The sequence below is a fragment of the Ovis aries genome, chromosome 1 (assembly GCF_016772045.2).
Source record: "Ovis aries strain OAR_USU_Benz2616 breed Rambouillet chromosome 1, ARS-UI_Ramb_v3.0, whole genome shotgun sequence".
NCBI lineage: Eukaryota > Metazoa > Chordata > Mammalia > Artiodactyla > Bovidae > Ovis > Ovis aries.
This window is the reverse complement of record NC_056054.1, coordinates 272,033,435-272,177,613: the sequence shown is the minus strand read 5'-3', so window position 1 is coordinate 272,177,613 and position 144,179 is coordinate 272,033,435. Positions and strand designations below refer to the sequence as shown.

Genomic DNA, 144,179 nt, shown 5'->3' with positions numbered 1-144,179 from the left:
TCAGCAGTCTGACGTTTATCAAAATCAGGTGCTTCACATAAATGTATAAAAAAGTCTTAGGGATATTCATCATCTTCTGGCCATGAGTGAGACCTGCTGACATTTTCAATCCTTTCTTTACTTTAAAACTTATTTCTTCAAGGGTGTTTTTCTTTAACCAGGCACCCCCTCAAATAAGTTACATTCCTATAGGGTGAGGGTGTAGTGAGTTACAACCAAGAAAATTTATTTAACCCAAGGTTAACATGATTAATCTTCAAGGTTAATACTTATTTCTTCCTATATGCTTAAAGGTTAATACTTATTTCTTCCTATATGCTAGTTATATTCATTATAAGGGTAGGGACATGGAGTTGTAAGGCATCAGCCTAACAAGTGAAAATCCTTTCATCAATGCTCCCCTTAAGATCTGTTTAGTCTTAAGATATGATAAAGTTACATTTTTACATAGCAAGGACGCAGTGATTTATAACAAGTACAGTGGTCTGTACTTCTCTTTATACAAAAGAGAAAATCCATTAACTCAAAAGTCTAGTGTCGCTAACATCAAAACTACCATATTTTCCTTTTCTATAGTCCAAATGTATTGATTAATATATTCCCAAGTGCCTAAGGATATGGAGGCTGGCGGCAATCATTGACTCAACAAGAAGAAAAGTCCTATGCTAATTAAGACTCTCAAATACTCAAAACTCTGTGCTATTTATGGTTAAGGTAGTAAACAATCATGCAGGAGTATGGATAATCCTGTCACACAAGCTAGTCTGTCAGCAGAGAGGTTTGACCTGAGACATCCTTGTCCCACCCAGAGCAGAATTAGCAGCAATTTGTACAACAAATGAAAGAACCCTTCACCAATATAATCCTAACCAACACACTATACTAATAATTTCTAACTCCCCAAAATAATTTGCCTTTGAGTAAGTCTAAAACATCTCATGCCTCTCAGGTTGGGAGGCTATAAACAATCACATGTGGCCAGGCAGACCTATACAGGTGGGCTAGATAACCTTCAGAGAATCCGTAAACTAGAAACACTCTTGTCCGCCCAAGAATTTTTACCTTGGAGCTGCGTTTACTCTACTCTGAGAAAGCGGTTATGGGAGAGTCCCCGTAAAGTCAGTGTAGGTGAGAGCATAAAACAGACTCTGGTTTTGGGGTTAGATGCTCCGGAACAGGGGTTTCCTGAGGCTTGGTCACGCCTTTGCATGTACGCAGCCTCGTTCCTCATGACCTTTGCCATGGCGCGGAGTTCCTCATGCTGGCCCCGGCAATAAATACCCAAGAAAAACCTAAAGAGGGCTCAAAATCCAAGGCAAGACTCCCTCTCCAGACAGTCATATCCTCTATGGGGTGAGGATAATGACTAGAGGTCTGGGCTCGACACCCCTCCCGAGTCCTGGGTAACTATAAATGTGGAAATTGGATTTGGCTTCATGGTGGATCGGGGGCTCAATACTCAGTCTTAAACCAAGAGATGGACCCATGTCTAAGAAAAGTAGCTGGGTGCAGGAGCAACAGGGACTAGCGATATGGATGGACTACAAAGCGGCATGTGAACTTGAGGCCCATGGTGACCCATTCTTTTCTGGTGATACCTGAGTGTCAGCGCCTTGCTGGGAGATTTACTGTCTAAAGTAAATGCCCAAATTCATTTCGACCACGGGCAAGTGTCAGTTTAGATGGAACGGGCATCCTCTTCAGGTCTTGTCTCTGGCATTAAAGGATGAATACAGACTGTACTTAGAGGCCCAGCGACAATAAGTCCTGAAGTACAGCCATGAGTTCAGAATGCCCTCAGGCCTGGGCTGAAACAGCAGGAATGGGACTGGCCAAACAGAGGCCCCTATTATTGTGGAACAAAGCCAGTGCCCACCGGTGAGTGCAGCAGTATCCCATGAGTCAAGAGGCTTGGCAAGGAATTACTCCTCATTACAACACCTCATAGATGCTGGGGTCTTGAGAAAGTGCCGGTCCCCATGGAACACTCCCTGCTTTCCGTAAAGAAGCCTGGGAACTGATTTTGACCGGTTCAGACCTGCGAGAAGTCAACAAGCGGGTGAGTGATATTCATCCTCGGTTCCTAACCCTTATACATTGCTAAGCAGCTTGCCACCAAGCTACGTTTGGTATACTGTTTTAGATTTAAAGATGCCTTTTTCAGTCTGCCTCTTGCCCTTGCAAGCCAAAAGAGATCTTTGCCTTGAATGGCAGGAAGATGGTGGTCAGACTCCTGTGCAGCTAGCGTGGACTCGCTTACCACAGGGTTTAAAAACTCACCACGTTGTTTAATGAGGCCTTGGATGAAGACCTCCGTGAGTATCGTTAGACACCCCTACCCTTGTTTTATGCAATATGTTGATGGCCTTATGCTGGCAGCGACTATGGAAAAAGAGTGCCAGAGGCAGCAGGTGCCCTCCAAATTGGGGACTTTAGGTTGCAGGGCCAGTGCCAAAAAGGCCCAGATTGCCAAGCAAAGGTTACATACCTCGGTTATAAGATAAAACAGGGCCAGAGGTGGCTAACACAGGCTATGAAGAAACCATCCTCCAGATCCTGACCCAGCCAACCTAGACAAGTGAGAGAATTTCTGGGAACTGTAGGATATTGCGATTATGGATCTCGGGGTTTGCAGAAAGGCCAGGCCCCTGTATGAAGGGACCAAAGAAAGCAAAGACTGAAATGGACTGAGTCAATGAAACTGGCCTTTCAGGAGCTCAGGCGTGCCTCGCTGGAAGCTCCTGCCCTTGCCCTTCCTGACCCATCTAAGCCTTTCCAATTATTTATAGATGAAAGGTGAGGATAGGAAAGGGGTACTAACACAGAAGTGGGGACCTTGGAAGCATCCCATAGCTTACCTTTCCAAGAGGTGGACCCAGTGGCAGCCGGATGGCCACCTTGCCTCTGAATCATCGAGGCCACCACGCTCCTAGTCCATGATGCTGATAAACTGACTTATGGACAGAGACTCTTGTCTACACTCCTCATGCTATAGAGGGAGTTCTGAAACAACCCCCGGTAAATGGATTTCCAATGCCCTTGACCAGCTACCAAGCCCTGCTACTTGACACCTCATGGATTCATTTTCAAATGCCCTGCACTCTAAACCCGGCTACTCTTTTGCCCCAATCCGGAGAGGATAGCCCCCTCCACGACTGAATGAGATACTGGCCAGGTAACGGCAATACGGAAGGACTTAACATATACTCCACTGGATAACAGTGAGCTAATATGATTTACAGAGGAAGCAGTTATGTAAAGAGGACAGAGACGGGTGGGGGCCGCAGTGGTAGATGATTCTGGACAGACGATATGGGCGGAGACTCTTTCCCCAGACACCTCAGCACAAGAGCAGAGTTAATTGCCTGATTCAAGCATTAGAGAAGCTGGAAAAGAATAACTATTTTTACTGACCGCTTTATGCTTTTGGCACGATACACATCCAGGGCCCGATATATGAGCGGGGGTTTTTGACAGCTGAAGAAAGAGATTAAAAACTTGCCAGAAATCCGTCGACTTCTGGAGGCTGTGCAGTTGCCTCGGGCTGTGTCAATAGTACATGTACCTGGACATCAGAAGGACAGCCCCATGGCACGAAATCGTGCCACAGATCTGGCGGCTCGACTGCGGCTGATGAAGATTTTATCGCTCCGGTGTTGGCGATCGGACTTCCACCCCAGGTATGGGAACTTTGCCCCCAACCCCTGAGTATTCATCCACAGACCTTGCCTGGATCCAGGAACGTCCCAACCTCAACAAGGAGAGGATGGATGGTACAGAGACTCCGATGGTTACTTGATACTCCTGCTCAGTTGGGACAGCAACTGTGTGAGCATCTACATTCGTCTACTCATCTGGGAGAAAAAGACTCTGATGCTTTTTCAAACTGTGCGCCTGCAATTTCCCCGGCACCAGACAACTGTGAAGAACATAGTACATGCTTGTAAGGCATGTCAACAGATGAGGCCAGGAAAGAGGCAACACACAGGACTGAGGTATCGGGAGAAGGGCCAGGGCAGCACTGGGAAATAGATTTCACCGAGGTAAGGCCAGGCAAGTATGGTTACAGTGCTTGTTAGTGTGGTAGATACCTTCTCAGGGTGGTAGAAGCTTTTCCTACTAAGGGAGAAACCCAGGTTTGGCCTGCCAGTGACTGTTAGCTCTGATAATGAACCTGCTTTTGTGAGCCAAATAGTTCAAAACTTGCCCTAGCTCTGGGGACCAAATGAAATTACATTGTGAATACAGCCCACAGAGCTCAGGGCAGAGTTGAAAAGTGAATCGACCCTAAAGGAAATTTTAACTAAATTGCTATAGAGACTGGCAGGGACTGGGTGACTCTCCCCCTTCACCCTCTTTCGCGCGTAATACTCCTTATCAGCTTAATCTGACCCCATTTGAAATTCTGTATGGGCGACCTCCCCTGTATGTCCAATATTTGAAGGAAAAACTTCCACCTCCTACTTTGGGACAATTCCAGGAGGCTTTTGATGGCTTTGGGCAAGTGCATTCTCGCATCTGGAAACTGCTCGGGAAATACATGAGGGTCAAAACAGGGGACTATCCCCTCACATACATCGGCCCGGAGATTGGGTGTGGGTCAAGGCACCACACCAGGCACTAGAACCTAAATGGAAGGGTCCTTATGTTGTTCTTCTTACCACCCCAACTGCCCTAAGTGTCGGTATCAGGCCTTGGGTGCATTGCAACCACAATATGCCCAGCTACTTCAGCAGAGTAGGAAGACGCTAAAAAAGAATGGGGCGTCTCTGCACCCGTCCAACCCCTGAGGCTGAGGCTCGGCATCGTCGACAGGACCACAACTCGTCTGGACCATCTTATGGATGACCATGTTACTCTGTTCCAAGCTGCCAGCGTGAACCGCACCAACCCGTCAAAATCACCTGGAAACTGCAAAATGGACTAACACATGAGATGCTTAACTCCACCACCACATACATCCACCAAATACTGGTGGCCAGACTTATACTTTGACCTTAAGCCGGGGTAAATGTACCTTGGAAGAGGGCTACCTCTCGAATCATGCATTCTGGGCATGTCCAGGTGTGCCCAGGCACAACTGGAACATCTGTGGGGATACAGGACTCTTATTGTAAATCTTGGGACTGCGTAACTTCTAATGATGGGTCGGAGACTCCAGGGTATAGACGGTGGGATGTAGGAAATCGGGACTTGCTTAACTTCTCATTTGTAGGACCCGTACCTCCGTACTCCGATTGGGAAAAGGATCATAACTTTGCCCGATTGGGAAAAGGATCATAACAGCCCAGGTAAAAATAAGGTTTAACGTTGACAAAGCAAAAAAGAGAAGGCCTGGGTCAACAGGATATCATGGGGACTTCAGACCAGAAATGACCTGACTACTTATAATGGGATCATTGTTGTGAGTCAAGTTTTAGAGCAGTACAAATGCATAGTATTGGACCAAACCCGTTGAACAGGTCCATGCAACTCTCTACCCGACAACCTCCCTACCTACATCCCAGAGACCAGCAAAAGACCCAGAGGCGGGCCCCCTTGCTAAACTTGTACAAACAGATCCACTATGGAAATTAGTAAGGCAGCTTATGCTACCTTGAATCAAACCCATCCTGAGGCAACTAAATCCTGTTGGTTATGTTGCAACTTAATTCCCCCTTGTTGCGAGGCAGTAGGCCTCAACGCCTCTTACAACCTGACCAACGGCACGATCCTCCCAATGTCGATGGGAGAATGAAAATGAGCCTTACAAAGAGAGGTATGGGGAAAGGGTTATGTATGGGCAAGATGTTATCAGAGAGGTCTCCACTGTGTGCGCATGTCGTTGAGCCTACAGACTTGCCCATAGCCAGGTGGCTAATACCACGGATGGGAGGATGGTGGGTCTGTTCACACGGGCTGACTCCATGCTTACACAGCTCAATCTTTGACCCTAAAAAGAATTCTGTGTTATGGTGGCTGTGATACAAGATACTGTATCGACCAGAAGAAGCTGTATATGATTATTGGGCCCACAAATTGACTCTTAATCAACAAGAAAGAGCTTATAAAGTTAAGAGAACCCATTACTGCCATAACCATAGCAACTAAGTTCGGTCTAGGAATAGCTGGGGCCGGAACTGGAATAGCAGCTCTGTCCATGCAAAGTCAAAGTTTAACTCTTTAAGAGCAGCCATAGATGAAGACATTACCCGTATAGAACAATCTATTAGTCATTTAGAATCATCTTTAACTTCACTATCTGAAGTGGTCCTGCAAAAGAGAGAGGTTTAGATCTGCTTTTTCTGCAACAAGGAGGACTTTGTGCAGCCCTAGGAAGAGTGCTGTTTTATGCTGAGCACACCGGAATAGTCAGGAATCTATGGCCAAAGTGAGAGAAGGATTAGCTCAGCGTAAAGAGGCGTGAGGCTCAACAAGGGTGGTTTGAGTCTTGGTTTCAACAGTCCCCTTGGTTGACCACCTAATCTCCACATTGCTGGGACCCCTATTAGTACTTCTATTAATGCTTACCTTTGGCCCATGCATTATCAATAGACTTGTAGCCTTTGTAAAGGAATGCATAAACACAGTACAGCTGTTCGTGCTTCGGCAACAATATCAGACTGTGTCTCAGGAACCAGAGGAAGATTCCTCTGTATGATCTAAGAACAGGGGGGAATGTCAGGCATGCCGGACGGCTCAGTGAGGTGCATAGCACCAGGGACCTGAGTCATGTTTCCTGTTAGCTGGGAAAAAAACAGCATTCCTTGACCAAATTAGGAAGACTTCCCGTACACACCAACCAGAAAGAGACAGGACATGCGCTCATCCTGCCTAGCCAATTATGTAACGCCAGCTACTCCTGTAACTCAGACAAAGAACTGCCGGTATATAAGCCGCCATACTCCTTTGTTCAGGGCTCTCATCAGATTCTGCCATGTCGGATGAGACTTGAGCCCTAGAGCACTAGAAATAAAATTCCCTTCTTGCTTTTGCATTGCTGTGGTGGACTTGTTCCCTCTCTCAGTCGATTCGGAGATACGGGCTTGGTGCATAACACCAGGCAGGCTCGCAATTGACTCATCAAATTTTTCTCTCAGGTTGATGGCTCTGTGCATGTCCCCAGTGATAAAGATGCAGAATCGTGTCTTCTGAGAGCAGAAGCTCTCAGGATCATACCATATGCACGCTTTCAGGAGGTTACTCTGGTGGCATGGTGTCGGGAGGTTAGATGCTGTAGGGATTTGGGAATGAGGCCGTGAGCAGAGGTTCTTCAATGGTCTAAGTGGACAGTGATTGCGTCCTAATCTAAACTGCGATGAGTTCGGATGGGGAGAAGGGCATGCGGAGAGTGGCAGAGAGAGCAGAAAAGATGGGAGAGACAAAGGAGGGCCTGAGAGATCGTATCCTGAATGAGTGGGGCTGCCTTCCAGAGGGAAGAGAGAAGGCTTAAAACTGTGTGTGTGTCTGTGTTTGTTTGTTTGTTTGTTTGTTTGTTTTGCATGAGAGAATGGCTCAGGATGTGTCCTAGGAAGCTTCTGGAAACTTCTAGCTGGGGTAGTTGTCAGTTGAGTATTTTGTAGGTTGAAAGGAGAAAGCATTGAGATGCATTGAAAACAACCACATGGTCAATATAGTGAGGGCTTCCTAGGGGCTCCAGTGGTAAAGGCCCTGGCTGACAATGCAGGAGACATAGGAGACAAGGGTTCGATACCTGGGTGGCCTCCAGTATTCTTGCCTGCTGACTCTCTATGGACAGAGGAGCCTGGTGGGCTGCAGTTCCTGGGGTGTCACAGAGTCAGACACAAGTGAAGTGACTTAGTACAAATATGCATAACTGGGCCTTACCCTCAGAAAAAAACAAATGGGCCTAGCATAATATACATTCCTTCACTTTGCAAAGAGAGTCAAAGTGTGTTTGTTTTGTTGTTGAGGTTCAGTGGCTAAGTGGTGCCTGACTCTTTGTGACCCCAGAGACTGCAGCATGCCAGGCTCATCTCTCCTTCATTATCTCCTGGAGTTTCCTCAAACTCGTGTCCATTGAGTCAATGATGCCATCCAACCATCTCATCCTCTGCCATCCCCTTCTCCTCCTGCCTTCAATCTTTCCCATCATCAGGGTCTATTCCAATGAGCCAGCTCTTCACAGCAAGTGTGCATAGTATAGGAGCTTCAGCATCAGTCCTTCCTAACAGTATTCAGGGTTGGTTTCTTTTAGGATTGACTGGTTTGATCTCCTTGCTGTCAAGGGACTCTCAAGAGTCTTCTCAGATCCACAGTTCGCAAGCACCAATTCTCCTTACATAAGATGTGTGTGCATTTCATGTGTCTACTAGCCACACAGATAACAGAGCTGCCGAACATCCCACTCACGGGACAGATGAGCTCATGTCTGAGCTCTGAAGCCATTGATTTATCTCCAGGCTAAAGGCTGTTCTAACTTGCAAAGCTGTGTCTGTGCCTGGTCAGAGCGGGTCCTCTATGGCTGGCCTTCTTTGGGGGACCTTATGTCTGTGGTTCCTCAGTCACTCAGCTGTGTCTGACTCTTTGCAACCTCATGGACTATAGCCCTCCAGGCTCCTCTCTCCATGGGATTCTGCAGGCAAGAATACTGGAGTGGGAGCCATCTCTTTCTCCAGGGGATATTCCAGCCCCAGGGATCTAAGCCGCATCTCTTGTGTTCCTGCCTTGCAAGCAGACTCTTCACCACTGTGGCTGCCTGGGAAGCCCTGTGGTTCCTCGAGCTCCTCTGAAACGTGCCCTGTTGCTGTAAGGACAGCATGTGCCCGTGGCGGAAGGCAGCAGTAAACAGGGCAAGTGGGATCAGAGTGTGTGCGCAAGTTAGACAGGAGTTCAGCTTCCCTTTCCGGCCCTGTCCTCCTAGGTTCGAGTTTCTGGGCCCCGGGAAGCTCATTGCACAAGCTCGCCTGCTCACCTTGACCAGGCTGTTCCGTGTCCTTGCGTTTCTGCCAGTGCTGAGCCTTGTGCCAGAAATGCCCCTTCCCCTTACACTGGCCCCATGCACGCCCGCTCCATAACCACCTAAAGTTCCTTGCTGTTCCATGTCCTGACCCACTATACACATCATGGGGCGGTGGGGCAGTGCAGGGACTCAGGCTGACCCAAGACCTGGTGAGTTGGAATCTGCTTTGGGACACTATCTGCAAGTGACTCATCTGCCCCTGCATGGAGCCTGCTCAATCACCTCAGTCCTGTCTGTCTCTTTGCCACTCTATGACCCTAGCCCATCAGGCTCTCGGTCCATGGAGTCTCTAGGAGGAATACTGGAGTGGGTTGCCATGCCCTTCTCCAGGGGATCTTCCCAACCCAGGAACTGAACCTGCCTCTCCTTTAATCTCCGGCATTGCAGGCAGATTCTTTACCCACTGAGTCAGCTGGGAAGCCCCCCATGTCCCTGAAAGTGTGAAAAGCACTGGAGATAATCCCTGCTCATCCTTCAGTCATCAGCTCAGGGCCACCTCCTCCAGAGACCCCTCCCAGATCTCCCACCACCCCCCTCTCCAGCCTGCTTGAGAGCCTGGAGGGCGCCAAAAGTGAATGTCCACTATCTTCATGAGCCACTTCCAGGCTGTCTCTTCCAGGGCCATGCTCAGCAAGAGTGAACCTGGTCTTCACCTCCAGCCCCTCCTGTTTCTGCCCTTGGAGCCCCTGTTGTGGGCACCTGGGAGGAGACCGCCTGGCCAGAGACCCCTCGGGCATGGCCGAGCACGTGGAGTGCCCAGGGCCTGCCTGCAGCACACTCCAGTCCTCAGAGAGGCAGGCTTTCACATGGCAACACTTGGCTGAATTTGCTCAGGTTTCCTATCAAGAGTTTTGTAAGAGTTACTTGAAGCAGAGCCAAGATACACAGAAGGATTAGAAAAGCTCTGTGTTGTTTCTTATTCCTCTTAACTGACAGACTCCCAGCAGGCGCCCATACGCAGTGCCGTCTGTCCTCCTCCATCTCTGCCTCAGCCACTTTAGAGCCAGCCTGCTGGGCTCGTGAGAACCTTGTATGGCCTTTCCCCCAGAATCCATCCCCTCCGAGTCGCACCGTCTGCCCTCCCCACGTCCACCGAGATCTGTGCAGACCTCACCTGGCACTGTGTCCTCAGCCTGCACCCTTTACCCAGACCTCCCCCGGGGTCAGCACTCTGCATTGCAGAGCCCTCTGTGCAACGGGTCTGCTCCCTGCCCGCTTTACCTCTGCCCTGTCACCTTGCCCCGAGTCCACGCACCAGAACCCGGTTCTCAGGCCTTTATAAATCCCCTTCTCTGCCTGGAGCATTCTGCCCCTTGTCTTCCCCAGGGGAACTCCTCCTGCCTCTTTGATTGCAGCATCCATGTCAGCTTCCTGGCGTCAGCCTGTCCCCCTGGTTACCCACCACCCTATCTGGATTATCTGCAGAGCAAATATCACCACCCTCTGTCTCTGTTTCTTTAGGAGCGGAACTCTTCTTTCACTGCAATGTAACCTATGGGGATCGGGAGTCTCGCTCCTTTTTCATCTCTGCATCCCAAATACCCCAATGATGATAAATATCATAGAAACTCCACAGACATTGAGTCAAGAAAACGGTGCAGATGAGCAAAACAAACTTTTGTCCAAATAAGAGGCACACTCTGTGCTCCAGGGATTCTGGCGGGGCAGATCTTTAGATAGTTGGATGTTTTTAGGAACAGAATTTATGTTCTCAATCCTTGCATCTCCTCATACCTATGAAGCACTAAATCCCTTATTGGTGACATCAGACCCTCATGACTCAGAAAGAGCCTTTTGTAAAACGAGTGCTTCATAGTATTGAACTCCCCCTTCTCCAAACCCTTATATATTGACTTTCCCCCACTGCCACTTTGGAGCCATCACAGAGCTGTCTGAGATGCTGCCTCCCAGCAGCACAGACCTCCTTTTGCCTCAAATACAACTTCACTCACAACTCTTAAAAAGAAAAAAAACCAGTCAAATGTGCTGGCAGTTCTCTCAGGCCCTTTTCTGGGCTGTGTTATATTCCCCAGGCTGCCTTCTGCCTGCCCTAGCAGGCCCTTTGTGTCGCCTTTGGCCTCCACAGTAAATGGAAGAACAGGATGGAAGGTGCTGGAAGTCCTTTCTGGTCCCCTGAGAACCCTGCACTGAACTCAGATGACACCACTGGCCCCAGTTTCCTCCAGGCCCAGGGTGAGGCAGCCTCCTATGGCCGGCACCTGGGGTCCCATCCTCGGCCCTTCCCCATCCCTGCGCAGCCAGGTAAAGATTCCTTCCAGTCCTTCCACCTGCTCCATGTGGATGAAGTGCTGCTGCTGCTAAGTCCCTCCAGTCATCTCTGACTCTGTGCGGACCCCATGAGGCAGCCCACGAGATGATACAGAAAGACCTTGTTACAAATCTGAAGTCTTCCAGTCTATATATTTAGGATCCATCTTAAGAATTTCTTACTAAACTATGAATGGAGGAAGGAGTACACTGACAAATATATAGTCTGAATGTGGTGGTGTTTTGTTTCAGTTTTTTTAAACCAACTGAAGTTAGCTAAGGCAAAATTCAGTTACCTCTGCAGATTGTTAAAAATAGCCATAGTATACAGAAATGGTCTGGTATTGTATTCAACTTTCCCATCCATGTCAAACTTAAGGGATGTTTGCGTCATCATGGGCATTTAAGGTAAAGCAAAAAAAAAAAAAAACACACATATACTCAAAGGTCCAGGGGAGATATTATGGTTTGATGAGAATTATATTACTGACTGTATATTTAAATACTACTACCATGAAGTTATAATGCTATACGAATAAGAGTAATTCTGGCATACATTGAAAAATCATAACAACTAAATCAACGCACAGATCAAAATTACTTCAACAGAAATACAAGTAAATGAAACATTGAAAAATTCTTAGAAACTATAATGCTTTATCTACTTGAAGAAAACAATCGATTAAGTTACAGTGGCTAAAATTAAAGAGAAAAACAGAGATTAACTTTCAACAGGGAAGCAGAGGCTGATGTTGTCTCCAAATTTAAGAGGAAAACCCAGGCTGATGTTGTGAGAGCTCCCAGGACAAATCACAAGTCTCCACACTGAGGAAGCGTCCCTGCGGTGTGAAAATTCACAGCTCGACAGTGAGATCCAGCTGCTGAGGCGGAAACTCCAGAGCCTGCCTGATCTCCATGACAGCCACGTGATGCAAATTCACAGAAGACTGTTCAAGAGAGGCGCGCTGCTTGGAGTCCGAGAAGAAACTGCTCAGCGTGTGCGGAGAGCTGAACTCCGTGTGTCAGATCCGCAACCTCTGCAAGAAGAGAGCTGGAGACCTGAGCAAGAGGAGACAACCGCTGCCTGCCATCGCCAGGAGGCGCGCCTCTGCGACCTCAGGGCTGGACCCTCCCCTCGCCGGGGGCCTTGTGACCCAGGGGCTCCCCTGAGCCCTGCGGGCCCCTGGGGGCTGTGGGTGGAGCAAGGGAGCATGAAGGCCCCTCGGGGAGAGCTGGGAGTTGAGCTCGACCTGGGCCAGCAGCTGCCTGAGGCGCGCGTTGTCTCGGGTCAGCTCGCTGAGCGCTCTCTCCATCTGCTCGGCGGCCGCCCAGCTTTCCTGAGCTCTTTCCTCCCAGGCGCACCTCCTGGCGATGGCAGGCAGCGTTTGTCTTCAATTCTTCGCTCAGGTCTCAGCTCTCTTCTTGGAGGTTGCGGATCTGACACGGAGTTCAGCTCTCCATGGCGCTGAGCAGTTTCTTCTTGGATTGCAAGCAGCGCCTTCTTGAACAGTCTTCTGTGAATTTGCATCACGTGGCTTTCATGGAGATCAGGCAGGCTTTGGAGTTTCCGCCTCAGCAGCTGGATCTCACTGTCGAGCTGTGAATTTTCACGCAGGGATGCTTCCTCAGCATGGAGACTTGTGATTCGTCCTGGGAGCTCTTTCTTGGGATCCTGGATGTCTGGGTGCCCTTCATCCCCCAGTCTCTGAGGAGCTCAGGCAAGGAAGATGGTCAACAGGTTTTCTCTGGATCTTCGTCGGTTCACCCTGTCTTCCAGGACCGGCTCCTTGCAGGCCATGGACGGCTCCGGGCTTCCTCCCAGGTCCTCCTTTTCCTGGACTCGCTGCTTTGCTCTCTCGATTTCTTGGTCAGATGGTTCTGGACTTTCTGGAAAATCAACATTGCTGTTCAAATCACTCATTTCTTTCTTCTCAGGTCGTTCTCACCATCCTCTGATGCTTGCAAGGTGTGTTTTGCATCAGTAACTTGGGAAAGGGAAGAAGACTGGCCGTTCCATGCATTCTCCAGGAAGTCTACCATGTCCTGAAACAAAGACCCGCTCAGGTTTGTGTTCATGGCGGACAAGCACAAGGTTAGCAACGTGGGAGGACTGGCCTCCACCGAGGCGGCTCGAGGGCCGTCAGCCTGAGCCCGTGGTCCAACGTTCTCACTACATTTTCCGCAGATTTCCTCATGGGCAGAAGACTTTTCCTTAGCGACTTCACAGTTCTGAAATGGTGCCATCTCTTTCCTGTGAGAACCAGCAGCATAGCACATACCAGGATCTCCCAGGGAAACTCAGGAGACCTGAGTCGTGTGTCCAGTTCTCACAAACCACCAGCAGAGTGCCCCACAAATGCCCCAGCATCAGCTGGAAGGCGGATCCCAGGGCAGGCAGCAGGCCCCATGTCTGCCAGGGCCCCACTGCTCTGTCTCTGAGGCCAGTGTCCCGGGGGCCTCAACTGGCCACTCAGAGCCCTGCTAAGTGTTCCGTCTCCAAGGGAAACAGGTGCCTGACAATCAGGGCTGATCAGCTAGGCTGGGGGAGGAGGCCAGCCAGGTTCTAGGAAATAGTTCTCCCTAAGTGCTCTGAGATAGTGAGTGAGCTCATCCACTCCACAGGCCCTGAGGGTGAAAGGGCTGATCTCAGCTTGGAACTGGGCCCTCTAGATGCACCTGCCTATAGCAAACCTAGGGGTCAGAGCAGGGGCAGGCTATGCCCCTGTTTGCACAAGGCCCACAGGGCAGAGTGGTGGGGCCTCTTGCCTGGGTGAGGCCTGACCTCTGGACTTAAAGGTTCCTCCTGCTGCAGAGAAACCTGGGCCTGTGCCCAAAGTCCAGGGCTGCACTCCTCTGGGCTCCCCCTCCCCTTGTGTGTGCTCACCACGCTGGGAGCCCAGGACTGGAGGGCATTGCCACCAGGCGCTAGCTGTGAGACTAGTACTCGGTGCCAGCAGCTCAGGAGGAATCAACCTGAATGTCAGCATCTTCCATGTGCATAGGTTCCATGGAGCCAGCACGTTCTTACTGTGTCCCTGGTACAAGGGACTCTGCTCCCAGGTCACCTGGTGACCTGTGCAGATTTCCTAGCGTGGTCCTGCCATTTGCAGCCCATGCTTCCCATTTTCCCGCCTGAGTGGATCTGTACACAGTCCTCTTAGAAGTGGGAAGGTGTAGAGGCTCTGTTGCCCTGTTTGAATCCCACTTAAGCACGTCTGTGTCTCCTAGTATCTCTCTGGCATGCCCACATTCAGAGCCTTGAAATCAGGGTTTCAGACTCTGCCTAGCGTCTCATCCTCAGTTCCTTTACTGGACGTGGAAGCAAGGGGCACCTGAGACCCTTGCAAGGTCCTGACAGTTCCAGGGCTCAAGAGCCCTGGTGCATCAACAGGTGTGGGCAGCAAACCCTCCTGAGGAAGTCAGACCCTTTTCAGGGCAGTGAGACCCAAGCCTGCAAGGTCACATGGTCGATCTTGAAAAAGGATCCAATGTGGGCTGAAGCAATGACCGTGATCTCCAGAGTCCCCAGCTAGCCCTAAAATGTGTGACATGGAGTTAAAACTATTGGCCCATAAAGAGGTCTGGGACTCTTTATGGACTGAAGCATCTGACTCAGTGGAAGACCCTGAAGCTTGGAAAGATTGAGGCAGGTGGAAAAAGGGCAACAGGGGATGCGATGTTTGGATGGCATCACTGACTCAATGGACATGAGTTTGAGCAAACTCCAGGAGATGGTGAAAGACCGGGAAGCCTGATGTGCTGTAGTCCATGGGGTCGCAAAGAGTCGGACACGACTGACTGCACTGAACTGAACTGATACAAAAATTGAGTTATCTACTTGTCACCTCAGTTCAGTTCAGTCGCTCAGTCATCTCGACCTCTTGCGACCCCATGGACTGCAGCACCTGCCTGTCCATCTCCTCCTCCTGGAGTTTCCTCAACTCATGTCCATCAGTCGGTGATGCCATCCAACCATCTCATCCTCTGTCATCCTTCTTTTCCTGCCCTCAATCTTTCCCAGCATCAGGGTCTTTCCAATGAGTCAGTTCCTGAGTGGCCAAAGTATTGGAGTTTCAGCTTCAACATCAGTCCGTCAATGAACGCCTAGGATGATTTCCTTTAGGATGCACTGGTTGGATCTCCTTGCACTCCAAGGGACTCTCAAGAGTCTTGTCCAACACACAGTTCAAAAGCATCAATTCTTCAGCCTTCTTTATAGTCCAACTCTGACAACCATACATGACTACTGGAAAAGCCTAGCTTTGATTAGATGGACATTTGTTGGCAAAGTACTGTCTCTGGTTTTGATATGCTATCTAGTTTGGTCATTGCTTTTCTCCCAAGGAGTAAGCGTCTTTTAATTTCCTGGCTGCAGTCACCATCTGCAGTGATTTTGGAGCGCCCAAAGAAAGTCAGTTTCACTGTTTCCCATCTATGAATTGATGGGACTGGATGGCATAATCTTCGTTTTCTGAATGTTGAGTTTTAGGCCAGCTTTGTCACTCTCCTCTTTCACTTTCCTCAAGAGGCTCTTTAGTTTTTCCTTGCTTTCTGCCATAAGGGTGGTGTCATCTGCATATCTGAGGTTATTGATATTTCTCTCGGCAGTCTTGATTCCAGCTTGTTGCCTCAGCCAGCATTTCCCACAATGTTCTCTGCATATAAGTTAAATAAGCTGGGTGACAGTATACAGCCTTGATATACTCCTTTCCCCATTTGGAACCAATCTGCTGTTCCATGTCTGGTTCTAGCTCAGAGGCAATCAAACAGAATATGATTCTTAGCCCTCAGTAGGAGGTGAAATTTCCCACTCATTTTAAGGCACCTTATTTACTTCCCATGACCCTTACTCTAGATGTCTGAGAATATGGACCCCTCTTCAATCAGTCTTTCCAGTGGGATCACGTGATGAAACCATTGGGTCCTTCAAAGATCCATCCATGGGCACCATGATGGATGTTGTCCTGCCGCTCAACCTCCTGATGGGGAAGGAGGTGCTCTCCGGCTCCAGGACATTGCTGGAACACATTTGGCAGGAAGATATTAAGCAACAGAGATGAGGCTTAGGAACCTGATATTCAGCTGTGCTTACTGTTGTCCAAACATTAGGAAACCACACCCGGAGTCAGTGGCCTTAGATATGTGCTCAAGGGCACGTACTGAAATGTGATGCTCTTCACCTGAGAGCTTTCTCACTTGAAACACTCTTAGGTTGACTGAAAGATATGTTCCCAGGAAGTCAAGTCCGTTTAGTCTGCTGCCAGGAATGCCAGCCTTCTTTCTCATCCAGGCTGTGTGTTCCTGTGTGTGTGCACGCACGTGCTCCTGTGCACACATTGCTGGAAGAAGGCAGCCCTGGGCACAACCTCATTTTACCTGGAAGCGATGCTTAGCTCTTGTTCTTCTGGACCATACACATCTTGAAACAATCCAAACCTGGGTGATAATTAGAAAATAACTAGCCCAGAGCTCTCCTGTGTCTTTTTGAAGTGTCCTGAACATATTCAATCAAAACAGGAGACTTCAGGGTACAGTGTAATCACGTTTGACAAAGAGCTCAGAAATTGAGGCCGTTCGAGTATAAAGAGATTTTCAAGTCAAGGAAAAATTTGAAATCTAATAAAGATACAGTGAGGCTAAAGCTGAAACTCCAATACTTTGGTCACCTGATGTGAAAACCAACTCATTTAGAAAGACTCTGACGCTGAGTAAAGACTGAGGCAAGAAAAGGAGAAGTGGGGTCACGCACGGGTGAGACATATATTTCTGTTCAGGTCTACGTGGCGGTGGTGGTTTAGTCACTAAGTCGTGTCCGACTCTTGTGACCCCAGGGACTCTAACCCGCCAGGCTTTTCTGTCCATGGGATTCTCCAGGCAAGAAGACTGGAGTGGATTGCCATTTCCTTCTCCAGGGGATCTTCCCGATTCAGGAATCCAGGGTCTTCTGCCTGGCAGGCAGATTCTTTACCGACTGAGCTATGGGGAAGCCCATTCAAGTCTACATATTTCCTCTTAAATACTGTTACATTTGTGGGAGTGGTAGTTTTCTTTTCATTTATTTCTAACAATCATTTCATTTGATCTGTTCTAGGACCTCTGTTTATTAGAAATGTGTTTTTAAACTTACAGAAAGTTTTAAGACTCACGCTTTAACTTAACTTTAAATTGTTATTTTCTGTTTTTAGAATTCTATGCCAAAGAACATAGCTCCATCATATAACTATTTTGATATTTAAATATTTGTTTGATGGCTGATGAAGTGGTAATTTTTGTGTGCTCCCTGCGTATATAAAAACAATTTATTTATGCCCTCTAATGATGACATAGGAGCTGCATAAATACTAACTAGATCAAGGTTGCCAGTTTTCTCACCTAAAATCCTACATACCTCATACGTTTCCTACTTGTTCAGTTTTTCTGAGATAGATGTGCTAACATTTTTAATGCTTCCTGTAGATTTTACATTATTTCTTGATAATTTTCTTCATTGTATTTCCTGTAGGCTACAAAGTTAGATATATACACTATCAGAATTTGTATATATTGAATTATTAGTCTTTCATGATATGGGGACCCTTTTATTTCTTATGTTTTTTCTTGTTGTTTGTTTGTTTGTTTTACATTAAAGACTACTTTCCAACACTAATAGTAATGATATCCATTTTTTCTGTCTTTGTTTACTTTTAAAAACTTAAACAACGTATAGTTGGATTTTAAAAGTCTGACTTGAAAAATCCCAATCTTTTAATTAGGAAACAGGCCATTGTAAGTAGTCACTAAGAAATTTGTACCGTGTTATTTTCAGTTTTAGATGAAAACAGATGAGATGGTTAGATAGTGTCCCTGATTCAATGGAGATGAATCTGAGCAAACTTCCGGAGGCAGAAGGGGACAGAGGGGCCCGGCGTACTGCAGCCCATGGGGTTGCAAGGCATCGGACGCGACGGAGTGACTAAAGGACCACAGCAACGTGAAATATTTTTGGCTTCTTTTCTTCTCCTCTCTTGATTTTCTTCTAGAAATTACTTTTTAATTCCTTTCCCAGTCTTTTTATCGTTGTATATTGCACTTCTTTTGGTCTTTCACTGGCATCTTTTAAATATTGAGCACACACACTGGAGTCGAATGTGAATGAGCACCTCAGCCATTTTCTTGAAGTCCAATCACTCTCCTCACCTTTGAGGCTACAGTTCTTATGAGTTTAATCAAACCTCATTTATATGTTTTCTATTCAGCTGCAACTTTTAAAAGATCTCTTTGAAATGCTAGGCAGCACTTTTAAATATCTGTGGCATGACACTTCTAAGATTATGCAGGCCACCAACAATGCTAGCCCGTATCCCTGACTTGAAGGTCATGTTTACAACCTGACCTATTCAATCTGATCTCAAAGAAAATGCTTCTTAGAATCAATGGAAAGAGTAAAAAGTTAAAATATGGAACATACCCTCTTTAAAGATATTTCTAAAACAATGAAATGAATATCTGAGATGTCCCTCCTGTTGTTCTCAATGATGAACTGTAGATTTATGTTTCTGAAGATGTCCGTCAATGCCCAGAAGAATGATACTGCAGGGCTGGCAGCAGCAAATGCAGTTCCACCAGCCCCCAGCAGGTGGCACAAATGCCCTCAGCCTCCAGGGAAGGTAAATGCTCCTGCAGAACCAGAAGCAGCAGAGAGGAGAAGAACGTTTATCATCTCAAGGAGAGTTTGGTCGGAGGGCTGGAGTTGTGAAGTCTGAGGCAGTCAGGAAACCAACACAACTCCATTTAAGGTCATTCAACTTCCTCAAAGGGCGGGGAGGGTGGGGGAGTGGTTATCCCAACAGCAGAGCAGAGGAAAAGTACTCAAAGAGGGGAAAATCTAGATTTTATGGAATATTTTCCAGGGTGGTCCTTTCTTTGATGGTAAAGCACCATTTCTTTTCCTTGGTTGATTAAAAATGAACCCACCCTACTTCCCCGCCCCCAAATACAAAACAAACCAAAACTAACCCAGGCTCAGCTGGTTTTGCCCCGGGATGGACTTTCCTCTTCAGAAAAGATCCCAGTGTCTCTGTGAACTGGCAGCTCCAACGCTGATGGGAAGGGTCCTGCCCTTAGATCGCCCGGTGCAAGGCTTGTCTGGTTCCTGTCAGTTCCAGGGACGTGGGAGAAATCCAAGACCAGGAAATCTTTGGAGCAGAGCAGTCTCTAGAATCCCCAGCCTTGGCGCCTTAATTTAGAGGAGCAGGAGGTCTCGTGACACCTCCCAGTCCGCCCAGGGGGACCAGGAGACGCACGGGTGAGCGTGCAGCCCCAGGGCGCACGCCTACCTACCTGCCCGGGGAGGCGCCTTCAAATCCTCCTCCTCTGGGACTTCCCAGAGGAGGCAAACACAGGCCAATCCAAGGAGTACGTGTTAAGGCGAAGAAGGATCCAGAACCGTTTCTCACATCAGCTCGGTGGCGAGAGCCTTCCATTTCCTTCACATGCGGCCAAAGGTCGCTGGAAGCTGCAGCTGGAGGCTCAGTGCCGGCCTGGGGCAAAACTCCAGGATGAAAAAGCCGCAAGAAGAGGGAAGAAGGTGATGCGAAATATCCAGATCGGGGTTTGAGAGTCAAGGGAAGGCGGAGAGATGACTGTGATGGTGTGTGATGCTGGGAATGGCATAGATTGGAAAACAAAAGTAAGCACTGAGGGAAGCAAAAGCACCGTGAAACCCACACGGGCTGAAAATACCAGTTGTGGCCAGGGCTGGTCTGGGGCAGGGAGGAAGGCAAGAATGGGACCCTCAGACCACCTCCCACCCGCCCCAGCCGATGGCCCTTTGTACATTTTTGAAGGGCAAGGCAGGGTGTTTCATTGGCGTGCAAGCTCCGACCTGGAAATACTACTTTGTGGTGGGGAAGCTGGTTAACGTGAGACTTCCCATTCTCAAGGGGTTAGAAATGAGGTTTGACAGTGACTATTACTATTCAGTGATAACAGTGTGTGCGTGAGCACGCACGTGTGAAACCAAATGTCTTCCGTTAATGGAGTGGGAGCTTTCCGCGTTGTTTCTTGCTTGTGTGTGCTCTTGCTGCTGAGACTCTGGGAAGCAGCCCTTTATCAGTGACTGCGTCCACAGCCTCTTGTCGCATCTGTCACATTCTCCTCATTGTTTCCTCTGCAGCCACAGTGCCGCTTCTGAGTTCTCCTGGGGTTTCGACACAGTCCATTTTTCTGATCGGTTCCTTTTGAGCTTGTGTTTCACGGAGGTAGAATAAACCTCTGACCTTCTCGCCTCACTTGAAAATCAGCTTCAGTGTGTTTCAATCACTGGAGTTTTTACTGAACTCCTGGAATATAGCCTGAGAAGCTCAATGGCTCATTTACCAGAACATGTAAATTCAAGAGAAATATTTTATTTAAACCCCCACAAAATCCTGCTTTTTTGTTTCTTTGTATAAGCATTAATAGTGTTCGTTCTATTACCAATCCAATATTGGTAAAAGAGGAAGATATGTTTTACCTTTCTAAATATTTGCTTATTTAGAGGGACTCTCTATTAAATGTGTGGCAAGCAAATTTTGTATTTTTTGGACAGTCACTAAAGCTGCAGTACCAAGTATGGCAGTTAAATAGAAACACAGTCAGTCCTTAATCCGTGGAAGGTTATAATTCCACCTGGACTGTTTTCCTAACTGGGTTCCCTTTGAGCTCCAGGATATGAGCTGAAAGTGACAAAAATAATCTGTCCTTTAGTTTTACCGAGAGTGATAAGGAGAGAGTTTAAGCTTCAGAAATATAAATTATTGGTAAGCCAATTAATTACTGCTATTAAGCACTGTATACAGTGGTCCTCACCAGGCGCTTTTCCCCCTCTCCCCAAGGGATGCGTGCCAGTGTCTAGAGACAGTCTTAGTGGCTGTAACCAGGGAAAGGGTGTTACTATCTGAGGAGCAGAAGCAAAGACACAGCTAAACACCCAACAACGCACAGAGCGGGGGCCCGTCCTCCCACAGCAAACACCTGGGCCCCAAATAGCAAAAGTGGCCACATTCATAACTGTTACTATAGTGAGTGATTTTGCTAAAGACACCAAACCTCACGCTGCACGACTCGTGAACCTGGGAATCTCTAACACCCTTGCTGCTCAGTCGCTGAGCCGTGTCAGATGCTTGGCAACCCCGTGGCAGCACACCACCCTCCTCTGTCCTCCGTCATCTCCCGGGCTTCACTCAAATTCATGTCCGTTTAGTCAGTGACGCTGTCTAACCAGCTCATCCTGTCGTCCCCTTCTCCTCCCGTTCAGTCTTTCCGGGATCAGGGTCCTTTCCAGTGAGTCTGCTCTTCACATCAGTGCCCCAAACTATTGGAGCCTCGCTTCAGCATCAGTCCTTCCAGTGAATATTCAGGGTTGATTTCCTTAAGGATCGACTGGTTTGATTTCCTTGCTGTTCAAGGGACTCTCAAGAGTCTTCTCAGCACCACAGTTCAAAGCATCCATTCTTCGGTGCTCAGCCTTCATTATGGTCCAACTCTCACGTCTGTACATGACGACTGGAAAAATATAGCTTTGACTCTACGGAGCTTTGTTGGCAAAGTGACGTCTCTGCTAAACATGCTAAGTTTGTTATAGCTTTCCTTCCAAGGAGGATACATCTTTTAATTTCATGGCTGCACTGAGATATAATTCACATACCAAACCATTTACACATTTGGAGTATACTATTCAATGGTTTTTGCTTTTCATGGAACTGTGTAGTCACAGTTCAATTTTACATTTTTATCACCCCCAAAGAAACACATTAGACTTTAGTCATGTGTCCCCACCCTCCCCCCTGCCTTCCCCAAGCCCGTGGCAAACACGAATCTCCTGTGCTGGCAAATACTGACCTGTGTCTGTGGAGATCTTCCTCTTCTGAATATTTCATAGAAATGGAATCAGACGATATGGGGGCTTCCCTGGCAGCTCAGCTGGGAAAGAATCCGCCTGCAATGCGGGAGACCTGGGTTTGATCCTGGGTTGGGAAGATCCCCTGGAGAAGCGGAAGGCTACCCACTCCAGTCTTCTGGCCTGGAGAATTCCATGGACTCTTTAGTCCATGGGTTCACAGAGAGTCAGTTGGACAGGACTGAGTGACTTTCACATGTATGTGCCTGTCTCTGCTCACTTAGCACAGCGTTTCCAGAGTTCACCCGAGCCGTGCATGTTTCAGCACCTCCTTCCTTCCCATTGGTGAATCACATGGTCTGTAAATAAACTCTCTCTTTTATGCTCTCATCAGGTGAAGGGCGTTTGGGTTGCTTCCGTTTCAGGCTTATTTTGAATAGTGCTGCTAAGTACAGCCATGGATACGTTTTTGTGTCAATGTGCACTTTCCTTTAGGAATACCAGGAATGTATCTACACCAGGGATAGAATTACTAGGTCAGATAACGCCGCACGTCACATTGTCATTTTACGTCACCACCACTAATGTCAGAACATTTCAAATTCCCCACACCCTCACCTTTTCTTGTTGTCTGTCTTGGATTCTTATTACCCGAGTGGGTGTGAAGCAGTTCCTCACTGCAGTTTCAACATTTCCCAATGAGGAATGATGTTGAGCCTCTTTCCATATGTAGTAGCCCATTCTTTTGGAGAAATGTCTATTCAGATCAATCATCCATTTTAATTCAGTTGCTTCTATTTTATGAGTTAAACCGTAAAACTTCTTTATATAGACATAAGTTCTTTGTCTCATATACGATCTGCAAATATTCTCTGTCATCCTGTGGGTTGTCTTTTGGCTTCCTTGATGGTGTCATTTGCAGCATAACATATTTTAATTTTGTTAAGTTTCCAGTTTAATTTTCTGTCACTTGCGTTTTTTTACATTCCATATGTAAGACTTTGGCTGACTCTAGGTGACAAAGGCTTCCTTCCAGGTTTTCTCTCAAGAGTTTTGTAGTTTTAGCTCTTCCATTTAGGTCTACGACCTATTCTGAGTTAATTTCTGAGTGTAAGGAAAGCATCCAACTTCATTCTTCTGCACGTGGGTGTGCAGTTGTTACACCCCCTTTCATTGGAAAGACTTTATGTCCCCCTTGAATTGTCTTGCTGCCCTTCTGTCCTATTTTTCTCAAATCCATTCTCAGTAGTCACTATGAGTTCTCTTTTAATGTTTGGTAAATGCACTAGTGAAGGTCCCTGGGCCAGGGCTTCTCTGGGGGCTAAGGTTTAAAATTAGTCATTCAATCTCTTTATTTTTTATAGGCCTATTCAAATTTGTTAGGCGGAAAATATGTTAATATTTTTTCTGATAGATTGACCCTTTGATCATGACAAAATGTCCTGCTATTTCCAGTATCCATTTATTTAGCCTTAAAGTACACTTTTTCCTGATATTAGCAGCACTCTTATGATGGCTATTTACCAGGCATATCTTTTTACATTTTTAATTTTTCAACTTATTTTTATCTTTCAATCTAAAGTTTATGACCTATGGACAGCGTATAGTTGAATCATGTTTTTTTTTTTAATCCAATCTAACAATTTCCGCTTTCACAGAAGCAACCTAAATGTCTGCTGGCAGAGGAATGGACCAAGATGGAGTGGCCCATATATACAATGGAATATCACTTGGGCATTAAAAAGAATGAACTAAGGCCATTTGCAGCAACACGGACCGACCCAGAGAGTGTCACACTGGTTAAGTCAGTCAGACAGAGAAGCAGAGCTTTTGAATGGCATCCCTTCTATGTGGACTAGAAAAAGCAATGATCCAAATGAAGTCACAAAACAGACTTTCTGACTTAGCAAACTTACGGCTGTCAGGCGGAAGGACAGTTAGGGAGTTTGGGACTGTCATGTACCCAGTGCTATATTCAGAGCAGATAGACAACGAGGACCTACTGTGTAGCTCAGGACACTCTGCTCAGTGTCTCATGGGAGCCTGGATGGGACAGGGGTTTGGGGGAGAATGGATGCATGTATATGGATGACTGAGTATCTTCAATTTTCACCTGAAACTATCACCATGTTGTTTGTTAAGCATCTATACCCCAATAAAAGATAAGAAGTTTAAAGTCCGAAAAATAAAATAGAGTTCTGTCCTTAACAATGTCTGCTTTTTGATCCGACTATTTAATCTATTCATAATTAGCACTGTTACGGATATGGTTGGATTCGTGTCTTCCATTCTACTTTTGCTTTCTATGTAGCTTATGTCACATTTCATTCCTCTGTTCTTTTTCTACTTTCTTTTGCATTGAATAAACATCTTCAGTGTAATACTTTAATTCTCTAATAATTTTTGATTGTATTTCTGAGTTACTTTCTTAGTGATTTAAATAAATTATTTTCTAAGGTTTATGGGCACTGAACCAGTCCTGTTTTTTTCTGCAGTGGTCACTAACTGCTTTTTCTAAGAGAGTATAATAATTAGGTACTTTGTCTAAATACACCGTGAAAAGAGAAACGTATCGGGGCCTTTCTGTTCACCTCTGAAGTGGTTTACACGGCACTGATCAAAGCCTTCCACCCACCCTGAATTTCTGTCTCTCCTTCAGGCAGGAGCCCGGGCAGAGAGGTCTGGTACCAGCTGCCTTTAAACAGACTCTGAGGGCACCCGCCAGTGCAGAGCCCAGTGGTGGAAGAAGCCATCTGGCCCCTTTATTAGACACCTGGGGCTGCTGTAGCCGAGACCAGGAAGTGGCTGACTTAACGGAAAATACTGTCTCAACAGCTCTGGGTGTTAAAGACTCAACGGGGTTAGATCTTTCAGAACTTAGAGACAAATTATATCCTGTATCTCTGGAGGGATATTTTGACCTTGCCTCTACATCTTGTCCAGAAAAAGGTTAAAATTCAAAAACTGAATGTCCAAAGATTCGCTTTTCCTGGAGAACTATCAAGATGATTAGATAGCATCACCAGCTCAATGGTCAAGTGCGTGAGTAAACACGAGAAAACGCTGGGTGATAGGCAAGGACAGGGAAGCCTGGTCTGCTGCAGTCCTCTGCCCCTCCTCCCCCTCCTCCTCCTGTAATCACACCCAGTGTGTCTGGCTCCAAAGCCACTATGCCAAGGTCACAGCCAGGACAGTAAGTCACACTGCCCTTACCCACAAATGGGTGGCCAGAAATCCCGGGGACGTGGGGATTAGCACTCGAAACCTCCTCTCCTCCCCCAGATTCAAATATCTTTTCTTTTCTTTCCAGAACTCACTTAACACAAACGTGTAAAATAGGTTGTTTCTGAGCACACTGGCCTTCCCAGGTGGTGCAGCGGTAAAGAATCCACCTACCAATGCAGGAGACACAAGACAAGGGTTGGATCCCTGGGTCAGGAAGAGCCCCTGGAGGAGGAAACGGCAACACACTCCAGCACTGCTGCCTGGGAGTTCCCATGGACAGAGGATCCTGGCGGCTACAGTTGAAGGAGTCAGAGAGTTGGACACAACTGAGTCACTGAACATGCAGGCCCATGAGGACATTCGATGTAAGTTGAGGTCTTCCATGCTGACTTGCTTCTGTCATACCCTGCAAGGATATTTTCTTTCCTTTTACAGAATCCCTTGTATCAGTTCATTTGACTGATCTTTACCTTTTCTCCTGAAAGTAAAATTCAGGAACACAGACATGTAGTCAGGATTTACCTATGACAGATGAAGTCCAAAATAGGATGTGCTCAGGCACTCAGCCAAGTCTGACCCTTTGCAATCCTATGGACTGTAGCCCTCCAGGATCCACTGCCCACAGCACGTTCCAGGCAAGAATACTGGAGTGAGAGGCCATTTCCTCCTTCACAGGATGTGCCCAACACAGGTATCAAACCTGAATCTCCTACCTTGGCAGCTGACTTTTTTACGGCTGAGCCACCTGGCAAGTCCTGAATAGGAGGGTAATCAGCTAAAGCCCTGGGCTATGGCTCCTCTCCACCTCCCGCTGGAGGTGAGTGGATACAGAAGTGGGAGTGCATGATGGTGCCCCTCTGGTGGCTGTGTCCTGTCTGGAACTCCTACAAAGGGGGCTGCACTTCTAGATTCAGGACCTGGAGTTTTCCACAGGGCTTGTCCGCAGGCACAGCACCGGAGATGATGGGACATCTCCCCTCCTCCATAAGCTCAGATATGCAGATGACACCACCCTTAAGGCAGAAAGCAAATAAGAACTGAAGAGCCTCTTGATCCAAGTGAAAGAGGAGAGTGCAAATGTTGGCTTAAAGCTCAACATTCAGTAAACTAAGATCAAGGCATCTGGTTCCATCATTTCATGACAAATAGATGGGGAAACAGTGGAAACAGTTTCAGGGGCTCCAAAATCACAACAGATGGTGACTGCAGCCACCATCTGAAAAGCTATTGGCTTTGGTATACCTGATCTAATCAGGTGAGTTCTTGTGGTCTGAGACAAAAGTCAGAGAAAGGCATGGCACTGCTGTTCTAGAAGAAGTAGGCTGGCCTGTTTGACCTACCTGTTGAGTGGTCCAACTGAGGGTGCCCTATAGATGCTGCGAGAAGACCCAGGCCTACCGCCAGCAAGCAAACGGAAGCCTCAGTTCTACTACCGCAATAAACTTAATTCTGCCAACAGGAGTGAACTTGGAAGAGGACCCTGAGGCTCAGATGGTATTCCAGCTCTGGCTGATTGATTTCAGCCTAATAAGACTTAAACAGATGACCCAATGCACTGTGCCTGGACTCTTGACCCATGGCCATGAGAAATAACATACCTTTTGTATTTTAAATTACCAAGTCTGTAGTAATTTGGTTTATAGCCATAGAAAGCCAATACACTTTCACTTTATTTTGTTGCTAAGTTAGATATTACTCTATTGTCTTATTTTCTGCCTTCCTGATGCTCTGGCCTCTGGGGACATGTGGGTTGGAGAGGGGCTGTCCCCCCAGGAGTGGCTAATTCATAAAGCCAACAACATGCCGGGGCAGAGATGGAGGAGCACAAATGATGAGTAGTTGGACCACAGAGAAGTTTTAGGGCAATCAAAGTATCCTGCATGATGCTGTGATGGTGGATCCCGATCATTACGCGTTTGTCAAAACTGTGTAGAATGTACAGCACCAATTCTCCCTCTTGGTGCTGAACGTTCCCTCTTGGTGCTGTACATAATGGAAACTATAGGCTTTGGGTGATTATAATATGTCAATGTAGTTTCATCAGTCACACCAAAACTTGCATGGGGAATGTTGATAATGGAGGAGGTTATGGACGTGTAGCTTCCCTGGTGAACAGACAGGTAAAGAATCTGCTTGCAATGGGGGAGGCCTGGCTTCGATGCCTAGGTTGGGAAGATCCCCTGGAGAAGGGAAAGGCTACCCACTCCAGTATTCTGGCCTGGAGAGTTTCATGGACAGAGGAGCCTGGCGGGCTGCAGTCCATGGAGTCACAAAGAGTCGGACATGTACAAGAATGACCACATATAGTGTGAGGAGCTTCCCAGGTGTCCCAGCGGGAAAGAATCCGCCTGCCACCGCAGGAGCTGCAGGAGCTGTCAGCTCAGTCCCTGGGTCAGAAAGATCTGGCTGGAGGAGGGAATGGCAACCCATTGCAGCATTATTGCCTAGAAAATTCTATGCACAGGGGAGCCTGTCATGCTACAGGCCATGGGGTCAAAAGAGAGCTGGACACAGCTCAGTGGCTGAATAATAGCAACAGGCGGTATGAGGCAGAGAAGGATATGTGTTCATCCAATATCGACTATTAGGCTTGTCATCACTCCTCTCACATAAATGACATCATCCAGCAGGAACTTTCTGCTTTCACATGAGTAGAACTTACAGATTGTTGGTAGGAACTCATTCAAATACTGCGACATCTTCTTAGGCGAAAGAACCATTTCTAATGTCATTAAGAAATAAGCGCCCCGGCTGCGACTGACGGCCTGGCGGAAGCGCGCTGGCTGCGAGGACCGCGCAAACCTTGCTGAGAGAGCCACCCCTCGGCCAAGGTCAGGGCCGCGGCCTGGAGGAGCTGCCCGCGCCCGGAGGTCAGGGGCGGCGGCCGAGCCAGGCTGTGACGGCGCAGGAGCGGGGAGAGGAGCTAACGGTCGTCCTAGGTCACGGGCGGCGGCCGGGAGGAGCTACCCCACGCCCGAGTTCAGTGGCGTGGCCTGGAGGAGCTACCCCATGCCCGAGGTCAGGGGTGGCGGCCGGGAGAAGCGACCGCACGCCCCGGAGGTCAGGGGCGGCAGCCGGAAGTGCCAGGCTGTGACGGTGGGAGCGGGGAGAGAGTACCCCATTTCTGTGCTCAGGGCGGCCGTCAGGAGGAGGTACATGGGGGTCCCTTCCTCGGCCCTTCCCCCATCCCTGCTGCAGCCCACTTAAAGGCCTTCCTTCCAGTCCCTCCACCTGCTCCATTTGGATGAAGCGCTGCTGCTGCTGCTAAGTCGCTTCAGTTGTGTCCGACTCTGTGCGACCCCATAGACAGCAGCCCAGCAGGCTCCCCCGACCCTGGGATTGTCCAGGCAAGAACACTGGAGCGGGCTGCCCTTGCCTTCTCCAGTGCAGGAAAGTGCAGAGTGAAAGTCAAGTCGCTCGTCTCTGACTCTCACTAGTCGGAGCCTTTTGGAGCAGCGGGTATCCTCATTTCTATGCAGACAATTTAGCAATATTTTCTCTATACACAAATTATATAAACACACATTTTCTTTTCACTATTGATTTTAAAACATGTAAACATTTTTGAAACTCTATTTTTACATTTTCAGTTATTCACCAAACAACCAAATAGGCCCACTATCTATCTGCACCGTGTGAGTGTGTTTGCCCTGAAGAGAAAGTTTTCAATTTTGACTTTGTCAACCTTGGGAATGTTGAAAAACAGTATCTTGAAGAAAACAATTAAAGATAAGAAAAAGTTATTATACAGAAAGACATTGTTACACAATCTTAAGTCTTCCCATCTATGTATTTAGGATCCATCTTAAGAATTTATTACTAAACTATGAATGGAGGAAGGAGTACACTGACAAATATGTAGTCTGAATGTGGTGGTGTTTTGTTTCAGATTTTTTTAAACCAACTGAAGTTTGCTAACGCAAAAATTAAGTTACCTCTGCAGACTGTTAAAAATAGCCATGGTATACAGAAATGGTCTGGTACTATATTCAACTTTTCCATCCATGTCAAACTTAAGGGATGTTTGACATCATAGTGGGCATTTAAAGTAAAGCAAATAAAATACTTATATACTGAAAGGTCCAGGGGACATATTATGGATTGATGAGAATTATATTACTGACTGTATATTTAAATACTACTACCATACAGTTATAATGCTATACTAATAAGTGTAATTCTGGCATCAGTTGAAAAATAGTAACAACTCATAAAATAAGCACAGATCAAAATTACTTCAACAGAAATACAAGTAAATGAAAACTTGAAAAACATCTTACAAACTATAATGCTTTATCTACTTGAGAAAAACAATGGATTAAGTTACAGTAGCTAAAATTAAAGAGAAAAACAGAGATAACTTAAAACGGAAAACAGAGGCTGATGTTGTGTCCTACTTGAAACAGGAAAAACACAGGCTGATGTTGTGTCCTACTTGAAACAGAGAAACACAAGTTGATGTTGTGTCCTGGTCGTGAGTGTCGGACCGGCTGCAATGAGCTGAGTGGTGCCTGCAGGTGACCACGGGCCCCTGCGTCCTCAGGGCTGGACCCTCCCCCTCGCCGGGGTGGGGGGGGGGCCTCGTGACCCAGGGGCTCCCCTGACCCCTGCGGGCCCCTGTGGGCTGTGGCTGGAGCAGCAGGAACATGAAGGCCCCTCAGGGGAGAGCTGGGAGTTGAACTCGACCTGGGCCAGCAGCTGCCTGAGGCGCGTTCTCGGGTCAGCTCGCTGAGCACTCTCTCCATCCGCAGGCCGCCACCCAGCTTTCCTGAGCTCTTTCCTCGCAGAGGCGCGCCTCCTGGCGATGGCAGGCAGTGGTTGTCTCAATTCTTTGCTCAGGTCTCAGCTCTCTTCTTGGAGAGGTTGCGGATCTGACACACGGAGTTCAGCTCTCTGCAGATGCTGAGCAGTTTCTTCCTGGACTCCAGCAGCGCGCTTCCTTCTTCAACAGTCTTCTGTGAAGTTGCATCACGTGGCTGTATGTAAATCAGGCAGGCTTTGCTGAATCTCTCTTTCCAGCTGTGAATTTTCACACCCCAGGGGCCTTCCTCAGTGTGAAGACTTGAGGATTCCTCTGGGAGCTCTTCCCTCCTCTGCTCATCTCCCCTCAGGTGTGTGGCTGTTGCTTGCTGCTCCTCTTCTGGACGTGCTAGGGACACAGTGCAGTCAGCATCGTGAGGACGCCTTCAGCTCACCCTCCGACCCTGGACGGGGGATGGCTGTTACTGGATTCCCTTTCTGTCTGGACGTTGGGATTCCCTTCATCCTCGCAGTCTCCCAGGAGCTCAGGGAGGGAAGATGGTTGGCTGGTGTTCTGCTGGATCTTAGTCCAGGGCTGATCAGCTAGGCTGGGGAGAGGAGGCCAGCCAGGTTCTAGAAACACTTCTCCTAAATGCTCTGAAATAGAGAGGAGCTAATCCCTACAGAGGCCCTGGGGAGGTGGAAACTGCTGATCTCAGCTTGGGCAGGCCCTCTAGGTGCACCTGGCCCTACAGCAAACCTAGGGGGTCAGAGCAGGGCCAGGCTACGGCCCTTTCTGTACACAAGGGCACAGTGGCAGAGTGGTGGGGCCTCTTCCTGGCTGAGGTCTGATCTGTGGACTCCTGCAACAGAGAAAACCTGGGCCTGTCCCCAAAGTCCAGGTGCCCGCCCTCCTCTGAGGTTCCCCCTCCCCTTGTGTGTGCTCACCTGCAGGCAGAGCCCAGGACTGGAGGGTATTGGCCCTCCTGTGGGCTCCCCCTCCCCTTGTGCTCACCGTGCTGGCAGAGCCCAGGACTGGAGGGCATTGCCACCAGGTACTAGCTGTGAGACTAGTACCCCAGCACCAGCAGCTCAGGAGGAATCAACTTGAATGTCAGCGTCTTACATTTGCATAGGTTCTATGGAGCCAGCACGTTCTTACTGTGTCCCTGGTACAAGGGGACTCTGCTCCCAGGTGGCGTGGTGACCTGGGCTGGTTTCCTAGCGTGGTCCTGCCATTTGCAGCCCGTGGTTCCCATTTTCCCTGCCCCTGAGTGGATCTGTAACCCACAGAGTCCTCTTAGAAGTGCCAAGGGTGTAGAGGCTGTTTGCCCTGTTTGAATCCCCTTCACCATGTCTGTCTCTCCTAGTATCTCTCTGGCATGCCCACGCTCAGAGCCTCCTGATCAGGCTCTCAGACTCTGCCTAGCGTCTCACCCTCAGTTCCTTTACTGGACGTGGAAGCAAGGAACTGGCAGCTGAGACCCTTGCAAAGGTCCTGACAGTTCCAGGGCTCAAGAGCCCCTGGTGCATCAACTTGGGTGTGGGCAGCAAACCCTCCTGAGGGAAGTCAGGCCCTTTTCAGGGCAACGAGACCCAAGCCTGCAAGGTCACATGGTCGATCTTGAAAAAGGATCCAATGTGGGCTGAAGCAATTACCGTGATCTCCAGAGTCCCCAGCTAGCCCTAAAATGTGTGACATGGAGTTAAAAGTATTGGCCCATAAAGAGGTCTGGGACTCTTTATGGACTGAAGCATCTGACTCAGTGGAGAAGACCCTGAAGCTTGGAAAGATTGAGGGCAGGTGGAAAACGGGGCAACAGGAGATGAGATGGTGGATGGCATCACCGACTCAATGGACATGAGTTTGAGCAAGCTCCAGGAGATGGTGAAGGACCGGGAAGCCTGATGTGCTGTAGTCCATGGGGTTGCAAAGAGTCTGACACAACTGAGCTACTGAACAACGAAAATGAAGGAAAGACAGCAGAGCTAGAGTATTGCAGAAAGGTTTTGGGTTGGTTGTGCTTCTCCAGCCCCTCTTGTGGGGTGGCATTTAAAGAAGCGGGAGGAGCATTTCCCCTCCCTCCCACCCTGAGACCTGCCTCCTTCCCTCTCCTGCCTCTCTTTACGGCTTTCTTCCTCTTTTCCTCCCTTGCCTCTCCTGTTTGTCTATCCTCTTATTTCCTCCCTCTTGTGCTTTAAAAACCAGTATATATAAAATTTTATATTGTTCATACAAGTAGATAGGATTTGCAACTCTGAACTGACACGTGCCGTGTGTCCAGGTTGGGACTGGTCACCCAGGCGGTGAGCTGCTCCTTCCTGCTTCCTCTGCTCATCATGCTCAGACGGAAGCCTCAGGTCTCTGAGGAGCCTGGAGCTCTTGTGGATCAGCACTCAGAGCCCAAGCTTTATTTCTTTCCTGAATTTTCACTTCTTCAGCTCCCAGGGTTCCCTTCCCATGCAGAGTGATGCCAACCTTTCCTCTGAGGTGTCACCGTTGAGTTGCCCCACTCTGGTGTATGTGCTGGTTGTCTGTGTGTGTGTTGCCTCAAGGGAAAATATTCTGACTGCCAAATACTAGCAGCATTTCAATAAAACAATATTTGAAGCAAAACACCTGGATGAAAATGCCACCTGCCATGTATTTGTTGAAGCCATCAAGCTGTCAGTCATTGAATCCACCCTGGACTTGTGCACCCTGAGGGCACTTAGCATGGAAAAAAGCCAGATACCAGCCCTAGAAAAATTGCGCATCAGAGTGGCGATTTCAATGAACCCAGACCCCTGCATCTTCCCATACAGGAACATCACTAAATTTGAAACCATGCAGGGCCCTAGGGGGCTCCTAGCCTTTCTATGCCCTCCTTTCTTTGATGACAGGAAATGGCCTTCATTCAGCCTCCATGACCTTCCCTGAGTTCCAGTTCCCTGAGTCCCAGTTAAGAGATTCAAACAGTTGTTAATTATGGAAGGGAGGGATTGGGAGACCAGGAAGAATCAGTCAAGAGTAGCCTTGGGCGACATCCTGGTTCCCCACCAATGGACACACACAGCATTATCTTTGAGCTATGTTGCAGTTACTGAAAGCCCCCAGGTGGGAAAAGTTAACAGTTAACAGTGGTAGGCTGTCCACAAGCAAGTAGACCCCAGACTAGCTGAACTGAAGGTTGACAACGGGGACTCTTCCTTACCAGCAATGCATCAGAACAATGTCCATGAGTTGATCACACCTGGGTTTTCCAGTTGCTAAGTCATGTCCAGTTGTGCAACTCTGGACTGCAGAATGCAAAGCTTCCTGTTCTTCATTGTCTGCCATAGTTTGCTTAAATTCATGTCCATTGAGTCGGTGATGCCATCCAACCATCTCATCCTCTGTCACCCCTTCTCCTCTTGCCCTCAGTCCCCATCAGGATTTTTCTAATGAATTGGCTTTAACCTCAGGTGGCTGAACTATTGGAACTTCAGCCTCAGCCTCCAATGAATATTCAGGGTTGACTTCCTTTAGGATTGCTGGTTTGATCTCCTTGCAGTCCAGGGGACTGTTAAGTCTTCTGCCCCACAGTTGGAAAGCATCCATTTTCAGTGCTCAACCTCCTGTAAGGCCCAACTCTCACATCCACCCTCTTGGACTATAAAACTTGTCACTCACTTCTCCAGGCTGGGACATTTGGTTTGAGAGAATTAACCCACTGTGTCCCCTTTTGCCTGGCAAAGCAATTGAACTATTCTGTTTTATTTCACCCAAAACTCTTATCTCTGAGATTCGATTTGGTACTGGTGTACAGAGAAGCTCGCTTTTGCCTCAAATTCTTTACCTTGAGACATTTCTTTAATGAGCATTTACCTTTTGATGTTCCAGCTATCTGGTCTTTAGTGCAAAGCCCCTCTCTATGTATCCTTCTCCCTTAACCTCCTCAGAGCAGTCCCTCAGGCTTCAGTTCTCAGAAAATCCACCAAATAAAACAATTCTCACCTTTTAAGCTGTGAACCTTTTTCACTTGACACTACAAAGCATTTTTGAAAAGATAAACCAACTGTGAAATTTCAACTCCCTACATTAATCAATGGATTTAGAGCCAAGCTAATAGAAACACTTAAAAATTTGTATGTTGTATTGTTCAGGGTTTGTGGGCACTGCTTTAAAAATCTAATGAAAATTCCTCCCTACAAATATTAAATTATTTGCACAGATTTCTGATAACAGGACCTAGCATACAAAAGTCTGTATTGTTCCAAATGTCAAAATTTGAGGATGGCATAAATCATAGCGGACATTTCATTTAAACCAAAATACAATACTTATACTAATTCTGAAAGGTCCTCTGATGGAGAGGTAATGCATTCATGAGAACTAGATTAACTATCTTGCATTTTTAAAATAGTAACTTAAAATCATATGCCAAATTCCAATGAGTCATTATGCTGGGATAAATAGCAGTAGCTAAAGTAAAAGAAATATGTCCAAATCACGATAAGACAGAAGCACATAGAGATGCTGTGTCCAGGTTGTGGGTCCAGACCTGGCTGCTGTGAGCTGAGTCCACCCTGCAGGTAACCCGAGGTTTCTGAGCCCTCAGGATGGGGCCTTCTCCTGCCTGGGGGCTTCATGACCAGGGGCTCCCTGGCAGCTCCGGGCCTCTGTGGGCTCTGGGTGGCGCAGCAGGAGCACAAGAGCCCCTTGGGAAAGGCTGGAATTTGGATTCGACCTTGGCCAGCATTTACCTAATGCAGTCCTGCTCTTGTCTTAGCTCCTTGGGCTTTCTCTCCAGGGCCACGGCCACCCTCAGCTTCCTTGAGCTCTTTTCTCATAGAGCGCATCTCCTGCTGATGGCAGGAAGCGCTTCTCTCAATTCTTTGCCCATGTCCTCAGCTATCTTCCTGGAAACGCTGTGAATCTGACACAGGAGTTCATGGCTCTACACACACTGGTTTTCCTTCATTTCTGAGCAGTAATGTAGAAGCTAACGTAGTACAAATCCTCTTGATTAGTGATGCAAGTTTCAGTTCAGTTCAGTCGCTCAGTCGTGTCCGACTCTTTGCGACCCCATGGACTGCAGTCAGCCAGGCTCCTCCATCCATGGGATTTTCCAGGGAGTGGGGTGCCATCGCATTCTCAGAGTATTTGAAAAATTGACAAAACCTAATACAGATGATGGATTAGATAAATGTTATGTCAACGTCAAATTCTAATTTTGGTCACTGTACTACAGTTAGGAAATACTAAACACGGTTTTAATGACTCCAGTTTTTGTCAAAAGTTCTTATAGTTACCAATAATCTCTCAACTGTATCCATTTCATGCTATTTATATTCAAGCAATGGTTCTTGGTATTTAGATCTTTCCTTATTTTCTAGGTGGAATCTTTTCGCAGTAAGAAAATAGCATATTAAATCATAATAATACTGCTGCTGCTGCTGCTGCTGCTGCTGCTAAGTCGCTCCAGTCGTGTCAGACTCTACGCGACCCCAGTAGCAGCCCACCAGGCTCCTCTGTCCCTGGGATTCTCCAGGCAAGAACACTGCAGTGGGTTGCCATTTCCTTTCCAATGCATGAAAGTGAAAAGTGAAAGTGAAGTTGCTCAGTCGTGTCCGACTCTTCACGACCCCATGGACTGCAGCCCACCAGGCTCCTCCGTTCATGGGATTTTCCAGGCAACAGTGTTGGAGTGGGACGCCTTTGCCTTCTCTATGGAGGTCTAAATCAGCTTTGAGCCTCTCAGTGTCTGAAAGGTTCCTCCAAAGACATATCACAGATTCTGGAACATGTATTACCTGACTGGAGCGCGCAGGCAAGCTTCTCCAGTCATTTTGTTTTCAAATTCTCACTTCAGCCTTCTTTCCTACCATTATAACGTCTGAATTGGTTCAGTGGTTGAATAGCTTCTGGTTCACAGGTTCCCTCTGGCTTCTTTGAAAAGCTGTTTCTAAATTCCCACAACTAGTGGCTTAAAACAACCAACATGGCTTCTTTTATAGCGCTGCGGATCCAGGATTATGGAATCCAGGTGTCAGCACGCCCTTACGTTCCCAGCTTGTAGCAGCATCACGCTGTTCTCTGCCTCCACCCCTGTGACTGTGTCTCTGTGTGTCTCTGTCTTGTCTCCTCTCCATCAGTCTCTGGATTTAGGTCAGCACTAACCCAGCATGCTCTCATCTCCATCCTAAATTATATCTACTAAGATATAATTTAGTATATAAATTATATCTGGTTTCCAAATAAGGCACATTTTGATTTGGTTCCAGTTTGACATGAAATTTTAGGGACACTGTTCAACCCATGGGCTTCCCTGGTGGCTCTGCAGGAAGAATCCACCTGCCGATGCAGGAGATATCTGCAGGTTCAACCCCAGTCGGGAAGATCCCTGGAGAAGGAAATGGTTATCCACTCTAGTATTCTTGCCTGGAGAATCCCATGGACACAGACCCTGACAGGTTATAGTCTATGGGATTGCCAAAAGACAAACAAGACTTAGCATCTAAATGACACCAAATTCAGCTGGTATACCAATACCAACAGCTGGTACTGGTGCCTCAGTTCCTTGCCGTTTGTGCATAGCTTGAAAACCTCAGCTTGGCCTTGTCTCTTCCTAATTCTAGATTTTATCTTGGCATACGACACTCTCCTTCCACCCACCTTCCAGAGTTCCCTGCAGCTCTCTTTCACCTTCCTTTGTCTTTATTCTGCAATCCCACTGAGACTGTATGCCCCTCCCCAAAGCACCCCTGGCTCCACGAATCCAGGCCTATTAAGCATGTGTCCCACAAGTGAATTCCCTTTTGACTGAACAGGATGTGTGCCAGGCTCTGTCAGGACATCTGTCTGGGGACGCGGCTGTGCCCTCACAGACACGGGCTGCCCTGCCTGGTTCTCTGGTCCACGTGGGGACCATGGCTTGTCAGTATCTCAGCACCGCTGAACTGTTTCCTGGTAAACCTCATTCTAGTTATTTTGGCTCTAAGACAATGAAAAGTTAATTAACTGTATACGTGATCAACTGAAAAGTCCAGACTGTATATTTTGAGTCTTGACCATTTAGGACTACACACCCAGAGGAACCAAATGAATGATCGCCTTCACTTTCAAGTTGTGTAGAAACCCTGGCTGCCTTTCACTCTTCAGTTCAGTTCAGTTCAGTCGTGTCCAACTCTTTGCGACCCCATGGACTGCAGCACGGGCTTCCTGTCCATCACCAATTGCCAGAGTCTGCTCAAACTCATGTCCACTGAGTCAGTGATGCCATCCAACCATCTCATCCTATGTGGTCCCCTTCTCTTCCTGCCTTCAATCTTTTCCAACATCAGGGTCTTTTCCAATGAGTCAGCTCTTTGCATCAGGTGGCCAAAGTACTGGAGTTTCAGCTTCAGCATCAGTCCTTCCAATGAATATTCAGGACTGATTTCCTTTAGGATGGACTGGTTGGATCTCTTTGCCATCAAGGGACTCTCAAGAGTCTTCTCCAACACCACAGTTCAAAAGCATCAATTCTTCAGTGCTTTCTTTACAGTCCAACTCTCACATCCATACATGACCACTGGAAAAACCATAGCTTTGACTAGGACCTTTGTTGGGCCACTGGAACAAGACCCAGATTCCCCGACAGTCTGTCTCTTTCATCAGAAAGCTTCCATAAGCCTCTTATCCTTATCCCTCAGAGGGCAGACAGAATGAAAACCACAATTGCAGAAAACTAATCAAACTGATCACACGGATCACAGCCTCGTCCAACTCAGTGAAACCAGGAGCCACCATGTAGGGCCACCCAAGATGGTCAGGTCATAGTGGAGTTCTGAAAACGTGGTCCCCTGGAGAAGGCAATGGCAAACCACTTCAGCATTCTTGCCTTGAACCCCATGAACAGGATGAAAAAGCCTTTGCCAGTGCACCTATGCAAAGGCCAGGCTCTATAAAAATGATAGCGATGGTCATAATAACTCTGGAATATTCTCTGGAGGAGGAAATGTCTACCACTCCAGTATACTTGCCTGAAAAATCCCATGGGCAAGAAGTCTGGCTGGCTACAGTCCATAGCGTCACAAAGAGATGGACACAGCTGAAGTGACTTAGCACACATATGCCTGATCCAGGCTTGGTCTCAAGAGAACTCTGCAATATGAGGTAGGGACTGGGCCATGCTTGGGAACAGAGGAAGAATGATCTCGTGGCTTCGCTTCTTAGATTGGCCCTGTGGAGACATAGTTTGCTCCTGGGTAGGACTCACTCATTCATGCTCGTTTAATGCTTTAAAGTTTGAAAGGTCAAGGACGAACCATCAGAAGTTAATCTTTGCATGAGTGAAAACCTATCAGTCTTGGAAATTAGCTCATGCATTGCCTCTTTAGACTTCTCTAGGGTTCCTTTCATTTCTATCTGAAAGGTAAGTTTAAACAAAAAAGTATCACAGTATGTGGAAAAACGCTCAGGCTTCAAAACAACCCTTTGGCACTAGTGGGAAAGAATCACCGGCCAAATGTAGGAGAATCAAGATACGAGTTCCATCCCTGGGTCAGGAAGATCCCTGGAGAAGGAAATGTCAACCCACTCCAGTATCCGTGCCTGGAAAATTCCCTACACAGAGGAGCCTGGTGGGCTCCAGTCCATGGGGTCACAAAGAGTCGGACATGACTGAGAGACTAACACTTCAGAACCACCCTAAGTTGAATTCCACTTCTGCCACCTACAGACTTGACTTTGGCCTTCTCCCTTAACCTCTTTGAGTGTTGGTTTGTGCACCTGTGATGTCAATGATATATGCACCCTGCATGAACCCCTCTCCCAGAACAGATATGGATGAAACCTGCAGGCAGCTGGCTTCCTCTTCACTCTTGGGAGACTCCAGTCTTGGAACAAGACTGGTTTCCAGACGACAAAGGCAAGGTTGACATTACAGTAACCTTTAGCCAGTGTGCAGACACTCAGATCTGACCACTTCAGGGTGGGTGGGTGTGGGATGGTAGGAATCAGTGCCTGGGTAGAGGAGGGTGGTCTGTCCTCTAATTGTTTCAGTGCATCCGGGCCTTGCCTCCTGGAAACTCATCTCCCTTTTCATGCTTGGATTCATCCCCACCCAATGAGAAGATAATCGTCTCCCTCATCATACTGTTCTCTATATAACATATAGAGAATTGTTATAAAACAATGGTCCTAAGTGAATTTTGAGAGAGAAAATGTTAAGCTGGAACTCCGAAAGCATTACAAACATCAATGAGGAAGTCTGTTCTCAGTTAGCAAGAGCCCTACCTAGGAGGGATTAAATAGCTCTTACCAAAGTGTGCATTCTATAATTTCATCACACACTGTGAGCCATCATCTCAGCATCAGGCCTTGAACCAACATCTGAAATACATTCTCCTTTAATCCGCATCATCCAAGAATAAACACTCTTAATGAAAGAAAGTCTCAAGAGGAGGTGAAAGGAATTTGTTTCCCCAGGTGATTTTAACTGTCTTTCCTAGAGTAGGGAGCTGTGCCAGCTGGTGCCCTCCTTACAATACCTCAGTTAAATATGACCACAGCCCTGCTTTAGAAGTTCCCTGGGCGATGAGAGTCAGGGCCTGGCATCTAGTGCGATGAGCAGCCACCGGGATGTTTCGAGTTCCACTTTGCTAGCTGCTCTTTACTCCGTGGGTGAGCTCACATTTTACACCTTAAGAGAGACATGCCCTTGAACTCTGCAATCCTGTCCTGCGATGTTGCAAGCCAAAAGAGAGCAAACATTTCTTATTTCAAAACCCAAAGCAAATATTTCTGAGACTGTCTGAAAAAAGCTCCTTGGAATTAGCATCAATTACTCACTCTATGTGGAGAAGAAATGGCCCACTCCAGTATCCTTGCCTGGGAAATTCCATGGATGGAGGAGCCTGGCAGGCTGCAGTCCACAGGGTCACAAAGAGTCAGACACAGCTGAGCAACTTCACCTTCACTCGCTGTATGATGAAAGAGCCACATGTGCACGACTGCTCTCGAGTGTTTGCTGGGAAGAGTGCAGGCAGAATTCGAGAGCCAGATGGCTAGTAGGAACATAAAGACAGATCTGAAGGTGGGAAATGGTGTTCTTTGCATAGGAGTTGTTGGATCTTGAAAAACTCTATGGTTTTACCAGGAGCTTGTAACATGATCTAGAAAATACTTTTACAAAGGTCATTAAGTAAAGTAAATGAAACGGCATCTAAAACTTGGCAGGGAATTACATGTTTTCTGACTATGTTAGCAATATTCATGTTCTTTATGGAACATGTGAAAATAAAAATATGGTATGCAGAAGAAATCAAAAATCACACACGCGTTGCATCAAGGCTAATTATTTTCTAAGGTGTGTGTACATATATCTATGTATTTTGTTTTCCACAAAATTGTATTTAGGCTCTATTTGTACTTGTCCTATGCTTTTACACTGAATGTAGTCATATTTTCTATTGTAATATCTCAGTGGTTGTCTCCCTTGATACCTAGAGCAAACATATTTCTTTGAAATGTAGAGCTATTTCAAACACTTATGTGAATTTTCCAGTTTACTGTAAAACATCCATTCAATACAAAGATGTATTAAATAAATAAAATGTAAAATTAACATTGTTGCAGTTGAGTCGCTGAGTTGTATCTGATTCTTTGAGCCCCCGTGGACTGTAGTCTGCTAGGCTCCTCTGTCTGTGGAATTTCCCAGCAAGCATATTGGCGTGGGCTGCCGTCTCCTGCTCCAGGGTCTTCCCACCCGAGGGCGGGAGCTGCACCTCCTGCAGCAGCAGATCCTTCACCACTGAGCCGCCGGGAAATGTAAGTGAGAACCCAATTTATCAGAGAGAGACGCGTGTAAAGACACAACAGCACCATAATCGCCGCATCTCTACAGAAGCAAAAAACGCTGTCTTCCTGTACTTCTTGAGATTTTAGTTTTACGTCACTTAAACACTTCTACTTACCACAAGTCTAAGACGTTTTGTTCAGTTTTTGATAGCATTTTAAAATATTCTATGTCCCTGGAAAGATTCCGTGGTAATTTTTCATTAACACAACTTCCCTGACGAGACACACACATGCACACACCTACCAGTCTAGGGAACTCCGGGGTCATAATTCCCACGCTGGAGGAGGTGACTTTCCTGAGAAAAATGACTCTAATCCAACTCTAGAGTTGGTGTGAGGTGCTCCTTTACTAAACGAAAGTTTATCAATTTACAGGAAAGCATAAACATCAATAGGGCATTGTTTTTCATTGACAATTTTTCTCCACTGTATTTCACATGTGGTTTGGGCATCCCTGAGTCGGGAAGATCCCCAGAAGGAAATGGCAACCCACTCCGGTACTCTTGCCTGGAAAATCCCACAGATGGAGGCTACAGTCCACGGGGTCACAAACAGTTGGATACAACTGAACAACTTCACTTTGGGCATTTGGCCAGTGAGGTGAGTCACCATATGGCAGATGACGAGACATAGAATCATTCAGAAACAGGCACTCATGCTGGACACAGCAGGTGCTGTCCACAGTCGCCCAGGGTTGTTCTTTTATACTACACGTAATAACGTCACTTGCTAGGTATGTGTGTGGAATTTCTAAATGGAATGAAATCCATCAATCCTCCTCCTCCCTCCTCTCCCCTCTTCTCCCTCCTCTCCCCTTCCCCTCCTCCCCTTGACCTCCCCCTTCCTTTCCCTCCTCCCCCTGAGCCTCCCTCCTCCCCTTCCTCCTCCTCCCCTTGGCCTCCCCTCCTCCTCCTCCTCCCATCCTCCCCTCGTCCTCCACCCTCCTCCTGCCTCCCCATCCTCCTTCTCCTCCCCTGCTCCTGTCTTCATCGCCTCCTCCCTCCTCCCCTCCTCCTCTCCTCCCATCCTCACTCTCCTCTTCCCCTCCTCACCCTCCTCGTCCCATCCTCCCCTCCTCCTCCTGTAATCACACCCAGTGTGTCTGCCTCCAAAGCCACTGTGGCAAGGTCACAGCCAGGACAGTAAGTCACACCTTCCCCACAAATGGGTGGCCAGAAATCCCGGGGAAGTGGGGATTAGCACTCAAAACCTCCTCTCCTCCCCAAATTCAAATATCTTTTCTTTTCTTTCAGAACTCACTTAACACAAACGTGTAAAATAGCGTTGTTTCTGAGCACGCTGGCCTTCCCAGGTGGCGCAGCAGTAAGAATCCACCTACCAATGCAGGAGACACAAGACAAGGGCTGTGGTCCTGGGTCAGGAAGAGCCCCTGGAGGAGGAAACGGCAACACACTCCAGCACTGCTGCCTGGGAGTTCCCATGGACAGAGGATCCTGGCGGCTACAGTTCAAGGAGTCAGAGAGCTGGACACAACTGAGTCACTGAACATGCAGGCCCATGAGGACATTCGATTTAAGTTGAGGTCTTCCATGCTGACTTGCTTCTGTCATACCCTGCAAGGATATTTTCTTTCCTTTTACAGAATCCCTTGTATCAGTTCATTTGACTGATCTTTACCTTTTCTCCTGAAAGTAAAATTCAGGAACACAGACATGTAGTCAGGATTTACCTATGACAGATGAAGTCCAAAATAGGATGTGCTCAGGCACTCAGCCAAGTCTGACCCTTTGCAATCCTATGGACTGTAGCCCTCCAGGATCCACTGCCCACAGCACGTTCCAGGCAAGAATACTGGAGTGAGAGGCCATTTCCTCCTTCACAGGATGTGCCCAACACAGGTATCAAACCTGAATCTCCTACCTTGGCAGCGGACTTTTTTTTACTGCTGAGCCACCTGGCAAGTCCTGAATAGGAGGGTAATCAGCTAAAGCCCTGGGCTATGGCTCCTCTCCACCTCCCGCTGGCAGTGAGTGGATACAGAGGTGGGAGTGCATGATGGTGCCCCCTGGTGGCTGCGTCCTGTCTGGAACTCCTACAGAGGGGGCTGTGCTTCTAGATTCAGGACCTGGAGTGTTCCACAGGGCATGTCCGCAGGCACAGCACCGGAGATGATGGGACATCTGAGTTAAATTCACCCATTCCAGTCCATCTTAGTTCACTGATTCCTAGAATATCGATGTTCACTCGTGCCATCTCCTGTTTGACCACTTGCAATTCACCCTGATTCATGGACCTAACATTGCAGCTTCCTATGCAATGTTGTTCTTTACAGCACCGGACTTTAGTTTCACCACCAGTCATATCCACAACTGGGAGTTGTTTCCACTTTGGCGTAGCCTCTAATTCCTTCTGGAGTTATTTCTCCTCTTCCCCAGTAGCATAATGGGCACCTACCAACCTGGAGAGTTCATATTTCAGTGTCATATCTTTTTGCAACCAGAAGTCAATATAGTAATGTAAAGCAATCATCCTCCAGTTAAAAACAAATAATTTTTTAGCAAAGCTATACTGAAGGATCTATGCCTGCTGAGTAACAACGTCATCTTAAAATCAACTCATTTCTTTTACCAAGAAACAAACCGGAAACCAAGACCATTGCCAAACCTGGCATAGTCAACAGAAAAATACCATTCCCCTGCATCTCTAGCTCACATGTGTGGAAAGAACAGCTGAATGTGATTTCTAGGAGGATATGCTGGATTTGAGAATACTCAAAACACTCTGCCATGAAGTCTAGATAATAGAGCAGGCTAGGCTGAACATTTCCCCCAAGAGAAAATCTATTTCACAAAACCACTCAAGTGTGGAAAGAAAAAACATCAAAAGTCCAACAGTCATGGCACATTTCATGAACCACAAAATCTGATACCTTTTCTGGGATTACAGAATAAAACGTATAGCTTCACTTAAGTATAAAATGCCACTTATAAAGACAGATTCTATAGTCAAATACAAAGTGTGTGATCGACAGTTTTGTTTCTAAAGCCGGACTGATAAACCATATTGAACTGTATTTTAGAAACAAACATTCCAGGGTATTTATTTTCTTAGAAGAAAAAAAAATTATGTGACTCAAAAGACCACTTATTAAGATTTCTGAAATCTTTAAATCATTGGTCTCCACTGGCATTTTTCCTACATTCACAATGGAAGCCTGTGGGAATTCATGTGGTTTTTGAATCTCTACCCAATACTTTGGCCACCTGATGCAAAGAACTAACTCATCTGAAAAGACCCTGATGCTGGGAAAGATTGAAGGCAGGAGGAGAAGGGGATGACAGAGGATGAGATGGTTGGATGGCATCACCAACTCAATGGACATGAGTTTGAGCAAGCTCCGGGAGATGGTGCTGGACAGGGAGGCCTGGCGTGCTGTGGTCCATGGCGTCGCAAAGACTCGGAAACGACTAAGTGACTGAACTGAACCCATAAGCATTATTTCATCTCAGTTTTCAAGATACATTTTTATCATTAAAATCTATACAGAAACTCATTAAAAATGTTTTTAAAAATCTGCCAATCCAATATCAGAGATGAGCTCCATCACATAACACTGGGCATGTCTGGTAACACAACTGAGCCACAATTTCCATCTGCAATCTCTCTTAAGTTTCTCTAAATTTTATCAGAATGCAGAAGCGTTTTTCCAAAAATCTTAATGTTGATGATTGCTGAGTGATGGTTGGTTATAGGTGATTTTGGTTTATTTTTAAAGCACTCATTATTTTCCAAATGTTTCTACCTATTTTTTTTAAGAAATTCATAGCTATTAAACCCTTCAGAAGTTGAAAGCCAGAGTTTACTCAAGGAAGTCTGACATTTAGTGGGAAAGTGGCATGACACTAAGCAGGCACTAAGCAGGTAACACCCAGCACTACCAATGGGGAACATGGGCCACCGGCAAGTGAGAACAGTAGATGACAGGCCTACAGGCACTGCCAGAGCCGAGAAGACCCGAACTCCACAGGCACTGAGCTGGGATTTCTCACTTCTCGGCTCTTCCTGTGGGCTTTCTTTTATATATATACGTATATTTAGGTTGCACCGGGTCTCAGGTGCAGTATGCAGGATCTAGTTCCAGGACCAGGAGCAAACCTGGCTCCCTGCACTGGGAGCGCGAGTCTCAGCCCCTGGACCACCTGGGAAGAACATTAGGAATCGTGGGCTTTCAAAGTGACAGCTTTGTGATCATTTCCTCTGCCAGTAACTGTCACCAGTTTCTTCCACTGGATTCCAGGCCCAGGCACCCGGGCTGGAATACCACCGCCCCTCAACAGCACACGCACCAGGTGGTGGGGGTTTACTCTCCCACTCAGCGTTTCCCATCATCTGCTTAGCTATCCTCTCGGCACTGCACTGCTCCCGTTTCTGCTGTATGAGCCGCTGAAGCTCAGCTTTACACGTTGTGATCTGGATCTGGGAAGTGGACGGGGTAAGAGTGTGCCACTGAAAACCTGTACTGTTGGTTTTATTTTGGACATTTGTCAATTCTGGAACCTGCAAAACCAAAAGAATAAGTATCTGTGTCATAAGTAAAGTCTGTTTGATGATTAAAATGTACCCACATTCTCTCTATTTATTACACCAGACTTTTGTCCTTATTAATGTACCAATTTTTAAATCCATCTAAATACAGGGACATATTTTCTCAGTGAAAATCTAATTAAAATAAAGTTTAACCACTAATTCCAAACCTCGATATTTTAAAAACATTCTCAGTGTAGCAATAACATTAAACAAAAATACTCATTAACTGAAACAAAGAAAGTGAATTTTAATTATCAGTTGATTCAATTAAAATAGAATTGCCTAGGAAGAATTAACGCAAATCAAAAACTTACTTCAAATATATCCAGATCATGACATTTCTCACACAGAGTAAACTTGGGACTTTTCTTCCCAGAAGTATTTTTGCTATCTTACAGATATAACTATGCTATATTAAATGAAGAATAAAAGAAGATTTTAAAGCTTCACTGCAGCCTAGCAGAATCCTAGTTCATAATGACGTCTTCACCCCAGTTTCAGATCACCTTATTCGGTGCTTTCAATACTAGACTTCCCTTTGACTATGAAGATAAACTCTTGCAAAGAAAAACGTCCTTCCTAAAAGACAAGTCACTGTACTGATTTTTCCAGTACGGTACACAGCGTTTAAACATCCAAAACAATAGAATGAGATCCACAGACAAAAAGCGCGCTACTGCTGGATGACAACACCTGCGGAGAAGTCGACAAAGGGACACAGATAGCAGCGGAGGACTCCGAACGAGGCGGCTTCCCAGCCGGCATCACCGCCTGATCACTCCCTTTAGGCAGAGCCTGCTGCATGCTCGGTGGCTCCAGAGAGCCAAACATGCTTTTCCACTCTTCACTGACATTTGAGTCTTGTTTCACATGTTTTCTAGCTATGAAAAGAGATCAGAATAATCTGAAGGAGCCTCTATGACAAACCCGTGCTTGTATTACTCTCTGCGTGTGTGGGGCGGAGGAAGGGGGACAGCACGGACTCATGAGCTATTTGTTCTTCATGAGGGCCGATTTATTCATACTCACAGAGAAACATGTTAGTTCTCATTCCATCTCTAGGGCAGATGGACAGATGCACTTTCAGTAGTGTTAGGAGTTAGGCCTAACTGCTGCCTAGTTGTCCAAGGCTGGCTCAGTTTCAAGGAACCACCTCATCTGAAGAACCAACAAAAATACAACTTTTTCAAATGTCCTGACTACACTGATAAATACGACCTCTCTATATCCAGAGTCAGTTACATGGGGAGAAGAAAAGAAATGAAAAGTCATCTGCATTCTTATGCATATTCCTTCACAGGTCTGTCAGCGTTTCTATGAGGAATTTCCAAACTGAAAACGTAAGTCAAATAGTAAAAAAATAATAATAATATTAATAATATGTTCCATTTATAAGCTCAAAAACAGTGAATTTAGTGAGAATGCCCATTCCCTGCCGCTTGCTGACACAAGCATCATCAGCCTTCACTAGTCACAAAGGCAGAGAATGGCATCTCGTTTCTATTTGCATTCATTTCATTGTTTACCTTTTAAATGTGAATTTCTATTCTATCACTTGTATGTTCAAATCCTTCACTATTTTTCTTTCAGGAGCTTGTGGTTTTCCTTATCAACTATACACATGCTTTACATTTTATGGCTATAAATCAGGGGTCCCCACCCCCAAGTCGTGGCCGGTTAGGAACCAGGCTGCATAGCAAAAGGTGAATAGCCAGTGAAACAGAAACCAACCTCATCTCTCACCTGTGGAAAAAGTGTTGGTCACTGGTGCCAAAAAGGTTGGGCATCGCTGCTGTAAACCGTTAATAGTTAAGTTGCAAATACTTTATTCCAAGTTCAACAGTTAGAGGTCTTCTCTTTTTGAAAGTAATTCATCAGCTGCCCTCAAAATCTGATACTAGAATGTTGTTGTTAGGTTGCTAAATCGTGTCCGACTCTTTTGCGGCCACATGGACTGTAGCTTACCAGGCTCCTCTGTCCATGGGATTTTTTCAGGCAAAGAACACTGAGTGGAGTTGCCATTTCCCTTCTCAGGGGATCTTCCCAACCCAGGGATCAAACCTGTCTCCCGCATAGCAGGTGGATTCTTTACCACCCAACCACAGAAAGCCCGATGCTGGAATATAAGGATTTTAAAAGGCATGTACTTGGAAGTGAGTATATCTCCACAAAGGTGAAGGGAAGAATGCATGAGATTTTAAAACCCTTACACAATCAATGTCAATGTCATAAGAGCCAAAAGGTTTAAATCTCAACCGCATGAAAATCATGAAAATTCCATGTACAGAGGAGCCTGGTGGGTTACATAGAGTCCATGGGATCACAGAGTCAGGCACGACAGGACGACTAACACTTTCATTTTCAAATCATGAATGCATCTCTCCTTGGCAAGACTATTCAATTCACTGGCGTTACCCACTAGTAACAAGCTAGGAAACGTCACCCTCATTCTACATAGACTATTGACCTTGGGTTGGTGCTTAAAGGATTAAAAAATAGAACGTTGCCTTCAATCATATACTTCCACAGAGGCAGCTAGGCTTTGCAGTCAGACTTTGGATTGAATTCTGACTCCACGTACAAATCCACCATTTGGAAAGTTACTTAATTTCTTAACTGTACGTCTACTTCTCACCTTTCCTCTCCCTAGCCTTCTTGCTATTAAATATAAATGGAGTCATTCACTCACTGTATTTCAAAGTTCTATATGTGAGAAATGTGACTTCTTAGTTTCTACTAAGAACTTATGCAACAACTAATAATAACAAGCTAACACGCACACAGGAAATGTACTAACCTCGCTTGTCATCTGGTTCCTGTTTGGTTTTAACAAGATCAACTTGTCTCCCAGTTATACCTAAGGCTGCCAAATCAATTACACCTTTCTGACTACTGTCATGGAGATGACTCTGATCCACTATATTGGCCTTTGCTTTGTTAGATTTCATCATGAAGTCTTTCAGGGCCAAAAGCTTCTCTTCCTCTTCCTCTTGTCATTCCCTAAAACAAATAAAACCATATGTCCTAGGTTATTTTGCAAGTCATAAGAGGCCTCAAAATGACTAACAACTGAAGGGTCAAACCATTCATTTTAAAATTTAAGAGTCAGAACAGTAAAATGAAGCAAGCAAAGGCAAGAGAAAAGAAATGATCAATACAGAACAACATTACTCTGATCTCCGAGGACACTCGCCCTCTATTGGGCATTTTCTACTTTGTATCATGATTTATATCTTCACATTCTTTCTAAAAGGCAACATTCAAATATAATTCACCTTTGAAATCTCCAAAGAACTTCATACAGTGCCTGGTAGATCTTTAATCTATAACTCTGAATAAACAAACCTTTAGTATCTAAACAAAAATTCTGCAAGTACAGTATGAAGCCGAAGAAAGCGTGTGTACTGGGACTTTGTCCCTAGATGTGCTAGAACATGTGGTGGGACACTGCTGTGAAGGCACTCTGTGATACATAAAGCACTCTGAGCATTCTGAACACAGGCCTCATGGACTGACAGGCAAATGGAAGCAACACACTTGCACTCTTCAGGTAACAGGAAGACTAGAGTCAGACGCCCGGTTCAAATTCCAGCCGCACTACTTACAATCTGTATGGCCGTGAGCAAGCCACCCACTGTCTCTGGACCTCTATTTACCTATGAGGATAATTACCAGCACCCATCTTTTAAAACTATTATAAAATTTCAGTAAGTTAATCCACATAAGACAAACCACTTCAAGTCAAGTGAAGGGAAGTCGCTCAGTCGTGTCCGACTCTTTGCAACCCCATAGACTGCAGCCTGCCAGGCTCCTCTGTCCATGAGATTTTCCAGGCAATAGTACTGGAGTGGATTGCCATTTCCTTCTCCAGGGAATCTTCCCAACCCAGGGCTCCAACCCGGGTCTCCGCATTGTAGACAGAGGCTTTACGGCTGAGCCACCAGGAAGTCCAATGAATACTCATTTAAATAATGAATTCGATGTGCAAAGTAAACATTCTGGTACTTGGAGCAGTTCTGCATTTTCTTGACTCGCCAACCTCCACAAACTCCTGTAGAATGTTTTGATTATGCAAATGAAAAAGTAATCAAATGACAATTCCTAAGGCCTCAATCTAAAATCCCTCTAAAACTGGAGCTTAAAGTAATAGTCACAATCCACTGGCACAAGAGGAAAATCAACTTGAGAAAGTCAAAAAGCTAAGAAATAGTGAAATAAAATAACATGAAAGTATAATACTTGTACAACATCCTTGACAAATTTTTTCCAGTATTAACCTGAAATTCATTTATTGACATTTCTCCTAAAATCTGCTTAGACAATGACACAGCTAATAGTTCTACTCTTTTTTAGCCTACGTTTCAGCTCACAGGAAAGGACAGCTCTGCTTCAGTCCACACAAGGAAGGCCAGAAAGAAGGCTGAGTGGAGAGACTCCCCGACCATGGAGCTCTAAACAGATTCTGCTCAGCAAAAGCAGCCAGTCACAAAAGTTACATCCTGTGTGACCCCATTTACGGAACACCCAAGACAGGCACACTCCCAGAAACACCGAGCCGACCCAGCGGCTACCGGGGGAGCAGCAGAGAGGAGCGGCTGCTGACGCAGAAGGCGCCCCCTGCAGGCTGACGGAAATGTCCCGGGGCTTCCCTGGCGGCTCAGATGGTAAAAAGTCAGCCTGCAATGCAGGAGACCCCCGGGGCAGGAAGATCCCCTGGAGAAGGGAATGGTTACCCACTCCAGTATTCTTGCCTGGAGACTCCCAGGGACGGGGAGATTGGCAGGCTACATACTGTCCGTGGGGTCCCCAAAGAGTCAGACACGACTCAGCAACTTCACATATTATAGAAAATGTTATAGAATTAGACAGTGGTGATGGTTTCACAACTTTGTGAATACACTAAAAACCACAGAAGTGTATGCTTTTAAACACTAAATATCTATGAACTATATCTCAATTTAAAAAATGCTAGGAATGCATCATCAAAACGAAAGAAAAAAACCCTGACAAGGACAATCAGCTCAGTTCAGTTGCTCAGTCATGTCCAACTCTCTGAGAACCCATGAACACCAGGCTTCCCTGTCCATCACCAACTCCTGAAGCCTGCTCAGACTCATGTCCATCGCATCGGTGATGCCATCCAACCATCTCATCCTCTGTCGTCCCCATCTCTCGCCTTCCATCTTTCCCAGCATCGGGGTCTTTTCAATGAGTCAGTTCTTCACATCAGGTGGCCAAAGTATTGGGAGTTTCAGCCTCAGCATCAGTCCTTCCAATGAATATTCAGTACTGATTTCCTTTAAGATGGACTAGCTGGATCTCCTTGCAGTCCAAGGGACTCTCAAGAGTCTTCTCCAACACCACAGTTCAAAAGCATCAATTCTTCAGCGCTCAGCTTTCTTTATAGTCCCAACTCTCACATCAATACATAACTACTGGAAACCCATGGCTTTGACAAGATGAACTTTTGTTGGCAAAGTAATGTCTCTGCTTTTAAACAGGCTGTCTAGGTTGGTCATAGCTTTTCTTCCAAGGAGCAAGCATCCTTTAATTTCATGGCTGCAGTCACCATCTGCAGTGATTCTGAAGCCCAAGAAAATAAAGTCTCTCACTATTTCCATTGTTTCCCCTTCTATTTGCCATGAAGTGATGGGACTGGATGCCATGATCTTAGTTTTCTGAATGTTAACCTTTAAGTCAGCTTCTTCACTCTTCTCTTTCACTTTCATCAAGAGGCTCATTAGTTCTTCTTCACTTTCTGCCATAAGGGTGGTATCATCTGCATATCTGAGGCTACTGATATTCCTCCTAGCAATCTTGATCTAGCTTGTGCTTCATCCAGCCTAGCGTTTCTCATGATGTACTCTGCATAGAAGTTAAATACGTAGGATGACACTATACAGCCTTGACATACTTCTTTCCCCATTTGGAACCAGTCTTTTGTTCCATGTCCAGTTCTAACTGTTGCTTCCTGACCCGCATACAGATTTCTCAGGAGGCATGGAAGGTGGTCTGATAGTCCCATCTCTTTCAGAATTTTCTACAGTTCATTGTGATCCACACAGTCAAAGGCTTTGGCATAATCAATGAAGCAGATGTTTTTCTGGAATTCTCTTGCTTTTTCGATGACCCATCGGAGGTTGGTAACGATCTCTGGTTCTTCTGCCTTTTCTAAATCCAACTTGAACATCTGTAAGTTCACGGTTCACGTACTACTGAAGCCTGACTTGGATAATTTCGAGCATTATTTTGCTAGTGTGTGAGCTGAGTGCAACTGTGCAGTAATTTGAGCATTCTTTGGCAATGCCTTTCTTTGGGACTGGAATGAAAACTGACCCTTTTCAGTCCTGAGGCCCCTGCTGAGTTTTCCAAATCTGCTGGCATATTGAGTGCATTTGTTCATAGTGATGCATCCTAAGGCCCACTTAACATTGCACTCCAGGACGTATGGCTGCAGGTTAGTGATCTCACCATCCTGACTATCGGGGTCTGAAGATCTTTCTTGTATTATTCTTCTGTATATTCTTACCACCTCTTCTTAATATCATCTACTTCTGTTAGATCCACACTGTTTCTGTCCTTTATTGAGTCCATCTTTGCATGAACGGTTCCCTTGGTATCTCTTTTCTTGAAGAGATCTCGTCTTTCACGTTCTATCGTTTATAGCAAAAGTGTAGTCCCTTAATATCCGTCAGACTTCTGCTTCCAGCCATGATGTATAACAGAGACAAGATTTACCCTCCCATTTAAAACAACTCTGAAACCAGACAAAAAATATGAGATGACACTTTTCAGACACTGGAAAGCAGGAAGCACAGGGCTCTGATTCCCCCAGATAAAGGTGAGTCCGATGACTGTCCCAGCTTACTCTTTGGAGAGTTTCCAGACCATGGCATGAGGAGGGTGATGGTGGGGGGGACTCAGAGTTCATCAGAGCCATGTTTAAGAGACAAATCAGAGTTCCAGGAAGCCAAATGGCCAAGCGTGGGGCAGAGCCCTGAAGAAGAGACCCCCTGCCAAGCCAGAGCTGTGGTCAGGGCGCCGCCAATCTCCCACCGAGCGCTGAGCTACATGCGTATGAACCAACACCTGGGACCAGGAAAAGGCAACAGAAAGCAGCAAGCCAAACAACCCCAGAGCTGACAAGGCCGGGGATCACTCACTCTGCTCCTACCAGCCGGAAGTGGGAGACCTCTTACCACACAGAGCATCGTGTCCTCACGAGTCCCTAGGAATCGAGCTAAGCTGGCCACTGACCACAGGCTGATCTGGATCTCCCCTAACAAAGCTCAAAACCAAGGCTTAACATCATCAAACCAACTCCAAATAACTTTCACTGTAGAACAAATCCAACACTATACAGTCATCCTCAGGACCCCAATGAAATCCAGATGCTTGATCCCCTCAATAAAATGGCAGCACAGTATTTGCAAGGAACCTACAAACGCCTTCCTATATACTTTAAATTACCTCTAGATTACTTATAATACCTAAAACAATGTCAATATTATGTAAAAAGTTGTAAATACAATGTAAATAATATGTAAATAGTTACCAGTATGAGGCAAATTCAAGTTTTGCTCTTTGGAACTTTCCGGAATTTTTTTTTAATATTTTCAACCCACGGTGGTTGAATTCATGGATGTGGAATGTGTGGATACAGAGGGCCAACTGTAGTGTAACGCGATTTAGCACCCAAAAGTATAAAATTCACAATCAAGAGAGAAAAATGGATGGCCAGGAGTCAGAGATTAGACGAAAACTTACATTTTATTGTATATCTTCTTATATACCTTTTCAATTTTACACCATGCATCGATACTAGCAGGTTAAAATGTTAATTAAAGTATCTGTTCTAGCATCTGATTAAATGAATATTAAAAAAAAAAAAAAAAAACAGGGAGCTCTTATTGATGAGATCAATCTAAAATAATCCTGACGTGTTACCTCCAGATGGGAAATCCTATTGTAAATCTGGAGGACAGGCAGATTTCAACTCCACAGAGGTAATGTTCCAGAAGTGTACTTTAAGTCTATTATCTGGTACTCTGAATATATCAGGGAAGCAATGCTAGGCTGCTCTGGAGAGGCCTCTGTTAGTCACACCGTATCTCAAGTGTCCCCATGTGGTCCTACAGAAAGAGCCCTGAAGAACCCCAAGCCAAAAAAAAAAGAATTCTGCAGGAGGGTAAATTCTGCAGAGGCTAATTTCTCCCCTCTGTATTCCTGACATTAGGACAAGGACTCAGTTCCCACCTCCAAAGCCTCCTCTGGCTCCAGGCCTCTTCCAGGAATCCCGACAAACTCAGAAGCACAGGGACCAAAAAGACAGACTCGCAAAGGGCTGGAAGAGATGAGCTGCCCAGGGGCCTCTTCCTAAGTCCACATAAAACCCCAGCAAGCCTCTCAGCTTTAGTTCCTTATCCTCTAGGCACTCTGACAGGCAAGATGGCACTTTGCAGTGGTGGGGCGGGGGTTGGGGAAGGCATGTAGAGTGAAGACAGGTTTAGGTTCCGACATTAGCTTTGAAATGTAATTCACTAACTATGCATGCATAGGAGCTTAACTACCCTCACTGAGCCTCAGTTTTCTTATCTAACAAAATGATGCCAATATCTACTCATCAAACCTATTTCAAGGACAGGCACACAACACAGAAAATAGACTCACTGTGTGTTCTCAAGCCGGGGAAGCCGGTGCCATGCTGTGCAGCTGAGGGCCTCAGAGACTCTAGCCTGCTGTCCCTTCCAGCAGCAGCACCTAGCCCTTGAAGCAGAGCATCCCTGCCCCTGAGGAGTCTCCTGAGACCATCTGTGACTAGTCCCCTAAGATTATTCACAGAAACGGCATACGACAGGGGATTCCGTGTTCCCCGTTTCCACTCACAGAAAGGAGATGAGTCAAGCACTGAGGCTCAGGAGCACAAGTCAGCGAGAGTGCAGCGCTTCCATCGGGACCCCAGGGGTGCGGGCTGGCGCCGGGGAGCAGCAGGGCACCGGGGCTGGGAAGAGGAGCAGCAGGATGCAGAAGGGCTATGGACGCCGCCCCTCCCCTCACCCTCCCTTTACCCGGGGCAGCAGGAAACTGACACCCACTGCACCAGGACAAGCAACAATCAGGAGCTAAGGCGGCTCCACATAAGGCGGCTCCACAAAATGACTAACGACTTACACGGAAGAGAAGACTTCCGTATGGAAGATTTCAACTTAATATACAGGATTTGCATGGAAGAGAGGGATACAAAAGAATCACACTATTCACGCTCCAAGAAACATCTAAACTGGGGTGCTTTTTATTGCATGAGGAAATCTTTTTGATAGGATAAGAATTACTTGCTCAGGAGAAAGAACTAGAAAATGTGATTCCATACCCAATTTTCCATAAACTGGAAAATACATCTAACGTACAAGCCAAGGTTAAAAGAAAACTCCAAGAAACAAGCTCTCTGGCAATTCAAGTCATATCAAATTGAAGTCCTCTGAAACACAGGAAACAGAACCACTGGTTTGCAAGGGACTTTCAGAGGCAGCTCAAGTCTCCAGATAAAGTTAGACCTCAAAGAACCAAGGTGGTTATTAACCAGCATCCCACAGAAGCCTACTGAAGCGTTCAATCACCCAAACCAACATGTGGGCATCAGACAGCACCAGTCAGTCAATGACAGGCATCCCTGTGAGAAAGGATTTATCTCCCAAAGCTGACCAATTCTCTCTCCACAGCAGGTGTTTTCTCCTCTTCGTTTCTCTTAGACAAGACAGTGACCAATACTCATGCTCTTAACCATCATGTCCCACAGACTTAAAAGTCACTCATTCGTGGTGATCCCAAGCATTCACTTTAAGGCCCACGAACATCTTTTCAGGAACCGTACCCTTTCTTTCTAACCAGTTACACTCCTACTTCGTCTTCCCTAGGATCCACACGTCCCCTCTAGAACAGGATGCTGAGTCTAGATGTGAATAATGCCAAGCATAACAACAAGGATTCCTACTTCTAACGGGATTTGTTACCAAGGGTTCAAACCCACAGATTTCCAAGACACAGCAGTAAACTGCGGGTTTATTCAATCTAAGGCACATGATAAGTCCCAGCATTTTAGCTGCTTGCGTGCAGTGAAGACTCTCTAAATTTGAGCTGAATTAAACCAAGAGTTTTCTTTACTGCATTTGTGTTCTGTAATTTTTTTTTTCGAACTGAACTTCTTTATATTTTTGACGAAATATGAAATACAATCAGGAATATACTTAAATCTAAGGTTGTATCTACTTTTTCCCTCATTTACATAGCCAGTAACCACAAGCAAACTTACTAGGTCTCCCATGATTCCTTATTTAACTCAACCCAGTACCTTATCATCATCACAGCATGCCTTAGATCCCAAAGCAAATGCCTATCTACCAGATTTATTGACTCATTTGCTATGCTACAACTTAATCAAATATATGCTTACACACTAGATGTATACCTCCATGTTTTTATAACATCTGCATGTAAATGTAAGATTCCGGAAAAGTGATACTACCTGTGACAGCAACTTCTTCAGCAGCTGTGCTATGGCAGGATCCTCAGGTGGAGGGCAGTCAGGAAGAGACCCGTTTCGCTTCTTCTGACGCATGTGAAGATGTCTGAACAAGCTAGTGATATCTTTAGACCTCAAAGCGTATCAAATAGAGAATGACTTACTGGCTCTTTTAAAACACTGAGTAGAACAAGTTTTCTTTCAATCTCTATTAGAAAAATAAGAAGAATTAGCCAAAGATATAACATACAGTACAGCTGTTTTCAAATTCAATACATACAACCTGTGTAAAGTTAACATAGGCATTCATTTTCTAAGAAAACGGGAGATATCAACATCTGCAACTTTTGCTTAGAAGAAAAAGAACACCAGTGACCTTTAGAGAGTGAAGGTATTTCTTCATTCATTGTTAGCCTCTGAGTACACATCTGTGTCTATCACACTTGAATACTACCAATGTCCAGACTAGAAAGTTTAGACCCCAAGTTTTCTAGATCTCAAAATGTCAGATGACTTTCCAGATCTATGAAGTATCTGAAGTTCACAGGTCTAGCAGCCAAAAGGTACTAATCCAGAGAAGATGCCCAACAGCCACAAGGCCACCCTCAGTCAGCAGGTTTTCCCAATAGCTTCAACCACTTCTAAAAACATTACTCTCTCCATAGAGTTCTTAAAATCTCTTCTTTTTCATCCCCAAGAATGTTCTCCTTGTCAATGCGTTTATAATAAAAGGCGTTCAACAGTAACCAAGAGGACTTTTTAGATAGATTTAACTACCTGGTGAGTTGGCTGATAGAAACCAGCCTACAAAGGTTATCTTTTGTCTAATCCAAACCGCAGAAAAGTAAGAACTGTAAAGCATATAGATAAGCAGTCTCTCAACTCCTAAACCTGGCCTTTCAAACTATACAACAATGATAAAAGCAAAAAGTAACACGAATAACAATTTCTGAGAAACAAGGAGAATGGTGCAGATTTCTAACAAACCACGTAAATATCAGGTTTACTTCAGTGAAACACAACTAAAAGTTATTACAAATGAATGCAATTTTTCAATCCCAGAAACACTTCTTTCTTTCATTAATAGTTTAAGAGCCAAACTTGCTTGCTTGTTCAGTCGCTTCAGTCGTGTCTGACTCTGCGACCCCATGGACCACGGCCCGCCAGGCTCCCCTGTCCATGGGATTCTCCAGGCAAGCATACTGGAGTGAATGGCCATTTCCTTCTCCAGTGATAAAGTAAGAAGTGAGTGAAGTGAAGTCGCTCAGTCGTGTCCGACTCTTTGTGACCCCATGGACTGTGGCTTACCAGGCTCCTCTGTCTACGGGATTTTCCAGGCAAGAGTACTGAAATGGGCTGCCACTGCCTTCTCCAAAGAGCCAAACTTCTATGGCTCAAAAGAGAATTAGCAGTCAAAGCAGTAGCAATCTCTAGACCTGGCTTCTAAGAAAGCCTTAACAAACTTCAAAAAAGGAGGTCATATTTTTAGCAATCTTATCCATCTTTCACAGATAGATAAATTGTTCTCAGGATGAAAATTTTAATTCACAAACTCTAGGAAAGAAAGAATGATGATTCCCCACACTGGATTAATCTATTATGAAAAGGAAAGACTGAAGGGAGTCACAGCCACTTATTTGCAAAGGATATCCAAGGTCATTTACTCCAACCACAGGGAAAGCACACTGGGCTTATAAAAGTAGGAGAAAGCTAGGGAGGAATAGGAACTTGCAAAGGCAAAATGAGTATTTTAGGATGCTTTAGCAACTAGAGTCACCTCTCAAAACTCCATTCAATTTAAATATCTATCAATATTTTGATAGCTGGCTGTCCAGCAAAATGAAAGGTATATACACTGACAAGCTGGATAAATAATTGCCTTGTACAAACCAAAGACCCAAAGTTTCTCAACAGGTGCTACACTGCTTGGGAAGGGGTGGGGGAGGGGTGGGGAGCAAGAGGGGTCAGTTGTCTGGAGATTAAAAGAAAAGAAAAAAAGAAACCAGAACCAGTGAGTGCTCTAAGAACCAATTCTGGAAAAAGCCTGATTCCAATTTGTTATCAATGTGGACTTGGGCTGAGATCAGCTATACACTTACAACAAAAGCAGGCCCATCAATATATATTCCTGCTACACTTCCCTTAACAGAAGATGCTTCAGACACTGCACAAAAGGAGAAAGGGTGAGCCACTGAGCACTGCGTTACACTCAACATGCTGGACAGCATAGCGGCTCCCTGGACTCCTCTCACCTTCCAGAGCGTTTGTTCATTAACATGAACTACCTTGAAAGAAATGGGAGAAGTCTGTAGTCCAATTTAAATCTTTAAAAGTTTAAATAAAAACAGGACTCTCCAAACCTCTTTCTTAAAGGGGCACAGCTAGAAGGGAGGATTGATTCCAAGCTGGAACATGCATACCTGTATTATTGGTTGAGTAATATATGGGTCAAGGTAAGGCATCAGTTTGCAGTAGACATCAGCTGTGCTTAGTTGGTGAGCTACCACGGTGATAAATCCCATAGCACCATAGCGTATCCATAGGGTGGGATGACACAGAAAGCGGGCTAAGAGCGGAAAAAAGGCATGGATTCAACCACGTTCATAAGAGTTCCACACTATCAAGATACCATGTTCATAAAGAGTTTCCCACTATTAAGATCAACAAATGTTTCCCTTACAACACTACTGATACAGGGATTATACCAAATGTTACTATCAGGTTGCCTCTGACTGTCCTGGGACATAAACTGAGCCAGGCGAACATTCTGATGTCATACTATTCCCGCCCATAACTATGAACAATACCGTAAGGGGGGCAAAATAGGTCCCTCTTTCCTTGGGATTCAAACTGTCATGTTTTCAGTCAGGGGCTGACGAGGGGGACACATCCTCACTCACGAGACTGACTTAAAAGCCACAGGACAGAGACTCGAGTCCCAGCAGCACACGGCAGACTGTGACCCCATGTCATCCACCTGACGGAGGTCCAGGGACTCACAGCCACCACACAGGCAAGGAACGGCGGCGTTTCTCCTCCAAGTCGCGGCTTGGATGAAGGGAATGATCTCACCTGACTGACACTCATTTACATGCAAAGATCTGATCATATCAAATACGAATACTCATGAATTCATTCACAAGGCAATATGAATTGAGACTGAAAGGCAGAAAACATATGCTGCCCACTGTTAAAGAGTTAAGATGGAAGATTAAACCACAAAGTTAAGTATCTTTTCACATCTTTTAACTATTTTCGGTACGACACTTAACGTCAATGATTTCAACTAATTGAAGATTTAGGATAAAATTCACACAGCTAAACTAACTGGATTTAGAATAAAATTCAAACTTCTAAAAGCAAAACAACAACAAAAAGCAAAAACCTATCAGTTCTGAGCCTACGAAGACATCATCATTTAAAAAACACTGACGTCATAGGAGATTCAGGCTAACAGGGAACTAAGACTTCTGCCACCACAGTGCCGATCCTACGGTGGAGTGAGACGCTCCCTTTGTCTTTGCCCTTTACAATCAGCACAACACCGAAAACTCAACAAAGGTGCCTCTGCCCAACACAACGAGGTGCAGAATTCCACTTACCTAGACGCCTAGAGGTGGGGGGACCGGAGCAAACAGGGAAGGTGGGCCCAGGAATACACAGTGGAGACTGCAGTCTGCCCTCCGCCCACGGCAGCTGAGCCGCGGCCCCAGAGGCTCTGGCCTCCCGTAGCAGCACCAACAGCCTCCGGTGACCGGGCGGCAGCGGCAGTGGGCCAGGACCCCGTCGCCCCCAGTCACAGAGGCGCCCACAACTCCAGCCCCCACACCTCCCGCCACAGCAGCAAAGCCCTCACAGCTTGCAACACGAGGCCCGACAGAGGCGGGCCCGCGTCCCCAGCTCTTGTCCACCCTCTCCTCGTCCTGTGAGAGCAGTGCCAGGGGCTCGGGAGACCCTGCACGGGACCAAGGGCCCACTGCCCTGGTGCCCGAGCAACGATGCTACCAACAGCGGCAGCGCAAAGCATACCACCACCAGGCAGCAGAGGGTGGGACCCTCAGGCTCCTCAAGATAACCAGAGGCAGCACGCACAAAGGAACTTTAAAAGTTAGGCTATAGTGCCACCTAACGGACAACAGAGAAAGACTGCTAACTTCCAGCCTGCTGAACCAGAATCAAGAAGCCTTCACTATTTCCAAGGCACAGGAAGTGAAACACCCTCATCAAGCACCTTGAAGAACAGCAGGAAGATTGTGCCACAAAAGGAAAGGAAAATTCTCCAGAAACTAAAGCCACTGAGTACAGGGATCTGACAGAGAATTCTAGACAGCTGTCATGAGGAAACTCAAAGAGCCACAGGAAAACTCAGAGGCAGTCCAGTGAGCTCAGGAATGAAATTAATGGACAGAAGGGACACTTAACTAAAGAGACTAAAATGCAAAAAGAAAGTTTGCGCATGACTCTGTCAGCGAGCAACGACGCTTCTAAGAAAGCAGAATGGCACCAGCACCCAAGAAGGACCACCTTCAGTGACCATCCCATCCAAAGGGTCAGAAGGCAGCTTCTGAGGTCTTCCGGGCCCCGCGTGGGGCTCAGCTTCTGTGACTGCGAGGAGCCCGCCGAGGTGCGAGGTACGGGCAGGCTTCCCCGGAGGAAAACAGGAGTCTTTCTCCCGATTCACCAGAAAAACACTGACCTCCGTCATCGCTGCAATGAGGTCCCAGTGTCTCCGAAACGGAAACCTTTAAAGCCCATGCCTCTAGAATAAGAACACGAGGCCCCTTGTGCTGGGACTGGCGAGATCCAGCCCTGAGCCTCTGCACTGGGAGCACTCACTCTAAGCCTAGACGACCAGAGAACTCGCCCTAGGGAGTATCAAGTAGTGAGAACCCCCACGAAGGAAACCACCTCAATACAAGACCCCGCATCACCCAACCGCCAGCAGCATCCTGTGCAGGATGCCTCATCTGAACAACACACAAAGCAAAACCACAAACCCAATCATCAGCAGACAGGATCACCACCTCCCTCAGCCTTGCCCCTCAGAGGAAAAACAAAGACACAAACAAACACTCAGCACAAATCTCACCCTACATGAAGCTCACACCAACCACTGGACCAACCTTAGGCAGGCAGAAACCAAAAGGAAGAAAGAATTCACCCTCGAAGCCTGGGAAAGGAGACCTCAAACACGGTAAGTTTAACAAATAATCATGAAAGGCAGACAAGTATCACACAAATGAAGGAACACTCTCAGAAACACAGAAGTCTACACAAACGAAGTTCAGTCCAGTCCCTCCGTCGTGTCCGACTCTTTGCGACTCCATGGACTGCAGCACACCAGGCCTCCCTGTCCATCAACTCCGGACTTTACCCAAACCCATGTCCATCGAGTCAGTGATGCCATCCAACCATCTCATCCTCTGTCATCCCCCTCTCCTTCTGCCTTCCATCTTTCCCAGCATCAGGGTCTTTTCAAATGAGTCAGCTCTTCGCATCACATGGCCAAAGTACTGGAGTTTCAACTTCAACATTAGTCCTTCCAATGATATATATGTCATATATATATATAAATAGATGAAGAGGAAACTACAAATCAAAACTACAATAAGATATCACCTCTCACTGGTCAGAACGGCCATCACCAAAAAGTCTACAAACAATAAATACTGCAGAGGGTGTGGAGAAAAGGGAACCCTCTTGTACTCTTGGCAGGAATGTAAACTGATATAGCCACTATGGAAGACAGTATGGAGATTCCTTTAAAAAAAATCAGGAATAAAACCACCATATAATCCAGCAATCCCACTCCTAGGCATATACCCTGAAGAAACCAGAATTGAAAAAGACACATGTACCTATGAGATGTTTTATATAAACCTCAGGGTAACCACATGGACTGTAGCCTGTCAGGCTCCTCCGTCCATGGGATTCTCCAGGCAAGAATACTGGAGTGGGTGGCCATTCCCTTCTCCTGCGGATCTTCCCCACCCAGGGATCAAAGCCAGGTCTCCCGCATTGCAGGCAGATTCTTTACCATAGAGAACACCAAGGAAGCCCATGACATCCCTTATACATGGAACCTAAAAACAAATGTTTCAAATTAACTGATCTGCAGGGCAGCAAGAGACGCACAGACTTAGAGAACGAAGCCGTGGTTGCCACGGGGGAAGGACGGTGGAAGGCACAGGAGCCCGGGGTGGATCTGTGCACACTGCTGTATCAGAAGCAGATGACCAACCACCGCACAGCACATGCACCTCTGCAATGCCATGCGGCAGCCTGGACGGGAGGGGAGCTTAGGGGAGAATGGATGCGTGTATATGGACGGCTCAGGCCTTTGCTGTTCAGCTGAAGCGATCACAACGTTGTTAATCGGCTACAACCTGATACAAGATAACAGGTTAAAAGAAAAAATAAGAGCCAACTATATATGCTGCCGCCAGGACACTTAACTCGGCTCTAAGGACAAACATAGGCTCAAAGAGAAGGGACAGAAGGCTCCAAATGACAGCCTAATCAGAGGAACGCAGCCATACTCACATCAAGTAAAACAGCCTTCGAGCCAAAAAGGCAACAAAAGACAAAGATGAACAGCATGTAACGACAAACCGGACGATGCATCAGGAAGACATAACAGTGATTTATACACACACACACACACACACACACCCCTAACTCAGGAGCACCACAACAAAGCAAGAGCGGACCGCAAGAGAGGAGCCAGGGGACTTTAACACCCCACTTACACCAGTGGATAGATCATCACCCAGAGACAAATAAACCCACACTTGTGAACAAGAGCACACGATATACAGTGGAGAAAGGCTGTCTCTTAAATAGCACTGGAAAAACAGAACAACTAACGAAAACATAAACAGCATGCTCTCTGACAAAAGTCTTGGCAAAAATCTTCAGATATGTCTCCTCAGACAAGAGAAACAAAAATAAACAAATGGGGCGACACCAAACTAAAAAGCTTTTGCACAAAACAAGATAGCTTGGAGAAGCTCTCTGCAAGTCATGGAGCTGATAAGGGGTTAATGTCAATATAGATAAAGAACTCAGACAACTCAACAGCCAAAAAACAACAGCCTGCAGCATAAATGGGTAGAGGAGCTGAATTTCTCCAAAGAAGACATACAGTTGGCCGGCAGATACATGTCACGATTTTCACCATCACTGATGATAAGGGAAATGCAAATCAAAATCACAATGAGCTACGACCTCACTCTCTCAGAATGGAAGTTATCAAAAAGATGAGAGACAGCAAGTGCTGGAAAGCACGTGTAGAAAAGGAAACCTTTTTACACTGTAGAAGTGGAAATTTGAGGATTCACTATGGAAAGCACTGTGGAGATTCCTCAACAAGTTAGTAACAGAATACCATAAGATCCAGCTATTTCTGGCTATTTGGTGTGCCACACGTAAGTGATTTATCCAAACAATAAAACACTAATTCAAAAAGATATATGCACCCCTCTGCTCATTTGGGGATTCCCTGGTAGCTCAGAGGTTAAAGCATCTGCCTCCAATGCCTGGGTCGGGAAGATCCCTGGAAGGAAATGGTAACCCACTTCAGTATTCTTGCCTGGAGAATCCCATGGACGGAGAAGCCTGGTAGGCTACAGTCCATGGGGTCGCAAAGAGTCGGACATGACTGAGCGACTTCACTTACTTACTTTCTATGCTCATTATAGCTTTATTGACAAAATTTAGCTTTATTTCCTATGCAACCTGGAACTCTGATGCTGGGAGGGATTTGGGGCAGGAGGACAAGGGGACGGCAGAGGATGAGATGGCTGGATGGCATCACCGACTCGATGGACGTGAGTCTGAGTGAACTGCGGGAGTTGGTGATGGACAGGGAGGCCTGGCGTGCTGCGATTCACGGGGTCACAAAGAGTCAGACACGACTGAGCGACTGAACAGAACTGAACACTGCAGTGTGCACAGAAGCAGAAATACAATGCTGTACACATGAAACCTGGATGATGTTACAAACCAGGGCCAGTTCCATAAAAAATAAATTTAAGAAATGATAAAAAAAAGAATACTATTTTATGCTAATATTACTTAAATAGGGCAAGAGAAAAAGATTGTTCAAGGTATCTGTCTCCAGAGTTCTCCCATTTCCAATTTTCTACACATGGAGGTGATTTTGGTTATTCCATTAACACCCTGCAGCTTCTGAGAGAGCCAACGATGGAAGAGCTGAAGTTTCCCTCTGACAACAGAGAAAATGAGGGCTGGAAAAACACTGAAAAACCTCCAAAAAGGAACTCAAAAGATGACCTGGCAGAAGACGAGGCGGGATCAGGGGCCCCGGTCCTCTGTGTTATCTGAGCTGCACGGGCACACCCTTACCTGGCGCTCACCTGCACAAAGGGGCCCTCTCTGCCCGCCCCTCATCTCAGTCACAGCACCTGCTCTGGCCAATGGGGCGTCTGCAGGCGTCACAGACAGAGGCTCGAAATGCGCAGCACGGCTGGGCTTCTGCCTCCGCCCAGGATGCCACCCGGGAGGAGCTGCCCTCCGACGTGGGCCCAAGGGAGACAGATGCATCCCAGTCCCACACACTGGCCGGGAGACGCAAGGCCTGAAGCAGAGCCGCCCACAGAGCTCACACCTAGATGCGTGATGAGAACCTGACTGAAGCACTTCCTGAGATCTCACGGTTGATTTTCACACAGCATTACTGTGTCGGTAAGCAGCTAACGCATACAGAGAACCTCAAACATGCCAAATACAAGAAAACAGAATCAAGAGGATTTTCCATAAAACATCCAATACACTCCCAGTTTTCTGGGGACAGGTGGAAGCAAAGCGAGGCCTCCCAGGTGGCTCAGCAGTGAAGAACCCGCCTGCCAAGGAAGGAGACGCGGGTTTGATCCCTGGGTCGGGAAGATCCCTGGAGAAGCAACGCCAACCGGCTCCAATATCCTTGCCTGGGAAGTCTCACGGACAGGGGAGCCTGGTGGGCTACAGTCCACAGGGTTGCAAAGACTCGGACATGACTTGGCCACTGAACAATGACAAGAGGAAAGGTGAGTTTCCATAAATTCAAAGTGGGAAGACTGATTAATATCAATTATGACCATCATCACCACCAACCCAATTCCCATTAAGAATCACTAGAACAGACTAACCACACATAAAGACAGAACAACAGAGAGAGGCACAGTTTATCATCTGGTTTTTAAGTAAGTAGGTGTTTCTAAGTTATTAAAAACGTTTTCTTTTAAACAGTTCAAAATGCCAACAAATGATTGTTTGCTTGATTTTTCTCAGCAAGGATCATTTTCATCCCCATAGGTAGTATCAAATTCAGTTCTAGTTCCAAGGAGTTCCACATCCAAAATGCTCCAAATTTATTCTATACCTCAAGATAATTACTTTGACGTTAAACTTAAGATACTTGAAGATCCCGACTAGAAACAGCAGAACTCAGAAAATATGTGTAGATTTTGGCAAGAGGTAAAAACTATTTTAATGATAATTTTTGCTTAAAATTGACAGACATCCATTTTGCAGATAAATAAAATGCTATTTATATATTAAATATCAAAATAATTTCCAAATAAGCAACAGAAGGAATACATTGTGTGAAATTATAATATACAAGTACATATTTATATACAGAGGATTCTCATTAGAATAAAGAATATCAAAGTGAAAAGCAAGGAAACTTTGACCCTTTTTAAAAGGCAATGCCACTTTCACGGGAGGAAAAAGAACAACGTTGATGTGAGAAATGAACAGGAAAATATTCCAGGCAGCAAGATATTTGTTAGGATGATACATTTTCTCTTTCATATTCTTATGTGAAAAGGGGTGTTTTCTACATCTGCCTTATACTACATAGCACAAGAAACTCAAAAGATGTTCTAACATCTTTTATTATATTAATAACTTTTGCTTCCCAAGCTATTAGCTCTTTAAAAACTGAGGAAAAAAGAGATGATTCCCTCAAGGTTTAGTACTTTGTAGATTAAAACACAAAGAAAAGCATTTCAATGTAGCAGAGATTTTTATCACAATTACATTGCCAATACTCAAAACTTCACTATTAAATTCTTTTTAATATAATCATCAAATTCAAACTAGGATTACAATCTAAAAGAATGATTATAGATATTAGAGTGCACAATAAGAAATCTACATATATGCAAATTTCCACAATTTTTTTCTTTTAAAAATCTATATTCATGCATAAATACTTCCAGAAATTTTATACCTCTACTATCTAACCATCTAATTTAAATAATCAAAATAATAATTTCTTTGTCTTTTTTTCTCCAAGGATTACCTCAAAAAAAACTTATCAATCAAATCTAACTAATTTTGAGTTTTTATAAATTCTATTGGCAAAGCATTAAGCAGTAATAAAATATTTTATCTAAAAAGGTAATTGTCTAAGATTTCATGTCTTCTCGGTACAAAGCCAACTTGCAATCTCACATTGGTTACTTCCTTAAAATGAAGTGATACAAAAACTAAAAGCTTCTAATATTTTTACTTTTACAAAGTCACATATATCTGTTTGTTCTTATTCTGAATTTTAAATTGATAAACATAGGTTAACTATTATAAAGGTCAAGGAATTAATCCTTTCATTGGTTAATAAAATTACTAACAGTAGTAATGGCGATACTACAAGTGTTTAACCGGTGATCCGTGTAATGACAGAAGTCACAGACAATCTCTCACATACAGTCTCTAACAATCAAGTGTCCAAAAACATAAGCTACCTCTTCAGAGCAGTTAAAGACTTCACCTACACTGCATTACAAAAAAAATCTCCGTCTTTCAAGGATCACCAAGACGTAACTACAGATTAAAACAAAGATGTACTTCCCAGTCTGGGCTGGAGAACCAATGCTCCTGTGAGTGGCCTGCGTGTCACTCACATACAACACGCATGTAGGCATAAGCATGCATGAGGGTGTGCACGCTTGTGCACGCACACACAAAAGAGATGAAAGAGCTGAAAATCTGACTCTAGATGGTCTAGAAATTTCACAATGCTATCAATCAGTTGTAGTCATTCCCTTTCCCAGGGGACCTTTCCAACCCAGTGATGGGACTCAGGCCTCCTGCACTGCAGGCAGACTCTTTGCCATGTGAGCCCCCAGGGAAGCCCAGGTTTCTCTTACCACTCCCAGGTTTCCCATCCTAATTTTAAGAAGCAAAAACTTACCCATATCACTGGCAAACTCGTAGACATGGGGTTTTTGCAGCAGCCCTAATTGACACATACAGGTAAGGGCATTAAGAGCTTTCACAATAACAAATTCCTCAGCATCACTAAGACCTTGTTGCAGCAGGGGTTTGAGAATTCAGGAGCTCTGCCAGCCAACATAGGCAGCGACGCCTGAAAAAGAGAAGCAACCACACATGACTTTTTATACCTGAAAGTACAAATGTCATCAGTGAAAGTGTTAGTTGCCCAGTCGTGTCCTCAACTCTTTGTGACCCCATGGACTGTAGCCTGTCAGGCTCCCCTATCCAGGGAATCCTCCAGGCAAGAATACTGGAGTGGGTTACCATTCCCTTCTCCAGGGGATCTTCCCGACCAGGGATCGAACCTGGGTCTCGTGCACTGCAGGCAGATTCTTTACCACTGAGCCACCAGGGAATAAAACGAATCAAAAGCCAAATATATTAAGCAATAACCCACGGAGAGACACTGCATTTCCTACTCAGCACAATAAATAAAAAGACCGACACCAATGCCAATCATCAAGAATTCTGTGACACCAAGGGGAAAAAGATCCTATAAGCTTACAGAAGGGAAAACACAGATCCCCTAAAAAGGAAGTAGAATCAGACGGGCATCTGATGATCATCTCAGCACCCATGCAGGCCAGAACACAACAGGGCAAGATCGTCGAGATTGTGGAAGGAACTGCAAACCCAAACTGTCAGTAAAATGAGGATACAGAAGTGAGTCAGTGTGAGACATGCAAGAACTACACGTGGTTACCTCCCATGCAAACATTCTAAGAGAGTTTCTTGAGGATGTTTGCCAACAAAATGAGGAAAATGTAGAAACACAAAATGGTAAATATAAAGCAAGAATTCAAGGGGGGAAAAGGATAATACCTAGTAAAGACCTAGAAATCAACCAGCCCAAATTAAAACTAGAAGTCAATCAACTTCAAAAATGTTATTAAGAAGAAAAATGGAAGAGATTACAAGCAATAGGTAAAACTAGTAAGAAAGAAGCTAAATATTATAGACAGAGTGAAGGAGGTATATTTTCTCTCTAAAAGGAAAACAAAAAACTCAAACTTCAGGACGAAAAAAAAAAACTGTTCAAGAAAGTCAGTGTGTAAAAATGAAATAAATTACAACGTACTATGTATTTAGTTGTTTGCAGAGGATAGAAAAAAGAATCCATTGACCTTGACGCTATAGACATTCTCATCAAGTGATAACAGTCATGGCATCAGAACTGTAGTGAAGCAATTATAAGCACAGCCCACTACTTGGTGCTAAAGTCAATAAAATTTACACACTCACGTAAATTATTTTGAATTTTCAGAATTAGTCTATACAAACAGAAGAGACTTCATTATGATTACAGAACAGAATTTAAATATTATCAACCATAAAAATGCAATTGTTAGTTGAATTATCAACCAACAGAAGAAGCAGAAAGAAAGAAAAAGATAAAAAAGGAATGAAGGAAGTGAAGGAGGAAGGAGGGAAACACAAAATTCTTTGCAGTCCAAATCAGAAGGCCAATTAAGAAACAAGTGAATTAAAGTTACAAAAACAACAACCTAAAAACAACCACTGCAAACACAGTGATCAACACCTCAAAACAGAGGACAAGGGGGATCAGATTATGATATAAGTGAGTTAACTCTTCATCTGGCGCAGGAAAAAGTCAAGAGATAAAGTATAAAACTGATACTCCTAAAAAGAACTATATGAAAAACTATATAAGATAGCAACAGTCTCCTGGAGACATCAAACCAAAACCACAACCAGAGTGTGTGCCTCTGCAAAGTGCAACTACTGCCTTTCATACATCACTTCTTATAGTTTGAGTAATTTGCAAAAGCATATTTCCCTTATAATTAAGAAAGAATTTTAGAATTGTTTTCTGTAGTAAAAGAAAACACACTGTCTAAAGTTCCAGTGAATTATATTCAGAAACTTTACAAACTAAAACGTGTAACAAACTAAAATATCTCAAAATATTTTGGAAAAGACTGACATTTGGAAAGCTTATTCTACCAGATACTAATGTTGCTTATAAATATATAATAATTAAAATATAATATATAAATAAATTATACTCTTTAATAATATATAAAGAGTATAATATTGAGCAGAGAAGTGAAAAAAATAATCAGTGGAATAGGATAGCTAGAAAAGGGACCCTAAAAGATATATGCATGCAACAGACGATAATAGAAGCTTCACAAATAAATGGAAAATAAAGGAAATGTTTAGTAAGTAATGTTGGGAAAACTGGTTACATTCCTGAAAAAATTTAGATTTCACCTCATACCACAGCCCCAAATAAAGATTAATTAAGCAGTTCATGCTATGCTGTGCTTAGTCACTCAGTCGTATCCGACTCTCTGCAACCCCTTGGACTGCAGCCCGCCAGGTTCCTCTGTCCATGGGATTCTCCAGCTAAGAATACTAGAGTGGGTCGCCATGCCCTCCTCCAGGGGATCTTCCCAACCCAGAGATCGAATCCAGGCCTTCTGCATTGCAGGCCGGATTCTTACGTCTATGTAAAAAAAATAAAGCTTTAATACAAAAAAAAAAAAAAAAAAAAAAAGGACATGCACCCAACATATAATTAACCTAATTCTGGAATGGAAACAGATTTAAGTGCAAAAGTTAAAAAAAAAAATCAAGAAGGAAAAGATCAAATAAGTTGACAACACTAAAATTATTTTAAACGACATAAAAAATAATAGTCAAGTTACCTGAGAAAAGGTTATTTGCCATAGAAGTGATAAAATGTTGTTTTTAATATAGATATAAAAGGCTCAAAAGATTATCAGAAAAGCATAACACCATCAAAAAATGGGGGCCAAAATAATATATTAAAAATTCATAGTAAGAAATATGAACGAGTAATCAACATGAGGAATTTTTTCACCTTCAATGATAAGCAAATAAATATACATCAAAACAAGTCATCACTTTAAGCTACCAACAAAGACTGACTGAAGCCTACTCTACACTGGAAGGCTGTGCAGTACTACTCAACAATGCTCACCAGCGTAGACAGTGATACTATCTCTCTGAAAAGCTTACAAAATGTGTCAAGTTCTAAAAATATACTCATATTACTTAACTCAGTAATTAAAATTTCTGACTCCAAACCGGAGAAAATAATCAGAAGAAAACATTCATGTAAATGGTTAGATGTATAATTGAAGGCAGGAGGAGAAGGGGACAACAGAGGATGAGATGGTTGGATGACATCACTGACTCAACGGACATGAGTTTGAGTGAACTCCGGGAGTTGGTGATGGACAGGGAGGCCTGGCGTGCTGCCATCCATGGGGTTGAAAAGAGTCGAACAAGACTGAGCAACTAAACTGAACACATGTGTATAATGTACGTTGACCAAAGTAAAAACAATCTAAATATTCAAAAGAACAGTTCATTAAATTTTGGTAAAACTATAATAAAATATTTCTACTTATCAAATTATGGTTTTTAAGAATTTTTAATAACATGAGAAAATGTTCAGAATACACACATTACTAGATAAAGGTTTAAAAAAATAACAAGACTGAGAAGTAATATAATACATACAGAGCACTTAGGTGCTAGGCATTATTACATATGTTAATTCATTTTATCTTTGAAACAACTAGTGGGTTAGTGAATAAAAGTATCCTCATTTTACAGACAAGGAAACAGAGGCACACAGAAGATTAGCTGATTTCCCCAGAGCCACAATCAGTAGGTGACAAAGCCAGAGCTTGAACCTAGCAATCTGGTGTCCAGAGTGGCTGCTCTTAAACACTTGATGCAAGTGTTCAAGAGCAACCGAATCCAAGCAAGATCCTTCTATGGCCCACCTCCTCGAGTAACGGAAACAAAAACAGACACAAACATGCGGGACCTAAATAAAGCTTTTGCACAGCAAAGGAAGCTATAAGCAAGGTGAAAAGACAGTGCTCAGAATGGGAGAAAATAACAGCAAATCAAACAACTGACAAAGGATTAACTTCCAAACCATATAAGGAGCTCACACAAGTCAATACCAGAAAAACAAACACCCCAATCACAAAGTGGGAAAAGATCTAAACAGACAGTTCTGCAAAGAAGCCATACGGATGGCCAGCAAACACACGAGCAGACGCTCAGCATCACGGATTATCACCCCTGGAGGCTCAGACGGTAAGGAATCTGCCTGCAAGGCGGGAGACCCAGGTTTGATCCCTGGACTAGAAAATCCCCTGGAGGAGGGACTGGCAACCCACTCCAGTATTCTTGCCTAGAGAATTCCACAGACTTAGGGGTCTGGCGGGCTACAGTCCATAGAGTCACAAAGAGTCAGACACAACGAAGTGATTATTAAAGAAATTCAAATCAAAACTACAATGAGCTATCACCTCACACTGGTCAGAATGGCCATCACCAAGAAGTCTACAAACAATAAATGCTGCAGAGGGTGTGGAGCAAAGGGAACGCTCTTGCACTGTTGGTGGGAATGTAAATGGATACAGCCACCACGGAAGACGGTATGGAGATTTCTTTAAAAAACTAGGAATAAAACCACCATAGGATGCAGGAATCTCACTCCTGAGCGTATACCCTGAGGAAACACAACTGAAAAAAGACACATGTAACCCAGTGTTCACTGAAGCACTATTTACAACAGCTAGAACAACCTAGATGTCCATCGACAGATGAATGGATAAAGCAGCTGTGGGGTGTGTGTGTGTGTGAGAGAGATAATGGAATATTACTCAGCCATAAAAAGGAATGCAATTGAGTCAGTTCTAATAAGGTGGATGAACCTAGAGCCTATTGTACAGAGTGAAGTAAGTCAGAAAGAGAAAGATAAATGTAATTTACTAATGCATGCATATGGAATCTAGAAAGATGGTACCAATGAGTTTATTTGTAGGGCAGTGATGGAGAAACAGACATAGAGAACAGATTTATGGGGTGGGGGGTTGGGGGAGAGGGTGAGATGCATGGAGAGAATAACATGGAAATTTTCATTACCATATGTAAATAGGGAGCCAATGGGAATTCGCTGTATGATGCAGGGAACTCAAACAGGGGCTCTGTGTCAACCTAGAGGGGTGGGTGGGGAGGGAGACGGGAGTGAGGTTCAAGAGGAAGGGGACATATGTATACCTATGGCTGATTCATGTTGATGTTCAACAGAAAACAACAAAATTCTGTAAAGCAATTACCCTTCAATTAAAAAATAAAACAACAGTGCCGCTCTTAGCCAGTACATAACAGTGCCTCACAGCATATATGGCAAAACGGGATGATGGGTGGAAAGAGGAGGCAAGCATGACCCAGAGGAAGGGAAAAAAACAAAACATTAACGGAGGCTGTACATGGGCTGGAGAACTGGAAGGAAGTTGTTTTCTTTAAGGTTTTTCGATCTTCCAATTTTTCTACATCTGTGCTAAGTCATGTCAGACTCTTTGCAACCCTACGGATTGTAGGCCGCCAGGCTCTTCTGTCCATGGGGATTCTCCAGGCACGAATACTGGAGTGGGTTGCCAGGCCCTCCTCCAGGGGATCGTGACTCAGGGATCAAACCCACATCTCTTACGTCTCCTGCATGGCAGGCAGCTTCTTTGCAACTAGTACCATCTGGGAAGTCCAATTTTTCTATAGCAAGTATGTATTAACTTTTATACACAAAAAATAAATGAAAATTACTTTAAAAGTGAAAAAGAACATAAAGGCCATGTTTCAAAATACACATGGGGGTTTCCTGGTGGTCCAGAGGTTAAAACTCCACCTTGCAGTAAGTACAAGGGACACAGGTTCCACCCCTGGTAGGGGAAGATCCCGCATGCTCTGCAGCAACCAAGCCCGTGCACCACAACTACTGAGCTCACACCCTAAAGCCTGCAAGTCGCAACTCCTGAGCCTGCACACTGCAACTGCTGAAGCCATGCGCCTGGAGCTTGCATTCCACGACAGAAGCAGCCACGGCAATGAGAGGCCCACAATCCACGACGAGAGAAGTCCTCGCTCGCCGCAACTAGAGAAGCCCAAGTGCAACAACAAAGACCGTGCAAAAAATAAGAAGCCAAAAATCAATCAATCTTGTTTTTTAAAAAATCCACATAAATTGACCAGTAGATGAAGTTTCATCTTTGGAAAAGAACTATCTTTTCCAAAGAAAAGAAATAAAAACAAGATTACTTAAAAGGAGGGAGCAACACAGACAGAGGGAGGTGAGAAGCAAAGGATACTGTGTCTAGGAGCTGAGTTAGCTGGAGTCCAAGATGGAAGGCTGAGATGAATCCATAAACTAATGCAGAAGTTAAAAACAAACTAGAAAGGTCTGAAAAGAGGAGGTACAGCAATCTCCAGTTATAACAAAGCAAGAACAGTAATTTCAAGACTTTTCAAAGGCAGGAAGTATCCTCTTCTCTACAACATTATACAGTAATATTTGCAGAAACAGGAATACTATTGCTAGATTAGTTTCCTTCCTATTTTTATTCTTTAGGAAAAATATCCAACAGCAAACCTGTTATCAGTTACTTTCCCAGATTACTGAAAATCAAAATCTATAAACTCCACAGCTTCTGCTACATGAGAAAGTCTGGATACTTGTAAAGCTGACCAGTGTGCAGAACAGTTTTTAAGCTTTTTGAGTTAATAGACAAGTTTTACAACAATGTGTAAAATGATATATAAAGGGTTAGTGGGTAATTGTAACAATATAGCTTTAGCACATAATATTTCATAAATAACCAAATCTAAAATTGAAAAGGTCAGTATAAGCAGGTGAAAAACGATCAGTTATTACTCCAAAATGAAAAGTATTAAATCTTAGTGTAAAACATGACTTAATTTATGCAAAATAAGTCATTTCTTTCTAATTCTGAATCTAAATACAACGGGAATCATACATAGATAAAATACAAATTATTTCTCTTCTTTAAATAAATCTGAAAATTAAGAATTGCAACATTCTGAAAAAATAGTGGAAAGAGTCGACTAATTTTTCACAAATTTTTGGTTTTACAAGAAGCGAAGTCTGTAAGCTTCCTTTTTAATTAGACTGATTTTCAATCATAATTATACTGTTATTTCCTGATTGTAAAAGTGATGCATGTTTACTATAGAAAATTTGACAAATACGGAAAAATGGAAAAGAAGAACCCAATTACCTATAATCCCAGCCCCAGAAATCATCACTGTTCACATCTTAGTATATTCAGCCTTTTTAATAAAGATATCATTTGTTATTATTACCTATACTCAACTGAGTTCAGTCACTTTAGTAATACTTCATAGTACTTTCCCAGGTCATTAAATATTCTTTCAGAACACACTTTTTAATGACCACACGGAATCCCTTTGTATGTGCGTCTCAATCTCTTGATCAGCTAAGATATTCCCATCACCCAAAAGCATGAAGACAGACAGAAATACCAGGAATTCATTTCCTTATTAACGAAATTTGGTAGTACTGCATGGAAATTACCTGTTTGAGAAGATAATTCAAATCTTAAAGATCAATGTAAAAACAAACAAAAACGTACCAACTATACTATCAAAAAAAGCTCCACGCAGATGCCAATCATTTTTATCTTCAGGAAAGTGATCATGTGGGACAGCAAAACGTCATTGGCTTTCTGGCGTCCAAAGAACACACACAGCCGTGTTATCCCATTTTCCATTAAGGTCTGTTTCACGATATTTTCAGGGTCACTCAGCAAAGTGACAACTTTCTGCTGGACCATTTCATGTAAGGCTTGGAGCTCTAAAAAGGAAAACAAAGAAAAATGTGATCAATTTTCTTCCTCCAAACATACAAAGCCAGTCTTTCTCACTCCCTGGAGGAAACAGGATGATTACAGAAGCCACCACTGAAACTAAGCTTTCCATTAAGCTTTCCCACTACGCAAAGCATTGAAGGCTAGCTGGGAAAATGAAACATGGATTGAAAAACACTGTAACAGCAGACGGTACAAGCATGGCCACTGCCTCACTATTTACGAGCTCCATTTATGAGGCTCAGAGGAAAAATGATGGGGAAGCACCAGAGAGATACTGTCCAATAAGATCAACCTAAGGATGTGAAGCTGCTTAAGAGTGGTCAGGATATAATCTGATGGTGCAGGTGTTGGTTAGCTACAGTTCAGAAAGCCAGAAAACACACTGCAAGTCCGGACAAGACTGTCTAGGTTGGGCATAACTTTCCTTCCAAGGAGTAAGTGTCTTTTAATTCCATGGCTGCAGTCACCATCTGCAGTGATTTTGGAGTCCCAAAAAATAAAGTCTGCCACTGTTTCCACTGTTTCCCCATCTGAAAAGTAGATTTCTCTAGTTTTCCTGAACTAGAAATATCTTAGAAAACATCTTAGTATACTATTTGACTTACAAATATTCAACACAATAAACATTAACTAAAAGCCTGTTAAAAAGCCGTATGGATGTACAAAAACGTGAGCCAGGGACAGACCTTACAGAGTTCACCGTTACAGTGTTCCTTTATGATAAAAGGTATGTGCCGAGGTCCAGCCTCAGCAGAGTCCAGGGATATCCTCAGGATGGACGACATCGGCGAATGAAGAAAGATAGAGAAAGAGATAAGGGAAGAACGACAACAGGGGGACTAAGCTTCTTCAGTGAGCGAGGCCCGTTTACTTTATTTTCCTCGGGGCTTTTATACCCTGAGTTATACATACAGCAAGGTGAAAAATGCAGAGTCAACTCAACTTTCCATCAGTAATAACTTTTATCGATATCAGGTTCCTTCCTGCAAGAGTCTATTTTTTGCACATTATCTTCTGGCCCGGACGCCTGTTGATATTTTATGACCTCTTTTTGATAAAGTTTGGTCAGCCAGAACAGTAATTTTCCCTAAAAGTGTTTCTTCTTAAATTCCTAGCCCGCAACACCCTTAAAGTACGGAGTTACATTTTTATGGAGCAAAGATTCAGCAGGTTACAGCAAAGAAAGAACTTCTTAACTCAAAGTCTAATGTTGCTAATGCTAAGGCTATTACTTATTTCTACTACATGCTGACTACATGCACTCCCGGGAACACAATGGATAAGGGAATGTGAGAGCTTGGCAGCAAGCATAGGCTCAACAATGTTGCAAGAGTCTCCATTAACCTGCCAAGTAAGCTAGAATGCTAACAGGGGGCTTGAATTGAAACACTCTTATCTTGTCCAGGAGACTTATTAACTAAAGCCCTAAGTAAACTCTTTCCAGGGGAAGCTGGTCGGGGACAGCCCCTGGTTAATGTCCAACGAGTTGGTGAAAGACACAAAATAGTAAGAGAGACAGATTCAGGTTTTGGGGTAGATGCTCGAGCAGGTCCAGTGGGTCCGACGAGTCCTGAGGCCTTGCTTATCAGGACTCTTCCGCATGACCTTGTCATGGGTGGGATCTCCCGTGCTGGCTCCTGGCAGGTATGGGTTTTGATACCAAGAATCATAGGTAGTATGAAACAAACAGTTTATGACGGAGTGTATGTCAGAACATACTCACATAAGTAGGAAAGGTTTAGATTCCTTTGCTATGGTGTTGTCAATGTTTTTCTTTTATCCTATAATTATTTTATAATTCAGCTAGCTTTGCTGTTGACACAAGTCAATTCTGGCTGAAAAACTACTGAGCTTAGAATCTGTGGTGACAGGTTGGTCATTTTGGGGCAAGATAACAATGCATAAGAAAGAGCAGAAGAGAACAGTCAAACACAGGACTCCTTCCCTCTGTGCATCTGGTATTCTTTCATTTTACACTAGAATTATAAAAGAGACTCTGCTGCAGATTCACATTCTAAATAACAGCAGTTCACCCTAAATAACAGACAGCTTGGAAGAGGAGGCCACACCACCTGTGTCATAGTTTCCGCTGGGATGTGTCACTTCATCTATTTCTTCACTATTTGGGTCGTTTTCCACGTTGAGATTTTTCAACTGTACTAATTCCAGGGATCTCAAAGCTGTTTCTGCCAGCAGAGCTATGTTTTCTATAAAAGGGAGAAAATTTATAATAATTATAACCATAAATTTGTATAATGCTTATAACTTCTTTCCTAAATCTTAATACATATAAATAATAATAATAAAACTAAAGAAAAGCAAGACTTTCCAATTTAGCACTTAACCTAATCTGACTTTTAGTGACTAATCTCATCATCTACTAGACCCAAACTACCAGTTTTAATCATGAAACATAAACTTCTAAAAATATAGAACTGTACAACATGGTAACTACAGTGAACACTGCTGTATGGCATATGTGAAAGTTCTGGAGTAAATCCTAAGAGTTCTCATTATAAGGAAACAGAAATTTTCCATTGCTTTGTATTATATCTTTGTAAGATGATGGGTGCTAACCAAACTTACTATAGTAATCACTTCCCAATGTATATAATCCAAGCCATTATGCTCTACATCTTAAAACTATACAGTGAGGTATGTCAATGACATCTCAATAAAACTGGAAAAAATGCCAAATAACCAAAATACAGCACTCAAATCATCTGAGGCAAAAAAAAAAAAAAAGCTTAATTCTTCCACAAAGACTTATCTTTTCAACAGCATCATACTGAGTAAGAGACACGCAGTAGGCTACCAGAGAAAACACATTTCACATTGAATTAAAAAGCTGACCTTTAAAAAAAAAAAAAAAGCTGACCTTTAGGATCACCCCAGTCCTGGCTCACACCTTGACCTTGACACTCACCAGATGATTGGTCAGCCAACCTGAGTCTCAGTTTCCTCAGTAACCGAGTCAGGACCACCTCAGAGGGCCACTACCCACGCGCATCACCCCTTAAGGGCCTGCTTTACAGTGATCCTTGGGTTCCTGCTGAACCAGCGTGACGCTGTCTGCCATGCTCCGGGAGCGGTCCACCTCCTCTCTCTCTCTGATCATCTAAGAGTATTCCCCACTCCTGGCTGCTGTGGAAACACCTGCTCCTTAGTGCTGCTGTCACACCTGCTGCTAACTCTGTCTGCTCAGGGCTTACGCGTTCCTCCTCCTCCCATTCTTGCATATTCCTGCCTCTGCCCTTTCCTTCTCACTCCCATGCTTAATATGTGACCATACCTCAAAGACACACTTTCTCTTCTCAGCAGCTAGCGGCACTGAAAAGGAACTACCTTATTCTATTCATTCTAAGACTCACGTTTTCTTCACTTTTTAACATCTCTGAAACAGAGATGCTCCCACCACAACTGACGTTTTTTAGTCCATCCAATACAGTGATTCCCTTCATCGTGGAGTCCCACCCCTACGCTTGCTAGGTTCAACACTTTTCTGAATAGAACATAAATGTACCTCTTGCAAGCAGGGTATTGATACCTTGCATCGCCTACTCACCCTAAATTAGACAGGAGAACTCTATACCATTCTCTGATGATTCCAGATGAATACTACCATGTTAATGAAAATATCTTTATTAGGAACAGCCTCTTCTTTTCCTGGGCAATTCTCAACTCTGAAAAGATCTATTACTTATCTCTCCATTTATGCTCATAAACCACAACACACTCGTCAGTTCACTTTACACAAGATACAAATCTATACCAGCATCTCTTGAGTTTAAAACACTACAACAAAAGAAAGCTTTAATTGATTTTTAAACATTTATCATTATTGACACAAGTGGTTTAATTACACTTAGCCATACAAGTTCAAAGTGAGGAATGGGGTGCAGAGGGAGGCGGGAAAGGGGTTCAGGATGGGCAGACACACGTATCAGCTCAGTTCAGTCGCTCAGTCGAATCCGACTCTTTGCGACACCATGAATCACAGCACGCCAGACCTCCCTGTCCATCACCAACTCCTGGAGTTCACTCAGACTCACGTCCATCGAGTCAGCGATGCCATCCAGCCATCTCATCCTGGGTCATGCCCTTCTCCTCCTGCCCCAATCCCTCCCAGCATCAGAGTCTTTTCCAATGAGTCAGTTCTTCGCATGAGGTGGCCAAAGTATTGGAGCTTCAGCTTTAGCATCATTCCTTCCAAAGAAATCCCAGGGCTGATCTCCTTCAGATGGACTGGTTGGATCTCCTTGCAGTCCAAGGGACTCTCAAGAGTCTTCTCCAACACCACAGTTCAACAGCATCAATTCTTCGGTGCTCAGCCTTCTTCACAGTCCAACTCTCACATCCATACGTGACCACTAGAAAACCACAGCCTTGATTAGACGGACCTTAGTCAGCAAAGTAATGTCTCTGCTTTTGAATATGCTATCTAGGTTGGTCATAACTTTTCTTCCAAGGAGTAAGCGTCTTTTAATTTCATGGCTGCAGTCACCATCTGCAGTGATTTTGGAGCCCAAAAAATACAGTCTGACACTGTTTCCACTGTTTCCCCATCTATTTCCCATGAAGTGATGGGACCAGATGCCATGATCTTCATTTCTGAAGCCAACTTTTTCACTCTCCACTTTCACTTTCATCAAGAGGCTTTTGAGTTCCTCTTCACTTTCTGCCATAAGGGTGGTGTCATCTGCATATCTGAGGTGATTGATATTTCTCCCGGCAATCTTGATTCCAGCTTGTGTTTCTTCTAGTCCAGCATTTCTCATGATGTACTCTGCATAGAAGTTAAATAAGCAGGGTGACAATATACAGCCTTGACAGACTCCTTTTCCTATTTGGAACCAGTCTGTTGTTCCATGTCCAGTTCTAACTGTTGCTTCCTGACCTGCATACAGATTTCTCAACAGGCAGGTCAGGTGGTCTGGTATTCCCATCTCTTTCAGAATCTTCCGCAGTTTATTGTGATCCACACAGTCAAAGGCTTTGGCATAGTCAATCAAGAAGAAATAGATGTTTTTCTGGAACTCTCTTGCTTTTCCATGATCCAGCGGATATTGGCAATTTGATCTCTGGTTCCTCTGCCTTTTCTAAAACCAGCTTGAAAATCTGGAAGTTCATGGTTCACATATTGCTGAAGCCTGGCTTGGACAATTTGAGCATTACTTTACTAGCGTGTGAGATGAGTGCAATTGTGTGGTAGATTGACCATTCTTTGGCATTGCCTTCCTTTGGGATTGGAATGAACACTGACCTTTTCCAGTCCTGTGGCCACTGCTGAGTTTTCCAAATGTGCTGGCATATTGAGTGCAGCAGTCTTATAGCATCATCTTTCAGGATTTGAAATAGCTCAATTGGAATCCCATCACCTCCACTAGTTTTGTTCGTAGTCATGCTTTCTAAGGCCCACTGGACTTCACATTCCAGGATGTCTGGCTCTAGGTGAGTGATCACACCATCACGATAATCTGGGTTGTGAAGATCTTTTTGTACAGTTCTGTGTATTCTTGCCACCTCTTCTTAATATCTTCTGCTTCTGTTAGGTCCAGACCATTTCTGTCCTTTATCGAGCCCATCTTTGCCTGAAATGTTCCCTTGGTATCTCTAATTTTCTTGAAGAGATCTCTAGTCTTTCCCACTCTGTTGTTTTCCTCTATTTCTTTGTATTGATTGCTGAGGAAGGCTTTCTTATCTCTTCTTGCTATTCTTGGAACGCTGCATTCAGATGCTTATATCTTTCCTTTTCCCCTTTGCTTTTCACCTCTCTTCTTTTCACAGCTATTTGTAACGCCTCCCCAGACAGCCATTTTGCTTTTTTGCATTTCTTTTCCATGGGAATGGTCTTGATCCCTGTCTCCTGTACAGTGTCACCAACCTCATTCCATAGTTCCTCAGGCACTTTATCTATCAGATCTAGGCCCTTAAATCTATTTCTCACTTCCACTGTATAATCATAAGAGATTTGATTTAGGTCATACCTGAATGGTCTAGCAGTTTCCCCTACTTTCTTCAATTTAAGTCTGAATTTGGTAATAAGGATTTCATGATCTGAGCCACAGTCAGCTCCTGGTCTTTAATATTAACAGTAAATAATATTAAATATGTTCTATTTATATTACTAAATAATATTAATAAAAATTGAATATTAAATTAAACTACAGTATCACACAATCCATGGCTGGCTGAAACCCACAGACACAGAACCATGGATGGAGGGCCGACTATAAATTATAAGAGGATTTTCAACCGTGTGGAGGGTCAGTATTCCTAAGCCCAACATTGTTCAAGGGTCAACTGTATTTCTCTTCACCAATTGAATTATAAACATGCTTTCTTACAAATAATAAACCTGGATATGTCTTTAAAGAAATCCTGAATTTCTTAAGCCTAAAATTTACACCTATACAGCTACAGAAATCAGAAACCGTCAATAGGCAGATGGATAAATATTTTTTAATAAACCAACAAGCACTGATCACCCTGTGGATGTGTGTAGCCATAAAGACAGAATCCAAAGATCATTTCTCATAGTCCAGTAAAATAACAAGTATATCAAGAAATAATGAACTAATAATAAGGAAGTGTCTTTCAAAGATAGAGACATTATCATCACTACACATAAGTCACATACCATTTACAAAAACTTTAGAATTCCTAATTTCCATCAGATTATATTTTAGAAATAAATCATGGAATTATGTGAATATTTCAATGACATTTTCCATGCAGAAATAAGCGTTCAAAATTAATTTTGGGAGCTAAAAATACAAATCTGTATCACTTGATTTTATGAGAATTATAAATATTTATAAAAACAGGTAGATGTGTTACTGTAACACACCCACTTCACCACAAAGAAGCCACACTTCCTGAGCATCATAGTAACTGAGTTCAGTTCAGTCACTCAGTCATGTCTGACTCTTTGCGACACCATGAATCACAGCACGCCAGACCTCCCTGTCCATCACCATCTCCTGAGTTCACTCAGACTCATGTCCATTGAGTCAGTGATGTCATCCAGCCATCTCATCCTCTGTCGTCCCCTTCTCCTCCTGACCCCAATCTCTCCAAGCATCAAAGTCTTTTCCAATGAGTTAACTCTTCGCATGAGATGGCCAAAGTACTGGAGTTTCAACTTTAGCATCAGTCCTTCCAAAGAAATCCCAGGGCTGACCTCCTTCAGAATGGACTGGTTGGATCTCCTTGCAGTCCAAGGGACTCTCAAGAGTCTTCTCCAACATCACAGTTCAGAAGCATCAATTCTTCGGTGCTCAGCCTTCATCACAGTCCAACTCTCACATCCATACATGACTACTGGAAAAACCACAGCCTTGATTAGACGGACCTTAGTCGGCAAAGTAATGTCTCTGCTTTTGAATATGCTATCTAGGTTGGTCATAACTTTTCTTCCAAGGAGCAAGTGTCTTGTAATTTCATGGCAGCAATCACCATCTGCAGTGATTCTGGAGCCCAACAAAATACAGTCTGACACTGTTTCCGCTGTTTCCCCATCTATTTCCCATTGTAACTGAAAGCACCTTCAAATGCAGTAACCTAACAGGCTAGGTCCTTTCAACACCAAACTACTCAGCAAAATTAATTTTTTTCAACAGCAATAGACTATTATACCCTAATACGAATATTCAAGCAAACATATCTGTTCAGAGAAACTTCAGAAAGGCCTAAAGACACTAGATCAGAAGCATATACTTGTAAACATCATACTCCAAATTAAATGTTAGTACTCCCAGTAAAATCATAAAATTCTGTCCTATATTTTTTTACTTAATAATTCTGATCACTTCAAATAATCAGAGTACACACAAAGCTTGAGTTTCAGGAATAGATCAACTATAAATATTACCAAAATGTACACAAATAATTCAAGGACCAAAGTTCAAGGTTATCTTTGGAATTTCCAAAAATACCAGAGAAACAAGAGGTATTATGGTCCCTAACTTCAGGATGTCAGTGGTCATTTACTCGGGCAATAAGCTCTTACCAGCACAGGCTAGCCTGACGACCGTGGCGTCATCCTGGGCCAAGTGGGCTATGCCTGGCAGGATGTACTCTGGGTAAATGTTGACATCGTTGCGAGGAACCTCCTTCACCAGAGCAAGAACTTTAGTCAACGTCCTCAAGGCTTCGGCCCTTACTCTGGGAACAGAGTCATTGCTGGAATGCAAAAGATAAGGAGTCATACGATCCAAAAGAATTTCTACACTTAATCTCAGGGCCAAATGGAGAATAAGTTCCAAAGCGGCAAGCTTGGAGTCGCAGTATTTCAGGGTCTGCAGGCAGGACGTTATAACTGACACCAAGATAACCACCCATTCTCCTTGGGCTCTCCATCCGCCTTCTCCAGCAGATCGTGTCCACAGAGATTGTGAATGATGTTGTCCAAATCCTTCCTTATAACCAGAATACGCTCATCTGCAGAAAGAAATGTTTCTTTGGCAAACTGGGCCATATAGGGCTGAAGAAAAGTATAGAATATTTCAGGAAAGGCATTGCCACATTGCTGCTTTAAGTAATCTTCTGCCTCTAAACGTTTATCTGGTTCACGGTGAATCATCTGAGTTACATACACCAAGGGGACAATGGAAGTAAAACACAGATTTGAGAAAAGCAAATTAAATCAGACCAAAGCTACAACACCAATTTACACGTGATTTAAAGGGATTCTGAGATCATACTGACTCTTTCCAATCTTCACCTTTCAAACTACTTTCAGAACCTGACTGCTGAGTAAAATGTGACTCTCCCATCACCCTATAAAGCAAGAGGAAATCACGTAGTAACGTACTCTAGATGGTCCAGACACATAAAGAGGATCAAGTCTTTAAAAGCACTCAAATTCATTCCTTTTACAGCTAAGAAAAGGTAGGCCCAAATCCATAAAGTTACTTAGCCAACACAACATGATAATGAGCACCACCCCGAGAACAGACAGGTATGCCAGCTCTTAAACCCAGCGTACTGTTTGTTCACTGGATGTGAGCTAAACTGGCTTCCTCTGCAGCATCTTACTTTTTAATATTTGCCATTTTTAAAAGAAATCAAAATGCAGGTTTCCCTACCTTACTAAAGAATATTTTAAATATACCGTAACCTTTCAATGGCTCACAGTCATCATCAGATGCATCAGTTATGTAGTAAATGCTGTAAAAAAAGTCCCCTCAAACAGCAGTGTGGATATATACGGCTGACATGACCTCCCAGAATTCCTCACATCTGATCTGCTATAGTAACGGGTGATTCAACAGCTCCCCTGCCAGAACTGCCCTCAGAGTCAAGGAACGTCTACAAAGCTGGCTGCTTCTATATGAAATGCCCCTATACTGCTGTACTACACTCAAGCTGACTCTCCTGTCTCCTCATTTTACATATTTATCCTCTTTATTACTTACCAGCAAGCTCTATCTTGGACAACCTCTCTAATGCCCAAGCACCTCCTTATTTCCTTCCAAATCTGTCCAAAGCAGAGTTAGGATTCTAATGGAAAGGTGTGTGTGTGTATGTGTGTGTTTGTAATATAAAAGTCAAATGAGCTCTGTGTCTAAGAAGGGGGAAAATTATACATTTCTGCCTAACAAACTAAAAACGATAGGAGGCTTCTATTAGTCTACGGGGCTTTAGTGCTTGTGCCAAATTCAGAACGTTCCAGAGAACTAATACTGACGGGAGAATATAATTCTATTTAAAACATTATGGTAAGTATTTGCAGCATAGTTACCAATTCTCTGATACTGCAATCTTCAATTTTACTCAGCACCTGCTCAGGGAAAAACTGCCCATTTCTATAGGCCAAAAGTTGAGAGAGATCAAACAGAGGCACGCCTTCTGTAAAAAGTTCAGCGATCACACAACCTGGAAAACAACAGGAAATAATTCCATTAAAACTGAAAGGCAACAGACCCTTAATACAAATCAAGAATTCAGAGAATTCATGAGACTCAAGATATGTAACTTCTTTAATGTAACATACAACTACAATCAAGCAAGGCAGAGAAAATCTCTACTGGCGAATCATCAGTTTACAAAAGTATGAAGTCAAAAAAGGCCTACTTAATTTTTCTTTTAAAAAAATTAAATAAAATTACTTCCTTGTTCTCTAGTTTAAAACAAATGTACTACACATGCATTATATATACACATATATTAAGAGATACAAAACTAGATTGAAAGTCACAATAGAGTTATTATGAATTTATAGACATTAAGTTCATAAGAAACTACTGAGAAGTCATATCTGACAACTCGCTCACTAACCATTAAACAAAGAGTTATCAGGTGCCTTCCACACACTAGACTTTAACAGTGCACGAAACAGATAAAATCTCTGCCCTCAGGAAGCTCTTATTCTAGAAGAGAGAAAGTAAACCAGCAAACAAACACAATTATAAAATGGGAAGTGCTAAGAAGTGTGGTTGTAAGATTAAAGGGGGAAAAGAGATACCCTTCATAGCGCACTTAAATAATCTTCAAACAGGAAATAAAGTATCTACATTCCCAAAAAGACAGAGCAGTTTCACCAAATCATTATCTGACACACATTTAACAAGTTTTAAGAAGATGTTTGAACAACCTGAGCCACAGCTTTGCATGTGCCGGTCCCTCTGCCTGGGGTGTGACTCCATAGAGAATCTTCATGGTTTACACCTAAACCTCTTTCAGGTCTTGAATCAAATGTCATCTTAGCAGTGTGGGATTTCTTGACTGCCCAGTTGAAAACTGCAAGCCCCCCAACACAACTACCCCACCCTCAACACGTAGCACAATCCTCTCCCAACAGCACCAAACACCACATTTTATATTTTATGCATGTATTTCTTTACTGTCCATATACCCACTAGAATGTAAACTCCATAGGGACTTTTGTCTATTTTGTTCACTAAAAAATCTCTAGCAACTAAGACAATACTGATATATAATAAAAACTCAATAAATTTCTTAATTTCTATCCATATAGTATCAAGTTTTATAATTTAAAAAAAAAACTTAAAATGGCTATTAAGAACACTAAAGCAAAAAGAAAACAGAACTGAACAATACCATCAACTAGATCTAACGGATATCAAAGGCACACTCGCTCCACCTAACAGAATACAAAATTCTTCTCAAGTACACGTGGCACACTCTCCACATGAAACCATATGCTGGACCATAAAACAAGCTTCAAGAGTTTTAAAGGACTGAAATCATAGAAATTATGTCCTTCAAACCACAACGGAATGAAATAAACCAGTTACAGAAATCTGAAAAATTCACAAATACGTAGAATGAAACAACATATTCATAAATAACCAATGATCAAAGAAAACTTACAAAATACTTTGAGATGAATGAAAATGAAAGCAATATACAAAAATGTATGGGATGCAACTAAAGCGCAATTGGAGAAAATGTAAACGATAAACACCTAACTTGCAAAAGAAGAGCTCAAAACAGTAAGTTAATGTTAACCTTGAGAAACAAACTAAACCAAAGGAAAAGAAGGAAAGGAAAACCAGAAATTGGAGAGAAAATTTATGCAATAAGGTATAAAATACACTAGAGAACGTTACCAAAACCAAAAGCTTGTGCACTGAAAATCTCAACACAACTTACAAAACTTTTAGTGAGATGACTCAAACTACTAACATCAGGTAGGAAAAGGGGACATGACTACCAACCTCACAGAAATAAAAGGATTTTAAGGGAATACTTTAAACAAATGTATGTCTGCCAAAAATTAAGACAAACTAAATGAAACGGACAGATTCCTAAAAAGATAAAGATTACCAAAGGTGACTTCAAAGAAAATCTGAATAGACCTTAAAGAGTGATAGAATTAGTAATTAAAAATCTCCCACAAAGAGAAACCTAAGCCAGCTAAACAAGTGAATTCTGCCAAACATTAAAATAATTAACAGCCATCCTTGACAAATCCTAAAAAAACACAGAGGAGGAGAAACACTTTCCAAGTTATTCTATGAGGCCAATCTTACCCTAGTAGCAAACTAGACAAAAGGATCATAATTAAAGAAAACTATACATTAATATCCCTGATATAAAAATCATCCAAAGAATATCAGCAAACTGCAGGTAGGAACTGAAGAGTCCATAGTAGTAGTAGTGAATTTGCTCAGGCGTGTCCGACTCTTTGCAACCCCATGGACTGTATGCAGCCCACCAGGCTCCTCCATCCATGGGATTTTCCAGGCAAGAGTACTGGAGTAGGTGCCTATGGACTCTCCAGAAGAGTCCATACCAACAATAATAAACAAGTTAGGGGAAAGAGAGGATACTTGAGCACATAGAATGCTGAAGGCCTATGTGGAAGGTGCTGGAATTGGAAGATCATCATTTTGCAACCATCACAGTAAAGACCAAAGAAGACAAGAATGATTAAGATGCCAAATCAAAGAGGAAATCGTGACAACTGGCAGGATACTAGCATGGTGTTAAAAGTTTCTTCCCACAGGTCGCTTTACTAATTGCAAGGGATTAAAAACAAAAACAAAAGTAACTACAGAAAGGAGAAAGTGGGCAAGAATTTGACATGATCAAAATAAACATCACCAATACATATCATTTGCTCCAGATACCAGAGTATGAAGACATCATCACCTACACAGAGGGCCTGAGAATGAATAAGCTGAATCTAATCACAAGCCTTACATGAACAGTGCAAAGAAACAGAGGAAAACAATAGAATGGGAAAGACTAGAGACCTCTTCAAGAAAACTGGGGATACCAAGGAAATATGTCATGCAAAGACAGGTACAATAAAGGACAGAAACAGTAGGAACCTAACAGAAGCAGAAGAGATTAAGAAGAGGCGGCAAGAATACACAGAAGAACTGTACAAAAAGGTCTTAATGACCCAGAGAACTATGACGGCGTGATCACTCATTTAGAGTTAGATATCCTGAACTGTGAAGTCACGTGGACCTTAGGAAGCATTACTATGAACAAAGCCAGTGGAGGTGATGCAATTCCAGCTGAGCTATTTCAAGTCCTAAGAGATGATGCTGTGAAAGTACTGCACTCAATATGCCAGCAAAGTTGGAAAACTCAGCAGTGGCCACAGGACTGGAAAAGGTCAGTTTTCATTCCAATCAAAGAAGGGCATTGCCAAAGAATGTTCAAACCACCAAACCATGGCACTCATTTCACATGCCAGCAAGGTAATGCTCAAAATCCCTCAACTTATGCTTCAGCAATACATGAGCCAAGAATTTCCAGATGTACAAGCTAGATTTAGAAAAGGCAGAGGAACCAGAGATCAAATTACCAACATCCACTGGATCACAGAGAAAGCAAGGAAATTCCAAAAACACATCTGTTTCACAGACTACACAAAAGCCTTTGACTGTGTGGATCACAAAAACTGGAAAAATTCTTCAAGAGATACCAGACCACCTTACCTGTGTCCTGAGAAACCTGTATGCAGATCAAGAAAAAAGAGTTAGAATCAAACATGAAACACTGGACTGGTTCAAAACTGGGAAAGGAGTACATCAAGGTGGTTTATTGTCACCATGCATATTTACTTTCTATGCAAAGTACATCTTCCGAAGTGCTGGGCTGAATGAACCACAGGGTGGAATCAAGATTGCCAGGAGAAATATCAACAACCTCAGATATGCAAATGATACAACTCTAAGGGCAGAAAGTGAGGAGGAACTAAAGGGCCTCTTCATGAGGGTGAAAGAGAGTGAAAAAACCGTCTTAAAACTCAACACTCAAAAAGCTAAGATCACAGCATCCAATCTCAACACTTCATGGCAAACAGGTGGGGAAAAAGTGGAACCAGTGACAGATTTTCTTGGGCTCCAAAATCACTGTGGACAGTGACTGCAGCCATGAAATTCAAAGATGCTTGCTCCTTGGAAGAAAAGCTACAACAAACCTAGACAATGCATAAAAAAGCAACTACTACTTTGCCCACAAAGGTGTGTATAGTCAAAGCTTTGGTTTTTCCAGTAGTCATGTGTGGATGTGAGAGCTGGGCCATAAAGGCTGGGTGCCGAACAACTGATGCTTTTGATTTGTGGTGCTGTCCCTTGCACAGTAAGGAGATCAAACCAGTCAGTCCTAAAGGAAAAATCAACCCTGAATATTGATTGGAAGGACTGATGCTGAGGCTGAAGCTCCAATACTTTGGCTACCTGATGGGAAGAGACAAATCACTGCTAAAGACCCTGTTTCTAGCAAAGATTGAAGGAAACAGGAGAACAGGGCATCAAAGGATGAGATGGTTGGATGGCATCACCGACTCAATGGACATGAGTCACTCCATGAGGTCTCAAAGAGTTGACCACAACTCAGCATCTGAACCATAATCACCTTTCAGGTCTTAGCGTAAATATCATCCTTCCAGTCAAGATTCCTTTCCTGATTCTGCCTCTCTACCCATCACCATCAAAGACTCATTTAAGTATCCATAGATTCCTGGAACAGTACCCTAAGCATATCACCACCACAGCAAAAAGCAGTGCACTGAAATCTCATCAATATCAATCTCTTCACTTAAAGGGCAAGCACCTTGAAAACAGAAACGTAACTATTCATCTCTCTCACTTAAGACAGTGCCTGACCCATACAGAAGAATTCAAATATTCCTTAAACATCTGAATAAGCTGACCACTCTCTGCATTTTCTAGCTACTTAAAACACATCCAATGAAATCATGCATCTGTCTGAAGAGTAGGTGGATTTACCAAAAAGTTAATTTCTGTATTCAACAGTTAAAATAAATGCACATTCATTCCAACCTTAGCAAAGCCGACCAACTCAAATACCTGCTGAAAAGATATCCATTGCTCGCTTCAATTCTCCTCTTGTTCTGATTGCTGTTTAAGTCTACAAGTGGAGTTGAAGGATCTCTCATGTATTCTAACTCAGTGGCAAACAATCCACCATCGACAAAACATTCAGGAGCAATGTAACAAGTTCTCCTCCGTGAAGAGTCAAAAAAATAGTTGAAATCTGCCGGGTTGTCCTCTGGAAGGTAAGTGGGCTTGAAACTGGCAAAATCCGTTAGAAGAACCCAGTTCCAATTGGTGACCATCACGTTCTCCGTCTTGATGTCCCCATGACGGACGCCGGACTTGTGCGCTTGGTCCACAGCTGTGAGGATCTGGAAAGCGATCCAGCGCTTCTCAATGTTATTTAAGAACGGACGGGTGCTGATGCGGTCGTAGAGGTTGTCTCACACGTACTGCCTGAAGAGCATGGCTGCCTTCTCAGATGCTTTTTCAGCAGCTTTCTGGAAAGGCGGACAGTTCTGGGCAGAATGAAGCCTGATTTTCAGTTCCTCCAGCTCTTGTTTATAGCTGGTGAGAGGCAACGTGGGATCCTGAATTGCAAAGACCTTCACAACCACCGGGCCTTCTCGGTGCTTCACTGGAGCAACTTTAAAGAACCGAGTACTCCCCAGACTCTTATCATATTCTAAGTCATGGATGTCTGAGAAATAACTCTCCACAGAAAGGATCTGGGAGGGAGCAATGCCAGCGAGCTGGTTTCCCATGACGGCAGCAGGCACCCCTGAGACAGCAGGTTAGGATACAACATGTACTTTCTGAAAAAAAGAAAGAAAAAAGGGAAGCAATGAAACATCATTTTTTATGTGGCATCCTTCTACAAGGTAGATGTATCATATTCCTCTCCCACCCCACAGGGCTGTATTTAACAACTTCTTGGCAGCCTCTAAATTTCAGACATATTTATCTTACAAGATCTTGTTATTTGGTCGTCCTTTCCGGGATATTACAGGAAAACAGGCCCCATCAATATTAAGTTGAAATGTCACAATGTGTATTTTCTGATACTGATACTTGAAAAATTTAACCAATCTTTACTACGTGTTCAGCTTGGGGCTGAGAGAGGCACCAAAGTGCTATGTGACACAGTTATCTGTCCAAGAAGAATCTGTAGTCTTGAATAGGAAACCCAAGCACACATTAAATCTAACTAAGATCGCCAAATACAAACAGGTTAGGCTTGGCTTCCCTGGTGGCTCAGATGGTAAAGAATCTGCCTGCAATGCAGGAGACCTGTGTTCAGTCCCTGGGTCGGAAGATCCCCTGGAGAAGGAAATAGCAACACATTCCAGTACTCTTACTTGGAAAATCCCATGAACAGAGGAGCCTGGTAGGAGACACAGTCCACGGGATCGCAGAGTCGCATACCACTGAGTGACTAAAAAATTAACCAATCGTGGACCCGTCCAGCCTTAACTCCAGCGTGCCTTCCCACTCAGCTAACTGAAGGCAGAAGAGCTGCTTGGTTGACAACAACACGGAAGAACCCCTGGCAGAGATGTTAAGGGAAAGTAAATCAAAATACCCTATTTGCCAAAACACAGCCCAAGGTTCTCCTAGTTCGGATCTTACAGGAACTCAAAATACCCTCCTTGCCAATCACAGCCCAAGGTTCTCAAAGCTCAGATCTTGCAGGAAATCAAAGCACACAAGCACGCACGGCTGTGCACACACGCAAACCTTTACCCCGGGGCAGTGGGAAGTGTCACAAGCCGACGGCTCGCTGCCTCACAAGGAGCTCACGGCGGGTCCCTTCGGGGTCTGGGCGGCGAAGGGAGCCAGCAAACGGGAAAAGCCCCCTCAGAGGGAGGACGAGGGAGCCGCGGAAGGCATTCGGGACCCCGGCGGCCCGCTCTCGGGGCCGCGGTTGACGAGAGCCCAGCGGCTGACGAGAGCCCAGCGCCCGAGGAGCTGGCCCGCCAGCCCCGTCGCCTCAGAGGCCACGCGTTCCCGGGCCTCGCCGTCCTTTCTCAGGCGGGCCTGAACCGTCAGGGTCCTCCGACTCCCCCAGGGCCTCAGCACCAGCGGGAGACGGAGCCCAGAGGACTGGCCGGCTTCCGGGGCCCGAGGAAACGCCGCTTCTCCCGCGACGGCCGGCTAACGCCTTGCGGGCCGAGCTCCCGGGAGAAGCCGCCGGCTCGGACCCCACTTCCTGTGGCGGAGAGGAAGTGACGTCGCAGCGAGGCTGGAGGAGGAGGAGCGCGGGGGCGGGCCTGGTTGCTAGGAAACCGGGGAGGGGCGTGGCCTCGCGCCAGGAGCCTGAAGAAAGTAGACCGGCCGGCGTCCCTGGTGGCTCCGCTGCTAAAGAGGCCCGCTGCGGTGCGGGAATGGCAACCCACTCCAGTGTTCTTGCCTGGAGAATCCCAGGGACAGGGGGAGCCTAATGGGCTGCCGTCTATGGGGTTGCACAGAGTCGAACACGACTGAAGCGACTTAGCGGCAGCAGCAGCAGCGGTGCGGGAGACCTGGGTTCCATCCCTGGGTTGGGAAGAGCCCCTGGAAAAGGGAACAGTTACCCACTCCAGGATTCTTGCCTGGAAAATCCCATGGACGGAGGAGCCTTGTGGCTGTGGGTAACCGCAGGATTCTGACCTGGAGAATTCCATGACTGTATAGTCCATGGGGTCGCAAAGAGTTAGACACCACTGAGCCACTAAGCACACTTGTTATGCCACAGTTTGGGGATTTATTTATTAAAACACACTGTTATTTAATTGATATAACTTCTTAGATTATTACCCAAATTATAACGGAGAAGCAGTTGCCCTTGTTGTTGTACTATTTGTATTTTTACATTTATGTGTTTGGTAGGTTGGGCTTTCCTGGTGGCCCAGTGGTAAAGAATCCACCTGCCAATGCAGGAGGTGCGGGTTCCATCCCTGGGTCAGGGAGATTCCCCTGGAGAAGGAAACGCAAGCCCACTCCAGTGTTCTTGCCTGGGAAGTTCCACAGGCAGAGGAGCTTCGTGGGCTGCAGTCTATGGGACTGCAAAAGAGTCAGACAGGACTAAGTGACTAAAATAGCAAACAGCAACAATAATTTGATCGGTTAGTCTTCACCTGTTGACGTCCAGACCTTATATATATACATACTGTTTTCCTTGTAATTATTTTTGTGGAAATGGTTATCATTACCACCCTGGTCATATTATTAGATAACAAACATTTGTATGCGTACTACCTGCTGGTCCTTGAAAATGGGAATATATCTATGTATAAAACAGGGGCTCTGTTTTCTAGCATGGGATAATCTGCAGTTAGGTGAGAGCAGTTATGCTACTTGTGCTTTGAGACCATCAAAGGGACAAATGGCTAATTGAACCCAATAGTGGTGTTGAGGGTCCTTAAAGTGTATTTTTGAGGCGATTTTGTTACCCATGTTGTTCTGATAAGATTGTTTTTTCTCATTCTTGGTGGATAAGAGCCATATATAGCCTGAGTAAAAATATCCTTTTAGAGGAGCAAAAACCACAAGTGTATTTTTGGCAAATTGGTTTTAATGGGGGTTCCTTATGGCTCGCTCAGCTGGTAAAGAATTCGCCTGCAATGTGGGAGACCTGAGTTCGATCCCTGGGTTGGGAAGATCCGTTGGAGAAGGGAACTGCTACCCACTCCAGTATTCTTGCCAGAATTCCATGGATTGTATAGTCCATGGAGTCACAGAGTTGGACACGACTGAGTGACTTTCACTCACTTTTTCCCCATCTAGGTCTTATTCTCCAGCTAGGTCTTCTACACAATCCCTAAACTCTGAGGCTTTCTCACATCCTGCACAGCCTGTTCAAACGGACTTCACCCAAGTACACCAGAGCAGAGAACTTTCAGAGAATTCACAGGCTTATTTAGGAAAATTATGAGGAGATCCAACCAGTCCATTCTGAAGGAGATCAGCCCTGGGTGTTCTTTGGAAGGACTGATGCTAAAGCTGAAACCAATACTTTGGCCACCTCATGCAAAGAGTTGACTCATTGGAAAAGACCCTGATGCTGGGAGGGATTGGGGGCAGGAGGAGAAAGGGGCGACAGAGGATAAGATGGCTAGATGGCATCACCAACTCGGTGGAAATGAGTTTGAGTGAACTCCGGGAGTTGGTGATGGACAGGGAGGCCTGGCGTGCTGCAATTCATGGTGTCACAAAGAGTCAGACATGACTGAGCGACTGAACTGAACTGAAGTTGAATTTTTTAAGAGCTTTCTAGAGATATAATTTACAGACTATAAATTTCACCTAATTAAAATACGCAAATCAGTACGGTTTTTGTATATTTACAGAGTTGTGCAATCATCCCTATAATCTAACTTTAGAACACCCCCAAAATGAAACTGTGTCATTCTAGCAGTCACTCCCCATTCTGCCCATTGCTCCTCCCCTTCCCAGCCCTACGCAACTGCTAATCTGTTGATACTTTGCTTCTCGCCTATTCTGGACATTTCCTATAAATGGTATACAGCATGTGGGTCTTTGTGACTGGCCTCTTTCACTCCACAGGTTTCTGAGGGTTATACCTGTTGCAGTTGTATTTCATTTCCTTCTACTGCTCAATATCCTACTGTATGACTATATCACAAGACTTGATAAACATCTGGGTTGTTTCTACTTTTTCGGTTCTTACAAATAATGCTGCTATGAAATGTGTGCATAAGGCTTTTTGAGGTCATATGTTTTCACTTCTCTTGAGTAAACACCTAGGAGTGTGGAGTCACACAGTAACTCTGTGTTTAAAGAATTTCAGTTCCATCACTCAGTCGTATCCAACTCTTTGTGACCCCATGGACCACAGCACGCCAGGCCTCCCTGTCCATCACCAACTCCTGGACTTTACTCAAACTTGAGCCGGTGATGCCATCCAACCATCTCATCCTCTGTCATCCGCTTCTCTTCCTGCCCTCAATCTTTCCCAGCATCAGGGTCTTTTCAATGAGTCAGTTCTTCCCACCAGGTGGCCAAAGTATTGGAGTTTCAGCTTCAACATCAGTCCTTCCAATGAACACCTAGGATGATTTCCTTTAGGATGCACTGGTTGGATCTCCTTGCAGTCCAAGGGATTCTCAAAAGCCTTCTCCAACACCACAGTTCAAAAGCATCAATTCTTCTGTGCTCAGCTTTCTTTATGGCCCAACTCTCACATGCATATGTGACCACTGGAAAAACCATAGCCTTGATTAGACGGACCTTTGTTGGTAAAGTAATGTCTCTGCTTTTGAATATGCTGTCTAGGTGGGTCATAACTTTCCTTCCAAGGAGTAAGTGTCTTTTAATTTCATGCCTGTAGTCACCATCTGCAGTGATTTCAGAGCCCCCCAAAATGAAGTCTGTCACTCTTTCCACTGTTTCCCCAACTATCTGCCATGAAGTGATGGGACCAGATGCCATGATCTTCGTTTTCTGAATGTGGACCTTTAAGTCAACTTTTTCACTCTCCTCTTTCACTTTCATGAAGAGGCCCTTTAGTTTTTCTTCACTTTCTGCCATAATGGTGGTGTCATCTGCATCTCTGAGGTTATTGGTATTTCTCCTAACAATCTTGATTCCAGCTTGTGCTTCATCCAGTCTGGTATTTCCATGATGTATTCTGCATATAAGTTAAATAAACAGGATGACAATATACAGCCTTGACACATTCCTTTCCCAATTTGGAACCAGTCCGTTGTTCCATGCCCAATTCTAACTGTTGCTTCTTGACCTGCATACAGATTTCTCAGGAGGCAGGTAAGGTGGTATCCCACCTCTTGTAAAATTTTCCACAGTTTGTTGTGATCCACACAATCAAAGGCTTTGGCATAGTTAATAAAGCAGAAGCAGATGTTTTTTCTGGAACTCTCTTGCTTTTTCTGTGATCCAATGGATGTTGGCCATTTGATCTCTGGTTCCTCTGACTGTTCTAAATCCAGCTTGAACATCTGGAATTCTCAGATCACATACTGTGGAAATCTCACTTGGAGAATTTTGAGCATTATTTTACCAGCATGTGCAGATGACACCACCCTTATGGCAGAAAGTGAAGAGGAACTAAAAGCCTCTTGATGAAAGTGAAAGTGGAGAATGAAAAAGTTGGCTTAAAGCATAACATTCAGAAAACGAAGATCATGGCATCTGGTCCCATCACTTCCTGGGAAATAGATGGGGAAACAGTGGAAACAGTGTCAGACTTTATCTTTTTGGGCTCCAAAGTCACTGCAGATGGTGGTTGCAGCCATGAAATTAAAAGACGATTACTCCTTGGAAGAAAAGTTATGACCAACCTAGATAGCATATTAAAAAGCAAGGACATTACTTTGCTGACTAAGGTCCGTCTAGTCAAGGCTATGGTTTTCCAGTAGTCATGTATGGATGTGAGAGTTGGACTGTGAAGAAGGCTAAGCACCGAAGAATTGATGCTTTTGAACTGTGGTGTTGGAGAAGACTCTTGAGAGTCCCTTGGACTGCAAGGAGATCCAACCAGTCCATCCTGAAGGAGATCAGCCCTGGGATTTCTTTGGAAGGAATGATGCTAAAGTTGAAACTCCAGTACTTTGGCCACCTCATGCGGAGAGTTGACTCACTGGAAAAGACTCTGATGCTGGGAGGGATTGGCGGCAGGAGGAGAAGGGGACGACAGAGGATGAGATGGCTGGATGGTATCACGGACTCAATGGATGTGAGTCTGAGTGATCTGGGAGTTGGTGATGGACAGGGAGGCCTGGCGTGCTGCGTTTGATGGGGTCACAAAGAGTCGGACGAGACTGAGCGACTGAGCTGAGCTGAACTGAGATGAGTGCAATTGTGCAGTAGTTTGAGCATTCTTTGGCAATGCCTTTCTTTGAGATTGGAATGAAAACTGACCTTTTCCAGTCCTGTGGCCATTGCTGAATTTTCCATATTTGCTGGCATATTGAGTGCAGCACTTTCACAGCATCATCTCTTAGGGCTTGAAATAGCTCAGCTGGAATTCCATTACCTCCACTAGCTTTGTTCATAGAGATGCTTCCCAAGGCCCACTTGACTTCATACTCTCGGATGTCTAGCTCTATGTGAGCAATCACACCACCATGACTATCTGGGTCGTTAAGATCTTTTTTATATAGTTCTTCTGTGTATTCTTACCACCTCTTCTTGTAATAACCTATAATGGAAATAAATATATATGTGTGTGCTACTGCTGCTAAGTCACTTCAGTCGTGTCTGACTCTGTGTGACCCCATAGATGGCAGCCCACCAGGCTCCCCTGTCCCTGGGATTCTCCAGGCAAGACACTGGAGTGGGTTACCATTTCCTTCTCCAATGCATGAGAGTGAAAAGTGAAAATGAAGTCACTCAGTCGTGTCCGACTCTTAGTGACCCCCATGGACTGCAGCCCACCAGGCTCTTCTGTCCATGGGATTTTCCTGGCAAGAGTACTGGAGTGGGGTGCCATTGCCTTCTCTGATATATATGTGTATATATATACATATATATGTCTGAATCACTTTGTTGTACATGTGAAACTAACACAAGATTGTATACTAGCTATACTTCAATTAAAAAAGAAAAGCAAAGTTAAAAAATTAGAACACATATGTTATTTAGCAGGTAATATTCTAAGATTCAGAGAAGGCAATGGCACCCCATTCCAGTACTCTTGCCTGGAAAATCCCATAGACGGAGGAGGCTGGAAGGCTGCAGTCCATGGCGTCGTTGAGGGTCGAACACGACTGAGCGACTTGACTTTCACTTTTCACTTTCCTGCGTTGGAGAAGGAAATGGCAACCCACTCCAGTGTTGTTGCCTGGAGAATCCCAGGGATGGGGGAGCCTGATGGGCTGCCGTCTATGGGGTCGCACAGAGTCGGACACGACTGAATCAACTTAGCAGCAGCAGCATTCTAAGATTATGTTTACATTTCAGACTGTGATTACCATGTATGCAAGTGCTTTAAACATCTCTCCAATAGAGAATTCATGGTATAAAAATATGATGAATCAGTCTCAACTTAGATTACTACTGTATTTTCTCCAGATCTATTTTTTCCCCATGACCACATATTGTAAAACAACTTATGAAATATTTTTTAATGCTTTCTGTACTCACCTTTTGGTTTTCTTTTCTTTCTTTCCTTTTTTTTTCCTGTTCTTAAATAACAATGTGGCTACCCATGGAGTTGTTTTGTTGTTATTTTTTTTAAGAAAAGATAAAAAGACTAGCTCTCACCAAGTCTTTTTCTGAGTAAATTAAAAAATAAAGTGTGCTTGCCTCTGATGGAGTAATAAGAAGAAACAGCCAGCAAACACTCCTCTATGCTCTGGCCAACAGCTACGTTTTGGCAGTGACACTCACAAAAAAAGATGTTTCTAGAAAGTTCAGTTCAGTTCAGTTGCTCAGTCGTGTCCAGCTCTTTTTGACCCCTTGAACTGAAGCACACGAGGCCTCCCTGTCCATCACCAGCTCCGGAGTTTACCCAAACTCATGTCCATTGAGTCGGTGATGCCACCCAACCATCTCATCCTCTGTCATCCCCTTCTCCTCCTTCCTTCAATCTTTCCCAGCATCAGGGTCTTTTCAAATGAGTCAGCTCTTCACATCAGGTGGCCAAAATATTAGAGTTTCAGCCTCAACATTAGTCCTTCCAATGAACACCCAGGACTGATCTCCTTTAGGATGGACTGATTGGATCTCCTTGCAGTCCAAAGGACTCTCAAGAGTCTTCTCCAACACCACAGTTCAAAAGCATCAATTCTTCAGTGCTCAGCTTTCTTTATAGTCCAACTCTCACATCCATACATGACCACTGGAAAAACCATAGCCTTGACTAGATGGACCTTTGTTGAAAGTAATGTCTGCTTTTGAATATGCTGTCTAAGTGGGTCATAACTTTTGTTCCAAGGAGTAAGTGTCTTTTAATTTCATGCCTGCAATCACCATCTGCAGTGGCTATACTCTAGAAACTAGACTTTCCAGCTCGGCCCCACTGCTTGTGTGTAAGTGGGGCCATTTGACTAACATTGTGAGAAGTACAAGTGGAAATTATGTTTCGCTTCTAGGGTCAAGACAGTTAAGAGGAGAAGGATCTTCTGTACTCTCTCTTTCCTTCAGCCTAGATGAACTTCAAGGCCTTGGGTAATGCCAGAGTCATAAAATAGTAGAAGCCTGTGTTCCTGAGTTACCACCTGGAGAAAGACCCCTGTTAAATAGCAACACGCGCCCAGTACGTGTACATGAATAGAAGCAAATAGCCATGTATAAAGCCAGTGAAACACTGCCATTTCCCGTCACACACACACGTGCCTTCCTCACCTCCTCCTGTTCATACCCTGCCCAAGCTGCTTGTGCCTCCCCAGTGCACACTTCTAGGAGGTGTCTGCGTGGACTCTGTGAGCCTTGCCTCATAAGCGAAAGGAGTAAAGAGAATCCCCAATGAAACTGACACCTTGCCGTTAATAGTGAATCTTTTTGGTATTTCCCTGGTGGTCCCGGGATTAGGAATCCACCTTCCAATGCAGGGGACGCAGGTCTGATTCCTGGTGTGGATCCCACTTGCTGTGGCAATAATAAACCCACATGCTGCGGCTATTCAGCCTTCACACTCTAGAGCCCAAGGGCCACAAGGAAGATCCCACAGGCTACAGCTAAGACCTGAAGCAACCAAATAAATAAATAAATATTTGTGTAGACAACTGCCAGCTAACAGATATAAAAGGAATCAGTTCAGTTCAGTCGCTCAGTCGTGTCTGACTCTTTGTGACCCCATGGACTGCAGCACGCCAGGCCTACCTGCCCATCACCAACTCCAGGAGCTTACTCAAACTCATGTCCATTGAGTCAGTGATGCCATCCAACCATCTCGTCCTCTGTTGTCCCCTTCTCCTCCCGCCTTCAATCGTTCCCAGCATCAGGGTCTTTTCCAATGAGTCAGCTCTTCACATCAGGTGACCAAAGTATTGGAGTTTCAGCTTCAACATCAGTCCTTCCAATGGATATTCAGGAGTGATCTCCTTTAGGATTGACTGGTTGGATCTCCTTGCAGTCCAAGGGACTCTCAAGAGTCTTCTCCAACATCACAGTTCAAAAACATCAGTTCTTCGGTGCTCAGCTTTCTTTATAGTCCAACTCTCACATCCATACATGACTACTGGAAAAACCATAGCTTTGACTAGATGAACCTTTGTTGGCAAAGTAATGTCTCTGCTTTTTAATATGCTGTCTAGGTTGGTCATAACTGAATTTGTAACCTGAAGTATAATAACTGGTTCCCACAAGGAACATTAGTGTATTCTAAAACCATTTGTTGAAAGGCTCTGGGGCAGCAAGATAGACTTACGGTGCCCAGAGAATACTCGCAGGTGACTTGTTACATTAGAAAGAAAGGGGGGATGAATCTTTCACGGTGGAAACTCCGGTAGTAAGTCTTTTATCCATGTGTTCAAACTTGGTATCACTAATAGCACACAGTATCAACCAGCAAAGCTTTCTCACCAAGAATATTAAACCTGAATCTGATTCAGCCCTTAGACCTCACTGTTCTATACAGTAGCCACTAGACACATTTGATACACTTGAAATGTGACTTGACTCGAAATGTGACTCCTCCATATTGAGATGTGCTCTAAGTGTGAAAGACACACAGCATTTAGAGATCGATACCAAAAAGGAAAATTTTAAGTCTCATGGATACCTTTTCAATATTTATTATATTTTGAAGTCATATTTCAGAAATAATGGATTAAATAATAATCTTGTATATTGTATTCAGTTCAGTTCTGCCGGGGTCCAGCCCAGGTGGATCCAGGGAATTCGAAGGGTGGACGGAGTCGGTGAGGAAAACTTATTTATTTATTAATATAAGATTAGATTAGGAAGAAATAGTGTAGTAGGAAGATTAAGTGGAGAGAAGAGGCTGATTAACTTGAGTTACGTGGAAAACCAATAAAGTTCCAGCAAGGAGCTTGCACCATCTACGTTAGGCCGCTGTAGCCCGCCTGAATATCGGAGAGTGCCCCACCTTGGGCTCTCTCTTAGGGATCTTAAAAGCCGGGACAAGTAAGTAGACATAGTGAGCCTCCACGCCCCCGATGGGAATTCAGCCTCAAATTAGAGTAAAGAGGAGACACGGGGGAAACCAGTCCAGCGACTGACTCTCCTTCTATTGTCCTTCAAGGCCTTATATACTTTTGATTATACAGAGAGATCAATGGGTAATACAAAATTATGTAGCGTTAGCAGCCCAGACTCTTTCTGTATATCTTTTTGTATACAAAAGGTCTCAGGTGATTTACATTATCTTCTGGCCAAGAGGCTTATTAACACTTTTTGGCTCTCTTCCTTAATGAATGTTAATTGTTTCCCCTAAATGTTTTTCTTTAATCTGCATCTCCTTAAAGCGCTAAAGTTACATCTCTATAGAACAAAGGCATAGTGGGTTATAACAAAGAAGGTACTTAATTCAAAGATCTAATGTTGCTAATACCAGGTCTACTACTTGTTTTTCTATATACCAACTATATCTAAAAACAAAGGATGTGAAAATTTGGCAGCAAGTATTGGCTCAACAAATGAATCCTGTAATCAGTCCTATTCTAAAGATTTTGACTCCTCAGAAGCCCCTACATTCCTAAGATGTTTTAAGCTTCCTGTGCCTCCTGTGGTCAGGAGGCCTCAAACAATGACACGCGCAGCTGTAGGAGTCCTGCAGGCAGGCTAGAAAGCCATCAGAGGGGTTTTTGGATTGAAACACCCTTTCAAATGCAGAAGACTAAAGCCCTGAATTGACTTATTCCAGAGAATGTCAGAAGAGTGGAAAAGTAGGCAGATTCTTATTTTTGGGGGGGTGGATGCTCAGGAAATTCCAGGGGAAAAACCTGAGGTTTGCTTAGCCTTGCCATCAGATCTCTGCTGCATGACCTTGTCACGGGTGGAATTCCTCACGCTGGCTCCTGGCACAGTTCAGTCACTCAGTCCTGTCCAACTCTTTGCGACCCCACGAATCGCCGCACGCCAGGCCTACCTGTTCATCACCATTTCCGGGAGATCACTCAGACTCACATCCATCGCGTCCGTGATGCCATCTAGCCATCTCATCCTCTGTCATCCCCTTCTCCTCCTTCCCCCAATCCCTCCCAGGATCAGTCTTTTCCAGTGAGTCAACTCTTCTCATGAGGTGGCCAAAGTACTGGAGTTTCAGCTTTAGCATCATTCCTTCCAAAGAAATCCCAGGCCTGATCTCCTTCAGGATGGACTGGTTGGATCTCCTTGCAGTCCTAGGGACTCTCAAGAGTCTTCTCCAACACCACAGTTCAAAAGCGTCGATTCTTCAGTGCTCAGCCTTCTTCACAGTCCAACTCTGACATCCATACATGACCACAGGAAAAACCATAGCCTTGACTAGATGGACCTTAGTCGGCAAAGTAATGTCCTTGCTTTTTAATATGCTATCTAGGTTGGTCATAACTTTTCTTCCAAGGAGTAAGCATCTTTTAATTTCATGGCTGCAGTCACCATCTGCAGTGATTTTGGAGCCCCCCAAAATAAAATCTGACACTGTTTCCACTGTTTCCTCATCTATTTCCCATGAAGTGATGGGACCAGATGCCATGATCTTCGTTTTCTGAATGTTGAGCTTTAAGCCAACTTTTTCGCTCTCCTCTTTCACTCTCATCAAGAGGCTTTTGAGTTCCTTTTCACTTTCTGTCATAAGGCTGGTGTCATCTGCATATCTGAGGTTATTGATATTTCTCCTGGCAATCTTGATTCCAGCTTGTGTTTCTTCTAGTCCAGCGTTTCTCATGATGTACTCTGCATAGAAGTTAAATAAGCAGGGTGACAATACACAGCCTTGATGTACTCCTTTTCCTATTTGGAACCAGTCTGTTGTTCCATGTCCAGTTCTAACTGTTGCTTCCTGACCTGCATATAGGTTTCTCAAGAGGCAGGTCAGATGGTCTGGTAGTCCCATCATTCCCAGAATTTTCCACAGTTTATTGTGATCCACACAGTCAAAGGCTTTGGCATAGTCAATCAAGCAGAAATAGATGTTTTTCTGGAACTCTCTTGCTTTTTCCATGATCCAGCAGATATTGGCAATTTGATCTCTGGTTCCTCTGCCTTTTCTAAAACCAGCTTGAAAATCTGGAAGTTCACGGTTCACGTATTGCTGAAGCCTGGCTTGGACAATTTTGAGCATTGCTTTACTAGCGTGTGAGATGAGTGCAATTGTGCAGTAGTTTGAACATTCTTTGGCATTGCCTTCCTTTGGGATTGGAATGAACACTGACCTTTTCCAGTCCTGTGGCCACTGCTGAGTTTTCCAAATGTGCTGGCATATTGAGTGCATCACTTTCACAGCATCATCTTTCAGGATTTGAAATAGCTCAGCTGGAAATCCATCACCTCCACTAGCTTTGTTTGTAGTGATGCTTTCTAAGGCCCACTTGACTTCACATTCCAGGATGTCTGGCTCTAGGTGAGTGATCACACCATCGTGATTATCTTGGTCATGAAGATTTTTTTTGTATAATTCTTCCATGTATTCTTGCCACCTCTTCTTAATATCTTCTGCTTCCGTTAGGTCCATACAATTTCTGTCCTTTATTGAGCCCATCTTTGCATGAAATGTTCCCTTAGTATCTCTAATTTCCTGAAGAGATCTCGAGACTTTCCCATTCTGTTCTTTACCTCTATTTCTTTACAGTGATCGCTGAGAAAGACTTTCTTATTTCTCCTTGCTATTCTCTGGAACTCTACATTCAGATGCTTATATCTTTCCTTTTCTCCTTTGCTTTTCACTTCTCTTCTTTTCACAGCTATTTGTAACACCTCCTCAGACAGCCATTTTGCTTTTTTGCATTTCTTTTCCATGAGCATGGTCTTGATCCCTGTGTCCTGTACAATTTCACGAACCTCCATCCATAGTTCATCAGACACTTGTGTCTATCAGATCTAGTCCCTTAAATCTATTTCTCACTTCCACTGTATAATCATAAGGAATTTGATTTAGGACATATGTGAATGATCTAGTGGTTTCCCCTGATTTCTTCAATTTAAGTCTGAATTTGGCAATAAGGAGTTCATGATCTGAGCCAGAGTCAGCTCCTGGTCTTGTTTTTGCTGACTGTATAGAGCTTCTCCATCTTTGGCTGCAAAGAATATAATCAGTCTGATTTCATTGTTGACCATCTGGTGATGTCCATGTGTAGAGTCTTCTCTTGTGTTGTTGGAAGAGGGTGTTTGCTATGACCAGTGCGTTCTCTTGGCAAAACTCTATTAGCTTTTGCCCTGCTTCATTCCATATTCCAAGGCCAAATTTGCCTGTTACCCCAGGTGTTTCTTGACTTCCTACTTTTGCATTCCAGTCCCCTATAATGAAAAGGACATCTTTTTTGGGTGTTAGTTCTAAAAGATCTTGGAGTCTTCATAGAACCATTCCACTTTGGCTTCTTCAGCGTTGCTGGTTGGGGCATAGACTTGGATTACTGTGATATTGAATGGTTTGCCTTGGAAACGAACAGAGATCATTCTGTCGTTTTTGAGATTGCATCCAAGTACTGCATTTTGGACTCTTTTGCTGACCATGATGGCTACTCCATTTCTTCTAAAGGATTCCTGCCCGCAGTAGTAGATACAATGGTCATCTGAGTTAAATTCTCCCATTCCAGTCCATTTTAGTTCACTAATTCCTAGAATATCAACGTTCACTCTTGCCATCTCCTGTTTGACCACTTCCAATTTGCCTTGATTCATGGACCTACCTGACATTCCAGGTTCCTATGCAATATTGCTCTTTATAGCATCGGACCTTGCTTCTATCACCAGTCACATCCACAACTGGGTATTGTTTTTTCTTTGGCTCCATCCCTTCATTCTTTCTGGAGTTATTTCTCTACTGATCTCCAGTAGCATAGTGGGCACCTACCAACCTGGGGAGTTCCTCTTTCAGTATCCTATCATTTTGCCTTTTCATACTGTTCATGGGGTTCTCAAGGCAAGAATACTGAAGTGGCTTGCCATTCCCTTCTCCAGTGGACCACATTCTGTCAGACCTCTCCACCATGACCCACCTGTCTTGGGTGGCCCCACAGGGCATGGCTTAGTTTAATTGAGTTAGACAAGACTGTGGTCTGTGTGATTAGATTGACTAGTATTCTGTGATTATGGTTTGTGTGTCTGCCCTCTGATGCCTCTCGCAACACCTACAATCTTACTTGGGTTTCTTTTACCTTGGACGAGGGGTATCTCCTTACCACCGCCGTTCCTGACCTTCAACGTGGGATAGCTCCTCTAGGCCCTCCTGCGCCTGCGCAGCCACCACTCCTCGGGTTGTTCCTCCCGGCTGCTGGCCCTGGCCTCGGGCATGGTAGGCTCCTTCTAGCTGCCGGCCCCTGGCCTCAGGCTCGGGGTGGCTCCTCCCGGTCGCCACTGGCCTTGGACGCGGGGTGTCTCCTCCCGGCCGCCACTGGTCTCGGATGCGGGGTAGCTCCTCTCGGCCGCCACTGACCTTGGACGAGGGTTATCTCCTCACGGCCGGCCCTTTTGACCTTGAATGTGGAGTAGCTCCTCTTGGCCCTCCTGCACCACGCAGACACTGTTCCTTGGACATGGGGTAGCTCCTCCTGGCCGCCGCCCCTAACTTCGGGTGAGGGGTAGCTCCTCTCAGCCATGCTTCTGCCGTGCAGTCGGTGGCAGCTGGCATTTGTATAGAGAAGGGGAAAAAATATAACACTAGTTTGTTTCCTCCTGCTGCTTAAGAGAGAGATAAAAAAAAGGTCTGAGATTTGCAGCCTATTTCCTCCCCTTTGGAGACCCCTGGCTTTCCTGCCTGTTGCCCTCTCACTGGAGTCTCAAGACTAGGGGGCTGAGTTGAGCCGGAGCCAGCCCCTTGCCCAAGGAGCACCGTCACCCTCTCTGGGGACACGGACAGCTCACTCTGGCTGGAGACAAAGTCCAGGCAAGGCTGGTGGAAGGCTGCCCTCTGCCCCAGAGCCTGGCGATTTTCCAACAGCTCTCCCGCCTTTCGCGGGGCTGGAAGGCAGCCTTCCTGGTGGGCTGGGGAGGAGGGCTAGGATAGGGATGGGCTGATAGAGTGTCAGCCTGAGGCAGGGTGGCGGGGGAGTGGGTGGCGTTCATCCCTGCTCCATCGTCATCCCAGGCAAGTCACCAAGGGGACCATCTCCAGATGCCCAGAACCAAAGCGGAGAGAAACTCTGTTTGGGGGCAATGTGTGCTGCAGGTCTGCTTCCCCCTAGAAGCAGTTGTAGGGACGGAGGAAACAGACAGAACAGTCTCCATCTTGAAAGCAGGACTCCGTCTTGGGCCGGACTGTGGACTTTGAGCTATTTGCCCAGTATCTATGGAAACGATTACCAATAGGAAAACCAGACCCCCCCTCCCCCGCCAGAAGGAAGAGCTCCAGGGCTTGTACCTAGACACTCCATTGCCTAAAAGAATATCCTAATTGTGTAACCGAATAGACTCATACATTCTATTATGCTTATTGGGGTATGACCACAGGCCTATTGATAATTGTCCACTGTTAACTACCTAGGCTTAAGGCATATGAATCATGGGTTAAATTTGTATCTTTCTTTTCCTTTGTTCAGACTAGTTTCAGGGAATTTGGTGAGGCAGGTTTGTGCACACATACTTAGGGTATATAAGGTTTTCACAAAAACAGGTCGGGGTCCTTGGCTAAGAGGAGACTCTGCCTTGGGCCCGCCGGTGTAATGAACTGCACTCCACTATCTGCATTGTCCTTCTGAGGGAGTTTGTTTCCCGGAACGTGTGGCTACAACAGTGGAGCATAGAAACCGTCTAGTTTTCTGTGTCTCTTCCCCCTGCATTCCTTGCAGACTATTCAATGCCTTCCCCTGGGGTTTCATTTTCCCTCGCCCTCCCTGTTGTCTGAAATGGCCCAGAGCTACTTAAGCTGTAGCCTGAGGTCATCTCTGAAAGAATAAGACCCTCTCTGCACACTTACAGTGGAGATACGACCTCACAGCACGGGGGTGCTGGCCGGGCTGAGCCCCACCAGGAGGCCCTGAGGTCTGGTGTTTGGAGAGGTCGCCACAGGCAAGCTTGGGTGCCTTGGGGCTCCCTTGGGGGTCAGCTCCCCCGAGGGAGGGCTGGGGGGAGGTGGGGGGGGGTGCTACAGAGATGGCCGCTGGGCTAGCTAAGCTGGCCTGGTACGTCCTGTGTTCACAGTCAACCCAGAGGAGCATCCCACATCCGCACAATCAGTCTCCCCAGCCAGGGGTACCTCTGTCTGGAAACGCCACCGGAGAGGTCCCCAGGTCTTACTCTGAGGTCTGCAAATCAGTTGTGCATTGCATTCTCTACAAACTGAGGGTTACTGATGAGAGAGACGCCTGTGATCTCACGGTCTGGGCCCCAGGGCAAGTGCAGGGCTTGGGACGCAGGTGGCTGGTGGGCAGTGGCTGAACCAAGGCAGAGAGAGGAATGCCTCACTTGTTCTGGAAACTTCTTCAATCTGTGACAACCCTTAATGACGCCCAGAGAAGAAACCATCGTCCTCCTCAGAATTATGTTCTGCTATCTGTGAATGAGCAATGCTTCCTTTTTTGGGTGGATCGTGGCTCAATGGACAGAATATTTACCTTACCATGTCCCCAGGAGGGGGATAAATTTGTTCCGAGTCATTCCTGGCAGACGCATCCCTGTGCCTGCAGGAATATGTCCAAGGTGATCTTGAACTTCCAGCAACAGCTTTCATTGTTGACCTGTTTTCCCACTCGGGGTCTGTTTAAATTGCACTTATGTAGACTGGATCCCCCGGTTCAAAGCGACTCTTTCTCTAGCGTCTAATGTGTGCATGCTCCGTTGTGTCAAACTTGTTAGCCCATGGACTGTAGCCCGTCAGGCTCCTCTGTCCATGGAATTCTCCAGGCAAGAGTACTGGGGTGAATAGCCATTTCCTTCTCCAGGGGAATCTTCCAGACCCAGGGGGGAAACCTGCGTTTCCTGCTTTGGCAGGCAGATTCTTTAGCATGTGCACCACCTGGGAAGCCCTGAGATTCTTTTCATTATCTGTTTATCTGCCCGTGTCACATCTTGGTTGCAGTGTGCAGGATCTTTAATTGTGCCATGCGAACCCTTAGTTGGGACAAGCGGATTCTAGTTCCCTGACCCGGGATCGAACCCAGGCCCTTTGCATTGGGAGCTTGGAGTCTTAGCCAGTGGACCACCAAGGAAGTCCCACTATGACTGTCTTTATAAATTGTGTCCAGAAGGGGAGAGGCCATTTCAAACTATGTAGCGTGAAAAGAGGGCGCTATCCACTGTGTTTTCCCGGCCCTTTATTGTGTGTCTTTTCTCGTCAAATTGTAAGTTTCTTAACAGCAGAGACCTTTCACAAATTCTATCTTTCCTGTCGGGGTTTTACCAATGCGTGGTGTTGGAGAAGACTCTTGAGAGTCCCTTGGACTGCAAGGAGATCCAACCAGTCCATTCTGAAGGAGGTCAGCCCTGGGATATCTTTGGAAGGAATGAAGCTAAAGCTGAAACTCCAGTACTTTGGCCACCTCATGCAAAGAGTTGACTCATTGGAAAAGACTTTGATGCTGGGAGGGATTGGGGGCAGGAGGAGAAGGGGATGACCGAGGATGAGATGGCTGGATGGCATCATGGACTTGATGGACGTGAGTCTGAGTGAACTCCGGGAGTTGGTGATGGACAGGGAGGCCTGGTGTGCTGCGATTCATGGAGGTGCAAAGAGTCGGACACGACTGAGCGATTGCACTGAAATGAACTGTGAGGTTAGCTACATATTTGAGATGAGTGATACTTGTCGTAGACAGTAATAAAAAATCTCTTCGAGGCAGTGGGCTGAAGCTGGCTTCTGCCTTCTTCTGAGACCCCACATCTCCTGCTTGGTAGGCGGGTTCCTTATCACTGAGCGCCAGGGAAGCCCTCTTCTGTGAAACAGCCAATAAATATCCAGGAACTTAGGGGATCTGGTTGCTAAGCTGTTGATGCCTTGACATTGGCCCCATGGTAGGAATATTTGCACCATAGAAACTGGCAAAGGCTGCAAATCAGGATTTTGAGTTTCCTCTCAAAGAAACGGTTTACGGACTTCCCTGGTGGTGCAGTGGATAGGAATCTGCCTGCCGGTGCAGCGGACTTGCGTTCGATCCTTGAAGATCCCACGTGCCAAAGGGCAGTTAAGCCTGTGCTCCCCAACTACTAAGCCTGAGAGCCAAAACTAGCAAAGCTCTCAAGCATGGAGCCTGCGCTCCACAAGAGAAGCCACCTGCACTGAGAAGCCGGTGCACTGCAGCGAAGCGTAGCCCCTGCTCACCACGACTCGAGAAAGCTAACACACAGCAACGAAGACCCAGAGCAGTCAAAGATAAACAGAGATGGTTTACCAGCACGTGACCTTCTGAAAGTGAGAAAAACTTCTTGTCATTTATTCCTGGAGAAAAATGAGGAAGACACATGGGACACCCCCCCCACCACCACCCCGACCCTACCTCATTTCTTCAGAGGATAAAATTCAACTATGCTTTATTTCAGAGAAGGCAATGCAACCCACTCCAGTATTCTTGCCTGGAAAATCCCATGGACGGAGGAGCCTGGTGAGCTGCAGTCCATGGGGTCTCTAAGAGTCAGACACGACCAAGCAACTTCACTTTCCCGTTTCACTTTCATGCATTGGAGAAGGAAATGACAACACACTCCAGTGTTCTTGCCTGGAGAATCCCAGGGACGGGGGAGCCTGGTGGGCTGCCGTCTATGGGGTCGCACAGAGTCGGACACAACTGAAGCAACTTAGCAGCAGCAGTAGCATGCTGTATTTGCTTTCTGGAATATGTTTTTTTTCCCCCTTAATATCGGGGTTAAAGATGGGCAACTGAAAATACTCATAATATTCCCAGGCACATGTGCTGTGGAAATGTAAATAACCCCTCCCCTCCCCTTTCTCATGTACGGTTGAAATTTTGCTGAGAGAACACAATTCTTTGCAAATGCTCAGAATGTTAAACCGCAGGTCTTACCATCATCATTTTAGACACTTGTTTACGTTAAAGAAACTGTAGGGCAGGAATGTGAGATTCAGCTAATATCAGAAAGTCTGGTTTTCTGAAAATAACTTGCCATTTGGGAAGATGATAAAGAGTGTTGATCTCAATGGCTTGGCTGAATTTCTTAGTACAGTTTTAACTTTGCCAATCCCGAAACCAGATGAAGTTGTTTCTTAAGGCGTAAGTCATTTTCAGGGTGTTTCTTGGGTTCTGAAATTTCAGCGTGCCCACACTAAACCATCCCTTCAGAGAGAACCACTGTCCCTTGAGAACTGCCAAGGCCTCACGCAGCTGTCTGACAGATACGTGAGACACTGAAAGACTGAAGTCTTTTTCTTTTCCAAAATATATTTAACTTCAGTAAACCTGAAGCCAAGTCTCTTGCAGATGGCAGACAGCTTAATTGCTGTGGTAAACTCGTCTGACGTTTTTGGGAGAATTTTGGGTGCTATAATTATCCATCGAACCCAGAGAAAAAAGATTTCAATCCACACAAAAGGCAGGCACATGGACTAGCCTCTCGACTTGGAGGCTGAAGTTTTATCCAAGGCTGTTCCTATTTCCCCTTCCCTTTTCAGGCTTTCTTGAATGGCTGGCAAGTGCAGAATGTATTATAGGAACAGCGTTAGAGACCTGGAGGCTTCCGTCATGGTCCAGTGGTTAAGAATCCAGCTTCAGTGCGAGGGACTCAAGTTCAATCCCTGGTTGCGGAACTTAGATCCCACCTGCCTCGAAGCAGTTAAGCCTTCATTCCGCAGCTAGGGAGAAGCCTGCGTGCCACAACTAAGACCTGATGTAGTCAATAAATAAATAAAATTTTTAATGGATTTCCTTTTTTAAAAAAAATTGAGAGGCCCAAGATAAAGAAGGCTGAGCACCAAAGAATTGATGCCTTTGAATTGTGGTGCTATAGAAGACTCTTGAGAGTGTCTTGGACTGCAAGGAATCAAATCAGTCAATCCTAAAGGAAACGAACCCTGAATATTCAGTGGAAGGACTGATGCTAAATTTGAAGCTCCAATCCTTTGGCCACTTGATGAGAAGATCCTGATGCTGGGAAAGACTGATGGCAGGAGGAGAGGAAGCGACAGAGGATGAGAAGATGTTTGGATGGCATCATAAACTCGATGGACGTGAGTTTGAGCAAACTCCGGGAGATAGCGAAGGACAGGGAAGCCTAGTGTGCTGCAGTCCATGATGTCACAAAGAGTCAGACAAGACTGAGCTACTGAACAGCAACAAGATAAGATAGCTTTGCTATTTCTGCCCATACTCTGTTTGTCTTCCCTGAATAGCTGAGGTGGTGAAGGACAATATCAGTGGACAGTATTCATGCACTAACTTCATTCATTTACTTATTTTTAAATTTCACAGGCACTCTGTGCCTCTGGGCTTCACTGGTGGCTCAGCTGGTAAAGAATCCGCCTGCAGTGCGGGAGGCCTGGGTTTGATCCCTGGGTTGGGAAGATCCCTTGCAGAAAGGAATGGCTACCCACTCCGGTATCCTTGCCTGGAGAATTCCATGGACAGAGGAGCCTGGCTGACTACTGTTCACGGGATCTCAAAGAGTCAGATGCGGCTGAGAGACTCACACTTTCACTTTCCGTGCCTCTAGGCACATCGTGGGTCCCTGGTAACATGAGCCGTAAACTGCAGGAGACACGACTTTTTCTGTGAGTGCCATCCACTCACCAGGCACCGCCCAGGTTTTGGTCTCTGTATCAATAAAGGATATTTTATAAAGTAATGACTTCTGAGTCCACATAGAAATTATAATTGGTGGATTGTAAGAGAAATATTCAGCTTGAAAGCTGCAGTTTCTCACCATACCCAAGATTCCTGCCATCTTCACGGCAAAGATAGAAACAGAACCTACTGGACAGTGACTTGCTTTACTTCGACAACCAAAGGTCATGGAGTTTGGCTCCTTTTTAAAATAAACTGTGTTTATAAGCACCTGGGAACAGCCCTAGCATGAGTGGTCAATCCATGTTTGTACGCGAATTTGTTTTAACCATCTCCCGCCATGCGTGTCACCGTGAGTATTGATGAGAGTCTGGGCGTTCTCAGCCTCTCTTGGCCTCTAGGGGCCAAGGATCTGAGGGAAGCATGAGGTCTTGCACGCCTCAGCACACTTCATCTCCCTCTTTTCCTCACCTCTCACCTGGGTGGCTCTGTCAAAGCTGTTGTTTAACCAGATGGCCTTTGTTCCATTAAATACTTTCAGGTACTTTTCTCTTGCGGGCGCAGTCTCAGCTGAGACAATTTCTTCCTACAACATACGTTGGTGGTTGCTGCTGATCTGCTTGCCTTCCTTTTCCTTTTTCCAGGAAAACTGAAGATGTCAAGTCCCTTTGCGGGGGAGGGGGGCGGGAAGGGGAAAAAAAAAAAAACACAACTTTTCCTGTATGAGCAGGAAAGGCTGTATTGTCATTAGGAAGTTTTGGGCTGTGAGCCCTGGAGAATCCTAGTGAAAATGGCTTAAATGTGAAAACAACTGCGTTGTAAAGCCCGGAGGCAGTGCTTCGGAGTTGAGTGGCTCAGGGGTGTCATCAAGGACCGGCATCCCTTCCCTCTTGGGACTGACGGCTTCTTAGCTTTGTCCTCCTCTGGTCAAAAGATGGCGCTGCAGCTCCAGCCATCATGTCAGCACAGCCTGTTTCAGAGGCAGACACACTGCTCTTCACATGACCTTATGGAGAAGGAAAAGTTTTCTCAGTACCTCGGCTGCTCCCCAGGTTCCTTCCAGCTCACCCGCACCATCAGCCAATCCTTGACCCCTCACTCGGGCACTCGGTCCCCTGAATGTTGTACATGGACCAGGACGGGGTGGGGTGGGGGGAGGAAACATTTCTCAGTCTCATCTCGGTTCTGATTTGAGCTGAGGCTTGGAGTTCTCCACAGGGGCTTGAAGACATCCTTCCTCTGTGCCTTGGGCATTCTAAGCCTTCCAGACATCTTTCTGGATTTTTCTAAAGGCTCTGAGTCCCAACCATAAAGGTGTGGGGACAGATTTTTCACTTCCTCCTGTTGCTGACCTTCTGATTACATGATACAAGAGCTGAGTTTCTGAGATTATCTTTTTTTTTTTAACTTATTTATTTTCAGCCGCATCTTAGTTCCATCGCCAGGGATTGAACCTGGGCCCACCACAGTGACAGCCCTGAGTCTCAACCCCTGGACCACCAGGAAATTCCCTCAACAACACTTTCAGCTTCATGATCTCCTCCCCACGGCGTGGCCGCAACCAGGGAAGCGCCTTGATGATCTGAACTTAGAAAATCCTCCTTCTCAGTGAGAACAGGCTTCCCAAGGGACAGGCTTGCTGAGCTGCAGACAGGTAAGCCACTCAACACTCAGTTAATTTGTGTGAAGTGCGTAGACGATTCCTTGGCAAGTAGGGAGCCCTCAGCAGGAAGCACTTGCTGATGTTATGATTTTTATGATGACAATCACTGAGCTTCATTCAGATCACCATCTGTCCTGCCCCAAGGTCCCGACGAGAAGCGCCCTCCTTGGTTTCCCCACGGGGCCAGGAGTCTGTGGGGCCAAGCCCATGACCACCCCCACCCCCAGATCCTGCTCCATGTGCCAGGGACCCTAAAATTCCCACCCCTGGGGTCCCAAGTCTGCTTCTCCCCAAGGTGTGTCCACCTGCCACCCCCCTCCCCGCCAGGATGAACAGGCAGCCGGGTGTTGCCCCCACTCAGGCCCAGGGAGGAGGCTGTGGAATGGCTGCTCCTGAGACAAATGAGGGACAACCACAGTGCCCGTGAGATTTCTTAGGAGCAGACAGAGCTGGTTGTGGGAATGAGAGGAGGGGAGAGCGAGGGGGTGGCTCTGGAGGGTGGGTAGGGTCCAGCTCCGCACCCCCTCCATGGGATTCCGGAACTCCGGGACAGGGAGCCCTGCAGACTTGAGAGCAGCTTTCCAGGTTTGTTACAAGGTCTCTCTGGGCTTCCCAGGTGGCGCTCGTGGTAATGAGCCTGCAGGAGACCTATAGAGATGTGGGTTCGATCCCTGGCTCAGGAAGATCCCCTGGAGGAGGGCATGGCAACCTACTCCCGTCTTCTTGACTGGAGAATGCCATGGACAGAGGAGCCTGGTGGGCTACAGTCCTTAGGGTTGCAGAGAGTCAGACGTGACTGACTTAGCACAGCACGAAAAGTCTGTCTATCAATTTTATTGTTGTTCAGTCACCAAGTGGTGTCTGACTCTTCGTGACCCCATGGACTGCAGCTGGCTAGGCTTCCGTGTCCTTCACCATCTCCTGGAAGATTGACATCTTCCCTATCTGTCAACACCCCTTTCATGGATCACAGCCTTGTCGTGGAGAAGGGACTTCTATAACTTAGTGAAGCCATGCAGGGCCACCCAAGACTGATGGGTCATGGTGGTTCTGACAAAACGTGGTCCACTGGAGAAGGGAATGGCAGCCCATCCCAGTGTACTAGCCCTGAGAACTCCATGAACTGTATAAAAGGGCAAAAAGTTGGAAGCTAGGACTCAAATGAACCCTTTTTCCACTTGATTTATCTCTTTAAAATAATTAGTTGTGTAGTTTGTAGGGCTCTATTTGTATTCTTACCCTGGGCCCCCCTACACTCCTCGCCATTCCCAATGGGAATGGTGTTCCTGAGATGCCCTTATGGCGCCTTAACCATCGATAGGGACATTGTAATTTATGTTATCTCGTTCAATTGCTCCTGGTAACACTCTCATTTAATCGAGCGTTCTGAAGCTAATACATCACTAATTCCATGGGTGTCATTTAAATTTTCTTTCCTGGAAGAAAAATGATCCAGGCGCTGCACACACGGGGCCAATGTCCGCCCGACGCTGGGAACCCTTGCCCTCGGCAGACCCGAGTCTTGAGGAACACAGCCCCTTTGTTACCCTAATGGATCCACTCTGCTGCTGCTGCTGCTAAGTTGCTTCAGTCATGTCCGACTCTGTGCGACCCCATAGACGGCAGCCCACCAGGCTCCCCTGTCCCTGGGATTCTCCAGGCAAGAATACTGGTTGCTGCTGCTGCTAAGTCACTTCAGTCGTGTCCAACTCTGTGCGACCCCATAGACGGCAGCCTACCAGGCTCCTCTGTCCATGGGATTTTCCAGGCAAGAGTACTAGAGTACTGTGGAGTAGGGTGCCGTTGCCTTCTCCTATCCACTCTGGCCTCTGCAGTTCTCCACTGCCTCCTGGCTGCCCCAGCAAACGCCACTTCCCAGCAAATACTGGATGCTTGGCAAGCAAACTGAGGTAGGGATGTTCATGTTCAGGGCCGGGCCAGGTTCGGCCACAGATGGAAAGCTATAGGACACGGCTCCTGCTCTCCGAGCAGTGAGTAGAGCTGAGGAAGAAATGCAGAACGAGAGAGCATGTGCTTTTTTAGAACGTTTGCTTCTCAACTGTTTTATTACAACAATTGAGTAGGTACCCTAGGTGTTCATTGGAAGGACTGATGTTGGAGCTGAAACTCCAATACTTTGGCCACCTGATTCGAAGAGCTGACTCATTGGAAAAGACCCTGATGCTGGGAAAGACTGAAGGTGAGGGGAGAAGGGGATGACAGAGGATGAGATGGTTGGATGGCATCACCGACTCAATGGACATGAGTTCGGGTGGACTCCTGGAGTTGGTGATGGACAGGGAGGTCTGGAGTGCTGCTGTTCATGGGGTCACAAGAAGTCGGACATGACTGAGCGACTGCACTGAACTGAACTGAATATATTCACGCGACTCAAAGTTACTAAGCCACAGATGACTCTTTCCTTGACACGAATCCTCCAGCCACCCAGATCTCTTCTCCATAGGCAATCAAGCTTACTCATTCCTTCCAATGATATTTCATGTATGTATAATATATATATATATATTTTATATATATATAAAATTGGGGCTTCCCTGGTAGCTCAGCTGGTAAAGAATCTGCCTGCAATGCAGAAGACCCCAGTTTGATTTCTGGGTCAGGAAGACCCGCTGGAGAAGGGAGAGGCTACCCACTGCAGTATTCTTGGGCTTCTCTTGCTGCTCAGATGGTAAAGAATCCGCCTGCAATGCAGGAGACTCGGGTTCAATCCCTGGGTTGGGAGGATCCTTTGGAGGAGGGCATGGCAACCCACTCCAGTATTCTTGCCTGGAGAATCCCCATGGACAGAGGAGCGTGGCTGGCTACAGCCCAAGAAATCGCAAAAGAGTCAGACACAGCTGAGCAAGTAAGCAAGCGCAGCACAGCACAAGAATTATCACTGTTGTTTGTCCCTCAGTCCTGTCTGACTCTTTTGCAAGCCCCTGGACTGTAGCCCATCAGGCTCCTCTGCCCATGGGATTTTCCAGGCAAGAATACTGGAGTGGGTTGACATTTCCTTCTCCAGGGGCTCTTCCTGACCCAGGGGTCAAACCTGCGACTCCTACATTGGCAGATTCTTTACCACTAAGCTATCAGGGAAGTGGTATGAGTATTTCATGTATGCAAAAGTCAATATATATATGTATTATTATAATACATAATAATACATATGTATATAATAATACATATTATGTATACATATGTATATATACATATTATGTATGTATATAATAAACACACACATTTCTTCTCCTTTTTGCATATTATATAATTTAAAAAATATACTATTTTTAAGCATTGAAGTCTAGTTGTTATAGTTCCAATTAGCATAATAGAGGCTCTGAGAAATCCTGCAGTGAGAGAGCCTGTGTATGCAACATTTTCTTGCTGTTCAGTTACTGCACCATTTCCTAATGATGCTTGGTCGTTACGATCCTCCTCCTCCTCCTCCTCCTTCACCACAGAACATGTGTCAACTCCGTGTAGAACTGGTATCCTGAAGAACCCAGACTGGGAAATGTTGGCCCAGAGGTCCTGAAGCTTTTGACAGCACAGTTTGGAAGCGGTGAGAAGAGTCCAAAGAGGATTTTCGGAAAAGTTGGAATTTAAGTCTAAACAACTCTGTTCTTTTTTTTTTTTTTCAATAGGTAAGCAGTGGATTTATTTAGAAAGATACACATTCCACAGACACAATGAGGTCCGTCTTGAAAGGTGAGAGCGGCTCTGGGAGAAGCGCACTCCAGAGACGGGGTGGGGTGGGCCGTCTCACACAGCTTTCTCAAGCTCACCTTCAGACAGAGAGATTCTCTGGGGGAAAGCTTGTATCTGCCGTGCACAGCAGACTCTTCTTCATCCCCTACCCACCACGTTCCCACCCGCCCACAGCCTGGTCCTCCCCACCTCGGTCAATAGCAACTGTATTTATCCAGCTGCTTGAACCGAAAACCAGATTTGTTCATGACCCCTCTCTTTTCTGTACATTCCGCGCACAATTCATCAGCAAGACTTTTCAACTCTGCCTCCAAAACACATGAGGAATCCAGCCGCTTCTCACCACCTTCGCCCTCACGCACCTGACCCGTGGTAGTTAACACTTCATCCCTCAAGTATTCCTAGAGCACTGATCTCCAGAGTGGGGAGGAGAGGAAGCCATTAAATCTTTTATCTATATTTTCTCATTTCCTATCTTTCTATTTAAAAATGTACACAGTGTTCATTATCTAGTGTACATAATGTATGACTAAAGCAGAGCATGCTTATAATTTATAAACAGTGTGTGTGTGTGTGTGTGTGTGTGTGTGTGTAGAGGGAGGGGTGGAGAATCTGGGTTATTTTTGCATGCAATCTATCACACACAGGAAGTAAAATCCAACCCTCCTTCTGAGAATAGCTAGAAATGAAGACAACAGGACAAATACTTGAAGGCTTTGGAGAGTTAACAGAGCAGTTAACAGAGCAGTGGAAAATTTTAGGACCCAGATCTAGGAGAGGAATAAAAAGGTGAGCAGGCATTTGTGAACTCTTTCCCCCAGGTGTCCTTTTTTTTTTTTTTCTTTTTTTCCCAGAAGAAGAAAGAAGCTAAGAGAAAAAGAAGCTGACTGAGTTGTTGATAGTGTAGACAGAAGGATGTGGGTATTTGGGGCTCGTGAGGAGCTGAAAGCTTTGGACATCAGAGCGTTTGGTCTGGGAAAACCACTCCTAGAGCTTCGGTCTAGGAGTAAGGGGTGACAGATTCACTTCAGTAACTGAAGCCCAGCTTTGAATTGTTTCAATTCCAGTTTGGAACAAGGAGCTTATGCACACAGCTGCCTCCTGTAAGTAGATGCAATTTCTCTCTAGACCAAGAAAACATCCTCTGAGATCTCTATTGTTTCTATACACAATGTCTGGCATCAAATCAAAACAACTTGTGTACAAGGAGACAAAACAATGGTACTAAAAAAAAAAAAAAGAACAAAACATCGAGAAAGAGAATTGAGAAGTAAAGGAAACAGACCTATGGGAAATCCAAAATAGTAGGCTTGAAAAAACTATGCTTGATATCTTCAAGGAAATGAATACGAAATGAGAATTTTGGTGGAGAAATAGAAACTATAAGGCAGAATTGAAAGAAAATCTTGAAAATGGAAAATCCAAGCTTTCTTTCTTTCTTTTTAAAACTTTTTGGCTGCACCAGGAGGCATGTGGAATCTCCGTTCCCCAACCAGTGACCAAACCCTGCAGTGGAAGTACAGAGCCTGACCACTAGACCACCAGGGAAGTTTCAAGACCCTAAGTTTTCATTCACAGGTTTGACACAGCAGAGGAGAAAATTAATGAAGTGGAACAAGAGAAAAACAGGTGGAAGGAAGCGCAAAGGGAAGAAAGCAGAAAAGACACAGACACATAAGGATGCAGAGAAAGGTCAAGCATGCATGGATCTGAAGTCCCAGGAGAGAAGGGAGGAAATGAGCCAGAAGTGACATTTGAAGAGATAACGGCAGAAAAAAAAAGTCCAAAATAGCTATCAGATCACATGCTCCAGAAGGACTCTGAGCCCTAAGCAAGATAAAGATGAAGAAAACCATATCTAAGTGCATCAGAGTGAAAGTGTTGGCCACCAAGACAAGCGGAAACCTCAGAAGAATCAAATCCACGTTCCCTACAACGGCCAACAAACGTTACATGACCTGGCCTGTCTGTTCAACCTCGTCTCTTAACATCTGCACCTTGTATACACCACAGAACTGATGATTTCAAACTGTGGTGCTGGAGAAGACTCCTGCGAGTCCCTTGGACTGCAAGGAGATCCAACCAGTCAGTCCTAAACGAGACCAACCCTGACTATTCATTGAAAGGACTGATGCTGAAGCTGAAGCTCCAATACTTTGGCTCCTGATGTGAAAAGCTGACTCACTGGAAAAGACCCTGATGCTGGGAAAGATTGACGGCAATGGGAGAAGGGGGCGACAGAGGATGAGATGGTTGGATGGCATCACTGACTCAATGGACATGAGTTTGAGCAAGCTTCAGGAGCTGGTGAAGGACAGGGAAGCCTGGCGGGCTGCAGTCTGTGGGGTTGCAAAGAGCTGGACACAACTGAGCAACTGAACAACAGCAAGCCTTTTTTGGTGTGTGTTGCACATTTGATTATCATGACACCAATTTATAACAATAAAAATAGATAAATCAAGGTCAGTTACTTCTTCAAGTGCAGCTGTTATACATTTTGCAACTCACTGGTTCTTTTATTCATTTTTGTTTTAATTGAAGGGAAATTGCTTTACAGTGTTTTAGGGAAGCAAGGGAGACGCAGATGCAGAGAACAGACTTGTGGACACAGTGGGGGAAGGAGAAGCGGGATAAATGGGGCGAGTAGCACTGATATATACACGTTATTCCGTGTAAAACAGACAGCTGGTGGGAAGCTGCTGTGTCCTGCAGGGAGCCCAGCCTGGCGCTCTGTGAAGATCTGTGAGGGGTGGGTTCCTGGGAGGAGAGGGTGGCTCAAGAAGGAGGGGAAATATGTATAGTTATGGCTGATTTGTGTTGTACCGCAGAAACCAACACTCTAGCCTTTTGTCGCCCAGTTTCACTGAGTTACAGCTGTCATGCAGCATTGTATTAGTCCAAGGCATACAGCATGATAATGTGATGTATGTATATATTGCTAAATAATCACCAAAATAAGCTAACATTCACCACTTCATATGCTTACAAATTTCTTCCTCTTGTGATGATAACTTTTAAGATTTCTTCTCTTAGAGACTTTCAAATATATAATGCAGTATTGGTTACCGCGCTATACCATACCATAGTCACCATGCTCTATGTTACATCCCACAACTTATTCATCTTACAACTGGAATTGAGTACCTTTTGACCCTCTCTACCCATTTTACCCACCCTGTACCTCTGGCCACCACAGACCTGTTTGCTACATCCATGATTTTTTTTTTCAAGATTCTGCATATAAGTGAATTCAAACAGTATTTGTCTCTCTGATTTATTTCATTTAGCATAATGTCCTCAAGGCCCACCCATCCATGATGCTACAAAGGGCAAGATTTCCTTCCTTTCTTATGGCTGAATAATATTCTTGTGTGTGTGTTTATGTATGTATCTCACATATTCTTTTTTTTTTAAAAAAAAAACACGTTTTATTTTGTTTTGGGGGTATAGCCGATTAACAAACAATACTGTCATAGTTTCGGGTGAACACTGAAGGGACTCAGTCATACACATACAGGTACCCATTCTCCCCCAAACTCCCCTCCCATCCAGGCTCCCACCTAACACTGAGCAGAAATCCATGTATTCGTTTATCCACCTAGGGATGCTCAGCTTGCTTCCATCTCTAGGCTAGTATATATATATCCACTGAACACAGGATGCTAATATCTTTTTGAGACAGTGATTTGGTTTTCTCTGGATAAATACCCAGAAGTGGGACAGCCGGATCACATGATCATTGTATTTTTAATTTTTTGAGAAACTGCTATATTGTTTTCCACTGTGGTTGGACCAACTCACAGTCCCACCAACAGCCACCAGGCTTCCCTCTACCCCGCATGCTCACTAGTACCTATCTTTCCTCGTCTCATTGATGACTGCCATCCTAGCAGGTGTGAGGTCACTCCAGCCTGCTGGACTGCTGGTCCCTGAACACAGCAAGCTTGCTCTCGAGTCAGGACTTCTGTTCCCTCTGCCTAGCAAGTTCTTGGATATTTGTGTTGCCTTCTTCCCCCTCATCACTCAGGTCTTGGCTCAAACATCACCTCCTAAAAATCCCCTTGGCTCCTGGCCCATAGTTCTCTGTCTACTCCCATGACGTTGTTTTTTTCACTATCCGAGGCATTATTATGTGTATATTTATGTATTATTTGGTCCCTGTCACGAGAATGAAAGCCCATGGAAGCAGGGCCTTGCCTTGTTCTCTCCTGTACTGGATATACTTAGCACTTAGCACAGTTCCTGGTCCAGAATCAGCCCCAATAAATATTGCTAGATGCAAGAGAAAAGAATGAATGGGTGAAGGCTTGGTGGATGCTGTAGGCACGTGGAAGAATTCTAAGTCTTCTGGCAAACGAGCATTTCGTTCTGATGAATTCATCAGAAGATGCTTCCTGCAGGGCTGGATGACCTCTTCATCAGGTGTATGCTAAATCGTTTCAGTCGTGTCCGAATCTTTGTGCAGACTGTAGTTCGCCAGGCTTCTCGTCAGGGATTCTCCAGACGCGAATACTGGAGTGGGTGTCATGCCCTTTTCCAGGAGATCTTCCCTGACCCAGGGGTGGACCCGGTGTCTCTCACCTCTCCTGCATTGGCAGGCAGATTCTTCACCACTAGTGCCACCTGGGAAGACCCTCTTCATCCGGCGCAGACAGTCCTAGTTTACCAAGGAAAATAGCCTTTCACAGGCAGTAGAAGGCTGTTGCTCTCCCCTCTGTGAAATGAAACAATGTAACGCCATTTCTCAGAGGCTTCTGGGTCCATCAGGTTCCTTTTCAGAAAGCCATCATTTGCTCTGGCTGGGATTATGTGTTTTGTGATATTTGAGTGTCACTTAGAAACTTTACGACAGCCAATCAATCTTTTGTAAAAGACCTGGTAAATGCAATTGAGACTCCTCCCCGCCCCCCCCCACCCCGCCCCCACCTCCCAACTCCAGAGAACTTTGAGATGAAGCCTGAAAGAGATTTAAAGGATTTAAGAGAGATTTTTAAAACTTTTTTCTTAAGCAGGCTTTTTCTTTATCGAACAGCTAAAGGCAAAACCATCTGTTGCCGTAGTGAGTGTCTTTGGAGGGGATAAAGACGCCAGCAATGAGTAAAAACGGCCTAAAATGCCCACCAAGATCCTGCGTCCTGGCTCCTTGTCTCACTGTCTTCTGGAGCTGCCTTTAGACAACCGAGGAGTAAACGAGTCCAAGTGTTTGCTGGTGTTGCTGAGTGAGTTCAGAGCTTGCGTCTCTCTCAGGGTTCACAGCACTAATATCTGGTTTGTTTGATGTCAGTTTCCTGGAGACAGAGATGGGAGGCCTCGGGTGCAAGGGCCAGATTTCCTCTCGGGATGACATTTGACCTGTCCTTTTCCTCGAGGTCCTTGACACACAATACCTCCCTATGTCATGCTGGGTCAGCTCACACCAGGAATAATTAAGCAGAGCTTTGCTGCCGGAAAACCCAAGGCCAATTTGGGGCTGTCATGGGCCATGACGGCCTCCAGTCAATGACTCCGGTTCCTGCCCCACCCCACCCCCACCCACGCATGGGGATTTGCCTGATTTCTGAGATCTACCTTAGGAACAGCCACCCGATCGTGCAGCTCTAGAATCTGACTTTCTGCAGCTCTAGAATCTGACTTTCGAGAATCTGCACACCAAACAGTGGCTTACAAGTTAGAATCCATGCTCTGCCCTGTGCTGCGTCCCCATGAGGCTCTCTCTTCATAAGTACGATTAAGCTGAAACCCCAGTCTGCCATCTGTGTCTCTTTCGAACTCCCTTGCAGGTTTCAGATGGAGCCCAGTTTTGTAGCAAGGATCGTGTTCACTCTTCACGTCAATGTGCAGGAGATTCAGCGGCAGCTTAATGTCAGAGACAAATTCCCCAGCCCTGGCTTGGGTGTGTGAAGAAAGTCTCCAGATGGTTCTTTGAGGTTTTTCACCCCAGTTACGTGGGGGGTGGGGGTGGGGGCGGACCCTGAGCGGTCAGCCACGGACACTGCCATCACAGGTGGAGATTGCTGGGTGTCACTGACGGCCCCGCTCCCAGGCATAATGACCGGCAGGCCCCAGTGCAAGAGAGCTGGCATTTCTGCTACTGATGGAAACCAGATGTGAAGGGGACCCGTGTAATCACAGGAAAGCTGGTTAATGGTGGAGTGGGGAGGGGAGGCCCTGACACTGAGTACAGGATTGGGGGAGGGCAGGCTCTGTCTTCCTCCTGTCTTTGAATGACGTCTCTTTCATCAGCGCTTTGAAATGCTGACACTGGCCTGCAGCCGCTTGTTCAAGGAATCACACTGGCAATTTTTGCATGTTTGACACTTTCTTACTCGGAAGAAGGGGACAGGCTGGCAGAATCAGAGGATGCTTTTGCTTTAGGAATGAGGGTTTCGGGACTTTGTGACACAGGTCCTGTGTCGACCTGAATGCCATCGGGGACACGTCTTTCCAGCCCACAGGGTGTCCAGCCCGCAGGCAGGCAGGCCCTGGCCCCTCGGGCAAGAAGGGGAAACTGCACGCTCACGGTTCTTGCTTCAGTTGGAAGCTGGTAAGGCTTGTCCGAGTCGCCACAAAGTTCACTTCCACTTCTGGCCCGCCTGTTTCTCTCACTTCCCCAATATCTTGTTAAAACCGCAGGAAAAAGAACACATTGCTCCTTGCCTAAGGTCATCTTTGGAAGAAGCACATTTGACTTTTAGAGGCATCAGACTTCCTGGCCTCGATGGAGAAACACAATTACTCGGTGAACTTTTGAGCTGAATGATCCCGGCAGAGGGACAGTACACAGGAGCCTAAAGAGGCAGAAAGGCCATGGGGAGGGGAGCGGGGAGCAAGGCGGAAACCAGGGCGAGTCCAATTGCCTGAGTGTTTACCAAGACGGAGGCAGGTTAGGGCGCCAGGTCCTGCCACGTCTTACTGCTGCAGACACAGGACCAATTGACCCGCGATGGCAGATCTTCCTTCTTTTTTGGGGGGGCATGGTCATGCCAGGGGCCAAGTTCTGACCTGACTTTTAAGAACCTCCCTTTCACAGCCCAAGGCCTCTGCGGGGAGCAGGGGGGCAGCCTAAGCGTGCTCCGATACTCGGCAGGATCCCACTGCCCGTCTTGTGCAGCCCTTGTGGTCCACCTCGGTTTGCGGCCTCAGTTTCCGGGCCTCCATCGCGTCACTCGTCCCTCCACGGCTATGCTCATGCTCCACCTGCCTGGGCGTGTGGTGTGTTCTGGACACCCCTGATCTCTACAGCCGGCTGTCACAGTGTCCAGACACCCTCATGACCTTCCACACCCAGCAGTGCCACCCACGCACGTCGGCACCATCCAAAGGGCACTCCTCCTTAGGACTCTAGCTCAGTTCCCTAGCCACCGGAGCAAGCGTGGTCCACCCTCCTCCAAAAGAGTGCTTTCAAGCCATCCTTGATCTGGAGTCCAGGTGCTCCACAGTCGTCCAGGGACCAGCTCGGTTTTCACCTCAATTTAACCACTTGGTACTCTGTCCGAGGAAGTACAAACAACAGATGTTTAACACATGTCAGCTGGAGGAACACATGGCTTACGTGGTGGGATCATCTTCCAGATTTTCTAGGAACCAAAAGAGAGTTCATCATCAAGAAAGAGCTTGGGGAGGCTGTGTCCCCAAAGAAATGTCCAGGAGGTCTGGCTGTCATATCAGAAATGGCAAGTGACCCATAGCCTTTGGAAGAGATGATGATTTGTTTGAGAATTCTGAGTCTAAAGAAGCCTAAGATTTAAGCTTTCTGTCCATCCATCCATCCATCCATTTATCCACCCATCCACCCATCCATCCATCCATTTACCCATTCATCCATTTACCTATCCATCCACCCATCCATCCATCCATCCCTTTGTTCATGTATTTCTCTCCTTTCATTTTTCCCCAATACTGATAAGAATATGAAAACAGGGAGCAGTCTCTCACTATCTGAGGTGCTGTCTCCTGGGCTGTAGTCCTCATTTTGCCCCAAATAAAACTTAAGCTTGCAACTCTTAAAAAAAAAAAAAAAAGAATATGAAAACAAATCAGACAAGCCTCTAGGCTTGAGAAGCATCTAGATTTTCTTTTCTCAGATTTTTGTAGCTATGTGATTATTGTTAGGAGAATATTCAAAAAATCGCTTAAAAGTAGGGGATAGATACATCCCTTAATGAAATGTTACATAGCCTTGAAAATGATGCCTGCCAAGGGCTGGCAATAATATGGAATATGGCATCATAGAAGGTTAAGTGAAAAAGTGTATACAGCATTCGAAATGAATATATTCAATGAAGAAGAGTCTGAAAGGACACGGATACATGTGAACAGCAGCTTGAGTGGTGAGGGAGGGGGGGTTCGTCCCCTTCACTCCATCTCCGTGCATTTCCTGTCTTGCCTGATGAGCTCATTCTCACTGAGCAGAATGGTGTTCCAGAAATTTCTACCACATTCTCCTTCCTTCCTTTGGACCCCTTGAATCATTTCAGTAGAGTTTGCTCCATATAGCAGGAAAGAGGTACTGTCTCTAAAATATATGTACGTGTGTATGTATTTGGATGCGTTGGATCTTGGCTGCGTCACGTGGGATCCTTCATTGCGATGAATGGACTCTTTCATTGCGTCCTGTGGGCCCAGGAGTTGCAGCATGGAGGCTTTAATGCTTTGTGGCTCCCCAACCAGGGATCGAACCCGTGTCTTCTGCACAGCGAGGTGGATTCTTAACCGTTGGACCACCAAGGACGTCCCCTTTCTTTCTTTTTTAAAGAAAGAATTGGAAAACTTCATTTGAGCCAAATTTGAGAGCTATAACCCTGGAAGAGCATCTCAGAAAGCTCTGAAAACTGTTCCGATGTACTGTCTTTCTGTGATTAAAAGAAGAATGTGTGTATATAAAACAAATACATGAAATGAAACATAAACACACAGACATGTACGTATAAACACATACGTGTGTCGTATAAACACATGTGTGTCGTATAAACACATACGTGTGTGTGCGTGCACGCTCAGTCACTGTAGTTGTGTCCCGCTCTTTGCGACCCCTTGGACTGTAGGCTGCCAGGGTCTCTGTCCATGGGATTCTCCAGGCTAGAGTACTGGAGTGGGTTGCCATGCCCTCTGCCAGGATTGTCCTGACCCAGGGATCGAACCCACGGCTCCTATGCTGTGGCAGATTCTTTATGGCTGAACCACCAGGGAAGCCCCAAGAACACATATATATGTATATATGTTCGTCTAGTCAGAGCTATGGTTTTCCAGTAGTCATGTATGGATGTGAGAGTTGGACCATAATGAAGGCTGAGCACCAAAGAATTCATGCTTTTGAACTGTGGTGTTGGAGAGACTCTTGAGAGTCCCTTGGACAGCACAGAGAGCCAACCAGTCCATCCTAAAGGTAAATCAGTCCTGAATATTCATTGGAAGGACTGATGCTGAAGCTGAAACTCCAATACTTTGGGTTTTTTTTTTCTTTTTTTACAATTTAAAAATGTAAAAACCATTCTTAGCTTGCAAGCAGTGGCTGTATTCAGCCCATATCTGTAACTTGTGGTTCCTGAATGCTAACCTGTACTATGCTTTCATGCTCAGTTCCTTGGCCACTTGATGCTAAGAACTGACTCATTGGAAAAGACCCTGATGCTGGGAAAGATTGAAGGCAGGAGGAGGAGGGGACAACAGAGGATGAGATGGTGGGATGGCATCACTGACTCGATGGACATGAGTTTGGATAAACTCCAGGAGTTGGTGATGGACTGGGAGGCCTGATGTGCTGCAGTCCATGGGGTCACAAAGAGTTGGAGACGACTAAGGGAACTGAACTGAATTCATATGCATATTCTTTTAATTTTTTCCCCAATGCTTCTATTTCCAACCAAATTAAACGTGGGTGGGCTTTGCTGCTGGGCCCCTCTGGACCCCCTGCTGGGAGCCTGGTGAGAAGCCCAAAGACTTCAAGTCAGTCACTTGAAGGAGCATCCTCTCACCTGTGGCCAAACTGAAGAACCCGCTCTCGAGGTCCTTCCTCCGGGAGACAGTATTAAGAGGCCCATTGGCAAGCATTAATGTGAGCGCGCCTCTTTCCACCACACAAACCACACTTTTCTTGGCTGATGTTAGCTCATGGTGTTTATCTGAGCTTCGAATCCTTTGCAATCTAATATCCGATGTCACAGTATCCCCACGGGCGCTTTTCACCACGTGTCTCTGAACCTCTCATTTTTCTGCTGCCATTCCCTCGCTGGTGGTCCTGTGCATAAAATTAGCCTCCCTCCCACCTCCCATCCCCCTGCCTCACTTCTGAAATTCATACTGTAATGTGATGGGAAGCATTTTTGTTGGCAGCCTCTGCGCAGAGAGGTTCTGAAGGATCAAGAAACACGTTCCCTCCGAGGGCGTATGTATGTGGCTCCACTTCTTGGAAAAGGCAGCAACTTTTCTGGCACCGGCTCAAAACCCAGGACTGTACCCTTCGACCTGGCCAATGAGAGCTCTGGGGGTGGCTCCGCCAGGACAGCGGGATGCGCCCCCAACCCCCCTCCCAGCCCCTGCCATCACAGGCTTGCCCTGGGATGCTCTGGGGTCTCTCTTGCTGACCAGGCCTGGGGAGGACCCTGCCCCTTGACAGGGCTCCCTGCAGCCTTTCCTGGGCTGGTGGGCTTCCCAGGTGGAGCGAATGGTAAAGAACCCGCCTGCCAATGCAGGAGACATAAGAGACCAGGGTTCAGTCACTAGGTCGGGAAGATTCCTCTGGAGGAGGGCATGGCAACCCACCCAGTATTCTTGCCTGGAGAAGCCCATGGACAGAGGAGCCTGGTGGGCTACAGTCCACGGGGTCACAAAGAGTCACACATGACTCAGTGACTTAGCACAGCACATGCTTAACGTTAATACTCGGTGCTGGGCACGCCTCGATGTTACGGAGTCCTGACTCAGGCTGGAAAGAGTCACTCCCTTCCTCAGAGAACGCAGAGGAATTACCCACAGTCACACAGGAAGGCGAGAGCCGGGCCTGCATTGTCTATCGTCTCCCGAATCTTCACGCTCCACCTCTGTGCTTGTGCTTTCCGGAACCTCACTCACCCACAGAGCACAAGGGGCTCCTGAGTCCTGAGCTCCTGTGCTGCCAGCTTTGCCTAACTTTCTTAGGTGGGCTTTCCAGGTGGCACTGTGGGAAAGAATCGGGCTGCCAGTGCCGGAGATGCAAGAGACGGGGGTTTGATCCCTGGGTCGGGAAGATCCCCTGGAGGAGGGCATGGCAACCCACTCCAGTATTCTCGCCTGGGGAATCCCATGGACAGAGGAGCCTGTTAGGTTATAGTCCATGGGGTCACAAACAGTCGGACCTCAGTGAGCGACTAACACTTTTTTAAGCTCCTGAGGACTCGGAGGTTTAGAATGGAGGTTTAGAATGTGACCTCATTCTTCCAAGAGAAGGTCACTGACACCCACGAGGACTCTGTGTAAAGTGATGCTGGAGTTTATGGATCTCATCTGCTGGACCTCCCTGTGACATTACGTTCCATCTGCCCTCACCCTGGGCCTGTGCGCTCAGACATTTCGGCTCTTGTTTCTCTGTCCTGGGGTAGGGAAGAAATCCATGGTGCCTTTCACATTGGATGACATGGAATTTGGGGGTGAAATGTTTTAGCTGCTCTCTCTCTCTCTCTCTCTCTTTTTAAAAAATATTTATTTGTTTGGCTGTGTCTAGTCTTAGTTGCCACATGCAGGATCTTCCGTTGTGGCCTGGGGCCATCTCTCTAGCTGCGGTGCTCAGGCTTAGGCGCCCAGGGCATGTGAGATCTTAGTTCCCTGACCCGGGATCAAACCCAAGTCCCCTGCGTTGGCAGGTGGATTCTTAACCACTGGACCACTAGGGAAGGCCTGCTGTTCATTTTGCAATCGTGATGTTATAAACGAATAGATCAGGATCCTTCTTCATGCGCTCAGTTCATTTGTCGCAGTAAAGCTTTCAGAATATTCAAGGTCTCAAAGGGGCAGAGAAACCTCGGAGGGTGACGGCTGAGCTGAGCTCTCTCAGAGTCTGCTGTTTGGTACAACTTTGCTGTAGCGAATACGGGGTGTGGGGAGGGGGGGCTTGGCGGGCAGACAGGCCCTGGGACCCCCATCCCGCCATGCAGCCATGCATCACCAGCTGCAGATATCTTGGCAGAGACCCATTCACATTCCGAGGGCCCTTTGGGGAAAATGAAAACAAAAGAAAACAGTGACAAACCGCAAGTTTCCAAACCTCACAGCAGACGCGTTTTGTCAGACAATGCAGCTACCCTCTTGTTCTCCACTCTTCATTTAATCAGACTAGAACTGACGTACTTTGAATACCAGGAAAAGGGGAACTCATGTTCCCTGGTATCCCCAAAGAGGAAGTGAGACAAACAAGCAAAACAATTCCATTCAAGAATTTTAAAAAAACCAAAAACCCCAAACTGCTTATAGAAAGATGACTTGTGCTTTCAGCTAACCAGGTGCCTAAAATAAGAATAGTGCTCAGCACAGATTCTGGGAAGGCTTTTTAAGAATGGGAGGAGGAAATAAGTCATCATCCTGGGCTCCTTGGGTGCAGGGCTCGCCTTGGTCGTGGTGTCTGAAGACGACCTCCTGCCAAACCAAGAGCCAGTGTCCATGGTTAGAAAACTGCCCACGGGCCACTGGTGTTAAAAAGAAGCTGGGGAATGTCTATTTAAGCGCCCTGTGCTTTGTCTGTGCCTTTGAACGATGTGTGACTTTTCTTGTTCAATTTAATTCGGCACTCGCAACCTGCCATTTCTTTTTTTTGTTGTTGAATGCATGATCTTAGCTCCCAACTAGGGGTTGAGCACACACCCCCTTCAGTGGAAGCCCAGGGTCTTAACCACCGGACAGTCAAGGAAGTCCCTGTAACCAGCCACTTCTGTTGTTCTCAGCTCCTTCCAGAACGGGTCACCCTTTCCCTATGGCTCCTCACCTGGACAGGCCCTGCCTCCCCTGGGCCGACAGGTGTTTCATAAGAGTATATTGGCTGGTTTCTGCACACAGGCTCTGATGGATAGGGAATAAGAAGGGAACAAGGAGAGGGGTCTCTTAGGTACTGTCTCCCTCCCTTGACAACTCCCGGGTCTTTGCTCGGGGTTACTACTCAGGCGGGCACGTCATCCGTTGTCATGGTGGCAGGTCAGCTGGGGAGAAGCTGTACCTGTTGGCCATCCCATCTTGCTGGGAGCTGGAGTTGGTTGTATGGGCACAGACCGTGGAAAACCTTGTGAAAGATGCTATCCGCCCCGGGGGCCACTGCTCGGCCATCACCAGGGTCTCACGGTTGCAGGCAGGGCTTAGCGGAGGCCTATGGGCGTGGGAGAGTCTGGCCAGGCTAGTGGAGGAAACTCAGGCTTTAAGGATGGATGCTGGCGAGGCAGAAGAGGGGCCATGGAGTCCACGGGGGCCCCTCGCCCTCCTTCCAGTTGGGCTCTTCTCTTTTTTTAAAAAAAATTAATTTTAATTGGAGTAGAGTTGCTTTACAAAGTTATGTTAGTTTTCTGCTGTAAAGCAAAGTTGATCAACTCTGCAAACACATGCATCCCCTCTGTTTTGGGTATTTCCACCCATTTAGGTCACACTGAGCGCTGAGTGGAGTTCCCTGTGCCACACAGGCGGGTCTCGTTAGTTCTCTGCTTTATACATAGCAGTGTGAATACGTCAATCCCAGTCTCCCAATCCATCCCCTTTCCCCCTCGGTATCCACACATTTGTTCCCCATGTCTGTGCCTCTATTTCTGCTCAGCAAAGAAGTTCACCTGTACCGTTTTTCTAGATTTCACATATCAGCCTTGCTAGATGACATTTGCTTTTCTCTTTCTCATCTGCTTCACTTTGTATGACGGTCTCCAGGTCTGTCCACATCTCTGTAAATGGCACTATTTCATTTTTTATGGCTGAGTAATATTCCATCGTATATATGCACCACGCCTTCTCTATCCATCCGTCTGTTGATGGACATTTAGGTTGCTTCCTCGTCCTGGCAGTTGTAAATAGTGCTTCAGGGAACACTGGGGTGCATGGATCTTTTTGAATTATGGTTTTCTCCAGGTATATGCCCTTTTTAACCACAGATCCAGTTCAGTTGATTCCACAGGAACCTCAGGGGACTTCCTGTTCCCATATAGTTGCTACAGAGATGCAGAAATCAGGTTCACTCTTCCCTCCTTCAAAATGTACGGCGGACGTGTTAGACTTGAGTTAAAGGGACACATCTGGTTTTCTGCCAGAGATGTAAGAACGGTTTTGACCAGGCTATGTGTTTCAGAATCGCTGGCTTCTGCTGTAACCGTTTGTGATTTATTTACATATTTGAGAACATCCAACGGCTCCCCCCGCCCCGCCCCACGGCTGCCGTGGTGGGAGCCTTGGATACAGAGGGCTTCTCCTCCCTTTGGCCTCAGCACCCAGCGCTCCACACTTCTCCCAGGAACGCATGCTGCTTCAGCTGAAACTTCATCTGATGCTTCACTGGGAATTGGCATCAAGTTGGGGGCGAGGTGCCTTCCAGGCCAGGATGGCGGGGCCCCTCCAGTGGGAAGGGTCAGAGGCTCAGGCAGCGTGGGGGCCAGGCACCCGGGGAGCAGATGAAAGTCTAATCTTGGACCATGGTTTTTCTTTGGTTTCTTCTCAAAGGCTGCGTTTGGAACTCAGACCCCTCTAATTGGCTGGTCTTTTGACTGGTGTTGGGTTTCTAAACACCCTCCTCCTCCATGGAGAGGTCCTTGGAGAACTAAGGTGGTCAGTGAGATGAATGGAAGCTCCCCCCCCCCTTTAGCTTTGTTTAAAAAGAGCTATTTTGTTATGAAAGTATCAATGTTTACTCACTGTAGAAAATAGATCACATAAAAGAAAAAACATCCTCACTGCTTTCTGCCACCCTGATAAGCCGTCAAGGGTGTAGGGTCGATCTGTCCATCCTGGAGGGCAGCCTGGTATCCACGCTGCTTGTCACCCACTTTTCCTCTTGCTTAGTGATGTATTGTGAGTATCTTCCCATGGTAAAATGTTTTGCCATGCTACAGTCCCTTCCGTACGACTTACTCCATCAGTGTACGGAATTAATTGTTATCCTCAGTGTATTACTTGTTCAACTTCCTGGTGTTAGCACACTGACTTTTTTTACCATTATAAGTGATGCCCATCTTGTGTCCATGAATCAGTATTTGTTTAGCTCAAGAGAAGCTTTGCTTTTTTTGGGTCACAGTCTACAAAGGAAGCTTTTCTTTCTTTCCGGCAATGCTATGAGGCATAGAAACTAAAAATAAAAATTGAATCCTTCAAGTAACTACCTGGAGTTAGCTGGTTGCCCATTCATGAACAGTTTCAGCGCAAACCCCACGAACTCTCTCTGGTGGCCCAGGAACCAGCCAGGAGAGCTGCCCTCTGCTGGCCCTGCCTCTCCAGAAGTTATCCCCACCCGTCCCCCCACTCCACGCAGAGTAGAAGTAGAGACGGGGGCACAGCAGGATGGGAGGTGGCCAGCGTCCGGGGGCTGGGTCTGTGAGGGACCAAAGGAAGGAAGAGTGTGTTGTCCAAGCCATGAACTGACTCGCTAAAGAGGTGGGACACAGTGCTGAGTACAGAAAGTTCTAGAACCCGGAGGACCAAGGCCTGGATTTTTTTCTGATCGGCACCAGACTCTGAGCTTAACATTACCATTCGTGGCCTTTAGCTGAGCACCTACTTTTTATTTATTTTTCTTGTGTTTGGCCTCTTTTAAGACTCAAAGTAGATAATTTCGGTAAGGGTGCTTAAGAATAGCTTATTTCATTAAAGGAGCCAAAATCTAGTCTCTGTTGTAAGTGAATGTACCTTTTGTAAAAAAAAAAAAAAAAAAAAATGTTTTGAGCAATAAAGTAATTTGTTTATTGGCTGTACCCCTGGCGTGGGGGATCTTAGTTCCCTGACCAGGGATCGAACCCATGTCCACTGCCTGGGAAGCACAGAGTTTTAACCACTGGACTGCCAGGGAAGTCCCAGTAAATTATTCTTAGATTAATGTATAACATACCTTTTCTTAATAAACACAGAGCATCATCCTCCAGTTGCCACAGGAAGAAGCCCCTTCTGGAGGTGTCCTTGACCCCCAACACCTGCCAAGGAGCCAAGTCACCTCCATTCTGACCTCAGGGAACCCCTCTTTCACTCACCCTTAGCCAGGGACCAAAGACCCCAGAGATAAAACCAGGAGTCAGGTGTCCCAGCTGATCAGCCTGAACAAATCCACGCATTCCCACAGCTCAGGAGCCAGCCAAAGCCTGGGAGCCTTCAGGCCTCCCGAACGTCCTCCTGGGCCCTGGTCTCCTCCACCTTGAAAGGACCAGTGCCAGGCTCTGGGCTCTGGGCATGAGTGTGAGCTTGAGGCCTGTTAGGGTGTGCCTGTGTCTCCCAAATGTTGGAATCCTAACCCCTAGTACCTCAAAAATGACTTGATGTGGAGATAGAGTTTTCACAAAGGTGATCAGGTTACAGTGAGGTCATTAAGGTGGCCCCAATCCAATAGGACGGCTTCTCTGGTGGCTCAGTGGTAAAGAATCCACCTGCAATGCAGGAGATGAGGGTTCGATCCCTGGGTCAGGGAGATCCCCTGGAGGAGGGCATGGCAACCCGCTCCAGTATTCTTGCCTGGAGAATCCCGTGGACAGAGGAGGCTGGTGGGCTACAGTCCATGGGGTCACAAAGAGTTGGATACAACAGAGCAAATGAGCAACAACAAGTCCAGAAGGACTGTGTCCTTATTCAAAAAGGAAATTTGGACACAGGCAAGCACAGGGAACTAAGATCATGGCATCCAGTCCCATCACTTCATGGCAAATAGATGGGAAAACAGTGGAAACAGTGGCTGACTTCATTTTTTTAGGCTCCAAAATCACTGCAGATGGTGATCGCACTCTTGAAATTAAAAGACACTTACTCCTTGGAAGGAAAGTTATGACCAACCTAGACAGCATATTAAAAAGCAGAGACATTACTATGTCAACAAAGGTCCATCTAGTCAAGGCTATGGTTTTTCCAGTAGTCACGTATGGATGTGAGAGTTGGACTGTGAAGAAAGCTGAGTGCCAAAGAATTGATGCTTTTGGACTGTAGTGTTGGAAAAGGCTCTTGAGCGTCCCCTGGACTGCAAGGAGATCCAACCAGTCCATCCTAAAGGAAATCAGTCCTGAATATTCATTGGAAGGACTGATGTTGAAGCTGAAACTCCAATACTTTGGTCACTTGATGTGAAGAGCTTACTCATTGGAAAAGACCCTGATGCTGGGAAAGATTGAAGGCAGGAGGAGAAGGGGATGATAGAGGATGAGATGGTTGGGTGGCATCACCGACTTGATGGATGTGAGTTTGAGTAAACTCCAGGAGTTGGTGATGGACAGGGAGGCCTGGCGTGCTGTGGTCCATGGGGTCACAAAGTGTCAGACATGACTGAGTGACTGAACGGAACTGAACTGAAGCACAGGGAGGAGAGGAAGCCATGTGAAGAGGAAGGCAGAGATCGGGGAGATGCTGCTCAAGCCAAGATGATCAGCAAAAGATTGGAAACTGGGAGAGGTCTGGACCACATTCCCCTTCACAGCCCTCGGGGGCTCCTCTGCCCATGGGATTCTCCAGGCAAGAACACTGGAGTGGGTAGCCATTTCCTTCTCCAGGGGATCTTCCCGAACCAGGGATCGGACCCACGTCTGTTGTTTTCTGCATCGCCAAGCAAATTTTTTACCACTGCCTCGGGCTCTGGGACTTTCAGCCTTCTATAACCCCTCGGCCAGTGGGACTTTGGTGGCCAAGCACCTAGCTGCTTTGACCTCCTGGGAAACTGGGTTGGCTTTGCTCTCTTGGCATTTCTGATTTGCTTGCAGGCTCTGCTCCTCTGGAGCATCTCAGAGACCAAAGGAAAAAACCCACAGCAACCACCCAACCAAACAACAACAGCAAAAAGGCAAGCAGTGACGACTGGGCACATTCTGGGGTCAGCTCCCACCAGGAGAAGTGGCTGGGGGGAGGCTTTTCTTCCAGCTGCGAAGGCAGCTCGACTCAGCAAAAACTGGGGAATTCAGCAAAGAAAGGGTGGGGACTGGCTCTGTGAGTGTTGTGCTGATTAAAGGCCTGATCCCTGCTGTCCGCCACGTGAACACAGCCAAGCTTTGCTTTCAAAGCTTTGCTTTAAAAAACTCTGGCCTTGGGTTTTTGGCAGCTGCTCCCGACCCTGGCTGGAAATTAGCATCACCCCAGGCCTTTAAAAAATGTGCCCCTAACAGAGCCCAGCACAGACCAATGTCTTCAGAATCTCCAGGAGGGTCAGACAGCAGGGATTTACAAAGTGGATTCTGGCACGCAGCATGCCTAGAGGGCCGCTGGTCCTAAGGGTGAGGGGAGAGTGTTCTGGATCAGCCAGTGACCTGGCCGCCCTCTCACCCCACCCCGCCTCTCCAGGCCGCACCTTCAGTCCTGACCTGCCAGCCAAACTCTGCTGCAGCTGACAGTCACCACGGAGTCCTGTCCTGGGGCTACTGTGAGTAACAAAAGCACCACAGGCTGGCAGTGAAAAAGAAGACACGTGTCTTCTCATGGCTCAGGAGGACAAAGTCAAGGTGCTGGCAGGGCTGGTTCCTTCTAGTTCCCTGAGGCTCCCCCACCCAGCTCCTGGTGTTCCCACAACCCTCACATCCCCTGGCTTGTGGGCACATCACTCTGGCCTCCGCCTCTGTCTTCATATAACTCGGTCCTGTGTCTCTGTGTGTCTTCTTTCCGGTCTCTCATTAGGACACTTTGCATGCTCAGTCACTCAGTCGTGTCTGACTCTCTGTGACCCCATGGACTGTAGCCGTCCAGGCTCCTCTGTCCGTGGGATTTCCCAGGCAAGAGTACTGGAGTGGGTTCAGTTCAGTTCAGTTCAGTGGCTCAGTCGTGTCCAGCTCTTTGCGACCCCATGGACGGCAGCACGCCAGGCCTCCCTGTCCATCACCAACTCGTGGAGTTTACTCAAAACTCATGTCCATCGAGTCAGTGTTGGAGTGAGTAGCTAGTTCCTTCTCCAGGGGATCTTCCCGACCCAGGGATCAAGCCCACATTTCTTACATTTCCTGCATTGGCAGGCAGACTCTTTACCACTAGCGCCACCTGGGAAGCCCCCAAAGCACACTTGTCATTGGGTTTAACATCCACCCCAATACAGGATCACTGCATGTAGAGAGCTTTACCTTAGAGACATCTGCAAAGGCCCTTATTCCTAATCAGGTTGTGCTCTGAGGTTCCAGGGGTGTATATTCCAGGGAGCAACACCGCTCAGCCCACAACCCCTGGAGGCTTTTATATGCCCTGCTGGCCAGGCACACCGCACATCAGTTCCACCAGACTCGGGCCTGGACACAGACCCGGGAGTCTTCAAAGCTCTTGGTGATTCCAACCTGCAGCCTGGGTTGCAAAACCCAAGGGAGATGTGTGCTGTCAGGTGGCTTTTATGTTGAAAAATCTGAACTGAGACTGGCTCAGTGGGGATGCCCCTGGTGGAGGGGTCCATGCAAGGTCTAGTCTTCCTAAGTCCGTAGTTGCGGGCTGTGTGTGTGTGTGTGTACACATGCACGAGTCTTTTTTCAGTAAGTGAACCATCATGAAGGGCAGTGTGGGCGCTGGAGCTCCGGCATCAGCTGCCGTGTGTTATTTCTGGCTTTCTGCACCTGGGCAGCCTTGGCTTCGCGAGATGTTTGTTGTCACTGGGCAGCGCTGGCCACTTTGTAATCCGAATCTCTGGTGGTCACACGAAGGCTTGAACAAAGGTTTGCTTCACTCCTCGACGACGTCTGAACAGTTTTCTCATAAGAGACCTTGAAGCTGGTTTTCTTGGGTCTGTCAGCTGGATTTCCAGCCAAGGCTTTTGATCCACAAAAGGGCCATTCAGGGCTCGCCTCGGCCTTAATTAATCGCAGGCCCTTGGCTGGCGGGCCCTGCAGGGCTGAGAGTCCCGTCTGGTTTCCATCCCGCCCCGAGGCTGCACCCGCTTCACCAGCCCCCTGGGCGCTCTGTGCCCGTGGCCTCTGCTCAGACCCCAGCTGGCTCCTCTTGGGGCAGAATCAGAGCAAACAGGAGCCTCGGATGCCAGCTCGGGGACCAGCTTCCATGCCGGGAGGCCGTAGGCTTTCGATCCTGGACCTCACTCACTTCTAGGGAAAGGGGATGAGCACCGGGGAAGGCCCCACGAGCAAGGCTAGCTCGTGGGATGCACGTCTGTTCTGGCCAGGGATACAGCTCTTGGGACCCGTGTGGGTTCACAGCCCCGCTTCACTGTGCCATACTGCGGGACCTGGAGCAACTTCTTAACCTCTCTGTGCTTCCTGGATGCCCTGGAATGTGGTTATGACCACAGGTAACCACGTGTGGCCCTTGGCTCTCATTGCGTGAAAAATGCTTGCGGTCATCGCTGGAGCCTTGTTGGAGCCGTGACTCTGCCTGAGGCTCCTCGTGTTGGAGGGCACAGCTTGGTCATCAGAGATCACGTAAGGAAATAAATACCATTCTTTATCCGTGGCCCGCAAAGACATGAAAGGGCTCCAGTCAATCATGCCCAGCAGCCCAGCTCACTTCTCCTTCTCCTGGGCCTGGGCACTGCCACTTTCTTCCCCGGATGCCTTTCCATGCCTGAGGATCTTCTTTGGAATTCCTTCCCAATTTCCTTTATTTTAATTTATATTTATTTATTTGGCTGCGCTGCATCTTTATTGCGGCGTGTGAGATCCAGTTCCCTGACCAAAGATCAAACCTGGGCCCCCTAGGTTGGGAGCGTGGAGTCTTAGCCACTGAACCACCAGGAAAGTCTGGTTCTGTTTCTTGATCCTCAAACTCAAATGCCTCTCAAAGTAGGACACCCACCTGGGCAGGTGTAGGAAGCAGGGACACTGGGTCTATGAAGCCAGATTCTTCCGGAGCGAACCAGCTTTTGCCAGGTTAATTGTGCTTGGCCACTCAGTCATGTCTGACTCTTTTCGACCCCATGGACTGTAGCCTACCAGGCTCCTCTGACCACGGGATTCTCCAGGCAAGAGTACTGGAGTGGGTTTCCACGCCCTCCTCCAGGGGATCTTCCCAACCCAGGGATCAAACCCAGGTCTCCTGCACTGCAGGCATTCTTTACTGTCTGAGCCACCAGAGAAGCCCAAGAATACTGGAGTTGGTAGCTTATCCCTTCTCCAGGGGAACTTCCTGACCCACATTAATAGTTACGCTAATATTATTAATAAGAAATAAGGCTGGAACTTGAGCCCAGGTCTATTGATGCCCCAGCCCTTGCCATTGCATCAACAGGAGCAGGTGCAGAGGGCTTGTGTGAAGTCCCTTGGAGCCCGGTTGATGGTGAGGCAGAGTTTTCAGGGGGTGGTGCTGCCTTCCTGTCTTTGTAAAGGACCCAAAGCTCACCCCCAGCCCTCAGGACAAACACTCGGTTGATCTGACTCATTCCGAAGGCCGTGCCTACAAATCCAGAAATTGTTCACACAGCAAGAGTGACATAAGATTTCTTGCTTCTTGTGACAAGGCTTTTACTGGCATCAGCAGATCTTTACTGAGCACCCTGGTGATGACTTTCTTGGGTGCTGGGCAGTTCAAGGGAAACCGCTTTTGAAGACCAGCATTTTCAATTGGAAAATAAACAGAAATTCAAGAGCCCTGGAAGTGCCAAATGCTGATGGCAAGGTTTCTCCATGAGAGGAGAGTGGGCAGGTCAGCAAGGGCTGGAAATGGACAGAGAAGATTGGTTCCTGGGTGAGGAGAGCTTGAGCTTCAGAGGGTGAGGGGCGGGTGGGTGTGGGGTCGGAGGGGTGGCAGCAGAGGCTGGAAGGCTCAGCATGTTGTGTGATCCCCAGGAGATGAGCGGAATTGCAGCAGGAACGCAAAGTCCAAGTCAGCGCAGTGGGGACCCCGAAGGGCTCCCTATTTCGTCCGGAGCCGTCACTAGCACCAGCCCTGCAGGTGCACTTGTGAGTCCGGGGGCATTTGATCTGTGCTTCAAGCTCGTAGAGAAAGCACACTCCACACTGGGCTTTGCAGTCCTGGGACTCTGAATTTGGCACATGACAGACCAAACCAGAGCCTTGGAGGGGTTGGCACAGCAGTGGGCAGGCAGCTCTCTCCGCTCCCAGCCGCCTTCCCTGCGGACACACCTGCCCTGGGAGCTGTGCTCTGTCCCCAGTGAGCAGGGAGGCGTAGACAGCTCCCTCTGGAGTAGCGAGACCTGGACACGTCCATGCCCCTGGGAAGCTCGGTCTCCCCTGAGATTCGCCCACTTCAGCTGCATCAGAGTCACCTGAGGGAGGGACTCCACCTCTGGTGTCTCTGACTCCGCAGGTCTGGGTGGGGCCTGAGCATCTGCATGAATCTGACAACCTCCCAGGTGGTGCTGATGCCACTTGTCTGGGGACCACACTTTGAGAACCACTTGTCTAGGGGATTCCCTCATGGCTCAGACGGTAAAGAGCCTGCCCTCAGGGTGGGAGGCGTGAGTTAGACCCCTGGGTACAGAAGATCCCCTGGAGAAGGAAATGGCAGCCCTCTCTGGTATTCTTGCCTGGAGAATCCCATGGACAGAGGAGCCTGGTGGCTACACATATTCGATAGGATCACAGAGAGTCGGACATGGCTGAGCGACTACATGTTTTCATCTAAGACGGGGGTCCCAAATTTTGGATTCCTGACAATCATCTGGGTCTAGTTTCTGGAAATTTTAAAAAAGTTTTATTTACTTCTTGTTTTTGGCTGCGCTGGGTCTCCGTTGCTGCGCATGGGCTTTCTCTAGTCGGGGTGAGCAGGGGCTACACTCTCGCTGTGGTGCGTGGGCCTCTCACTGCAGTGGCCTCTCTTGTTGCAGAGCACGGGTGAGTGGGCTTCAGTAGTTGTGGCCCATGGGCCTAGGTGTCCCACGCACGTGGAATTGTCCTGGACCAGGAATCGAACCTGTGTCCCCTGTGCCGGCAGGTGGACTCCCAATCACTGGACCATCAGGGAAATCCCCACGGAGATTTTGATAAGTCTGCCATATATCAGGGTGAAAGTGAAAGTTGCTCAGTTGTGTCCGACTCTTTGCAACCCCAAAGACTACACAGTCCAAGGGATTCTCCAGGCCAGAATACTGGAGTAGGTAGCCTTTCTCTTCTCCAAGGGATCTTCCCAACCCAGGAATCGAACCCAGGTTTCCCACATTGCAGGCGGATTCTTTATCAGCTGAGCCGCAAGGGAAGCCCAAGAACACTGGAGTGGGTAGCCTATCCTTTCTCCAGCAGATCTTCCTGACGCAGGAGTCGAGCTAGGGTCTCCTGCACTGCCGGTGGATTCTTTACCAACTGAGCTATGAGGGAAGCGCCAGCTACCAGGGAAGCCCTGAGCTGGGGCAGATGCATGCATTTTGATGATGTTGCTGGGGACTCTGGGATTTGTGAATCTCTGGCTTACGGGGGGTGAGGGGGGTGGTGCTTGTTGCTACAGCTCCCCAGCCTCCTCCCCAGCCTCCTTCCCAGCCTCTTCCCCAGCCTCCTCCCCAGCTTCCTCCCCAGGTTCCAAACCTGCATCTGTAACATGCGGCCCTCTGACTCTCACGGGCCAGATGATGCTGGTTGGGGAGACAGACTGGGAGTCGCAGCTCCTACGTCCTGAGGGAGGAAGCATCTGTTGTCCCTTTGTCAAGCCCTGGGTGTCTCCCACCTCCCTCTGCCAGCTCTCCTCTTCCACAGCAGCAGGGCAGCCACTGGCATGGATTCAGGAAGTGCCCATTGTCCACTGTGTTTTGCCTGGCACGTAGTGAGTTGCCCACACCCTTCGGTATTCTCAACAATGGAAATGCCCAGCAGTGTGGGGAAAATGTTGACCTTGTTCAATCTCATCAGGGCTGGGTCCTGCGCCTCCCAGTGTTCCCTGCCCCACCCTCACTTCCCCCACTCCAGCCTCAGCTGCTGTTGACTGTTTCAAAGGAGTGACTGCTTGCAGCACTTCTGGTCCTTACCTCCAACAGCAAGAAAGCAGAGATGCGATCCAATACGGCTAATGACATGCCTGCCGACGCTCATGCAAGCACGTGCCCTGGGATTCTTGCTCCTCTTTCTTGTGCAAGGCTGATGCAACCTCCCAACACCCCCCCCCCCCCCCCCCCCCCCCCCCGACCCCAGCATTGAGGAGATTGGAGGCCGCTAAATATGCGCACTTGCAAAACTGTGCCGTTTAAACAGGATCTGGTTTCCTAAGCAAAATGTTCCAGCTACACCCCATGCAATTCTGTGACAATACTTCGGGGAGATTCCTTCAAGGAAGTCCTACAGACTTCAGAGGGAGATTTCAGAGGTTAGAGGGCAGGGGAGACAGGGCAAAGGGCTGTGAGGCTCTATTTTGGAGCAGTCACGACTGCAGAACACAGAGGAAGAGAAACACAGACTTGGTCGCTTAGACGGTAAAAAATCCGCCTGCAGTGCTGGTGACCCGGGTTTGATCCCTGGGTTGGGAAGGTCCCCTGGAGGAGGGCATGGCAACCCACTCCAGTATTCTTGCCTGGAGAATCCCATGGACAGAGGAGCCTGGCTACAGTCCATGGGATCACAAAGAGTCGGACACGACTGAGCGAGTAGCACTTTCACTTTCAACCCAGACCCACCCAGAAAGTGGAAGCCTGTGCTCTCTCCCCCTACTAGGCAGAAGCAAGCAGTGTGGGTGAGAAGAGAGCTCAGGACGGGGAGCAAGCCCCAACCTGGCTTCCCCCACCCCTACATGAGTAGAATCCCTCAGTTTCTGCATCTGTGAAATGGGAGGGAAATGTCTCTCCGGCTCCCTGTTGAGGGAGACCTGGGAGGATGCAATGTTTGAAGCTGGTTTCCCGGGAGGTTTGGCATCACCAGGCTGCCAGCAGGGCGCTCCCTGGTAGCAGTAGCTGGGAGGAGGCACCCTTTTCCACCCCCAACGCCCTCGGGTGTCAGATATTAGTGGGGAATTCTTCCGGAGAGGCCCGAGGACTCTAAAGGCAGCAGTTCCTCAGGAAATGAAAATGCTTCCTGGCCTTTTGTGTGCATTTTTAAGACTATCCTGGAGGAAGTGGGTGGCGGGCGGGGCGCCTCCCTGTTTGTTATTTTCACTGATGCTATTTCTCCTTTCCTGGCTGACCTGGCATCTTCAAGGTCACCCGGGCAGAAGATGGGGAGATGCCACCATACTGTGAGAAAGCAAGGGGACCCCTCAGGCCAATAAACAGGCGTGCATTTGTCCTAACGATCCTTGTTACTGGTGTCCCACCCTCCCAAATTCAGACAGAGGGGGACACAGAGACGGGTGAACTCGGAGGCGGGTACATAGAGCGCGTGCACCGCGCAGGCTGGCGCGAAGGATGCTTGGGCAGAGGGCAGAGGTCGCCAGGGTCCTGGCTTAGGTCTGCAGGACACCTGGGCTGAGCGATGCTGGGCAGGAACACGTGTATTTCTTTGCTTTGGTTTATTTATTTTAAAAATGGCAAGATCTCCAATGTGTTAGCCTTGCAGTTACAGGGTTCTGGGGCCATGGCTCACACAGCGTCTGTAAAACTGTTCAGAGAGAATGAAATATTTACATAACCGGCTCTCTCTGCCCTGCAGAAAAGCTCAGAATCATTTAGTCACTGTAAAGTGTGAAGGTGGCGAAAATGCTGATGGAAGCCCAAGGAGCATCCCTAGAGTCTCAGCTGCTTATTGGCTCACAGGTTGTGGGGCAGCCTCCGACCCAGGCCCTGGGGTGTGTCCCTGGCTCTGTGAGCTTGACTCTTGACTAGGGCAGGGGTTCTGCCTTCTGGTGCTGTGACACCTTTGAGGAAGCCTGTTAGCTCCTTATTAGGATAATGTTTTTAAATGTATAAACTAAAACACTCGGGATTGCAAAGGAAATCAGTTTATCTTCTCTGGTGGCTCAGATGGTAAAGAATCTGCCTTCAATGCAGGAGATCCAGGTTCGGTTCCTGGGTTGGGAAGATCCCCTGGAGAGGGGAAAGGCTACCCACTCCAGTATTCTTGCCTGGAGGATCCCATGGACAGGGGAACCTGGCAGGCTATGGTCCATGGAGTCGTAAAGGGTCAGACGCGACTAACAAGGAGGAAAGATACAGTTATCAAATTTTTCAAAATGTGCTCTTGTTTAAATGTGTTTTGTAATAAGATCTACCAGCGGTTCTGATAACCGTTCTAGTTTGAAAGTGGTGGGAGATTATTCTGAGATTTGCACACCAAGTGTAATGTTAGATCAAAGTATCTGCTGTTTCTAATCCATGACCAGGTACCAGGGTCTGTTCGTGCTGTGTTGCAGCCATTCATGATGGAAAGAAATGCTAACTTTCAGTTGGAGATTAGTGAAAATATGAATGTCATTATTTTCCTATGCAGTTTCAAAGACTCCCTAAATTCTGTCCATAGACACTCCTGACTAGGACCCCCTCGAACTAGAGCTCATTTACCAGGAATGTCTGCCTGGCTTCCTGCAACCGTGCTGTGCTCTTCTTCACCTCCCTCCACCCCTTCCTCTCTCCCTTCCTTCCCCACTGTTTTCCCAGCCTGATATGAGAAAGCCCTTAAAAAATATTTCTGGAAGGAGTGAATTCGTTCAATTGGAGGCATGTGGGGAGGTCGTGTTATGAGCCCAGGGCTGTGTAAGGTGATGGTTTAAAGAAAGCGCTCCACCCAAGTCCTTGCTCTCCACGTGGAGCTCCGCAGTTGGGCCGTGGTCCCCGCTGGCCAGGATTGGAGGCAGCCGGGTAGGAAGCCTGCAGTAGAGCTTGGGGTGTGAATGCAAGTTCCAGGCTCACCACCTGTGCGACACTTTTTTTTTTTTTTTAAATTTGCAGCGTGAAGTAAGTCAGAAAAACAAATACCGTATATTAACGCATGTATAGGGAATCCAGAAAAATGGTACTGATGAATCTATTTTCAGGGCAGGCATGAAGACAAAGACATATGTAATGGACTTGTGAGCACAGTGGGGGAAGGAAAAGACGGGACAAATGGAGACACACATACACTGTCATGGGAAAATAGGCGGCTAGTGGGGGCTGCTGCGTAACACAGGGAGCTCAGCTCTGTGCTCTGTGACAACCTAGACGGGTGGGATGGGGTAGCTGGGAGAGAAGCTCAAAAGCGAGGGGATACACGTATACAGATAGCTGATCCATGAGGTTGTATGGCAGAAACCAAGGCAACATTGTAAAGCAAATATCCTCCAATTAAAAAATAAAAAAATTGAGATATGTCAATCATTGACATATTGTGTAAGCTTAAGGTGTATAACACATAGCTTTGATACATTTATGTTACAGTGTGATTGCTACTGTAGCATTAGCTAAAAGTTCCATCACATCCCATAATTATCATGTCTTCTAGTCCCTCCTGACCTGTCAAGTCCACACCT

General features: G+C 45.9%; 1 protein-coding gene and 1 long non-coding RNA gene across 2 annotated transcripts; one reads left to right on the top strand and one right to left on the bottom strand.

The window, feature by feature from the left end:
• Positions 1-29,084: 29,084 nt before the first annotated feature.
• LOC101110904 (phosphoinositide 3-kinase regulatory subunit 4-like) lies at positions 29,085-91,876 on the bottom strand. Its single transcript, XM_060396527.1, is given in 18 exon segments — positions 29,085-30,462; positions 45,165-45,375; positions 46,099-46,286; positions 48,203-48,395; positions 48,397-48,405; positions 55,928-56,070; positions 56,073-56,130; positions 58,345-58,490; positions 67,125-67,298; positions 74,668-74,718; positions 74,721-74,888; positions 76,977-77,111; positions 82,916-83,242; positions 83,245-83,497; positions 84,650-84,783; positions 89,703-89,749; positions 89,751-90,484; positions 91,413-91,876. Coding segments are annotated over 17 exon segments (3,234 nt in total). The 5' UTR covers positions 90,434-90,484; positions 91,413-91,876; the 3' UTR covers positions 29,085-30,148.
• A 20,555-nt stretch (positions 91,877-112,431) lies between these two features.
• LOC121817603 (uncharacterized) lies at positions 112,432-119,235 on the top strand. The gene is made up of 3 exons (XR_009598527.1): positions 112,432-113,054; positions 116,711-116,774; positions 117,842-119,235. It is a non-coding gene; the product is annotated as an uncharacterized LOC121817603 (long non-coding RNA).
• Positions 119,236-144,179: the final 24,944 nt, after the last annotated feature.